Source organism: Platalea leucorodia (genome assembly GCF_965183815.1).
Source record: "Platalea leucorodia genome assembly, chromosome: 1".
NCBI classification, from domain to species: domain Eukaryota; kingdom Metazoa; phylum Chordata; class Aves; order Pelecaniformes; family Threskiornithidae; genus Platalea; species Platalea leucorodia.
Genome location: NC_138823.1, coordinates 37150692 through 37294870, shown reverse-complemented (window position 1 = coordinate 37294870; position 144179 = coordinate 37150692). Strand labels below are relative to the sequence as shown.

General features: G+C 40.1%; 1 protein-coding gene across 5 annotated transcripts; it reads left to right on the top strand.

Moving 5' to 3' along the window:
* Nucleotides 1-79111: 79111 nt before the first annotated feature.
* On the top strand, nt 79112-143550 carry SULF1 (sulfatase 1; the record flags this gene model as incomplete). Of its 5 annotated transcripts, XM_082305843.1 has the most annotated exons (19): nt 79112-79283; nt 84958-85197; nt 97071-97222; nt 99270-99439; nt 110831-110981; nt 111990-112165; nt 112731-112859; nt 113117-113173; nt 114176-114305; nt 127352-127568; nt 130311-130557; nt 132346-132442; nt 132566-132660; nt 133078-133143; nt 133627-133799; nt 136160-136302; nt 136406-136529; nt 137426-137459; nt 142727-142890. In XM_082305843.1, the coding sequence occupies 19 exons, from the start codon at nt 79112-79114 to the stop codon at nt 142755-142757; spliced, it is 2604 nt and encodes an 867-aa protein (XP_082161969.1). The 5 variants fall into 5 exon arrangements, with proteins under 5 accessions (XP_082161969.1, XP_082161968.1, XP_082161971.1 ...); XM_082305842.1 differs by lacking the exon at nt 137426-137459 and having other exon boundaries at nt 142727-143550; XM_082305845.1 differs by lacking the exon at nt 112731-112859.
* Nucleotides 143551-144179: the final 629 nt, after the last annotated feature.

Here is a 144179-nt window from a genome sequence, read left to right as displayed (position 1 = left end):
AGATGTCACCCAAAACAGTTGAAAACACATAAAATCTCAGGCCAATGTCTCCAGCCAGAATTATGATAATCTGAGAAACTTCAGGATACTCTTGTGTATCCCCAACTATAGTCTTAAACTTGTATGTTACCCATGCCTTATTAAATGACACCTTAATTTGAGAACTTCTAAGTGCTTTGAATACTTGATCATTGAATCTAAATGTTCTTTTAACTTCTTTTAACTTCCTTCTTAAAAAAAACATCAAAGTACAAAACATATTTCAAAGAGCCAGTCCTTTATCAGCAGTTAATAGCTCAGTTCTGCTGTGCATACGCAGGCAAAATCCTCGTTGAAGTCAGTGTCCAAGTTCAGAGAGTTCGTTTTCACTAGATCATTTTAAATAAGTATGGAATTGCTGTCCCAGAAAGTATATGGCTCAAATTAAATTGCTACAGCAGTTAGATTCAGGGGCTACAGGCCGAGGACGGGTGGGATTTACAACTGGGTGGGTCCATCAAAGCCATATGGTCTGGGAAGCTTAAGAAAGCCAGGGTAGGTCTGGAAGAAAACTGGGGCCACGGAAGGAAACTTGGGTGTCATTCTGGTGTTTAGAAGCAATGCAAAGGTGGCTGTGGACTTAGGCTTCCAGAAAATTTCACATTGTGCAGAAGCATCTACACATAGTATATACTCTGTGTTGGGCTGAAAACATACAGAAATGCTCACTGAAAGGTTACTGCAACTCCAGCAAGGCAAGTGTTTCCATCTGCTTAGCAAAGAACAATAAGGGACCCCTTCCTTTCGCCAGCTTTTGGCCCCGAAGACTGACAGGTTGTCATCCCTCTAATTAAGGGTACCAGGAGATGCCTGGAAAGGGGACATGTGTCCTTCTCAATTGTGCTCCAACGTCATGGATGTCTTGCAGAGAAGCTGGGTACAGCTAGAATTTGTAATGCCTTCAGCAGGGAAGATTTAGCTGCAGCCTGCTAAGATGCTACTCTATGCCGGCCTGTAGCTACCTACTCTCCATGTCTGCTGGAAATAGCCTCTTCCCACATTCACTATTTGGATCTAAGGTTGTTGGAATAACGAATGGGGAATTAGTCCTAATCCAGCATATTATGCCAAGCACATGGTGAAAGTGATTCAACATACTAGTCCAAGACAATGATGAAAGTGAGCTTTCCCTCCTACATGGCACTATGAGCTGGGCAGACGAGGCGTGGACCCGCTGTAGTTTCTCCCTGCAGGCTGCTGCCCAAGGCAGCTCCCTGTACTGCCAGTTCTCTGCCTTTGCCCTGGAAATTCCTGCATGCAGGAGGCAGTTTCATCTCTCCTTCAGGGCAGTAACTCCTAGATAGATTCCCCTGCAGGTCTTTGCTTGTACAGTAACCCTGCGTTTCAAGCGCGTTTCACTCAGCAAAGTATATTTAACACCATAACATGAAAGCCACATTTACCATATGAGGACAGACGTTCACCTCCATGGTAAGCAATGGCTCTTTGCCATTTTACAACATGGAGAGCAATTTATAAAGACAATCAATTCAATTAACAGATAAATAAAATTGGTGATATGTATAATCATCTAAACATTATAATCTTTATTAACCTTATCTTTCTTCTGCAAATTACAATATTTTTCTGAAAATAAATTTGCATGCGATCTTTTATATTTACTAGAATGTGAGACTAATGCAAATATCCACATTATTTTTTGTATATCGTATATAATACATGTCTTTATTTTTGAAAAATTGTGCTTATTGTATAACTCTTCACAAATGACTTCCTTTGGAAGCACTGATTTCATAAAGACCACATCTCAGTTTAGGTTCTTCTTTAATGCTCAAGTTAAAGGACTGCTTGGGGAAGACAGTAAACACTTTCAGTCAGGTGGATTAACCAGGATCTTAACTGTAAATCACCTTTGGAGTTGGCAACATCTTGTGTTCTACAGCAGAAAACTGAGGGAGCTTTTTTTTTACTCTGAGGTAGCAACAATATCAGCAGTGAATTACTACAACAGGTACTTCCAAAGTCATATAATTGTTTTGTGATATGTTTGTCTTTTTGGCTAATGTTTTTTTTTGTTTGTCTTCTTGAACTGATCATGGCGATGCTTTTGTTAAAGTTAACTGTGGACTGAAGCTTGTGCTGCACAATATAGTGCTACTCCACTTTTTCCCTCTGAGAAAACATGCGACTCCTATCCCACTTCATGCACGGTTTCCTGAGTCTGAGCACGTGTTTTCAGGCATGTAAATGGCTGTTCTTGCCTTATTAAGACATTGACATGAATATCCCTGGAGGAGCAAGGAAAAGCTTAAACATTGAAATGAGCCTTGGGGCTGAAAGTTCTTGTCTCATTCATTTATTTGCCAGTGTTGTGTGTGTGTGTGTGGTACAAGGGAGATTTAATGAATACTGCAAGTCACAGACTGTATATGAATCTAGGTATTCACATACAGAGAAATATTTATAGACTTTTAGTATGAGCTTAGTGCTGAATCAGAGGTTAGATATTCATTGGTGGCAGAAGATATCTACTTCTGTTTAAGAAAGCATATGTAGCTACTATCTTGCTTGTAAACTCAAAGAATTGTATTCTCTGTATAGACCCCAGCTCACTTGTATGCCTGCTGTAATGCTTCTGGATGTCCTCTCATACCCTACCACAGGCTCTGTTCTGTCCTCAACCCTCACTGCTCACATTGTTATAAAACTGTTATAGGAAAACTCTTCTTCACTTTCCAATGACCTCTGGTTTAAAAAAAAAAAAAAGAAAAGAAAAGAAAAGAATAGAAACTCCCAAGGCCTTTTAGATTTATACAATTCAAAGTGCACTAACAATCAGGTGTATCATATTCTTCCCAGCTTCCTCTGATCTGAATGCACTAAAAAGCACAGAATAAAGCAGAATCCAAGACTGGCTAAAGAAAGTCTTCTAAAAGGGGCCACTCATGTTCTTCGTGACACGAGGAGGTGGTATTTCCTTGGTAGTGAGTTCCAGTGGAGCATTACTTCAGCTCAGAAAACACATATGTAGGACCTTGCCATTTCACCTCCAGCATCAGCCTCCAACACTGCTCCAGATTCTGCTGGGGAACCGAGGAGCTTTCTTCCTGGTGGACTCCTGACGTAAAATTGGCCAGTCCCCTCTTAGTGTTCTGTTGTAATGAAGTAAGCAGATAGAGTTCCGTAAGTTTCTCCCTGCAAGCTGTTTTCTCTGACCCTTGATTTACTTGTTCAACTTTTTCTGTATGTAAATGTCCTTCCTAGAAAGGTCATCTTCCAGACACTTACCTGAATTTTACTATAATTAGTAATAATCGTGGGTGAGTGTTTTAAACTCGGTGGTTTTGAATGTTTCATGCTCTGGGTGCTCAATTTGAGAGGCCAGAAGGGGCCTGGAGCTTATGGAAACACAGGCTTCTCCTTTTGAAAAGTCTAAAACTTATTTACATACAGCATCACCAAAACACAGTTACCTCTGGTACTGACAACAGCGATCAAAATGTCACATAAACAATGAAAGACTGGGAAGAAGCCAAAGTTTTGGATATATATATGAGGGCAAGTAATAGTTCCTATTAAAAGATCCCATGGTACTTTTCATATTCGCTGAGACAAGACCTTATTTTTTTAAGCCTGCATCTGAATGCCCCAAACACAGTAATCATGGATGCGTGTAATTTTTTTCCCCTCCTCCTGCTTGATCCCAAATTTAAATCATAATGCTGAACTCGTGACGTCACTCTCAATCATTTCCACATGGCTTCACTTGTAGGATCAAAAAGAAGGTGAAGCTCTCTTGTGTCAGCAGAAAGCTGATTTGGGGGATGGCAAGATAATTCAATGAAATTTCTAGTAATGACAAGAAGACTTCAAAGAAGCCTGCAGGTAAAGTACTATTCTTTTTCAGTAAATATTTGTTCTGCCTCAAATTTACCACATTGGTAGAGGTTCAGTTTTAAAGGGGGCTGTGCTGGTAAGGAGATGACGAGTCTTCAGATGCTTTGGTTCCTTTAGAAAATCTTTCCTGAATTTAAAATCTACAGGTGAATTCCAGAAAATAAACCTCAGTGACAAACAGGGTAAGATAACAGCACATTGGGTTGCCCAGCTTCATATTTCCATTTTCTCTGGTACGCTAGTTTTCTAAAGGTGGCATTTGGGCTCCGATCGAATGGAAGGGCAAAGGTTACTGAATGTGAGGCTGTGGCTGCTGGAAAAGAGAACAACCACTACAATGGTGGGGAAAGGCAGGCCACCAGCGCTAAGCACGGAGAGATGTGGGAAACTGGCAAGTAGGAAGAGGATGTCATTTTCTGAGAAACCAGGAAATGAGCTCTACGTTCAAGCATTTCTATTTATGGCATAAGAATTGCAAATATCACAGGAGATATTTGATACTGAGGTGAGGAAATATGTGTCAGGCCTTTTAGTTTTAAGCCTTTGTCTTTGCATGGGTGGCTTTTGTTCAAGGAAGCAACAATGGAAAAGAAGGGATTTGGAAAAAAAAAAGGCTTCTGCTGCAGCATTTCCCAAACTATTTTTCCCGTGTCCCTCTCCCAAATGAACTCTACCGTTTGTGACCCTTCTCTCCCCCTTTCCTCCCCAACTCATCCAGCATCCGGCATTCAGGATTACAGCCGCTCATCTCAGCTTGCAGCCCTGCCAGTATCTCTCATACCCCCCCTTCTTTCCCAGAGGGCGAGTCCTAGTTTGGGAACTGCTGTTTCCACTGGATTTCAGTTCCTGGCAACCTATCTGTAAAATACTTTGACCAAAAGGGAGCTGTTCCCCAGAGACTGCGATGCTAATTCTGCTGTGTGGCACTGGTGTGAATTCAGAGTAAATCTCCTGGCCGCACACCAGCGTTGTCCTGCTGGGCTTCTCCCTAAATGTGTAAAATGAGAAAACCTCTACAACGCATTTTTTCAGTGTAGCACCTCACTCTTCTGCCCCTGAGGCTAGCTGCACTGTTTGGTTAGCAAAATATCTCTGTGCTCATTTCTATTCCGCTGCAGCCCAAAAACATTCTCCTTCTTCTGCCAATAGCCTTTATTAATTCAGATACTTTTCCTTCAAGTTTCATTAGTTCTATGTTTTAAAGAAGAAACCAAGCATTACTTGCGGGGGAGGAAACACAGTTTTCACTGCTCTTTCTGGAAATGTGCAGGCATAAACTACTATGCCAGGGTCTTTCCCAGAGCTAGTTCTCCTCCTCGCTTTTCATTTACACTAGTGGATCACCAGAGCCGCTGACTTTCTTGCCTGAGTGAGTGGCTGCACATTTCCTGGAAGCCATTTGCTCATCCCTTACAAGGTGGAGGTAACAGCAATGCTCAGCACTATTTGTTTATCTATCCAAATATAGATTTTAAAGGCTCATTATAGTCATTTGACTTCGAAACATCTTGGCCCCAGAATACCAGGTAATTAAAACAAACAGACAACTTCATGGAACTTCTGCTCTTTTGTTCAAAGGTTTCTGAGTTACTCAATCATCTCCTCTCTAAACCAGTGTATCCTTCTCCTGGTGTCTGTTTATTATTTCAAGGCTAAAGCGTATGCATCTAAAACAAGGAAACAAATAGTGAGATGCTTTGGGGAGAGTACGGAAGCAAATGGAAGCAATTAGAAGTTGTGATCTCAGTGGTAACGCTAGACATAAGGCGCTTGCCTGGCCCACGCTCATTGACCCTGAGGAGAGCACCAGCATGACAGGCACCCCGTTCCTCACACCACCCTATGTCCGAGACCTATTTAGCTTCTCTGCCATGCACCAAAATTAGGAGAAATTGCTAGGTGTCATCATGGCCCTTGTTATCTAGGCGCTTCCCCTTTGTGACAGTAGGTGAATCAGGATTATATAGGGAGATATTTTTTTTTGCCTGAAACACGACAGCTGCTGCTAGTTGCCGGGGATAAGTCTATCATGAACAAAATACATTGCGGTTCCAGCCCCATGCACACAAGAGGTTTTTCTGCCTATCTCTCCCGCAGTAACGTTTGCTGTGAGAGGCGGCTGATCTCCCCGCACGCAGCCCGCGCCGGCTGTGCGCAGGCTGCCGCCGTGTGCCAGAGCCGCCGGCTCTGCCCGGCAGAGGATGCGAAGCGGCTCCGCAGGGACCGCGGAGAGGACGTCCATCAGAGTTCCTGTCAGGCCAGCACTTGAACTTGCGTGATATATAGGTGATTGCTAAATTTGTTTCCGAGACTGCTTGCAATATAAAAAAAGACAGTGACAGAACTGCACAGAAATACGATCTGATGTGAAACCACAACGGTTTTCTACTTTTTAGAAAGGTTTTGTAATGTGTTTGAATTGGCCACCTGGCTATCTTTGGCTGTGATTGCTAATCCTTCAATATCCTTAACTGGTGTCCTTGACACTGAATTAGCTAATATTTTTAGAAGATTTTAATTTTTATTTTTGATTATGCAATGGATATATCACTGGATATTTTTCACGTCAGTATGATTAAAATGCTTAATCCCCTCAGAGAAATTTGCAGTGATTTAAACAACTGTTAGAATTCGGCCTTAAGATTTAGGAGAGTAAAAAGCCAAGTAAATTTAGGAGGCAGCAATTTTTCCCAAAGGTTTTTTCACTCTCCTAAAATATTGGGACAGATTTTTTGCAGAGGTAAACTTGATGCAAGTGCTACACAGATACGGGGGGGATGTCTTCTCCACTCATAAAACTGGGGTGCCACAGGAGTGGGGTCCCAGGCCAGCAGAGAGTTTCTAAGCAGCTGAAGGGACTATAACAGCAAAGCAGTGGTGTGCCCTGACCCAGCGCTGGGGACAATTGAGAGATGACATACGTGTGTTTAGGAAGAGTCAAAGTGGTCCAGATCTCACCCTGTGGAAAAGACTTAATTTGGGATGGGAAGCGCTCTCAGCAGTGACTGCTGCTTTGGCAAAATGATTAGAATTAAACTCCAATGAAACAGTCTTCAGAAAAATCTGGTATATGAAGGGCCTTGCCTGGGAGGTCTGTAATGTCATTCTGCTTGTAGAAATAAAGAACCTCAGAAAACACAATCTTTGTGTAAAAAAGATAAAATGAACTAATGAATGCATTAAGTTCATAAAGGAATTCTTTCTGTCAATAATTATATCAACTTTCTCCACATTTTTCAATATATTCCTGACTTTTCACCAGTGGAACTTATATATGTTCGTATCTTGATCTAATAACTATTGAGCTGTATTAATTAAACATTCTAAATTTGCCTAGGCGAGGTTCAAATTTAGGCCTATGTTTCTCAAAAGTATTATTGATATGACTTGTTTTTAATATGTACTGTGTTGTACAATCTGTATCAGAACATTTTCCAGGGAATTTCTATGGTCTAAACAAAGGTCGTTGTGATTATTAATATTCAAAACATAAAAAGGTGCTCTGTTCTTTTTGCATGATTTTTTTTTTTATTCTCTTGAGAGAGATATTGAAATTTCAGAGTCACAAAGGGCTTTCAAGTATATGGGAGTCAGATTTCTGTTTGGAAGTGTACAGATAGTTATTTTCAAATCCAAGGGGCCTGTGAAGAGTGTCTGGGTTGTTTGAATGAATTGCTAAGTTATACGTACAGGTGCTAAGTGTTATTACGTCACAGCGTAAGTGCAGGAAATGAGATCACCCAAAGGTACGACAGGCACTGCAATATTAAGACCTGGGCACTGCAACCATATATATCTCCTGGTTTCAAATGTCCCCCTGTTAAAACCACTCATTAACTATTCTGTTGAATGCAGTGAAGGAGACCAGGCTGGGGTGGAGGCATACAATGAATTCGGACTGAGTTTTCAATTAAAATCCACAGTCTGTTCTGTTTCTGATAATCTCTAAATTCTTTTGAAGAAATGATCATTATAACTGTGTTTAATCTGTTTTCAAAACAGACTGTGAAATAGCCATTGTGTATGCACCTTCTGTTTTTATAACTTCTGCGCTTTGATATTGTAATTGATGCAAGTGGGTGCAATTAAATCTTTATTTGGAAACTTGCACCAAAGCAAGTCATTCAGAAAAAAGCCACCAATGTGCTTTGACTCTAGATTCTCACACATATTTGCACTTACAATCAAAGCTTTTGTTCTGTTAAACTAACAAGGGCTGTTTAGCATAAGAAAGAGTTAACACAAGCTGCCTTAGGTTGTGCTGATTTCAGGAATAACACTCGAATGGGAAAAAATCTGCAGGAAACTATGCTGTCCCAATAAAAATGACCAATTTTTATTTTAATAAGTAACTCACCACAAGTGGAAAGGTTTATTGTTAAAAATGACTGATGATATGCCAATGACTACTGTCATTCAGTGATCAAATACCTTTCTCTTGATTTTCTTAAGTGAAAGAAAGATCACAAGAGAGCAGATCAGATCTTTAGCTCGAACAACTTCTAAAATAGTCAACAAAAGTCACTACTTTCACTTGTTGGGCTTTTACATCAACACACGAGACAGGAAAGGATCAAGATCTGCAATTAGCGCTAACGCGTGGTTTGTTAGCATGTCTTTCTTATTAGTGCTGTGACACAGCTATTGATCAGCTATCACGTTACTAGGTATGATTCAGGTACTGCTGTCTTAAAACTTAGCTGTGGATTCATTTGCCTGAAAGGGTATTTTGCAGAAGGGTAAGTGTGATTCATTCCAGTGAAATGATCCGTCTGCTTGGTCCCACTGCAGAGCCGGGCTGTAAAAGCACAAAGCTTAGTCCAGGCTGTCAGCTGCTTCTGGAAAGACTACAGGTCAAAAGCTTTTTTCTTTTGCTCAGAGACTCTCAACTAAAAGGGAAAATCTTAAATGCAACAAAAGATGGTGTGTGTATATATATATATATTTACATATATATAAAATATAATTTCTTTCTCTTCTCAGAAAGTTCAGGTAGACCATTTTACCACCTATGAAGCAAAGTCATGATAGCACATAGCGGGTATAGTCAGGTTTAAAAACCCTTACAGCAGGTTTAAAAAACTTGATATTCATTTATCTGGAAAATACCATCTGGGCCTTCTTGAGACCCAAAGAAGACGACTTCAGAAGAGCACTCTTTGGCAGAACACATCTCCAGCACAAGCTAAGGCTGTTTATGGTGTTCCCGTGTCAGGCTATCTTCCTGACAAGAAAGGTCAGCCTCCTCTTGTCTCTCAAAGAAATATGGCAGAGACACTAACCTCAGTCTAAGTCTATCACTATGAGGAAATCAAACTCAACTCCACTGAAAACTTCTTTATTGTCGATGAGACTGGTTTAAATAGCAGCTGGGCTAGTGCCTAAAAAAGTGTTTGTTTTCTGACGATTGCCTCTTGAGGTAATTCAGCTTCTCAGGGACAGGTCTCATCTCCTGTAGTAGGACAATTGCCCATTACTATAGCACTTTCTGTCCCTAGTGCTATCTTTCAGTAGATGACGGTTTTAAAGCTTCACCAGTTTGACTCGCCTGGAGTTTGTGAGTTCCAAAAGTTGATTCTAAGATCAGCTTAAGCCCATTTAAGATGATTTAAGATGAGACTGTCTCTGAGAGATGTATTTTCTTCCTTCTCTCCCTTGGCTGTACGTTTCTGTGCCTTTTCTTGTGTCAGTGCTAGCATTTTCATAGCTTTATGGTCTGATTAAACCTGAAAAATTTAGCCATTTAAAAAAAAAACAGAAAGTGGTCAGCTAATGTTTATGTAAAGGAGTCAGCAGGAACAAGAACCAGGAGAAGCAGAGCAAGGGAAAAGGATGCGTTGTCGCTTCCAGTGGTTTTTGCTGGATGTGAACCTGCCCTCTGAAGCTGCATCATCTGCAGATGGAGTGCAGCTCCTAGCTGCTTTTGTGGAGCTGGGTGTTGGACTGCATGTCAGATCACGGCACTTACTACAATTCTTTTGCAAATTCTGGTTTTTCAGTGTAAAAGTGACTGTCTGATAGCATTCAGTTTGAAGAAAATGTTAGAAAGGCCTCGGATTTATTAAAGTGTGGAATGAAAACAAATTTCGAAACTAGTTGCAAAATGGTATTTCTGTCCTTTTTTTAGAACCATGTGTACAGCCTTGGGAGGAGAATGAGCCAACTATAAAAAATATTCCGAATTCCCTAGGATGGTAAAGAAGTAAGAATGGCTCTGCCTTTTATACTAGTCTAACTAACCAGATTCCACCTTCCCACTGATCGATACCAGAATGAAGGAAGAGGAAAAATATTTTTCCCTCCCTTCAACCAAATGTGGAATTCAAATAAAAACAAAATAAACCGGCCAGGCAAATATTACAACTTCCTGCTCCAGTCCTTTTAAAATTCAACTTCACTGACACAAGCTTGGAAAAGATTCAGTGCCCTAAATTACCACTGAGAGTAAATAATAATTATATTTGCCATAAGAGGAGGTTTTGGGTAAGTGTCAGCCTGAGGACAGCAGATGGGACTATCTGTTGGGAGTTTCCCTTTGCTGCTGTAGTAGGTTTTGCTTGGACAGAGAGCAGAGAGCTGAAGAGAAGGGAGGGCTGAAGGGCTGCTCAGGCCCACGGTGGCATCAGGAGCAGCAAATGCTTTTCCAGCCAGACTTCCATTTTGCCCCTTTCAGTCCTGCCCCTTTCTTTTCTCCTGTGTCCCTTCCCCTTTAGCGGTCACAGTCTGGGAAGTGCCAAGGGACTGCTTAAGTAGAGACAGGGAGTGTGACTGCTGTGTTAAAGGGCAGTGGGGGAAGAGCTGTGGGTATCGAGAGAAAGGGGGAAGCTATCAGGATAAGGAACAAGATCATCCTGTGCCATGAGTTGAAGAAAAAGTGCAGAGGGGAACAGACTGTCAGAAAGGACAAGAATCTCTTTTCTCACCCACAGCCTTTCACAAATGCCACAACCAGCAGGCTCTGCAGCCCAGTGTCTTTTCGTCAGACTGTCTTTTGTGAAAACCTCCCTGAAATGCATCAAACCCTGCTAGCACCCCCTTCTTGCGACTATTCCCCTAAAACCCTTTGCTAAACCCTTCAAAACCTTCCCCCCTCCTTTGAAGACCCTCCAACTCCTTGCTGCACAGCTTGAATGCCCTCAACCTCTTTTGCTTGGTTGAAATTTGACTTGTTTTCCAAAGCACCATGACTTTTTCCATCCTTTCTCCACCAAATCTTTCTGCCACTACAATAAAACTGAATTTTGCCTGTCTTTTCTTCGTCTTTGGACCATCACAATGGTATCTAATCAATACTGCCGAACAAACTGCTGCTATGACAGCTCAGTAGGCCCCTCAGATGGCATCACTCATGCCTGCCTAAAACTACCTCTGCTTGGAAAGAAATGACATTTCTCTTCTCTTTGTCACTGAAGCCCCCCATTACATTGATACAGGACCCGCACCTGTTCTTGGGACTTTTTATACATCCAGAGGGATTGTTCTGACCTGCAAAGTAATCATGATGTCTTCCAGCAGCTCTCTATCCCATGTTAACAGTTCCCTCTTGGCCTTTTTCAATATTACATTTCAGTTTTTACTCTGTCCCCACTTTTTTGGTTTTCTCTACAATGAATTCTTTTTACTGACACAAGACGTGAGCCATAGATGTTTTCAGGAGGTGAACTAGAGGTTTTGGCAATAGAGTGAGGACATTCTGGGCTTTTGGCACCTAGAAAGGGAATGACAAGTGGTTTGGGTTGGTGGGATAAGCATATTAACTTTCTTTTCTTCTTTTTTTTCTTAAAGTAGCTGGCTACATTTGAATTGTTCTCTAAAGGTCATGTTTATAAACATACTCTTTTATGATGTTTGTGTTTGTTTTTCAATCTATGATATCCTTGATTTAGGCCCAACAACAAGAATTTAGATGTAGAATTATATACATATAATATATACATTCTATTGATTCTATATTCTGTGATATTATATGCGTTCTATACATATGTATATTTTATATATGAATATATATTTAATTCTACATATCAGTATTATCTATCTATATATGTCTACACATACTTTTTTAGGGATGGATATTGGAATTTAAGTCATTCCCATGGGTGGGAGAAGGTACCAGCGGTACCTAAGACAACACTAAGAAAACTTGGCTCCAGCAAATGCATTCTCCCATGCTGTGAATACTGCCTTATCATTCTTTTGGTGACTTGGAGCTGTATTATGATTTTAGTATACGCTTACCTTAGGTGTTATGACTACATCAAGATTTATGGTCAAGAGGGCCTTGAGTGAGTCTGCCAACTATTACGGCTGGATTAGCCTACCTGTTTACTTGTAGTCACTTACGTTACGTGCCAATTTCCTTGAGGTTAACTGTCTTAACAGGTGCAACTATGAAGTTAATTATATATAAGAAGCAACTTAAGCATATTGGCCTGTTTTCTCAGAGACAACAGAAGAGAGCCTGAAAGGTCCCTGCTATCATATAAAAATTGCTATTCAGAGGTACTGATGGTCCTGCAATGTGTCTGGTCTTTCTGTTCCCAAATTTTCTCATCATTATGTTTGAGATTAGATCGTGAAGGGGTTAAATGAAATATTTTCCTAAAGTGTTATGGGATTTGCTGATGCTTTGTTGTTATAAAAATAAAAGGGCTACAGGGGCTGTTGCTTCCTTGACTCGCTAGGAAAAAATGAATCTGTACGTTAAACTGTGTGTATTCCCACGCTCTGTCCAGAACAACATCATGAACATAGTTGTTTTTTTAGGCAAGTGGTACCTTGACTATGTGCAATATTAGAGGCATAGTCAAAGGGGGAAACGGCAAGACTGAGCCTTCGCAATGAAAGTTTTAGTGATTTTGGTGAGTTTAACCTAGGAGTCATTCAAGTACTTCTTTCTTTGTCATTACAATTTTTTCAGGCTGGAAGTTTTGAGTAAGGGCAAAGATGAGAAATATGTAAGAGGGAGGGACTTAAAGATGACCATTGGTCATCAGTTTACTAATAATTAACATTAAAAACTATGAGACATTCTGGCTTCTACATTTTTGGCTTTTCTTCAATTTTTGTTAAATATTGGATGGTTTACCTCAAATTTTTTCAGTAATGAAATTGAACTCTGTCCAAAAATGTGAAGTCAGCACAAGTTCTGAGAGCACATTGCTCGCTGAGTTCTCACACTTTAAAGCCTTATAGACTCCATATATACTCTCCCTTTAGCGCTTTCCCTACTGCTGAGCATGGGATCACCTACCTTGTGCTGACTGGTTAAGTCTGTTGATTTTCCTGCCTTTATTTGCCTCTATTTTCCAACTGTCTGGTGTGTTGAGCTCTTCCCAGACTCACTGATCACTTGTTTACTGTGCTGGAGTTGGAACTCTTGGCCAACTGGCAGCTGAGAAGGGAAGAACCACAGCTTCTCAGTGCATTAAATTGTCATATTAGGCTCTAGCTTGGAAAAACTTTTGCTGGCTTTGTTTTCTTTTTCCCTAAGCATGACATGACAAATATGCGGGGTTTTCATTTGTTGGTTTTTTTTCTTCTACTTTTTTATTTTGGAATATTTAAAAAAAAGTTTAGCTATGACAAATTTAACCAGCTCTCCTGCTAGGGTAAGAAATATGTCTTTTTTTCATTATTGCAGCGGTCTTGCTTGGTACTGGCTTACTATGCAACCACTAGTAAGGAAGCTACCTTAGAAGAAATGGTAACCAAGGAGAACAAGTACTTTGGGAGGGGATGTAAGTGAAGCAACACAAATTTGGGACTGACGATCATTGCAACCATTAATCTTCTTCTGGGGGCAAGTGATAGTGATGACAACAACCTGACAAATTGTAAAGCCCTGTGATAAATTGAGTCAATTATGAACTTTTGTCTATCTCACCTGCACTCTATCCTCTGTTCTGGTTACCCCTCAGGGGACTATTTTTAGCATTGCAGACCTGAGATAAATTGTAGTTGGGTATAACTTCCATACCATCCAATCCTTTTGCAGGGAAGTTGGAGGAGGGCAGGGGAGCTTGCTTTAAAAACTGAAGAAGGCTAGACTCTTCCACCCCACAACAGTTATGCACAGGCAGGTAATCATGAGTCTGGAACTGCACCCTTAATGCATTTCTAAAGCACTCCTTTCATACCTAGCATATGTATGGATTCAAACTGGGAGAGTACATGTATATGCCCATATTTCAAAGTACATTACCCCAGAAAATATGGAAATTGTTCTGGAACACCTGAACTAGCATCCACACTCCTAGGATACAGAATCCTTCACTTTCCTGCACTTGCACTGCGTGTGATTCACTGAACCTTTCAATATTTTTTGCACATTAGCATTATTGTATTTTTACACAGAATAATCATTGTTGGAATAGTATGTTCAAATGAATGGGCTTGAACCGGCACAGTGAGCAGAAAGCTAGCCTAGTCGGTATTTGGTTGCATGTCCCGCAAGTTATCTATTTTTTCTTTCTCTGAATGGGTTTTAGAAGAAAGAGTTGATCTTTAACTATGCGACTCAAAGCTCTCCAAATTTGGTAGGTGCACTCTGAGAGCCCAATGAAGCCATTCAGAGGACTGAAGTGAAGGAATGCCTGACTGCTGAATCTTACTCGGCCTTGGGCATGGGGGAATGCACAGAGGTGCCAGGGGAATGCTTTTAAAAGACCATGTGTCTGTGGAATTTAGGTGACTCCAGGTTAGGAAACAGCTGAGCAGAGTTTTGCACAGAATATAGTTTGGGATTTAGCACCCAAATTTTACATAAGCCCATGTCTGGCTTTGGAATGCCTACATATGGAGAAAAATAAACTTAACTGTTGACTTCAGTAGCAGCTGCTGCATACTCAGTACTTTTGATCAGACCATTTTTACTTAGGTTCCTGAATACAGATTTATGAGCCAACGTTTAAAAATCGGGGCTGAAGTTCTTAAAAGGAATTAATCTCTTTTATACTACCCATGATGAGGCCCCAAACCTACAAATGGCTAAATTCTTTAAGAAAGCAAGAACAGCTGTACCACACTAAATCATGGGTATACTAAGCTTGGCACCCTCCAATAGTGGAAAATAGTAGATGCTTGGGGTAAAGTGTAAGAATAGGACAAACACAGAATGGTACTTGTCCAGGATCCTCTCCAGGCAGTTCAAGGATTCCTTGTACCATAAGTTCTATATCTGTTTAATTGCTGTGAGTAGATTTTTTTTTTCCATGAGCTTGCCGAAACACTTGAATGCATGTAATTGTTTTTCCTCCACTGCATCCTGCAGCAAGGAGTTCCAAGTCCTCACTGTGCTCCATATGAGGAACCATATTTTTCTGTGCTTCTTTGAACCTGCCATTTGCCGGGGTCTTTAGAGAGAAACCAAACATTTTCTGGTAATTCCTTATTTACCTTTTCTATGCCACTCAGGGTTTTAGAGGCCTTTTTATTATATCTCATCAATATATTACCCAAGCTCAACATGAACCTCTGCATGTGTACATTTTAGGCTAGAATTTGACCATGGACTTGTCTGTGCATTTATAGCTGTGTTCTAGAACCTCCACTGTTTCTATATCAAGTCTTCAAAACTAATTGAATCCAGGGTAAAGTTACCATGATTCAAGGAAATAAAAAAGCAGATTCTGTTCATATTGGTAGCGGAGATAACTGAGGTTGCTGCAGGAACCATGAAAAATCCCCTTTAATTATTTTCGAGAGCTGAAAATGCCAGAGTTGAGAACTACATGAGGTTCTTAAGCAGAAGTGCACGTGTGTGAATGTGTACATATGTCCACACAGACACACAAAACTGCCAAGGCCATCTGTGCTGGAGGAAAGGCGGTGAGTTTAGTCTAGGCAATGCTGAGTGAAGCTCAGTGCCCTGACTTAAAGATGCTGCTGGCTACCATGGAAACTAATTGGAGCTAATAAGTAAGGGACATGCTAACTGTGGGAACAAAACAGGAGTGACTACTTCTCAATATCACGATTACCTACAATTAATCTTGCATATTAGAATTGCCTTGAGTTACTTGCATAAAGCATTATTCACTTTGTTATGAGTCTTATCTGAGTGGGGTCAGTCTGACCTTAGCAGGAGTTCACGGGGTTGAGAGTCAATTTGAGAACCTGTTTCACGATGCACTATTTTAACAGTATTTCAGGTACAGCTCTTTCAGTGCAGCTTTCATTTCAGCCTTGAAAACCTAAACTCCTTGTAGATGGCAGTCTGGATAGAGGAGAAGCAGTGGAAAAGTCTGTTATAAACTGTCACAGCAAACTAAATCTGCCTGCAGTCATAAGAGTAGCGGCTAAATTATCCCGCAACATCAGCAGTAGCTTTTATGTGAAAACATGATCATATGCAATGTTTGAGGGCTATTGCTAAGGTTGGTTTTGGAGATGAAAGTTTGTATTTCAAGTCATTGAAGAGTCTTTGAAGATAAGTGTGTGTGTGCATTTGTCTCTATGTACAAAACATGCAATTAGGGGTCCTTTTAACTGTGTCAATTTTACACTATTGTGACTTGACAGCTGTCAGCAGAGGCATCCCTGACTTACGCAGGCATAAAAAATAACAGAACTGGGCCTGTACATCATATGAATGCTCAGTATCTTGTTTACGTATATTTATACACAGATGTAATACACAACATTGTGTAACCATAAACACAACATAAAATAATCATACTGCGCATAACTGTCATTTATGTTGGTTAGAAGTATCTAGAGGTTAAACTCTGTTGAGTTTGCATCTCATCTGACCAATATCAAATAGAGCAGTCGTGAGCTGAACTGCATTTTAGCCAATGAGTCAGTACACAGGATGATACAGCACAATTTTGGGGGCTTTTTGGTATTCCGCATCTCTGATCACTATACATTTTTAATGCAGAGTTATTAATACAATACTGGTAAGGAGTACAGCTAAAGAGAATGCAAACAAGTTTAATAATGTCTCCCGGGCTTTCCGAGTGTGTAAGGTTATCCAGCCTGTTTACAGACCACAGTCTACTAGAACAAAACAAAATCAAACCAAACCCTTGCCCTGAAGGCATAATTGGCAATGTTAAGAAGCTTACGATACCCCAGGGACAGTAGTTGCATCCCTACTTCACCACATATTATTGTCCAAAATATTGTTTAGTTATTTATTTATCTGGAACTAGCAGATTACGGATTAGCATTTCAGTGAATACCCAACATCTGTGAAAGCAGATTCAGTTTGATAGGCTGAAACAGACACCATATAATCACTTTTGGGAAGAATTTGAGCAAATGCAATTGTGACTAGACTTGGACTTGATGATCTTAATGGTCTTTTCCAACCTAAATGACTCTATAATTTCTATGATTCTTCTTTTTCCTTCCTTCTCCGGCTCAGCTCTGATAACAGCTAACTGGGCGCAAACCACAGCTCTTTAATCTCACTTTTTATTAAGTATCCACTTTGCCACTAGTGATTCAGAAATAGCCTTGTGTAAGGTATTAAAGAACAAGTAAGCCAAATCAACATTTCAAGACTCCCATATGGCTTTCATGTAGCTGGGTAGTGTGTCTTTTCACAATTGCAAACCTTTCTTCAAGTTGGATGTTAACACTTTCAGAGTAACTTTTAATGCCAAAACGACGTTCCTCCCTTTCAGTTCAAAGAAAACACAACATCTGTCATAATGTGAAATGTAGATTTAATGCAAGTGTCAAGTCAGGCACTTGGTAATGAGGTAAAAACCCTTGAGATTTTAAGTCTCTCTTCCACGCTATCCTATTACAGGGAGGGGAAAGGAAAGAACTGTTTCTTTGGCACTTAGCAGCTTTTCTGTGTCCCTTATCTACCCTTCCCGGACATCTTCAGTAAATTAGTGTATTTTTCCTGGCAGTGTCCCTGGGAGGGAGGAAGGTGTGATAGTGCTTGCTCTGTGGCCGAGAGAAACTGAGGTAGAGACTAGACACAGCCCAGACCTGCCGAGGCACTGCCCAGAGCCCCCAGCCCCGGCTGGGGGGGTGGCGAGTGGCCGCTCCCGAGGGGAAGGGCAGCGAGCCTTAACCTCTCGGGCTGCATCCCGCAAGGAAGCCCGAGGGGGCGCGGCCGTGGCGGTAGCGGCGGGGAAGGGGGGAAGCAACAGGCGTGGTGGCACCGGTTCCCGGGGCGGGGGCGCGCAGGGACCCGGGGCCGAGCCCGGGGCCGGGCGCGGCGTGGGGAGCGCGGCGCGGGGCGCGGGGCGCGGGGCGCGGGGCGGTGGCGCGGCGCGGCGGCCGGGGCCGTGACAGCAACGCCGCGGGGGCCGGGCGGCTGCTGCAGCCGCGGGCGGGCGGTGCGGCGCTGGGCTCGCCGGGGAGCCCGGGCGTTTGCCCCGAGTCCGGGGGAGCGCGGGCTCGTGGGAAGGACTCGCAGATATCTGTGCAGAAGTAGAAATATTTGCCCCTTGGAGCTCCCCTCTTCTCCCCGCTTCGCCCCCCACCCCCGTTTTCCTTCTGCCTCTCTCCGCCGTTCCCCCAGGAAGGCTGGAGGCAGCCGCGCGGTGACCACGGCACGGTAAAGAGTTGGGATTTCGGGATGCAAATGTCACGTTGCCGTACAAACGACTCCCACATTAGCACTTTATCAGGATCTCAGACTGCATCTTTTATCTCTTTTAGAAAAGCGTCTCTCGGAGGAGATTGCCCGCAATAGACCCGCCATAAAAAGATTTTAGTGTTGCTCTTGTGCTTCTGTGCATCCCACTGTGAGGGGGTCCCAGTGGTCCCTTGGGAATACAAGGAGTTGTGAGAAGTAACACAACTGGCCACCAGACTAATCCACTCCCTCTACCTTCCCGCTAGTACCTCCCCCTTCTGCTCTTTTTTTCAATAGCAGCCCTTTCTCAAAATCTCAGGTTACTTTGCTAAAGAGTTCTCAGCCCTATAGTTTCTGCCCTTGTCTCTGCCTCCAGCTCCTTAAGAGCCACCCAGCCCCAGCGATTGGATTGGGCAGCCCGTCTTGACACACCACTGTGCTGAGTGCTTGAGGACGTGTTTCAACAGATGGTTGGGGTTAGTGTGTGTCATCACACTCGAGTGGGGATTAGGGGAGAGAGGCAGCCTTGCTGGAGCTGTGTGGTCTTCCCCAAGTGTGAGCTGCAAGCAAAAGAAGAACTACCTAGCTTTGGGGGAGAAGAGGGAGGAATCGGTTCCAGCAGCTCAGAGGGAAAAATAAAACCCCACACTTTGTTCAGGTAAAGTAAAAGGCACCTCATGCCTCTCTCTCTCTCTTTCTTTTTCCTTCACGGTTTTCAGAGGAATGCTAGCACAGCACACTTGTCAAAGCCAGTTGCTGCAGCCTTATCAATGCTGCTATTGTACGGCTGACAGATAACAGCGAGCACAGCCCGATGCTTGGCTGTCTTCATCGAGCTAACACTCCTAACGCAGCTAAGGTCAGGCTTTGGAAGGTGCAGGCGAGCAAAGCTCTGCGGGAGCGGCGTGCCGTACCGCGGCGGCTGCCTCCCCTGCCCCGCTCCCGCGGGCGCGGCGCCCCTCTCCCGCACACACGTGCTGCGCCCGGGGCTGCGGGGCGGGGGAAGCGGCCGCCCGGGAGGGCTCCGTGCTGCGGCTGCGGGTGTAAATGCCCCCGTGGCTCGATAGATCCGTGGAAACTGCGTGGTCGGGCGGGGGAAGGCGTCGCGGGAGAGTATTTCCTAGGTTTTGATGCTTGAGCAGTGTGCAGCCTGTCTGGGGCTCAGCTGGGAGGCAAACCAGAGTGTTTTGAAAGTGCATTTGAGATGTCTGTAAAGTTTGAAGACTCCTTTATAGAGACCTGGCTGGGCTTCTGATGATCGCTATAGACATGGTTTGGCTTACACATGGGCTCAAAGTTAAGAGAAAATGAGGAAAGTAGGGAAAGGCAGGGTACAATGTAATGCTGCTCTTGCAGCTGCAGCAGAGCAGATGGATGTAATTCATTTGCAGATCTGTTTGCGAAAGTTTTACAAGTCATTGAAAACTAAGTAGCATCACTATAATGGATCATTAAAGTCTCGCTATATTTATAGATTCTAAACTAGCGATCTGAAGTGTTAATTAAAAGTAAGCAAAAAATTATGTTTAGGAGGAAGAGGGGCAGAAATGTAATTAGAAATTAGTTATGGAAGTACTCTGCTATCATTTTCGTTTAATTCGACTATTAAGTTCATTGATGTCTGGAGCGGGGGAAGCCCAGCAAATTAACTAAGAAGTCAGAAATGTTATCACTAATTACAGTATGTTAGCTTATCAGAGAATTAAGATGTTCTCATTGTTTTACTCTAAATGATCTAGATGGAGAAACTAGCGGATGGGTTATTTTCTTTTTTTTTTTTTTTAATAAAAGATTGACTATATATATGTACCATTTTCCTGTGCAGAGTAACAAAATGATTTGTTTCTTTTGCACTATAACAGATCTTCACACTAACTCTCACATACCTGTGGTGCTTATGAATTATTGGCCTCCTACTTGAGAAAGAAATCTAACACTGTCCTCACCATTTACAGGTGAGATATTCTATAAATAATACTGTATATAATGTGTTCTGAAATAAGATCTGTTTAGTAGGCTGAGCAAGGGGATTTATAGCTGGTGCTTTGTGATTTTGGCATTCAACTGTGTAACGATGCCCATAAAACCATGTTTCAAGTTGCACATATATTTTTGCCTCAAACCAACTTTTTTGTTAACTTTTTTTTTGAGCAGGCTATTTGGCCCCTTTACAGGTTGTTCTCAGCTTGTATTTTCAAACACACTCTTCAGTAAGAATGTGTCTTCAGAAGTGATCCACAGCAATTTCAAACAGAGAATTAGCTAAATCCCTAATATGACTGCATGACCAGACCAGAATGTATGTGAATAAATGTAACTGTTTTGATTTTTCTCTCAGTTCACTCTTTCTCACTGTAAATAGTGATGTAAACTTTTACAAGCTTAAAAACAAAAAACAAAACCAAAGAAAAACCTCACTGTGACCCTATGTTCAAGTCTTGTATGCCTTGTATACTGGATTTCTCCTCTTCATTCTTCCCAGTCTGTCCTGTGAGAAGTCCAATAAGCCAGCTTCGGTGCTCAGAGGTTTGGTCTTCCAGCAAAGCTAAGGTGCAGCAATGTGAGCTGCGCAGCCTGCTGCTGTCACAGCCTAACCGAAACGCAGCCCTCTCTGTGGGTATCGTCAGATCACACATCAGATGATCTATAAGAAAACATATTTTTCAAGAAAGTGCATAGCTAACTGCACATGCCCAGTTTGTTATTGTTTTACTAGAAAAAAAAACGAGTTTCTCTAGCATTGCCAGAAAATCTTGCTGAGAAACTAGGAACAGCAAATCATGTTTTTCCTTCCTTTATAATGATGGGGCTGTTTAAAAGACAATGCCCACGGGGCAGTCCAGCTTCTTGTCAAAACGTAATCTACTGTTCCAGATGGTAAACATTCAAAGACATATTTATGGTGACTTCTACATACCTTCCTTTGACATTGGCTTTTTTTTCCCTGAGAGCACTTGTACTGGGTACACACATGAAGTTCCCATTAGCATCCTAGCAGCTGTAAAATTGTTCAGAACTCACAAAGATATTCCTCACAGTGAGATAAAAATAATCTGAGGAAAAGATCTGAGACTGGTACAAACCTCAGTAGATCCACAGTATGCTCAAGGTAAAAAATTCCAGAGGTACAAAAAGATTCATAAACTCCTGCATGAAAGCTGTAATACATTTTTGTTGCGGCTAATTCATCTTTGCTTGATATGGAATGCTAAACATACCAGGCATGTCTGTACTATCAACTGTGTTTGTGATGTGAGGGAATCTGCACTGCACAAAAGCTGGTGGGTTTCTTTTTCCCCCAGCTAGTGAAGACTAGGTGGGATACTGATTGTCTTCATAGAGTTGTTTTCAAAGTGTCACCTTTTTTTTTTTCCCTCGCTGCTCCGAGCAGTGAGATAGAGCCCAAGAAAATGTTTTCCAGCCAGAATGTGTTCTGCCCTGAATTGTCTTAATTATGTGTCAGCTTATTGCTTGTCAGGGGCTTCCTCTTTTTAGCACTTTATAATCGAGGTGGGTGAGCTTGTTCCATCATAATACGCAACTTCAGTTTCTGCTGCTTGACATGTCTCCTTGGCCTTTCATTGATTTTTGTCTCCATTTCAGAGGAAAAAAAAATTAATTATGATTGGTGTAATTTCACACTGAAAAAAAAAAAAACCAACCTTGGTGAATTTCCAAACGGCATGTAAATACATCTTCAAAAAGTAGGCTAAATGAGAGGTCATTAGGGGAAAAAAATGCATGTAAGAATCCAGAAGTATCCTAGAGATGGCAAGTATCAGTGTGAAAATTATTGTAACAGCTCTCATTCCAGTCAGGAACTGATAAAAACAGTTTATTAAAAATGTTGTGATGCTGGGGACAGTGTTTCCAAATGTAGAAGCCATTACAAAATCCCCACTGAGTGGAAGTTAGACAGCTATGGAAAAAAATATTTTGAAAGATTTGCAAATTCTGTTCTGGCTAGATCACTTTATTGCAGACTACTTTTTGACAGTTTGCAGTTTATTATCTAGCTTTGTTTAACTTATGTACTGCACTCGATGTTATATGTTTGTTCATGCAGGATCAGGAGTTCAAGCCTTGTGTAATGGCTGGACTCATTCTTACCCAGGCAAGGCTGGACACTTGTCGCAGATGTCATGGGAGTCGTGGGTTCCACGATTTCCTTAGCTTTAGAAAGGGCTTTGGGGGATTTGTGTTTGAGTGGGAAGGCGGACTGATGTGATAACAATTGAGAAAGCTCCTTTCTGAGTGCCTTGAGAGCTGCAGTGTTCAACAGAGAACGAGGGTCCCGTGACAACTCTGCGGTGACACTGAAAGAATCCAATTAGTGACCACTCCTGCTGTTGATACTAGATCTCTCCTAAAAAATTTCCGCCATTACCACCCTCATTGTAATCCCATCCACGATACTGATAATGGGATCAAGAGTGTGTTTTCAGAATGCCTGTTTAAATTTTAACTGCTGTCTTAGGAGATTTTGAGGATATTAAATTAGAAGGCACTGAACAGCACAGCTCACAAGAGAGCTACGTGACACACGTGTCACCCACCAGTTGTCTTTCTCATACTATATTTTCCTAACACTTCCATCACAGGTAGAGCTGCTGTAAGGGGGTTACAGACGCAGTAGGGGGGCTGTATGTACATAGTGAATAATGCATTGAGTTGTGGCTGTCCCTGCACTGCAATTACCTGTAGACCTTGTCCCTGCACAGTTACACATGCGGAAAGCAGTGAGAGAAGGGAGTGGGAGGTGATACAGTCCCCTTTGCTGTGCCCCAGTGGTGGCAGCAAGTCAGCCTGCTGCTCCCTTTAACAAGTCCTAAATCATTGCTCTGCCTTCCCAGATGGACCAGCAATGTAATATTCCCCCCCCACCACCACCTCCCTCTTTGTTTTTGTCTTTCACTTTTCTTTCTCCAACACTAATTTACCATTTCCATATGATCAGAGCACAGTAACTCTACTGGTGTTCTTACCAAGTAGGGCACGTTCAACACTGTCATCTGCTTGTAGAGGACACTCTAAAATGGAAAGGCTCAAGGCCTTCACCAGTGTCACCTCAGAATGCAACACATAATATATGAATTGCCAAACCAGACACTTTTTAACTGAATTATTTTAGCATATTTCATTTATGGCAATAGACTCCTTTTGAGAGCCCTTGCAAGATCTTTGCTTTAGGATTGCTTGTTCATGCTCAAAAGTTATTGTTAACTGGTGAGAGTAATTCCTTTTTAATTTTTGGTGCTTAAAGACTTTTATTTTCTGAAAAAAGTAATACTTGTTTCATCTTCTGGTTTATGCATTGCACACAGCAGATTTGGTATCAGCAATTTCCCAGAACTTAAATTCCCACTTTCAGAATCTGCTTAAAAGGTTTGGTAAGCCTTTATTACTGGGTGCGCTCTATTAATCCTGGAGCTCTGAGCCTTCCCAGCCTTAACCATCACTGGTGATTTGGTTACAGTGAAACATGTTTGTAATAGTTGACCTTTTCATGTAAGATTTTATCATGACTTTATTAAAATTTTGTTTTGAGTTATTTTATAGAAAAAATTAACTTACAATTGACTGTAATTCTACATTGTGATTTTTATAGCTCCCTGCAAAGTTTATAATATTGCTAGAACTCCAAACAAAAATGCTCTTTTTCATCTATTTTATCACAGACTATCATAATGATTCTACCATTATATTCTGGAAGATTGCTAGATGTGGTACAGTGCTATGGAAATCCAGACTATTTTGTAGATCAATGCTAGATTATCCACAGAATATTTCATGGAGTTTCTAAATGGAAGCAAAACACTGAAAGTCAATAATTTTATGTTCTAAAAAAAAAATTTCTCTCCTGATGCCATCTGAGTGTAATTATGGCATTGCATGTTGCCATTTCTCTATGATGTGACTAACCCATCTTAGCAAGAAGAGGAGCTGCTCCACAGCAGCTGTATTTTTGTGGTGCTTCACAGGAGGTGAACTCTGCTTGGAAAGCCCACAGAGAAGATGGGGAAGCCTTTGGCACTAGAATTCTGGAGAATAAATGTAACAGGGAGCTGAACATAGGGATCGTTTTTCTCAAAAGCATCCATAAAAACAGAATAGTGGTCCGTTCCAGTATTGTAATTGCAATGTGCCAAGATGTTCATTATTCTAGCATGTGCATTGTTTTGTCTGTTTTCACTTAAAAACAGAAAAATGTGTTACCAAGCCCATAAATGTCTGCAGAGCTGCCAGCTCTCCTGACTTTTATCAGTAGTCTCGTGATATTTAGCCTCCTTTGTAAAGCTTCAAGTGTTAGAGGCAAGATATAATGTGAGAAGTTCAGATCTTTCCTTTCTGTTTTTTTAAACCTAATCCTCCTGATGCTGAGGAAGCTGACTTGCATGCAGCTCCAGAAACGTGAAGGAACCTAAAGGAAATCCCAAATCTAACTATGTAAATGCATGCAGACTTTGTGAATAACGTGAGTTTGTGTATGCTATGCCTGGCAATTAAAAAAAACCAACATTTTTTTCTGAGGTTTACCGTAACCAACTCCCCCTGGAATTTCTGATAATTTGTCTGATAACTCCCATTTTGTTAAAGAGGTTTTATTGCAATGGAGGGTGAGGCTCCGTGACTCTGCTCAGCCGGTCGAATAGCTTGCTGCCCTGGAGAAACCCATCCTTGATCCTCCCATCCTCTTCCTCTAGCAGTGTGTTCCCATCTCCTCCTACGTGCCAGGTTTGGCTCTTGGCTCACCTCTTGGCATGCTGAATGAGCTCAACCGAGCAGTGGGAAGCTGCATTTGCTGCTGTCCTAGTGAGTTGGTTCAGCTCAGCAAGTGGGCAGAAGCTCCACATGGTGCAAGGGAAGTGGTTGGAGCTGGTGGCTTGGGGGGAGGGGCAAAAATGTGGCCACCCCTTTAGGGGATGTGGGCTGTAAGATCACTCAGCTACCTGAACCAGGGCACTGTGTGTGTGTCTACAAGAGAAGGTGTGATAACAGACACACGTGACTGTGCCAGCGTCGCCATGAGCAGAAGGCTAAATGTGCACGCTTTTAATGAAAGCCTATCCATTTTTATGGAGAGGATTGCTGCAGTGTCACTCAGAATGCAGAAAGGCCCCACACACTGTTTGACTTTTAAAACAGACAAATAAGCTTTGGAGAGAAGCTAATAAGAAGCGTGGGGAGAAAAGAGGAAAGAAACACAAGTGCCTGCTGAGTTGCTGCTTTAAAAAAGGGAAATGAGATTCTGAGGGTGGGATCCAGTCTGCATAGCCAAGGCACTTGAGGTGCCCCTGGGTCTTAAATACTTAAACAGCAGCTACCTAAAGGCATATTCTCTCTCTGATCAATGAAGAGAGTCCCTCTGAAGGCCTCTGGGCATTGCAGTTCGGCAGGCAGGATTTCCTCTTGGAAACCTTCAAAGGCACCTGCCTCTTTCAGTTGCACATGTAGGGATGGAGCCTACCCACTTGCTTTATGAGGATTGCTAAGGAGCTTAAGCTGGAGGGACTTAATATACTCGAGTGTCTTGGTTGGCCCATAGATGAGCGATGCCATGGATAAACACTGTCTGTATTTGAACAGCTGTAATGTAATTCCTGCACAGCTCTTCAAGGTGTCTCCTATACTTTCCACAGAAGAAAGCATGAAGCAGGTCTTTCATTTGAACAGCAGGAGTTGCAATCCACTTAAAGAGACTAGGATGGTCATTTTAGATTAAATGTAATTGAGGTACTGACTGTAGAAATGGAACACTGTACTCATTCAAAGTGTCATCCGTTTCAGTGCTGGGTTATGCCGACAAGAAAAATGCACAGCCTTTTCTTTCTAAATCATTTAAGTTACAGGAAAATGTTTTAAAAATCACCCACTGTTGTTATGTGAAGGAATGTCTCGAAGGCTTATGGGCAGATAAAGCTTAGAGGGATCGGAGATGTTGTTGATGCCTGCAAGCACTAAAGGTGTAGTGAAGAATAATGGGGGATGATGTTGGACAAAGAATGGAAGAAAGACAGAATTGTAAAAGATTCAGTACCCATGTTTCTGGATTTAGCTATGCTAAATCTTTTGAGGATTATCTCCTGCTGACTTGGCTGCCTCAGGGCATGCCAGTCACAAATTAGAGAACAGTAGTGCAATAATAAACCGAACATGCTGTAAATAATCAGCACAGGATACCCTTTAGCTGTCACTTTTTCCAAGGACTGCAAAAATGCTAACAATAATAGATTTCAGAATAATATTTGCATTTTGGTACCTTGGTAGCAATAAAGAAGTATGCATGAAGCCAACCTATGTAGTAATTTTTAGCAAAGATTCCCTTGGTGTCATTCCTCACTATTTTATTGAAAAGAATAGCTGTAATACCTGAATTCCTGAATATGTCCCTAATAAAGCACATGTGAATTTACCTTGGTGTGATCTATTTTACATCTAGAGCCAATTTATGAACTGAGACTGTAACACTATCTGCTTGGCCACTATTGTGTAGGATTCAGGGAGACCATAGTTAGACCAATAAAAATGTTATGAAGTTAACCCAAGTTTATCTGCCAGGCATTCCAGTAGTTTCTTTTATCTCTATATCAGTAGAGGGTCGGCATTTCTTATCTCACTGTAAACTTCAGTCCATTGCTGGTATATAGGCTCATAGAGGAAGGCTTCCTGTGCTCTACTGCTCTGCAACTCAACTCCTAAGTGCAAAAGGCTGCTAAGTTAGTTTTTTTGTTCCCTTCTACTTGATATGGAGAATTCCTCTAAAGCATGGATCCTCTGAAGTGAGGAAGGGTAAAATGAAGAGACTTTGAGGTATGCATAGTCAGGGATCACCAGGTTTCTCAAAAAAATAACAAATAGTTCAACATAGGAAGATGAGCAACCACAACAGTGTTGAAACAGGTACGTTCCTTTTTTAGGTCTTTTTGATTCTATGCAGCTCACATCCAACTTTCCCTTTCATTAAATTTCTCTGCAAAATTTTCCTCTCCACAAATTTTGCACCTTTTTGCACCTCAGCGACTTGTGAAGGGTTTGAGATGCAGTATAACCATATCTTAAGAAACAGGTCTGTGTTACAGGTACTTGTTTTCATCGTGGGTACCATGGGTATCTTTAACACAAAAAAGAAGTCTATCAGATCCTGTGAATCCTTTAGAGTGGAGAATATTTGCCAGCATAGGCTGGAAAAGCCAGGTAAAAGAAGGACATGACTAGCTAGAACTGAGGTCCATGCTGTCTTGGACAGGTGATGTTGTGCATCCATATCCTGACATTGTCCATTTTGAGGAACCCTGTCTACCTTGTATGTAAGCCTGGAGGATTCATTGTTTTTCCTGGCTGCTGGACAGCACAAGTAGTGTGAGAAGACCATGCATGCTTTGTGTATTGCTCTTTTTGTGTACCATGTAAGAATCCTTGATTGCTGCAGAAACCCATGGGGTTATTGGAGAGAAATGTGGGCTGAGGAGCTTGAACGCATCCCCTTGTTGAATGAGTTCTGTGGTCACACTCAGGAGTATACCTACCATACTGCTGACTTTCTATTGGTTCTCCCTTTGGCTGCTGGTTCAAGGTTGCTTTGAATAAAGCTGTTTCTACATACTCTGCACTGTTCACTGAGGTCATTGACACAAGCATCAGCAGCTCCAGTTGGGATGAGTGATGTTACTGCTGTGACCTGTCTGCTTCACTCCTCTGTTAGAGATTACTAATGGAGTGCATGCACACACCTCAGGAGCTCCAGTGCAAAGTCCAGTGCAGAGCAAGTTTTTAATTTGCCACAAGAATATTTGCCTTTCAGTCAGAGACAATTCAGATAACGAGCAACAGTCATTCATTTATTCTACATTTGCTGCACTAATACAGCTCTGTACTGAAACCTGAACTGTGACACCCATGCTACCATGACATTGGAAAAGAGACAGACATGTGGAGCACCAGTGTGTTGAATCTAGTAGCTATTTGAACTATTCACTGTTTTTTTAGTGTTCAATCACCTATAGCTGCCAGAACTGCCACTTTTCCCTGCCTGCAATAGAAGAATATGCTGGGCTTTTCAGTTTGGAATTGATCTCAGTAACACATGTATTTATGAGTCTGGGTTTTTTTGAAGTCATACCTTACTGTCAAACAACTCATCTTCAGAAAAAGTCTTGCAGTTAGTTTGGGTGAGAGCCTAACACAGGGCAGCGTAGGTCTCCAAGAATGCCTCACCCCTCTTTTCCAGACACCTTGCTGAGTCACATCTGGTTTGAAAGCCCATGTCTCAGCCCTTATCTTCAAAGCTCTGTATGGGCCACTCTCATTGTTTGAAGAAGCTCTTTGCTCTGCTTCATCATGAATCATTGACATCTACACTTAATAGGAACAATGTTACTGAACAATGGAAGATGAAAATTCAGGTGGGCAATAAACTGTCATGCTGACACTATAGATACAGCCATCACAAATGACTCTGAGTGAACAGGCAACTTCTAAAACAGAGCAGTAGTCTGAATCATGGCTGATAGATCTCCCAAAGGAATGTAGAGCAGATTTGGTGAGTGGAGGATGGGAAGAAAATACATTCTCTCCCTCTCTCAGTGGCATTTCAGTGTGCTTCTTGCTCATATCTATTGATCCATCCACATACCAGACTGCTCAAAGGTATACTTATCTTTTCTTCCAGGAGAAATCCTGAGCACGGTATTGCACAACCAAACACTTCTAGGGCATTTGCCATGTATTATATTGTATTGTCCAATACTTATAGTTGCTGTAATGGATATGGGAAGGTGGTAGTGTCAAAGAGGAAGTAATCTGTTTTCTCAGCAGTTTGGAAATGACATACCTGGAGACCTTAGTTTTGGTCTTACTTTTTTGTAGTGCTGAAAGAAAATTCTTTTTTCTTTAAAAGCCTCATGTAAAACAAAAATCTTCTACTTTGGTAAAGCCACATATGTCCTGGGAACTGTTCAGCTCAAAGTACATATACGTGGAAGTACACAAGGTGGAAGATTACCTTGGGCACCACATATTATATAATTTGCAAAGACTAAAGGTATTATTTCTCTTTTTCTGTTTCTTATGCATCCTTCATATTTTTCCCCATTTTGTATACAGTACATGAACTGTTTTCCATTTACGCTTTTGATCTTTTGATTTTCCTTCTTTAAGATCCTGTGTTCAATGCTGCAGGAAACTGCTTTAAATGAAAGTGTGGAGTGATGTGGAATAGTTAAATGAAAGCCAAAAGAATGTGAACTTAATCTTTTTCATAGGAAGTTTTGTTCTGTTCTGTCCTGTGCCCTGCTTAAACACATTGGCCTTTTTTGACCTGTTCCTTGATGAAGGTTAAGTGGGAAATATCTTGGCTGCAGCCTTTCCAGCTGAACCAGAAAGACTTTCCATAGTTCATGTTTACTTTCCCTGCTATAGGCATTCATCTATCCTGAATCAAAATTGTTAAACTGGATTTTCAGAGAGAAATTAATAGCTTGTGGCAATGATGATGAAGTGTCAAGACTTCCTCTCTCATGTCTCCAGCTCTATTTCGCTAGTGATGATTTTGCCAGTCCTCTTGCTAGAGATCTCAGTTTGGTTAATGGGTTCTTCCCAAACATCTTCTTTATTGGCATTAAGAACAAATGTAAAGAACTGCTACATTTGCAATTTATGAATACTGAGTGCATTGCTTCTGCAAAAAGGTAGAAACGTTGCCATGTTTTCCATCTCTGTCTGGGCACCTTTTGTGCCTACAGTAACATACATAGAGTGAGACAGAATGCTCTTGGCTAGTGAGGGGGCTGTTCCCCGTCCTTGGTGTGCTCACTCCAAAATACTTTGGCAGTCTCCCTGTAAAAGAGTTTCAGAGAGAGCGGGATCTATGTCCTCAGGACACTGCTGCTTTTAATGGAAAGGCTGTCGTGTTCTTCATTTGTCACACTCTTGAAAGGAGAAGAGCTAGGTCTAAACCTCTCTCTTGCCCTCAGTCCCAGTAGCAACCATAGCAGAATTTTGCAGTTTGGGATGTCTCCATTTGTTATGCCACAGCAAATTGTGCTCCATGGAGCTTTGTTATGAGAGACACCACAACGTGCAGAGACAGTGTGAGGGCTGACTGCGTAGTGCAGGGAAAGAACAAGCCATTCTTTAACCTCAAATTTCATTTTGGTTTAGTTCTCAATTTAATCGAGCCACTTCTTGCCCCCACAAAACACAATCATATGATTAGCACTATGTTCTTCCATAAATAATCTGAATGGGGATGTTCAAGTCAATTCTTTATCCCTCTGTCAAGAATAAGGAAAGTCACCCTTTTCTGTGAAGAGAAGACACTCTCAACCAGGCTCTTCACAAACATGTTAGACATTTCATATACTCACAGAATGATCACTGGAAAATTCAGGTTCAAAGGGTTCTCAGGAGGTCTCAGGTCCTGCTCAAATTAGGCTCAGCTATGAGATCAGATCAAATTGCTTAGGGCTTTATCCAGTTGGATGTTGAAAACCCCAGAAGATGGAGACTGCACAATGTTTTGGGTAACTTGTTCTGCTACTTGACTTTGTCACAGGGAAGAAGTTTGCTTTTATTTATATCCAGTTTGACTGTCTCTTGTTTCAGCCCATTATCTCTTGCACTCCTGCCATGCACTGCTGTCTCCTGACAGAGCCTGGCTCTATCTCCTTTATAACCTCATTACAGGTAGTGGACAACTGCTGTGAGGTCCCCCTAAAGCCAGCTCAGCTCCAGGCAGAACAACCCCAGGTTCTCACTGCAGGGCAAGTGCTCCATCCCTCGACTATCTTGATGGCTCTCCACTGAACTTGTTCCATTTTATCATTGCTGTTCTTGTACTGTGGGCCCTAAAAGTGGGAACAGTACTCTAGGTGCCATCTAATGAGCAAAAGGAGATGATAACTTCTCTCAACCTGCTTGATATGCGGCTGTCAATATAGCCCAGGATGCTGTTGGCCTTCTGTGCTCCCTGGGCACACTGCAGGCTCAGGTTCAGCTTGCTGTCTAACATGAGCCCAAGGTCCTTCTCAGCAGAGCTGCTCCCCAGCCAGTCCATCCCCAGCCTGTATCATTGCAAGGGGCTCTTCCTTCCCGGATGCAGGACTTAGCATCTGTCCTTGCTGAATTCCATAAGGTTCCTGATGGCTCATTGCTCCAGCCCACCTAGGTCCCTCTGGCAGCCCCGTCTCAAGGAGATCCACTGCTCCCCCTAATTTGGTGTCATCCTCAAACTTGATAACAGTTGCTTACTTTGCTTAAAACACTTTCTCTCAAGTTGCTGTTTTCATTAATCTAAATTGAGTTTTATTCTTGATTTTTGTCCTGAGTTTCAGTGTCTCTGAGTAAACTGGATATTTATAAAAAAGCAGTATATTAAAGTAACCCTCCATTCCAGCTTGTAATTTGTTCCTGATATATGCAGTCATTCTTAACTCACCTTTAAAGAGCTCTTCCAGTCACCAGGAGCTGCAGGACAAATATTCCTCCAAAATATATTCAGATGGGATGGTGCTCTTCCTGTTTTTGGCCAGGTCTGTCACAATAGACATCTTTAAGAAGATCTCCTTCAAGGAATCTCATTCAAATTCAATGGGTTTCTGTGCAGCCCAACTAAACAGAGTGTATAAGACTACTATTTAAAACATATAAGCTAAAACCATGCAAGATTTTTATTTTGAGTTTAGGCTTTATTTTCGGTTATGGATTTTTATTGCCTTTTTCAGAAGTTTGAGAGGACTTTAAGTGAACTTTGTGAGTCCTGAAATAGATCCATTTCAAACAACTGCAGCCCACAGTCTGGAGCCCTGAAACAGCCTTTAAAATTTTGCATCTCTTTTTATCAGTAATATTGTTTCCTCTGAGTTCCTTGCTGCTCTTTAGCAGCACTGGCAACGCTGACTCCCCTCGTCTTCATGTTGCTTGAAGTTCCTCCTACAACTTCACTGTCGATTCTCAGTAGTGGTGGTTCTTATATGTCTCTGCAACTTTAGAACTGCTAATTAAAACAATCTAATTTTAGTCCAACATGCATATCTTATTGATGCATATATTATCCTTATAAAGTTATTTTAAAATTCTATTTGTTGCCAGATAAGGAGCTAACCAACAGAGCTGAAATTTATGAACTTAAAACATACAAAGTCCCAAGCCACCCTAGTTTAGTGATTATTCTGGGTAATTTCATTTCCCAGGCAGCCTCTCTGATTTCTACCTGAGTTTGCTCATACCTGCCCTCTTAAAAAGCTCCCTGCTGTCTGAGCTTAAGAACTTTGTGAATGGCACTGAACATTCAATTCATTCAATGCCAAGCATTTTACTAGGAACATGTCACTTCTACCAACCTCTGGTAGCATTCAAGGAAACACAATTTTGGGGCAAAATATCTGCATCACTTTTTTAGTGAGAAGGTTGCCTGGCATGTAGGAGAGGAGATCAACTGCTGACTTGTACATTATGCAAGTGATGTGACTACCTGCACCATTCGGCCAATTCTGGACAATTTAGAGTGGAAGACACATTTCCTTAAGCTCACTCCACATTTGAACTATCTTTGTCAGAGTTTCTTAGTGCGAGGGAATAAGGAGAGAGGAACTTACATGGATTTTTACAGGGTTGAGGCAAAGGGGAAAACTTGTTTCTGATGATACTTGTTTGTAAGGTTTAGCATTGAAAATACTCAAAATAACCTAAACTTTAGTAACATTTACTTAAAACCTGGTTACTGTCCTGCTATTTTTAACCTTTTCACTGAATTGAATTGCTAGCAAGCATAGTCTGATTCAGTTTTTACCCACCCGTTTGCACTCATCCATCATCTCGTAGCTTCTCATAGGTAACCAATGTGTGATAGCAGTCATCACCACAAACGTGTAAATGTCTCTGAAACTAACGGCTTGTCTACATTGACATTTATTGACTTTTTAAATCAGTGCAAACCCGCTTGTATAGATGCATTGAATGATCAGCATTCCTCAAATAAATGTAACATTGGACCCACAGCAGCTCTGCAGCTGTGTGGTAAAGGTACTCCCGTAGAACAGATGTGTGTGTGACCACCCTCATCTGGAGGATGTCTGTAATTTCTTTGTCAGTGCTCTTTCAACAGCAAGACCCTTGACCATATAATGGTTAGGCACCTCCTAGAACCACCTCAAGAAAATGAGTTGTCTGTTCCTGAATGGGATAATTTAGATGCCCAAGCTCTGAGAAGGCAGAGGTTTCTTTTTTGCTAGCTAAATAGCTACTCTTTGCTTAGCAGGGTGATGGGTCTGAAATGTCATCTTGGACTCTTCACTTGCAGCTTGGAGCCTCAACACAGATCTTTATTCTGCACTAATCTGTCATCTCTGATGCCTTGGAGCAATTTCAGAATCACTCCTCCCACCTGTTGCTCTGTTAATCTCCCGGAGATTAGAGGTCCCATCGCAAATAAAGCTGAATGTGCTCCATAGCATCTCCTCAACTACTCCAATCCATAGCTCTGCACCTTGATGTAAACTGAAGTAGCCATTTTTAAATGGTAGTTAATATGCTGGGCTATAAACAAGAAGCACTGGGGAGCTCTCTCATTGGAACAGACCTCCCATTCTGCTGTCTCTGTTAGGGGGTCAGTTACCTTGGCCAGAGATGGGGATATAGAAAATGAAACAGCTGGAAGAACTAACTTCTTAATTTAAGAGAGTACAAATTTCCAAAATCATGCATCAAGGCCTTGAGTTTTACTGGTGTCTTGATATTGTGCTATCCTGTATACTGTGATTTAAGGGAAGACTGCTGATACCAATTTTCCAGCTTTTACGCTTCAGGAAAAGTTAACAATGTACAATACAAGAGCTGAATGAAAGAAAGTAGCCCCAAGTTTTTTAAGATCTAAAATAGCTTTTATAACTAAGAGCTTTTAGTTCTTCATATTGCTGGAGAAACTCAAAAGATATATGTCTAAAAAAAATCTCCTTGGAAGAGGAGACTTAATATAGCTGAAGCTTGACTCTAATCTAATTTAGATTTTGTGAGTAGGACATGGAAAAAAATTGCATTAGTAAGAACTAGTTCCACCATCATGTTTTAATAAGGGAAGTGAGTGTTTGTCGTGTGTGTGTGTGCGCATTGGAGACACAACAACAGAAGTAAATCCCTGTATCCCTAGTGTTAGAATATTTAACTTACTCTTCACTCTTTTGGACATATTTTACTTCAGGAATTGTCCATTATTTCAGTTCATGATAAGGACCACCATTAGTATAACAAATTACACAGATATGAGAAAAGTAAGGCAAACTATAGATCCCAGACAATCCACAAGTACTTTTGCCTCCATCTTTAATCCAGCTATGCAAATATGGTAACATAACATTGCAACAAAAGAGGATTTTTTTTCCTCAGAAACAAAATTTACTAGCATACTGTATTATAGAACACATTGGGGATGCAAAATGTCTCTGGTCAGACTGACAAGTCACCTTTTTGACTGATAAAAATATATTCCAAGTGATTACCAAAGCAGTGTTGCTTAAGGATAATGGTGTAATAGATACAAATTCACCCATAATTCCTTTAACCTCAGTAAATATATTGCAAATGTTTAATGTCTATTGTGGTAACATAAAGCAGAAGTCTTAATTAGCCTAAACAAAACAAATACATAGGAGAGTTTTTAAGTGTGTTTCCAATGCCTTACTATATTTTTTTTTTTCACATCTTGAATCAGACACGAACAAATGTGTTTGTATGTGTGTCTTTTCCCCAAAGCACTGGGAAGAATGTCGTGTGAGAATTATCTTTTCCATTTACAGTCATGCTGCTATTTGGTCACATTTCAATCCTCTGGAAGAAAAAAAAGAAGGTAGGGGGAATTGAAAGCACAACAGAACTGCTTAAACGAGTTCAAGCTTCAATGGTGCTGCAACCCTTAAGAGAAGGCAGAGCTCAGTTGTGTCTATGGAATGGTTCCACATTTCTCAAAAAAAAAAAAAAAAAAAAGCAATGACATTAACAAGATAACACAAAAGATTTATTACTCATAATTATTTTCATGTCTTTTTCAAGTAAACTTGTGTGTTCTCAAAATCAGAGAGGCAAAGTTTCCAGCAAGTACTCTTCCTTGCCTCCTTCCTTGCCTTCACATGTTTCACTTTCCTAAATTGCTTCTTAAATATTTAAATTAAGGTCATCTTGCTTTTTGATTCATTGATTGTAGTGACATTATTCTTTATGTTCAGAAGGCAATAAGAAGTAGTCAGGTTTCAAGTCACAGTGACTTTGTTATTTTAAGTGCTGAAATATAGGAAAAGCCTACTTTATTAAGCCCCTGAGTTATTTTTCTGTCTGAAGCAACCTTGTCTGTAGTTTGTGTTTCTCGCTAAACAGAAGGCTGTATTTGGCTGCTGAAAAAACAAATCTGCCAGAACAGTAAGGCAAAGGGGGATGCTGATATTTTATCAACTAAGAAAGCACACACATAATTGGGGGCTCATCAACCCTCATCAAGTCACATCTAAGAAATTTTCTGCTCCACCTTCCCCTTCATGTATTTTGAGTGTCAGTTAACATTTTAAGTCTATTTTGGGGCTGCTAGAGTCTCCCAAATACCTAAACTGACATAGATATCCGTTTAAACGCAAATTATTTGTTTTCTTCTCCCACAATTGCATAGCGGAAACACAGGAATACCTTACACCCTGAGGAGTTATAACAGTTTGTATAAAAGTTGTTTTTGAGGAATAAGTGCCTGGCAGGTTCAGTGTATTTCAAGAAGATTCTTCCACCTTTTTGCTGTTTCTAAGATCAGTCATATTTGCTTCCACTTTCCTCGGTGATTAATTCCACTGGAATAATGGTAATGGGAATATCCCCCAAACCTATACATCTATTCAGTATTGGTACACTTAACAAATCAAACCTTTTGGTCAAATCAAAGTAGGAATAATTGCAAGTTAAATATAAAGTGACTTCCTATGTCAGAGATTAATTGAATCTGTTCTCTTATTTTAGAATATTTATTATATTTTTATTGCTTACTACTTTGGCTTTATTATATTTTTACTTCACTTAATGATCAAATTTTTAGTTTGGTTTTCTACTTGTAATTTAGAAAGCAGAACTTGCCCTTTGTGCTTTTTGAAGCGTAAGAGTTTTGTCCAGTTTTGTCACTAGCTAGCCAATCAAGCACTTGAAAGCAGACTTGAATTCTATAGCCAGTGCATTTTTACAATGTAGCAAAATACATCCATGCATCCAGCTAACACATTTTTCCAAACGGAGGATCGAATACTATGGAAATTTTTTAGTCATATCCACCAAAATCATGATGAAAAATTAAATGAGCTGAGTCTGTTGTCTCAGGAAAAAAAAAATGTATATAGATTAGTTTTATGTAATTTAAGGGTTTTGCTCTTGACTGTCGAAAGCAGTATTTCACACTTCAAAAATGTGACACCAAGAAGTTTTCTTCTGCACTGTTTCACCCAGAAATGGGGGGCAGGGGTCGTTTTATGACTGGTGCTGAATTGCCCCTTGCATGTGCAGTATAGTGATGATGGAAGGTCTTTCAGCAAGGAATCTTCATCAGTAAGTGATAGAAGCCCTTTAGAAATTAGGCTACTGAGATAATCCCACTGAGTTGTGAATATCTAGAAGCATATGAGACCAGTTTTAATCATCACTGTTTTGCAAATAGAAATAGATGTTATTTTGATCTGCATAGGCTGATCCACTGTTTTTTTAAACAATAGATGTTTCCATTGTTACGGCAATACTGCTGCATGAGTGATGAAGTCAGTAATGTTCATAAGTTGCTGGTATTTGGTGCCTTTTTACTACTCTGTCTCCTGAATCTATTATGAGCAAGGCTAGACAGCATGATAACAGTGCCAGGCAGTGGGAGAGCTCTGTGTATGCTGGAGCTCCCTTATGTGTCAATAATGAAGCTGCAGTTATGAGAAATATGAAGATAGATCCTTATTCAGAAATGCTTCTTACAGTGCTTACTGAACACAATGAGAAATACAAGGCCAGAGGAGGATCGAACACTTATATAAACTGTGGTTCCTCAGACTGCTCTGCAATCATTCCTATAGACGGTCCAGAAAAAAAGTATTGGATAACTGGAGCTGGATTCTCTTGTCCATTTATTGGCATTTGTGAAGTCAGCCACCAAAATGTTTTCCAGATCTTTCTGTTTTCAGTGAGTTGCAACTGCAATCATAGAATCATAGAATCGTTAAGGTTGGAAAAGACCCTTAAGATCATCGAGTCCAACCGTTAACCTAGCACTGCCAAGTCCACCACTAAACTATGTCCTCAAGCACGACATCTACCCGTCTTTTAAATACCTCCAGGGATGGGGACTCAACCACTTCCCTGCGCAGCCTGTTCCAATGCCTGACTACCCTTTCCGTGAAGAAGTTTTTCCTAATATCCAACCTAAACTTCCCCTGGTGCAGCTTGAGGCAGTTTCCTCTCATCCTATTGCTTGCTACTTGGGAGAAGAGACCAACCCCCACCTCACTACAACCTCCTTTCAGGTAGTTGTAGAGAGCAATAAGGTCTCCCCTCAGCCTCCTCTTCTCCAAACTAAACAACGCCAGCTCCCTCAGCCGCTCCGCATAAGACTTGTGCTCTAGACCCTTCACCAACTTCGTTGCCCTTCTTTGGACACGCTCCAGCACCTCAATGTCCTTCTTGTAGTGAGGGGCCCAAAACTGAACACAGTACTCAAGGTGAGGCCTCACCAGTGCCGAATACAGGGAGACAATCACTTCCCTGGTCCTGCTGGCCACACTATTCCTGATACAGGCCAGGATGCCATTGGCCCTCTTGGCCACCTGAGCACACTGCTGGCTCATGTTCAGATGGCTGTCAACCAACACCCCCAGGTCCTTTTCTGCCAGGCAGCTCTCCAGTCACTGCTCCCCAAGCCTGTAGTATTGCATGGGGCTGCTGTGACTGAAGTGCAGGACCCGGCACTGAGCCTTGTTGAATGTCATACGGTTGGCCCCGGTCCAACGATCCAGTCTGTCCAGGTCCCCCTGCAGGGCCTTCCTACCCTCCAGCAGATCGACACTTCCACCCAGCTTGGTGTCATCTGCAAAGTTACTGAGGGTGCACTCAATCCCCTCATCCAGATCATCAATGAAGATGTTGAACAGGACCGGCCCCTACACTGAGCCCTGGGGAACACCACTCGTGACCGGCCCCCAACTGGATTTGACTCCATTCACCACCACTCTCTGGGCTTGGCCGTCCAGCCAGTTTTTAACCGAGCGCAAAGTGCACTTATCCAAGCTGTGAGCAGCCAACTTCTCCAGGAGAATGCTGTGGGAGACAGTGTCAAAGGCCTTACTAAAGTCCAAGTAGACAACATCCACAGCCTTCCCCTCATCCACTAAGCGGGTCACCTTGTCATAGAAGGAGACCAGGTTAGTGAAGCAGGACCTCCCTTTCATAAACCCATGCTGGCTGAGCCTGATCTCCTGGTTGTCCCGCACTTGCTGCATAATGGCACTCAAGATGATCTGCTCTATGACCTTTCCCAGCACCAAGGTCAGGCTGACAGGTCTGTAGTTCCCTGGATCTTCCTTCTGACCCTTCCTGTAGATGGGTGTCACATTTGCTAACTTCCGGTCATCTGGGACCTCTCCGGTTGACCAGGACTGCTGGTAAATGCTGATAAATCATCTTGCACTTGTAACTTGTGTACAGAATAATTTTGATCTGAATCTGAATTCTCTCAGTGCCAGGAGGCACACAAGGCGCGAACATCGTTCTTCCACTTCGATCGGTCCGCGGCTGCGTGCTCTGGAGTCAAGGGCCACAGCGCAGTCTCCCGTCAGTTTCCCCCTCAGGACACGACCGATCCAGCTCCAGCTCCTCCTCCTCACTTCGTTACCGATTTTCTCCATCCCCACTATTTCTGATGCTCGTCGTTTCTGCAACTTTTTATTTTTTTTTTTCCGGGAGGAGGTAGTTGGCCTCCTGCCCAACCCCCATGACTTGGAGGGCCAGTGGTTTTTCTGTCAGGGTGGCCTTCCCTTAGGCTGCGTTGGTTCACGGCACCTTCTTCAATTTTATCCGGTGCACCCTCCAGAGAGGGATCCCCTATCCACCACCCAGGGGACGCGCCTTCTAGCCGTGCAGCCCCAGCCGAAGGGTGTAGAATAATTAAACCCTGGAAATGCACAAGCACTTTATGCACACAGAAATCACTGAGTTCTCCACTGGAATAAAGTTGTTTCTGGGTGAAATGGGAAGCTGCTGCATAAGGACATTCTTTATACAGTGTTGGTCTGAGGAAGTAATGAACATGTCTCTGGCTGAGTCTGTAGAAAGATGTGGGTCTAGTATTTTCCTGTTTTCTGAAAGACCTCCCTTCTGGCATGAAACTGAGTACGTAAATTCAGAACTGAGTCAGAGATGGGGTGAATCACAGACAACACTCCCTGCAGTCCCTTGGGTCTTCCTGGGAGGCTTTGTGACTGTGTTTCTTTTGTGAGCTTAAATAAGATCATTGCAGCCCCAGGACATGGTAACAGTCATGTATTACCACTTCTGGAATGATTCGGAAAGCTCTTTATCACCAATATGTCCCAGGTATGGAAAATGTCCTGCACATAGTAAACCCTCCTATGTTTTATTGGCTATGTGTGTTATATAGGAAGGATTTCTCTCACTGTCACACATACACCTACACTCCCCAAAATTCCCAAACAATATGCCATGCAGCAGCATCTAAATGCTTGCTGTTCAAAGGCAGAACAGTAAATACTAATCTTGCATTACAGCATGCTGTAAGCCTTTCTCATCGTGGGATGCTGTTAAGTCTCCATCTGTACCACAGGTTAGAAATGTGTTGTGGCAAGGTTCCTAACTAAGGCTGTATTCAGAATTTAGACAGTAAATGGCGCACAGAAACCTGAAGAAGAAAAATGAAAGAAAGAAGAAAAATGGAAATACTCCTGCAATTTCTTTAAACACAGCAGCATTTAAAGAAAATAATGGGTCCTTTTTCCATAGAATAAAATTATGTCATAACATCCTCTCTAATGTTAAGTCATAATGAACTCATTTGTGCACCTCCTGGAAAGTATTGTATTTTCATATGCTCATGAATGTGGAAAACAGAGATCTGGAAGCTTTGACAATGGTAGCTACCATCTCCATGTGTCTTTTTCTGCTCTGTAACGGGCTAGTTCAATGCCCACTAAAGTAAATGGAAAGATTCCTGTTGATTCCAGTGCTATTTTATTCGTTCTTCGGTGTATCATCCAATGGCTCATTTCATCATCACTCTACTTCATCATCCAGTATTTTTACCCTTTCATATATGTAGATAAAGAGGTTTCTAAAGCCAACATTTCACTTCAGTTGGTACTATTAGGTGATTCTTGATTTCGCCTTGTCGCATGTACTTGAAAATAGCATCTTAAGTGCAGTGGTGAGCAAGAAGGAAGAGGTAAAAAAATCACGGATCTCTTGCAATGAAAGAAGGAGATATTTTAAACAAGGAAAAAAAGAGCTTTTGTTGTACACAAGCAGTCAGCTTATTGATTGTGAACAGGGATGATTTGAGGATTGTTTAAGCATATTCCCTCTGTTTAATTTGCTGTTCTAACCATTGTTTTCTTCATTAGCTTATTTTCATCTTGATAATTCGTTTTCTTTATTTTCTTTGCTATTATATTCTTGGCCATTAGAAAACACTTTCCTTCCAAAAGTTCTTTGCCCAATTTGTTTCCCATAACAACAACAATAATAGGAAAAAACACTCTTTTTTATAGGAAGTTAAGGGCCAAAATCCATCCTTTGGTACTTATGTGTAGCTACCCTTTCAGTGGGATTTGCACTCATGTAACTGAGGCTAAAAAGCTGGCCTGTGCATCACAGTCCACCCCTCCACATAACTACAACAAGTAACTGTAGCAAAACATAGTAAGACTTCATTTATGTTTCAAAATTGAGGGAATAATTTGATTAATCATCTTCTAGTGTTTGCATACCTATCCCTTCTTCACGTGCTCTTGTACTGTGGCTGATAGCTAACCTTTCATTGCATCATATGCTCAAAACTTGGTCTAGTTAATACAGTAAGTGGAAAAACCGTGTCAGTTGTGACTTCTTGGCCTTTCATTATATCACAGATTTTGCTGGGGCAAAAAATTGCTGTAACACTACTGTGCATTCAACCAGCTCCTATGGGAAGGGGCCTGGTGCACTCACCCATCCCTAGCGCTGGTCACCTAGGAGTTATTGCACTCAGAAGGTCAGCAGGGCATTGCTGGCTTCTGTGGTGTGGAGGGCTTATGTGACCATTGGGACAGATAAGTTGTGTTGAGTGCGATTGACTGTGAGAGTGCCTTTTTTAATTCCTAGCCTCTTGGCTCAAGCAATAGACATGCCCAAGAGTGCTGAGGGTATCCACAGAGAAAGGCAAGTCTTCATTAGTTGCCCATAACTTTATGTGACATGAGCAATGTTGAGCAAAAAGTTTCAATGGTAACTGGCGAAAATCACAAAGAAATCCTTCAGTCTGATTATCATAGCTATTACAGCATTGCTAAAAAATTGGAATCCAATCAACAAAAAATAAATTATTAAAAACTGGAGAGACCAATCTCTCAAAGAAAAAGAGCCAAAAATGCATAGTAGGTAATACAATAATAACATTATTTTTCACGTCTCCAATTATTTCATACCTATGTATTTTTTGTTGTACATTAAGACTGCTCAATCTAGATTCTGGGCTTAAATTTTCAAGGTGAAATCCCAGAAGACCTATTGGTTTTCACAGTAACTACCAACTTGAAAACTTAACAGCACATTGGTTTGTTTTTTTGATTTATTAGGAAGCAGGCTTAACTGAACTTACTGGCTGGAATCTAAATAAGTCTTGCTGGATTTCTGCTTTGCACCTGCAGAAGCAGCTTTAGAGAGCTACTGCCCTCTGTAGATACTGTACACTAATGGTATAAAGTTCTCAAGAAAAGAATTGAAGAAGAAAGAGAATTGTTGATAAATGAAGAAAAATGCAGCAGCAAAGTACTTTGCTGTAACCCTTCCCTGCTGAAAATAGAGGCAACAGTCCCAGTGAGGCCTATGGGACAGCTCAAAAAACCATTACTCTATGCAATGTCTTTCTTATTGTGCCGGGATATGTTCTTAGAAATAATGTATAGATAAATGCAAGTGATTTGCTGTTTTTTTTTTTCTTTAAAACTATTATTAAATTTATTGCTTAGAAATGGTTATAACCTTCTATTGGTTTATTTATTACAGGAAAAAAAAAGACTGAACTGAGGAAGAGTGGAAAAATAATGACAATATTTCTTTCTTGCATAAGAAAAAGGTAAGATTTAGAGGACCATAATATTGCACATACTTATTTATAGCGTAATAATAAGTATGAGGTAATTTGTTAAGTTCCCAAATACTGGCAGCTTTTTATTTAAACTTATTCAGACCTTCACAATCTTGGCTGCCTAAAAGCTGGTGATTTAAAATTCACAATGCTTTCCGATTAACTGAGACAATGAGTCCACTGCCACGCACTGTATATGCCACTGTATTGACCTGTTCTGCATTAGAGAAGCAAAGGTTACATTTTATTTTGTAGCAGCATATTAGGAGTGTATGTATTTCAGGTTCCTTGATTTACACTATCTCCATTTTGGGTTTGTTGAAGGGAGGGTTCATTCTTTTTTTTTTTTCCTCTCACTCCATTCCCTGGAAGTTATAAATGCCCCAATTTTTTCTGGGATTTCTTTTTTTTTTGGTCCCAGGTACCCAGCTGTGCATGAAATAATGCTCCCCATATGTGTTCATTGTTCCCGTTGCTAGTGTCTGTGCAAGTCGCCAGAGTTTTCCTAATAAGGTTGGGTTTGACCTTTCAGAAGTTCTCAAATGAAGGATCTAACTGCATTCATTATCCTCAAAACAGATAGACTTCCTTGCCACTGCCCTTATAAAACAGCTGTACGAAACAGTAAAGCATGCTTGTTCCAAAACCGAAGTCAAACCTCAGAGCTGTTCAAGAGTGCGTAAGCATTAGGCAGCCAGGCTTTGTCTGGCCCTTCCAGAATGGTGGTGCGCCAGATGGAGAAAGATTCCAAAGAAGGGGAGCAGATAGATAGACTGACAGAGAAAGAGACCTCACAACAGAGGAAACTAAAGCCTAGAGAGAAGCCCTTTCGACTGACGGGCTGGCTTACACAGGAAAATCCTGTCTGGTGGTTTTAGTGCCCCCATGTCTGAGGCAAGGGTTTCATGATGTACGTGCTAACTGCTGGGCTGGTGGCTCCCAGTTCTGCTCCTTTCTTGTGACAGCACTAGCAGGCGTATGAAAACACGGGGAGCCAGATGATAGAGCTGACCCATCTGAAAACTAACCTGCTTGCTGGTTTGCCAGTATGCTTTCAGCTGGTAGGGTTAATACTTGGCCAGATGATTAGTTCTTTCACCTGGCTCCCTCAACCCCAGGACCATGCGTGCTGGCACGTGCTGGAGAGACACGCCGTCAGGATGGGAAGGGAAGGTGATGTCTCTTCTGTCAGAAGCTTGTGACTAGTCGAGGCTAAGAAAATGTGAAACTACAGCTCATGTTGACAACATATTTCCTGTGTTCATGAAAATAAATGAAACAGAGCTCTTTTTCTGTCAGTGAAACTTTTTCCTGCTTGGAGTCACCTATGAGGTCTTGCATCTTCATAGTAGCTCAGGTCAGAAGAGGAGAAAGTGGACATGAACCAATTGGTTCTTGTCATAGGAAGAAGATGAGTGAGGAATTTAGATTAATAATAGTAGATACTGGTAGTTACATTTCAGTTGCCTAAGACAAAATGGACTCGTTTGTGTTAATTTATCCATGATTTTAATATTACCTCATTTTAGAAAAGAACAAATAAATGAATGAACGATTATGAAAGCCAAGACAAGTATCTCCAAAACTGAAAATTCTATTAAAATATTCCAAATATTCTCAGAAAATATCCTGACAAGTTACAGAACTTAGTGATGGACATCTAGCTATTTGAACCATCCATTAGAATCTGAGGCTGGAGATGTAAAAATTTTGTTAGCCAAGCAGTAAGACTACGCTTAACTTGAAGATATGCATTTCTGCTAATTTTTATAGCGCTTTCCCACAGGGGGTGCAAAAGGAAAGCAATTTCATTTGCTTTTGACACCTAAGTAAAATATTGCTTATAATTTCTGTACAGTTATTTTACAAAAATAGAAATTATTCTTTTTTTTTTGTTCATGTAGAAGAACATCTGCCATAGGTTTTCTCAGCTGTATTAAGGCACTGAAAAAGCAGGTACACATTGATAGGTACTTCAATAATGAACAAAACACAAGGAAGTCAGGATCTTTAAAAATTATTGTATGCTCTCTAATGTTTCAATTATTTTAACTATGGCATCTTGCTGACTTGTAAGCAAGGTAATTAGACATGGATAAACTTGGATCTGCAGGGTGATTCAGCAAAGTAAATACGAATGAATAAGTTTAGTTTTGCAAACAAATTCTAACTCCAGTATGAACAGAGCTTGTGTTACAACTAAAATGTGTGATTCCTAGCAGCTATAAGTATGAATGTGTTTTCCCCTTTTTACAGGTTTTGTCTATAATAAATTCACGGAGCAAGACATACAGACTTCTGTCCAATGCTATGAAAATTAACCAAGGCACATTAACTGCAGGAAATCTTCAAAGGTACAAAAATAAAATGCTTATTCATCAATTAATTAAACTAAACAGGCCATCAGCATGTGCTACATAGCCTAAGTATTATGTCAGGTCAATAATTAAGCTGTAGTAAATCTTCTGGAAGTTCTATCCTGCCAAAATTTAAAGGCTCAAGACTAACCCAAGGACCCTTAACACTTTAGTGAGCCTGTAAATGATTACACAGATAGCTTCTCAATCCAAAATTTGCTACTATTAACTTGCTATTTTTTAAGACATCCAGAAATTGTATGCTTTGGGGTGGTTGAATAATATTCCGTGAACAAAATGCATGCCTTTCTCGAGCCTAGGAAAAGAAATATTTTATAGGCTTGAGTTATGTCAAGATAAAAGTGCACTTTTCCTGCAAGGAAAGATGTACATTAAGCAAAAAGTAATGGTTGGGAATTTTCCCTTGTTTATGTGAACATGACGATTATGAAAACTTGAAGCTAATCTCACTGTATGCAGCTGGTCATGGTAAAGAAAAGCACTATGCGAGCTGTCTTATGTGACTCTGCCAAAGCAATCCCAAAAGATTTGCACTAGTTATGTGCTTTCAAGGCCTGGCTGACTTCTAGGTGGAATTAGGAGGTCACAGCAAGTTGTGTGGTGACCTTGTGATGTGGGAATTATGGCACTACGCCGAGTATCAAATCGTATGTCTCAACTTAACAAATAAAAACATAAAGCCACATGAAGGAGCACAGAGCAGGAAGCTTGAAATGCTCTGAGATTCATTTTTTCCCTCACCTATATTATATTCTATCACCTCATTTACATAAAATATTTCTGGTTAAACAATTTTCAAATGCATGTGATTTAATAGGAGGTATGTATGTGGCAGAGGTAAACTTGGATTTAAAATTAAGACATTACTAGCAATGCAGGACAGCTGGTATACATCAAGCTTATTTCACGTGCGAGTCTTTGTATGGAATTTTTTTTGGACCCAGTTACTATTTGACATGTTAACTCACAGTTTATTTTAATTACAGAATATTTAAATTACCAGATCTTCCGATAACATTTCATAACATTTAGAACAAATATAAGATTATTCAATTGGCTTTATTTTCCCTGAAGATGTGTGTCTGTATGTTGGTCCCATAGAACGCACTTATTGTTTGCTTGCATACAGCATATCAGGATATCCAGGCTGCCCTTCTAGTAATTATCTCCACTTCCATCTTAATGTTCTCGCACAACTTTATCTAAGTTTTTCCCAGGTTTATCTGTATTTTTCCTAGGTTGCTCTTAAAGAGGTTAACTAGAGTAGGGCCAAGAAAATGCACGCCTTAGATTTCCACAGAAGTGGAAGTTATGAAATAACATGATTTAGATGAGTGATGTTGCTTTTGTTGAAGAGAATGAATTAGATTGTTATTTGCAGTACCTTCCAGTTCTATTCAATGAAATGACAAGTGATCATTTTGGTGATGTTCTCAGTCTACTAAAAGCAGGAAGCACAAATAATCTTATGAAGGACTTTATATTGGAAGATTTCCAAGCAATTTTTGCAGATCCAAAAGTTAATATTTTTGTTAAAAAAAGCTTGGACGTTGTTTATCTAACCTGAAACTTTAGAGGCTCACTCTTCATGGACTACATCATCTGCTGTTGTAGAGAGATTTCTCAAGAAAAATTTATAAACATACTTTTTCTCTACAGATTTAGGGTCATGGTATCTCATACAATGAAACTATAACTGTGAAGTATGCATAAATGTAATTCATATTTTTCATTATTAGGAATACCTTCAGAATATTTATTATGAAATAAAGTGTTATCACTTGCACCATGGATAAAATAGTTGGAAAGTTCCAAGAAAAATGAAAAGGCGGCTTTTTGACCTGAAGCTTAAAAATCATGTCTCTTATGTATATAATCTATTAATGACACTCAGTGCAAAGACTTTCCTGGCACATTATCCGCTGACATTCCAAAAGCCAACTTCAGTTAATTAAGTTGAATACAACTTAACCCTTGGGGTCAGGTTTTATAGAAATGTAGTTTCATTACTGCACACACACACGTATCCCAGTACCAGTTCCAAACAGGCTTTTGGATCATTTTTGGGAAGTGTAAGAGCTTGAAAAACCCATTTCACTTCATCTGAAACGAGCATGATCTTGAAATGAGAACCAGAGAGGCTTGCATTACAGCATTTCACTCCAGGTTACAGGGCTTAGGAGAGTGAATCTGCATGAGGGATCTATAGGTCAAGAGTACTGGGCTGACCGGTGGTGTCTCCAAGCAAGAAACCTGGGTAGATGGTCAGATGGGTCTCACAGAACAACTCAGAAAATCCCAACAGGTAGTAGACTGTTAGGAGAGGCTGGGAAGCTGAGGAACAGAGACATACAGCGAGTGCAAGTAACATTTTTTTACAGTTCACTGCATCACCCGTCATTTTACTGTATTCATAATGAGGGCACGATCACTGGTCTGTCAGCAGAAGGTATTGCTGAGTGTCCTGCTAGAAGGTGTACAGCAGAACTACAATCTTTTTGTAGAGTTCCTCTTTCTGTGCTGTGACAATTCATTGTTATTAGTTGTCTACACACGGTGCAGCCAAGTCATGCCGAATCTGTAATCAGGCAGCCTTTCTCTAGCCAGGACCTTGTCAAGTGTTTTCATCTCCTTGTCTAGAAGCTTTTTCTTTCTCTCCTGGTAAAAGGTCACAAGGAAATACCTACCAAAAATAGGGAAGTCCCATGGGAAAAATCCTCTAACACAGAGGTACATCTCTGTGTTGCAGACACATACACGTTCCGACACGCACCCACACAAAGATTATCTGCTAAGAAGCATGTGCTAAACTATTTGCTTCTGCATCCCTCCCAAGATCTCTGCCATTAGTGACCTTAGTTCTATCTCATTAGTATATTCCACTTTTGGAAACAAAACTGATTCATTCTCAACTCTTTTTTCCTCTCATGCTGTCAAGTTTCTCAGTTTGGAAAAGAGGATTACGGAGAAGGGGATTATTAGCTGAAAGATAAGGAGTTTTCCCCCTAAATGCATTAGGGTAAATGGCTTTTAACTACAACAGATATATCTGGTAAAATGAGATATTCCAAGGAGACACAACTTTGCCCCTTAATTTCCTCTATATTTTGTGACTTTCTTGCCCACAGCACATTTCTGATCTAACCTGGTAAAGGAGTGCCCTTTCCATTTGGTTTTCTTTTCCACCACCCTCTCACACACAAACCTTTTGTGTTTTCCTATATACATTGTAGATTAAGATCCAGAGGGAGTTTTTTACACCCTGTCAATACAGTAGAAAGTCTGTGATCTTGGAGTTTTCCCTTTAGAAGCTGTGAAAGTGAAGATTCTGGGATTCACTTTTAGTATATCCATAACCTACCACATGTCACTTACACAAAGCAACAGGCACTTGTTTGCCTTTGTGGCTGCTCATCGCTATTAAATTAGTTCACACCAGTAGAGCTCCAAAGAGGAAGCATGAGGTTTTTCTCCTTCGTTTCCTCCTGCTACTTAGTGGAAGGGGTTCTCAGCTGCTGATTAGGCTGCTTCATTGGTTTTCTTACTAGAGTGTTTCTCTGCACTGCATGCCTTAATGAGGAACAGGCGGTCAGCAGTTTGGTGGGCAGTATGCTGAGAGTATGCTCAGGAAAAGAGAGAAGCACAAGAGAAAAACAGATCCAAAAAACTTCCTTCCCAGCCTGAAACAAACTGAAGGCAGGAACTTTTGTATAAGTGTATTCTTAAGATTTCAAGACCAAGCTTTCCAAATGCCAGTCTCTGGAAATATTTATGAACCTTTTCCCACATTTAGGTGGTGGTGTTTTCCTGTAAGAGCCAAGTCACTTCCTTCCTATCCAGTATTAGTTGTATTACCATGCCTTAGTGCAGAATTGGTGCTATGCAAGGCCATCAAAATAAGACAGGCATAGTCTGATAAAAATACTTCTAATATTTCATATAAGAAATGTTTTTAAAGTGGATTTTGTAAAAGAATTGTATGTGTCATTATTTCCTTTACCCATTCCAAATATTCCCGTTCAGATGGATGTTTAAGAAGAATGGAGATTTTTTTTCAGCCCCACACTTCTACTGCCAGTAACTTGACCCAGAAGTATCTCACATTTTTCCTTGCAAAAATGCAAAACGTTTTTATTAGCAAGTAGACCTATAGCATCATTAAGATTGTAATGATATAGTCAGGGAATGGAAAAAAAGAATACTAGAAAGAAAACTCTTTTCTGGCTTTATGTATTAAGACCAGAATGACAAAAGAAAACAGCTAAAGCAAAACCATAGAAACAAACAGAACTGCCTAATGTGACATCAGTCGTGAGATACAGTAATATTAAAACTGTAAATGCTTTTTGAATGAAGTATATGAATAAGATTAACATTTCTTCAGAGAGGACTTTTTTGGTCATCTAGAAAAAAATGACATATCTGCAACTGCTTAAATCTAGTTGCAGCGAGAAAAGCACTTGGACATGTGTTTATATATGTATATGTGCTATTGACATAGCAATGAAGCAGCTTACTGACTCAGGGCCAAGAAACACTAATGGGAACATTTTCCAGCATTTGTTGTTGCCTTGCAGATTTACAGATCTAAGACAACATTTCTTTGCTCATTGTTTCATCAAGTTGTGATCATTTTCCCTACGACCTCCTCAATCTGTTCCCAGAAGGAAGAAGAAAATGGCCTATTATCTGCATCATAGGTCTGGTAGGTTTTGGTCTTGACAAGCAATCAGATTATGTGCTAGTGAAGTGCAGGATCTCACCTAAAGAAATGTTGAGAGTGAGGATACTACTTCTGGGGAAGAATTCAACCATGTTTTACACTTTATTCCTCATGTGGAAGAAAAATGCATGGGTTTCCAGCCAGTTTTGCAGTTCTTAATATATAGGAGTGTGTACAGACAAGAGATGAGGTGTACATAAGAGATTCTCTAAGTCATCACCCCTTTCTCAGCTCCTTTGGTGCTACACTGCAGTGAGAAAGCTGGTGCACTAGTTAGTTTATTAACCTGGTATTTAGAGGAATTTAGTCTCACCTCCTTGCTCCAGTCAAGCCTTCCTGTATGACAGCACTACAGTCAGTGCCGCAGGGAAAACATTGCTTCACCATCTCTCAGGAGAGCTGTGGAAATAGATACATTTAAGATTATGGAGTGCTTGGATAATGCACTAATGGGATGCTCATAAATGCCATAGAGAAATCCCAGGCTTCATGGCTCAGCAGCTGTGTATCACACAGCGGGCATGTTTATCTCTAGGAACTGATCCTGGAAGCTGCAGGCCACGCCGGTTCCCACTGAAGGCGTTCTCAGACCCCTCAGTGATCAGGTCCAGAGCTTCTATGGGATTTTGAAATCCTGTGAGATGTAAATTAAGATGACTAAGGCAGTAAAATATAACCACTGATTAACAAAGCAGGTCTTTATAGCCATTAATTCTATATTTATAAATAGCCAGAGACATGACTGAGTGACGATGTTCAACCATGCAACTAATTGAAAGCAAATAAGATATGATGACACAGTAATTGTAACTGAAATGAAAACATTCTTCACCAGTGTTTTTAGATTCTTATACACACATTAACTTTTTGCTTTAGGTAGGAGGCCTTCCCCACAACTTTTCATAGTTTAAATAGTACCAAATTAAACCATCATGTACACTCTGTGTTCCTGAATATTTAAAACTATGCGTAACTATTGAAATTATCCAGAGTACAATAAGACAACAAAAGCATACATTTTTTTCTATGGAAACTTTGACTTTGAATTTAGGTTGTGATTTAGATAAATTTGTAAATATCCTAACTAGTGGCCATGATGCCATGGAAGTGTGTTTGCAGGGCCTCATGCTTAGGTCACACTTAATATTCTAGAAGGATTATATTCTGTGATGCTCAGAAAAAAACACAGTGGATGGCCTTTACACCTCAGGTATTCAGCTGGGTCATGATGAATTTTTAACCTTATGAAAGAAGAGAAGTATTTTGAGAATATTTTGGGGTGGTAGTGGTGATTTTTATCTTTTTCCCATGATTTCGTTTCTAGTACTGTTGTACCACATTCTGAATGTGTGGTCTGATTCTCAGGTGCAACGAAATTTTCTGCTGGGTCTCTGCTGAGAGACTTTTCTCCCAGTCTGAATATTGTATCACACACAGAGCACAGACTGGGATAAAAATAAAGAGAGGCAACACAGAGGTGAAGGTGAAGCATGATGCTGAAATACAACAGCAACAAAGTTCTACTAACTCGAAGGATATTAACTGGAATAGACAGCACAGGGATGCTTACAGTTGTTTGGTGGAAAAAATGGTGATGAGAGCAAGCTGAGTGGATCTGTCTCATTCCAGGAACATTTCAAAGGTAGAGCTGTTCTATTCGGGCTTTCAGACTTCTGATTCGATCTTATAAATCACTAGTACTATAGGCTACATTAGACATATTCCTTCAGCAAAGATTTGCTGGCTACAAACTTTAGATGCCCTTATAGAGTTACTCATGAGATTATAACCATAATAACATCTGAAGTAGCCATTTACCTCTGGAGGACTTGCCCCACTGTATCTGACAGGAATGTAATTAACTATTGAGTTAATACACAAGGTGACATAAAAACCTGTTTACTTTTCTAACATTATTGGCCAGAAAGAGGTAATAGGGAAAAAAAGACTAAACTTTTCTTCTTTTTTTGCTGTTGCATTAGTTCCAAAGTTTGTTATTCACTAAGCAAATATTGCTGAATAAGAAGGTGTCACTTTGCAAGCTGAATTTTCAGTGCAGGACAACAGTTTATGTGTGTTCTTGATCAGTACATTGAATAGAAACAAAATACTTCCATAGATCAGAGTTTTAAAATACAAACTTGAAATGTGTGCACCTCCGATCTAAATAACAATAGAAAAGATTTCTGGCTCTTATGTTTCACTGCCTTTTTTTTTTTCCTTTTGCAGACTTATGTCTTTTCTAGAAGTATAAATAAATAAAGAAATGCATTTTCAAGTAGCACTGTTACTTCACTATATGAAGAAAATAAGAGGGATCATTTCACTTATCATTGAAATGTAGCCATTTCAGGGATGTGGAATTTTATTTGTGCTAGCAAACTAAACAAGAGTTTAGTAAGGAGTAGAATAATATGTGTTGTTAAAACTGCAGAGAAAAAGTAAGCAGGATAGAATGCAGCTACTTAATTAAAATATTTTGTATATGTCTTAGAGATGTTTATTTTAAATAGTGGGTATTTTCTTTAGCTGTGTGAACTCAAATGCCATTTCTATAAAGGGAGATGTTTGACCTGCTTCAAGCTATAAAAGAAGATTTGTGATTCTCCTAAGTCCACATGCCCTAGATTAATGTTATTGTCAAACTGATTCTACGTTAAGCTCATTTAATGTACCTCTGGGCTATAAGATGTTACTTTGCCAGCAGCAAAGGTCACATGTTTTCAGGTATTGACAGTGCAAGTAATGACAAGTTGTTTCTGTGTTTGAGTGGATCAGGGTCTTTTTAGCATTCATTCAATGAATTTGGCAAACTGTAGCCTCTGCCCAAGAGGGCTCTGTGCCTTTGAGCATACAGCAGAGGGAATTATTAAACCTCCAGCTCTGAAATCTATAGCTGCATTTAGTTCAGACCTCCTGAAGGAATTTTTATCCCTTTAGCTAAATAGCAAACAATTTTGAAGCTAAGTTTACCTAGGTAGCAAATTTCTTCTAGATCATATAAAGAAACAGAAAGAATAATTTATATATTTATTGTTTTTTTAAGGACATTTTTTGTTTGAAAATATTTAGGTACGGTAGGTCAAACTAGCCTTACAACTGCAGTTATAAAAAACAATGCTCTCTGTGAAACTTTGCAAGCGTTGGTCCTAAGGAAGGAAAACTGATCAAATAGCTGAAACTCAGGAGCAGAGCTAAAGTTCCTGGCTCCTTCCCAGGTTGTTGAGTGACATAAGCAAGTTGAGTGACAATACCAAGATTTACACAATGTTGCGAGTCATCTTGAACAGGTATCAGAAAATGCATTAACCGGCTCAGATGGGGGCCTGATATTTCCCAAACATTCACAGACTGTACATGGCTTCTCCTGTACATTTTAGTGGCAAAAAATGCACAGAAAAAATGCTAAGTATTATCAGACACCTAAAATCTGTGTGGTAGATTTCTTTCCTCCTAGATTGGGATCTGAGCAAAGGGAAATGGAAACAGCTTATAGGGGGTGGCAAAGGGATGGGTACCCTAGACATCTGTCTCGCACAAATGCAGAAACCTAGGTCAAGGGTATGGTCAGGCTTCTCTGGGAAGTAGATACTTGGACCTAGACTGTTTATACGTTGTCCCAAAATTCTCATTTGATAAAGAGCAGAAAGGTCTCAAGAATGCCAGCACTCCGCCCCCACATCAAGTGATCTAAGCTGCAGAACCAAATCCTCCTCCTCCTCTTCCCCAGCATATGGATCTTGCCTGGAGCAGCTTTCCCAGGAAAGGTAGACTGAACCTTTCATCATCATTGCCTCCTGACTGAGGAACTCTCCTGGACTGGAGCTGGAGCTCTAGATGTCGTCAGGAGGAGGAGGGTTTGAATCTCAGAATTCCAGTTTCCTGGGGGATCCCCAATATCCCGTGAATTTTCCATGGCCAATGTGTGCCTCACAAACTGGGCTCCTTTGGAGACTCATGCCTGTTTTGCATCTCCCAAACAGCTTTAGCTAAAAGGCAGGATTTTAGGCAATTAGTGCAACAAAGACAGGGTGACAACTGAGCAGACCCAGAAGCCTAGAATTAGGTCTCCAAGGAACTTTAGGTATCTTAAGCTGTGCAGCACGATAGGTATGGATTATTTTAATTGCTCTTCTGAAGTTAAGCTCCTAAGTTTCTCTGAAAGGGCACTGATGTGATTTGTTGTATGCTTGCTGGAAAGCACATTGGTTCATGCTATAGTGACCCAAGTATTTTTAGAGATTGTTCATTTGTTCGCATATGTATCACAGTTCCCAGAGGTGTCCATGCAGGGGTTTAACTGAACCTGATTAGCTTAATCAGCACAGACTTGTGCATGGACATGCCTTTCTCACATCTGTGCCATTCATTTCACTGCCTCCCTTCTCCCTTTCCTCTTGTCACATTTTTCCTTATCAAAGTTTCCCTAACTTTAAACACTTCCCCAAACCTTTTCCTTTTTATTCTCTTCCCAGTTGCCTCTTTATCTTTGTAGAAAGCTGTGGAAGATGTAAAAATGGCAGGTTGAGGATGAGACTAAATATCTGAAAATGCAATATAGTTTGCCTCCAAGCTCTTCACAGAAAAATTTGGCATCTGGACAGCTTCCTTAGCTTGCTTAGCACAGCTGAGCAGAGGAAGCAGAACAGGGCACTGTCGAGTATGATGGTATATTAGGCTTCAGAAGAAAGTAAAAAAGCTTTAGAGGGGAAAATTGTGCCATGCTTTCCCTCACAGTAGCACTGGGTACTCAGGCACAACGTCCCTAAAGCATAAGGAAAAGCAGTAAGTGAATATTTTTAGTGTTGCAAGTGAAGTCTTATGTCATGTCACTTGTCCAAAGGCAACAGTATTATATTGACTTATATTGTTAAAATTCAGGATTACAATTGATACTTCTGAACACAAGTCTATTTTTTCCTCCCAACTGCAGATTATAGGGCAGTAATATGCTTTCTCTACCCTTATGAGGAAATAAGTGTACTGAGTTTTAAATACTGTATAAGAAAGGAAAATAATGCATATATATGTGTGTGTGTGCGTGCCTGCAGGTAGATATAGATAAAGACATAGATATAATTTCTAGCCTTGTTTTGTTGTGGTGATCGTTGACTCCCCAGACACAAGCTGGGAAATCATGAAAATTTAAGAAACCCTCCCCAGTGTGACTCTTTCATCTTCTTCCTCTTTCTCTGTACCTTTTGTAGTTGTACAATAGTTGTACCTTTCCGTACAACTCAAAGGAGCATCTCCAGGGAGATTTTAGTCCATGTATGTACAGCAGGTTGATTATATCCTAAAGCTCTTTCAAATTTGTGCTTTTCAATATATTTTCAATAAAAGGGGTTACGCAATAGCTCAGAAATGACATCAATTACCTGATCTACTGGGTGGGATTCAGACACCTAGATGTAGGTGTTAGTGTGTGAGTATCTGGTCTCCCATTATAGGCAGTAGTATTTGAGTTAATACAGCCAGTGGGACTTGAAGAGCTGCACCTGGACAGCCAAATAGTTTCCAGGTTTCCCTAACTGTACAGACTAGATTCCCCTCTGACTGTCATGGGAGCTTAGACACCTACCTCATGTAGTGATACCAACATTTTGAGAATTAAATCTAGGTGTCTACAATGTGGAGGTGAATCCCACCCACTGTAATTATTTAAGCAGATGCAGATGTATGTGTAAAGTAAAGACAGTGACTGGATTAAAACTGCTGTGATTTTAACATGAATTAATTCCAACCTATTCTGTTGTGTGGCCCTCAGGGGTAATTAAAATCCAGTGTATGGCTAACTTCCTTTTTTGTGCATTTACCTATCACAAAAGGGATATATATGTCTGTGTTCATGAGGCAAGTAACTCTAGAGTATCTTTCCCATGATTAAAATATTCAGGGTGCTCAGTAAGCATTTAGTAATGCTAACTCCCGTTAAGCATTACATGAGTCAATTGCACTTATTCATTTCCAAAGAAAATATTAAAACCAGAAGTTAGAGAGCTAGTCCTGTAGAGTCCGAACAATTCCAAATACTGATTAGTACCATAAAGCAAGAGCACTTATCACCTCCAGAAGTTGTTTAGCAATAAGCAGGGTGGAGTCCTCAGGGGCACATTCATACCTCGAGAGAGGCTCAGCCTAAGACCTAAGAAGCACTAACAAGTCATCAAAACAGACCTGAAGTGATTCATAGATTTTTGTGCTTGATCCTGTGCATGAAGGTGAATCTGACTATAAGTAATAAAATTCCTTCCTTTAAATAATAAGATTCAGTCTTGTTTTTCTGTGCAAAACAAGTTGCTGACAGCCTAGAAATAAAGAAGGGTTTGAATTTCTTTTAGACTCAGAGCTCCTAAATTCTTCTGTCTCAGCACTGCCTCACTAGATATGTTGCTTGTGCACCCATTCAGAAGCAGGATACAGTCAGCACTTGATTATCCATGTGTTGCAGATTATTCATGCCACAGATATTAGCTGAAGCTCAGAGCCACATGAACGTGGCTACACTGCTTCCAGGAGCATCTCAACTCCATAATCAGTACAGCTGCTTTTGCATTACACAGAGCTGGAGTTAATAAGCCCATATGAATCTTATCTGGCTCCATGGTAAGCCAGTTCCCTGGGAAACACAGAGGCTCTTGATGGTGTCAACCTGTATCCAGCTGGGCTTTATTAATTTGGGCTCAATGCTGCTCTGCCAAGCCCATAGTGGAGCTGGCATTCATGGCAACCCTGAGGCTGGCAGGCGACAAAGGGTCGGGGGAGTGAAGCAGTTGCTTCTGCACCATGGTCCATTTTTCTAGAAAAGGAGTTTGCGGCCAGTGGAGACACAGTGCCACGAGATTTCAGACAGTTTGCTCAGGTGTTTTTTTATTTTAACTAACGTGTCTTTCTGAAGTGCCAGGAGGAGCTGCATGGACCTGTGTTCATTCAGAGTGGTCCATGTGTTCCAAAACCCACTCTGGATATCTATAGATTGAGGGGTTTTTAGTGCTTCCTTAGGTGTAGTAGGATAGATGTTTTTAAGTAGTCAGTAAGCGATTGATTTTAAGGATGTGTATTCATCTCTAAACTGTACTTCACATCAGGAGACTCTAATGCATCAATCCTAGACTGACACTGGCACTGTGACCTGGGCAGCTCTTGAAAGCCTGTGACATGAAATAACACTCCAGCACCGATTCATCAGTTTCTCCAAACTTTTAACATTCATACACATGTACTTTCTTCATATGACAGTGAGACACATAGGTTCTAGAGTAGTCTTGAAAGCCTAGCCTCAGATTTATTAAAATCTTAGTGGTTTAAGATGGCTGTGAAAGTTGCTGCAGTTGAAGCATGTTGTTTCCATACCTGATGGAGGCACTTCCAAATGAAGTTGTTCCTAGCTGCCCTTGATTTTGCCTTGCCAAAAGCAAAGAATTCTGGACAATTAACTTTTGGGATATTCCCCCAGCTTCTTTGTGATTGTATATTAGTTTCTTTATTTTTACTTTTCAGAAGTCCTATTTCAACTAGCAGAGATTCTGAAACTATAATGTTAGCTTGTGTGTAAATGAAATCCAGAAACCTCAAACATGCTGTTAGACAATGGAAAACTAAGATCCATGGACAAGACTGAAACATAATTAGAGAAAACGTAACAAGAAAAACATCTTAGTTTAGTAAACTGAGAAAGACACTACTGTCAGTATTGTCTGTTAAATGCACTGGGAACTCCCATAAATACAGGTAGTTCCAACCATGTCTTGGTATTTGCCTGGGCAAGTCCCTTAATCTTTTCTTATCAAAACAAGAACCAAAGACATGCCATGTGGAACAGATTCTGAAAGCTCTGTGGAGCCAAAAAAAATCCTTGCCTGTGACCACAGAGAAAACTTCATTAAGGACATTTGGTAAGACTTCAGTGTGCTTATATTTCTTTGAGCCTTTCTGCTAGAAGTGTTGAATTGTTTGAACTATGTCAATAACTGCCTGAGTTTGTCTACATGAGCTAAGTCATTTAAGAAATTACATATGAAAGTAGTGAATTTGATGAGAGTATAAGTTAAGCTAATTAATCATCATTTAGTCACAGCCTTGTATCTCGACAAGCAGCAGTCTTGCAATATGCAGTGCCTGGGGGCAATAAGTAAGAATACTGTATCTCACATGAAGCTTTGGGGGCATTTCTTTTTTTATCTCACTGTGATTGTGCTAGCCTATAGACATATTATAAATTCATTAAAATGCAAAACCCCATGTATTTTGTACAACCTCTGCCCTTCCAGTGATGCAATCCAGATGCCGTATTCTTCAACTGAATTTCCTCAGCTGGTTGGAAAAAGAAAGCCCAGACTGCAGAAGTCCCTGTGCCACAAGCGCACTGCCTGTCCTCTGTTTCATAAACTCACATCTTTCCCTAAAGCTTCAGAAACTTTAAGTGTATCCAGCAGGTAAACTAATCTATCTTCAAAATGTCCCCGTTGCAGAACTGTAATTCAGGAAAAGAGGTGATCTTGTGGGTACAATGCTCAGAACCATTTATTTGTAGACAAAAATCAGTGCTTATCACACCATCCAGAAACAGCTAACCAGAGCAGCTTTTTTTAGTGCATCATTTCTGTCCTGTAACTCTCCTAGAGCCGAATGTTCTGCAGCAGCTTGACAACCTTAGTGTGTTTCTAACAACTCATAGCCACGCGTGCTATGGTACTGTAGCTGAGTGTTGATGGGACAAAGGTTTTGATATTGATAGTGGGGTTTTATCCAAGAGGAATGGTGTCACTGTTTTTATGACAGAAAGCTTAGAAAAAGCCTTTGTGGTCTCTGCCGTTACTTTCACCAAGGATCTAATGTAAGGGCAGTTCAGCGTACTTGGCTTTCACATGGCAGACCTGTGACATGTCCTTTGTCTGCTACCAATGCTTCCCTACCCAGGGAGCTCCTTTCAGGTCACCTGAGTGGACTTCCAGTGGACCTGAGTGAAAGTCTTTCAGCTGCTTCTGTGGCTGCTTTCTGCTGCACTTGTCAAATCTAACCGAATTGTAACAAAATTAACAGGGCTAAAACCAGAGCAGTAATTATGAATTAAGCAGCTGATAATATCAGTGTGGCCAAATGTACTGATCATAAAACAAAACAGTAAAATTTCACTGCTGGAATGGCAGCTTGTTTGCTATACTATACCAGTTCCTCTGTTTTACGTGCTTAGTTGAAGATCGAAGAAATGTCTGTGTTTCAGGGGATGATTCAGTTCATTCATACCATAGACATAGGCAAAATTCCTCAACGCGCTGTATTTTGCTGTGAGAATATTCATGTTCTGAAGTCAAGTTCAAATGTTCAGTTACTTCAGCTATTTAAACAAACCAATTGTTTAACATTTCAATTCACTTTTTAACAAAGCCCATTTCTATACAAAGATGCTCCTAGTTAATTCTTGAGTTTGCTTTGCTAGGCCAACCACACACCCAAGGAGTAGGTGCAGTAATATGAAAGTACAATAAAAACACATTACCGTATTTACCTTAGGCAAATTAACTGTATGGGAGGCCCTGCATTAGCAGGGTGTCCAAGGAACTTAAGGCAATTACGTGATGCAAAGCTCTAGTACCAACACCAATGTTCCCAACCTTGCCAGCACACAGTAAGAAGACAGCAGGTCTTTCTGTTGTCTGGGAGAAGAAACAGGTCTTCTGCCTGTCTCCTTCTTCTCCCCTTCTGCCCTATCAAAATGAGTACAAGATCAGGATCCTCACCAAAACCATTACATGATGTAGTGCATGGTGAGGCAAGTCTCTCATGCAGGAGGAACATACCAGCTCATGTCTTGGTAAGGAGGGCTGCAGAGCTGGGAAGGGCTGAAATTTCAGCTTCGTATGGTTCTGTGGCTTCTTAGATGCGTCCCCACCCTTACAGACGTGAGATTAGTTTATTGTAAAGAAGAGAAACATAGAATTACAAAATTGTAATTCTATCAAAATGAAAACCATGCTTCAGAAACATATAGCTGGCTTGGCTCAGTACATAGGAGTGTTCCCCCCTACTCTCTATCTTTAAAGGAGGCACTAGGGAGCATGGATTAAATGATTAAATCAAATCAACTAACTAATTACATTAAAGCAGTAAGTTGGATAAAATTATTCGGTTTTGCTTTACAATATTGTGAAGGCAAATTCCCTGCACAGCTTCATATATAAAGTAGGAAAGACTTTTATTTAATCGAACTTGGCCACAGGAGTTGTGCAAAGGATCAGAGCCAGAAATAGCAGTGAGACAGAAATGATACTTCAGACAAAGTGGAGCAGTATTCCCTGACAGTTCTGCCAAATTTGTTAATTTATTTTAATGATTTTTTAAAGCACTGAATGGTACTTTGTTTTAGTGGAGGTAAACTGCCCAAGCTAGCAGGCTACATGACACTGAAGTCATGTTTTGATTAGCATCAAGATTCCTACATGCCTAAATCAATTCATTGTGCAAAGGTACAAGAGCCAAAAAAAGTAATACTCAGAATTAATGATGTTTGGTCATCTATTCTCCAGTGAGGCTGGAAACACAGATGAGTGTGGTGCCCTTCCTATTGCGTGTCATCAGAGCTATCTTCTTCAGCCCTGAAGAAAACACATTTTTTAGCATTGGCATCTCTCTCTGCTTTATCAGACATCTCATTTTTGGCATCACATGATTCTAGGAAAACTTATCCCTCATTTGGCAGAAAAAAACAAATGTTCTTTAGGACCTAGGATTGCCAAAAAAACTTTCAAAATGCACAACGATAAAGGCTATGAAGCCAAAAGATAAGTAACATGAACACAGCATTTATTATTTTTTAAAATATCATTATTTTGAAACCAGTTTCTTGATTTATCTTGGGGGTTTGACTCATATCTTTTTTATTTAATGCTTGCTGTTGGCAGGAGTAGAGTCTGTTCATTTTTCAGTGCTTCTCCTGATTTCTGCTGTTCAGTAACTTGAACATCTCTGTCATTTTCATCTGCACGGATCACCTTCGTTCTTTAATGCTACTGCTACTATTGAAGTAACCAAGAGTGTTGCCAATAACTTCAGAATGGAGCTTAACAAAAATATCTTTTGGGAAATTTAAGCAGAGTCCTTCAGACTGTTTCAGACTGGACCTATTGTGTAGCATGGTTAAATCATTGTTATTCTTTTATTCCCTCTGTATAAATATAACAGCAGTATAAAAATCTTTTTGATGTCTAGGATAGTGTATGGCATCACAAGAAAACTAAGGAGGTCTTCTAAGCTGATTAAATAAAACCAACAAGAGTCACAGGAGGGAAGGGAGGAGGGAAAACACTTGCTCGACTGACCCGAGGTATTTGCAAAAGCTGCAGCAATTCTCCGTCAGTTAAGGATTGAAGTTTCCCTGGTAGACTGATGACCTTTGATGTGATAATTGCTGGTTTTCCTGAAACTCCAAAAGAGAGCATGTATAGTAGGGTTAGAAGAAAAAGGGATAAATATTAATGAAGCATTGGATTTTCATTCAAGAACAGCAGGAGCCAAGCAGTTAAACGCTCCTTTTCATCCCATGAAGCAGGACAGAAACTAAGATCCCTATAATATTTGCCACATAACTTATGTACCTTAATCTCTGAGCAGTTTTACAGGGTGTGGTGTATCTCTATGGGTAAGAGTTTATTCTGTTGTAGAAAGGAGTATTTATCCTGCTGGGTCTTCCTTCTTTTGAAACTGTCACATAAAATTCCATTTAAAATGTTATTTTAAGTATTTTTTTTTTTTTAAGTATTATTAAGTTTTTGTCACCAATGTAACACATACATATGTGTAAGGGTGTTAATTTTCCATTGTGGTGGCCTTAGAAGTTTTATTCTTCAGGTCAGGCTGGGTAAGGTGCCACAGGACAGGAAAAAGGTGAAAGTATTATCCTTTTGTTGTGATCCACATGAAAGTTTCCACCCTTCACATGAATCCAGGTGGATCCTAAGTTACTACTTTTCAGGATCCTCTTGCACACAGGTCACCATCTGCTTGATCATAGAATCTAACCGGTAAATGTGCTATAGTTGGCATGCAGTTTGCTTGCTCTCTCACAAGCTGGGTGAAAACAAAAATGTTTGCAGAGCAAAACAGGTACAACATAGCCCATTGCTTACCACAGAGAATTTTTCTTTTTTTTTTTTTTTGTAACAGAGATGCAAGTGTCTTATTTACCTGGTGAAGTTACTTTCTTCGGGAGATAGTTGTTGCTTTAGTCAGTAGGTGAAAAGATACTTAGAGTTTACCAAAAGGCTTACCATCTCCAGTCAGATGTTAATTTGCATGTCTGTCATGGCTTGGAAAAGATTAAGTATTAGCCTTTCTTCTAGCATGTCAGCCGTATTGTGCTGTTATCTTGAAGTATTTTAAAGCCAAATAAAATTGAGATTTTCAGACTGATTAGCTGGTGTGACTGCAAAGGCATTTTTGTATTCAAGAAATGTCTTTGTTATAGCAGCCATCATATCTGACCTGCTCCCTAGGTCAATAAAGATGAAGGGCTCTTGGTCTGTTGCAGGAGGACCTCATTGTGGCCTACAACTGGGCCTGCTTTCATATGCATACACTTACTGCCAACCTAGCAACATACATGTTCTCTTCAAATGATTAATACAGCATCAAATGAGACATACTGTTTCTCTGGAAAACATCCTTGTAAAGCTGACTGAAATGGGAGGTTAAATATCAAAGGGCTAACACAAAGAAAGGGAATGATCAAACAACTAGACTATTTTGTGTTTTACATGGGTTATTTTGCTGATGATTAAGTAAAGAAAAACCTGCTGAGTTGAAGATGTTCCTGCTCATTGCAGGGGGCTTGGACTAGATGACCTTCAAAGGTCCTTTCCAACTCAAACTACTCTATGATCCTATGATTCTATGAAGAGTAAGCAACCATACATTGAGGAAACTCTCATACATATTGCCTAATTAGTAATATTCATAGACTGAGAGACCCTCCACAGGGTGGTCACTTGCTAATGCCTTATAACCAACAGCTTTGATGTGCTTATATTATGTGATTTTCTTGGAGGAAGGGAAAAGGCAGGAAATATTCACTGAATGCATAACCACTGAGTATCAGAGAAAAATTGCGCAATTCAGGAAATATTTGTAAATAAAGGAGGCTGCATGCTTATTAATAGTTGTATCCCATCTTCAACTGTCAACATCCTTTCCTAGAAGGCCAGTTAATAAGAATAATATGTTAATCATAACCACTGGTTATTGCAAGATACAGGATAATTCCCCAAAGTGATAGGGAGATACTTCATTGTCAGCACAGCTGACAACAGCACTAATAGTTGGCTGTGGAAGTAGAGAAAACTTTGATTACTAGATCACAAAAGTTTCCTTTTACTGAATGTTACATGTATAGAAAAGACTTGGGAAAATGACACTTAACAATCTTTTCTCACTAGAATAGTAATTCCTGGTTCCTCCCATCTTCCCCATCTACAGTATGTCTTCCTTTCTGCTAAGGAACCTTGCCTTTATGCTGACAGTCATTTTAGGCTTCTTTTCTGCTGCTTTATGCTTAAGCATGTTAGGTTCAGATGCCAGCTGATATTGTTAGATTCAAAACCAGTTGTAGTAATGGCAGAGAGAAGAGAACATCCTACCTGTGTCTGGCCTGTGCCAGTAAGGAACCAAAACATTAACAGATGGTGGCTACTATTAAATCCTTCAAATGGCAGCAAGTGCTGTTTCTTGAGGCACAAGCACATTGTGAGGACATTTTTCTGTGAGAGTCTGTAGTCTAGGGACCTGTCAAGGAAGTATCAGGATAATAACAATAGCCTGACCATGGGATCAGCAAGTTCATCTGCTGGCACAACTGTGCTAACTTATAGTTGTTCAAGATGTGCTGCTCTTGAACAGTTAACAGATGACACATCTGCCACAATAGTCCACAACACAGCAGCAAGTAATATGTCACATTTTAGTACCCAGTGGTATTGTTATTACCCAAGTCTGAATGTCCTGCAGATTATGCAATTTATATGCCCTCTGTCTTCAAAGACAGAAAAGTCATGGTGTTGAGGTATTTAAATGTAGAATGTCTGATGGTTGCAAATTTATACATGGCAAAGAACCAGAACTCAGATGAATACTGTATCATGAACCAACCTGAAAATTTCATATTAGTAAATAAGTAAATATCAATAAATCTTTGCCAGTTCCCTCACTTAGCTCCTGAGGTAACATGCACCATACATTACTGAAGAAATACAGTATGTCTTATCTAGAGTATAGAGCAGTAAGTGAAACCATGGTTTTACTTTGAACATTGACCCAAATATGGCACTGTCAGCTTATCATTTCCCTTAATAACATCTGAATAGTGTGTGATCAGTTTACAAGACATGAATTAGTGTAAAAGACAGTCATAGCTCAAATGCAAGGTTGATGAATGGAAACAAGTCAGGAATACATCTTTGAGGAGGCTTACCTGGATGTTCGTTAAGGATCCAAGCTCATGGCCCAGTGTAGCTTGACATGTCATCATCCATAATAAATTGCAGAATGGTGCTAGTTTTGGAAAGTCCTTCTGGCATAACATCCTCAGCAGTAATATCATCGGGTTTTAAGGGAGGCCTTGTACTTAAGACTATCGTCATTTAATATCACAGGGATGTATGATCTGCACTATGTCTTTCATTAAAGGTAAAGCTGGTCAGAGGATGACAGTTGAGCTTTCAAGAATTCACATTTTTTCATTTCATACTGCAATGAAAACAAAACCCTTCCAGTGTTTTTTGTTGTTCTTTCCACAACATGAAATTGTATAGAAATTTACTTTCAGATTGAAAAGTTAAGGTTTACCATCTGAGCCTCAAGTCTGGGAGTAAGCAGAAAGCTTAGCCTAGACTCAGAGCAGTTGAGCTGATCCTCCTCTGTTCTAGTTTCAATGTTATTTTGTTGATACCAGTGATATTCAATTAGCTAATGGTTTGCACAGTGAATCAAGGAACTTAGAAGAAAGATGTTATATAAGAAAACATGCAAAAATACTGAAAATGTTATATCCAACATATAGTTTACAAACAGAGAATGGCACATTAAAATTTTGTCCAAAAGTCCTATTCAACAGGACATTTCCATAACATATGACATAATGAGCAGTTTTTCAGCCATAAGCCTTAGGCAGGTATTAGATGCTAACTTGTAACATTCATCACACTGTCTAGGAGGTGCATATGATTCACACTAATCAATCAGCTGCATTGATTTCAAGCAATTTCACACTAATGAGAAAACGTATTAGCAAAAGCTCTTTGCTATTTGGCTACGGTTATTTGCTTCCTAAAATTGCCTTCCCACTGCGTCCTCACCTGTGAGCTAAAACCTGTATCATTTGACTGTTAACAGTTGATATACATTTTGTATAGATTGCTGAACTGAATGTTAAACCATAGAAGATGGGATAATTTATAATAAATAGACTACTTTTTATCATACTTGTAAAGGTGATGATTTGTGACATGCTCTGTTCTACTGTACCGCAATTTTTGTTTGGTTATTGTTGTTTACACCCTTCCCCACACAATAGCCAATTCTGTGGATTTATCCGTAACAATTTTGTGGCAAAATGTACTTGTCCATTGCAACTTTTAGGGCAACTTTTCTGCAGTTATAGATAATGGGTTTTGATTCTCATTCAGCTGGATAGATACTTTTTCTCTCATTTATAACTGCTGCTGTTGCTGCCCATGCGTGTCATGGCCATGAAGCACCGCCAGCCCTGCCTGCCCCTGCCCACCCCCTGAGGTCTTCACCTCCCTGCCCACGGCCCAGGACCCCATTCCAGCCCCCTGGGGCTCCCTGCACCTGCCCATGGCACAGGACCCCATTTCAGCCCCCTGGGCTCCCCCTGACCCTGCTAGGCCATGGGCCCTGCTGAGCCGGGCCTACCCATGGGCCCATGCCCCAGCTTGGCCTGGGCCTGTCCCTGTCCCCAGGGAGGTGCCCGATGCCTGGGGCCGGGGCTGTCCCAGGGCCCCTCCCCGGTGCTCTGCTCCTGGTTTGGGGGTTGGGACCGGACAGGCTGCCAGATCCTGCCCAGTCGCTCCCGGCCATGGCCCACAAGGCCCGCGCTGTGCCCTGAAAATGTGGTTATAGGTGTTACTTGAAACACAGGAGGATTTCATTTGCAGGTACATAAAAATTACATTAGTGAACGTAGGAAACACATGCCAACACTCAGAGATTTCGCTATATCTCCTTCCCAGCTCTATTCTGTGAAAAGGTGAATATGTAACTCAATATTGTAGTAAAGGCCTAGTTTTGGGAGGGAAAATCATGCAAAGAAATGTGGAAGAGTCTTACAAATAGTTGCAATATTAAGATAAAGGCCTCTGATCAGGTCTCAACACAGTTTTAAATGTAGGAGATAATGGAAACATAATCTGGTGCCATATGACATTTTAGCATAATGCATTTTTCATTTCAGATCCTTTCTCTCTCTTTATACATTGAAATGTTTGGTATTTTTTTGTCCAAATTTTAACATGTCTATAATCTAAAGATACTTTACCAGCTAGGGAAGAGGTAAGTTTCTAGGAGCTTTCAGTAAAATGGAAAAACAAGAGGGTGAGGTAACCTGAGCTGGCAAGCAAGTTGTGGATTATGCTATGTGCTATATGGGTGCTGTCATCCCCATCCTGCAGGTCTGGGCAGGGGATTTAGGGTATGTCATCTGCTTGAAACCACTCTGCTTTTAAAGGAGATGCTAAGGAGAGCTAGGAATTTTATAAAAGCACATTATAAAATTGAATAAAAGAACAGAGATAGGAAAATGTATTTTCAGGGTATCCTTCTTTCTGTAGCTTGGAAGTCTTTTGCACTCCCTCTCTGTTTAACACCACCACAACAGCAAGTGGTTTTTCCAAACAGTGTTCATGCATTTCTTTAGGTGTAAGTTACAGTTTCCAGATATGCATCAGGACACTATACATGAATAACAGGGCATTTTCAGTCTGGAAGCTTTTCTGTGTTAACATTCAGTGTTGAATTCTTCTGCCACAAAGCAAAATGTTTGGGCAAAAAACGGGGAATTATGCCACGACCTCCTTGCAGAGTTTTTCGGAATCTTCTGTCCAAGAGGCATTGTTTGCTCTTCACTGTAAGCCATGGAAGCACCTCTAATTTTGGAGGAAAGTTATCTGGAGGCTGTGTTAGTCTAAGAAACCTGTGACCCTCAGTCTCAGAGTATCTATTACTAAGAGCTTATGATCGAGAGCTGCCTACAAGAGTAACCCTTACTATGGGGGAGGTTCTGCAGGAACAAATGCAAGTTAATAACTTCATTCCTACCATAGAAAAACTCTGGGAAATACATTAATCATTGTGATGTTAATAAATCATAATGATATCTTTCAGAATAATTTGATTTTGATAGATTTTAAGATATTAAGAAATAAAAAGGATTTGTAAAATGTAATACATGCAGAGCTGGTTATGATACGCTTTTTTTTCCAGGACACTTTTTCTGTAAAACTGCTTTATTGTTGTTATAAACCTTCTGTCAAAATTTCTTAAATTAAATCTAGAAATAAACACATTTTACAAATGCAATGCCATTGTAAATGGAGGCTTTGAAAAATTATCATTATACACTGTCTGCAGCCCTGTGTTTAGAGTTTTGCAGTCTTCTAAGAAACTAATAAGCAACCTAAATGATATTTTCAGGAACAATTGGAACTTGTTGACAACGTTAAAAATTTGAAATTCCATATTTTAAAGCAATAACTGTTTCACATACTGAGACAGAGGATGTAGCATTTAAGATGCCTGCATTTAGACTTTAAAATCAGCCATATGGGACAGAAGGGGTCCCTCTGGAAAAATATTCGTTTAACTCCTGATAAATTACTCATTTTTGCTTGTTTATTTTAAAGGACAACATACACAGGAATGTATTCATGGCAGATGAATTAGCTCCTATATTATGAGTGTGCAGTGTGGTTAGTGTGAAACATTTACACCACCCAGCTCATCAGAAACCAGTCAGATCATTTGTTTCATTCCAGCTGTGCTCTTTACATTTACATGGGGCCTGGGACAGAGGGGATTTCAAATCTCTCTTTTCTCATATACAAAGGTGCACTTCTTTTCCAAATCCTGACTGCTTTAATCACTCTGTTTTATTAACAAAAAAAAACCCCAAACACAAAATGATGTCTAAATCAGTTTTCATTTCTGCTAAAGCAATGACCACTGAAATAATTGGAAGATTTCTTCCCAGTTCAAAGGACTTTGGTCAGCTATAGCAAAACAAGCTTTTTTAATGGCACTATTAATTTCTGGTCCTGAGAATAACATAAAAAGTTCAGAAATAATCAGAAATAGAAAAATCATGTTTTCAGTCAATCCAACTACTTGAAAGTCTTCACTGATTCATTCACTTTACAAGAGAAAAGTTCTGTGAAATTTTTGTTTCACTTAGTTCAGCTCACTTCTCCCTCTTTAAATAGCAATACCTCTTTAAAGAAATATTAAAATGTATTTGACTCAGCACTTGTTAGCATCTATCAGTTCTGGGTCCCAAATATGGGAAAGACACCAATAAACTGGAGTGATTTCAGCAGAGGACCATCAAGACGGTTGGGGTTGGAGCCCTTTCCCTATGTGAAGAGGCTGTGGGAGCTGGATTGTTCAGCATGGAGCAGAGGCAGCTTCGATCTAACAGCAGCCCCCCAGTGCTTACAGGAAGGTCACTGAGAAGACGGAGCCCCATTCCATGCATGGTAGGAGAACAAGAGACAATGGACATAAATTGAAACAAAAGAGATTCAGACTGGATATAAGGAAAAACGAATTTCACCCTCGGGACAGTTAAGCAGTGGAACAGGGCCCCAGAGCATTTAGGCAGTGTCCATCCTCGGGAGTTTTCAAGGTTTGACTTGGTAATGCTCTGAGCAGCCTGGTCTGACCTCACAGCTGAGCCTGCTAAGGACAAACAAGTGGATTCTCCATATATTGGTCTAAGCATTCCTGAATTGAGTCATTGACACAGTTTATGAGACACCTTTCATATAAGAACATCTCATCTACATTTACGAAAAAAACATCCAGTAAAGCAAGCATTGATGGTCTCCCCACAATAATCACTGTAAATTGGGATGCCTCCCAATTTCCTTCCTACACAAAATGAAGAAAAGCACTACAGTTCTGTCCTTTGCCTTTCTATAACATCTCTGTTACGTGGGAGTGATTTCTGATACATCCTGGTCCTTCTTATTCCTGATCCATTTAGAAGCTTCTATCTAATGATTACCAATTTCTATTCTTGTCTTCCCTCTCTGTGAATAATGCACAGTCAAGTGGTGGGACATAAGGTTGACTGCCTGCTCCATCACTGCTAGAGAAAATAATTCAGTATGTGCTGTGTCAGGCATCTTAGCACAATCTTGGCTCATGAGCAGGCTTACAATTAACTATCTATAAAGATACAAGATATATCTATATCATTTATAAAGATGATATAAAATCATGTCTCTTCATTGTTAAATAGGAACTTTGCTTAATAAGAAGTGCATTGGAAATAAATATATGTGTGCTTGAATGTATTCAGCCTTGGCTTCCATGCTTCAAAACTGCTCTCTCATCTACAGAAGCCAGGACTGTGAAATTGAAGTACCTGTATGTGCACTTGAAAGATGAAGAAAGTCTTTCCGCAGGCATTTTCACTTGGAAAATGAAGGTGCATTTATATGTGCTACCGTTTCAAAATGTTTTCTGAGATAAAGTTATTCACAGAATAATTTCAACAAGTCATTCTTGAGTCTCTTAGATCTCAGACTGAAGATTATTTTCAAACAGCTCTTTGAGAACAGATTTCCAGAACTCGGACTGAGAGCATTGGTATTCCTTGGACAGATAAACTGTATACGATATATTCTGTCATTGAACAGGGAAGTGTGACTCTAATTTCAGGCTTTTTTGATAGGAATATTAATTTTCAGATGAAATTCAGTATCCAGATGCTTTATACATTTTGGCCTTTCCTCATGTGCTAGTGATGGTTAGCTTGTTTTGAAATATTCAGCAAAGATCTTAAAGCATCCTTGCACCAGGGATTTATTGAAGAGCCTGTAGGAGGTTGTTTCAAGGAGGTGAGGAGTCCTGTTGAATCCAGCAGACATATTTATTTTGCACAGCAGAACACATGTATCAGGGTCTAAGTAAGGACTTGGACACCTGATTTGGCAGTAAACTCCATCAGTTGTATTCCTTGCTCATATTTGCTGCCATTCCTGTGCAAAACTTTTCAGCTGGTAGGACGTGCCTCCCGTAATGCTCCTGGCATGGGACTGAGGCCATGTAGAGACGGCTTGCTGAGTTTCCCCATGGTGGGTCAGCCGCAGGTCACCCCGGGAATCCCCCCCAAGCGTACGCAGGTGTGTGCTTGACTGAGGACTGTGGGACAGCAAGGCGACTGACAGGAGGTGTGGGGACTGGAAGGATTACTGTGATAGCTGACACAAGTCCCTCATGTTCCTGGGCTGGGGCTGTACCTTGTGCCCCCCAGGTAACACAGCTTGGGGAACACCAGGGGCCTCCTGATTACCAAGGCAATTAAAAGTAAGACAGATAGCAGGGGTGATGTGCTTCTCAGGAGTGCCTCAAGTCAGTGCAACTTCCTCGCTGACTAGTCTTTATGGAAAAGAACATGAAGCATCTGTTTTTTGTAACAGATTGTTTAGTTTGGTCTGACTGTCTGTTTACTATTATTAGTAGGCTGGTTTCTCTATAGTACAGGTTTGTCAGGGAGGAACTTATTCAAAAACACAATTCTTAGTCTGTCAAGGAGCTTTTACGTGTATATCAGTGAAGGTAAAATTTTTACTGTGCCGGGACTGGAAAAGCTGCTTGACAAAGAGAAGCAACCTAATAAGGAAGATCTTGCTTAAAAAATGGTACTCAGGACCTGATCCATTGAGTCGTATCTTAGTAGTCCTATTAAATTCAGTTTCAACTTACTGAGGGTAAAACTTATTTGAATATAATGGGACTACTCAAAACAAAAAAATTATGAGGCCTTGCCTCCAGACCTGGAAGTTAAAGAGAAAGTCAGCAGATACCATAAGCAGTCTGTAGTGGATCTACATGCCTATAAGCACACTCACTCTGCATGTAAGCACACAAAGTACTGATGCAACAAATAAGTTCGCTTTTGCACTGTAGTATAATAGAGTAAGTTTTTTAAAAACACTTATGGGAACTGCCTGACTCTCCTGGTTAACCAGGGGATGGCACCTCTCTAAATCCCTGTGGTGTTTGTGAGAAGTCCATCCTTCTGTGTTATACCTAAAAGTACATGTGAGATCCTCTCCTAGGAGTATAGGTGCTCTGTTTACATACATACACTTATATAGGTTCATACTGCCAATTTCTCACGCTTCAGTCCTTACATAAACTCCTCTGGTCCCCATGAGCTCCTGCTGCTTCCCCTGTGCAGTCAGCAAGAAGAGCGGCCAGAGCAGCCGTGCATTAGGCTCAGCTTCCACCCAAGACCACCCACCCACATGACAGCACAAGCTGCCTTAACCTCTCCCTGTGATACTGGAGGTGTGTACATCATTACCATGAGGAAATGGGCATGTTCTCCGTCTTCTCCTATATATGTAGATCCATACATATGCTGTGCTAAAGATGCTGTATTCATATTCAAGCTAATCATGTCCATTTATTTAGGAAAACAAGCTGTTTACCAAATAAAAAATCAAAAATCCCTCTTTCAAAGAGAGTTACAGACCTTTGAGGGGAAGTAAACATATCTAGGAAGGAACCTAAATTGAAAGAGTTCTCTATCTAAAGGAGATGTGAAAAGCTATGCTTTTGCACAGTTTCTAAAGCCAGTGAACTTCTTATATAGGAACTTAAAGAAATGTGCAAACTGTGTTGCTGTTGTTCACCTCTGTGATATGATCTCCAAACTCAAGACCACTTACTGGATCACTGAACTGTCAGTGTGTTATTGTACGGTATGTTTTCATAACGCTCCACACTGCTGAAGTGAGCAGGGATATAGCAAAGATATGTGGTTTTAAAGTGGAATTTTTAAATTACCTTAAATTCCTTCGTACACAGAGGTTACTCTTTATATTTGAAAAATACTTGGAGTCTTTTAGCAATTATATTACCTGGTAGCTGGAAAGCCACTTTCTTTAAAGATAAAAAAAATCTGATATCAGAGGCCTGTTTGGAGCCTCGTACACATCTAATTATCTTTCTCGGTCTTAATTATATAGCAAGTGCTAATAAATGGCATGTATCATGACACTCATGTTTAATAAGCATATAAATTTAATTGATTTTTTTCCCTCTCTTTGAAGACTCACAGACACGGAATTCAATCACAAGGCAATGGCATTATAACTTCCAATATAACATCAGGTTTTAATAAGCCTCCTGTTTGCTGCACACATGTGCTTAAGACTGCCTGGAAACCAAATCAGTAGAGAAAAGGGATTACTTTAGATTACTTTGAAATGTGCATTGTTTGAAATGGCCTCTGGTGACCAGCTTTCATGAATGGCTGATTTTACTTGTGGGGCACGTCATCTGGCTCAATTATACCAGGCTCTTTTGTATGACAAGTGCACTTCTTGGCTGTGTTGAAATATGAAATTCTAAAACAAAGTAAATCAGATGGTGAGAAATAAATTTAAGTAACTGTATATTATTAGAAGTTTGTAACTTAGCAGCAGGCATTCGTCTTACTGAAAAATATGTGGGAAATTTCTTTTAAAACTTTCATGGATTTGAAGTTAATATAAAAATATTATTTTTAATTTTCTTTAATGTTTTGTTCAACTATATTAACAACTTTAAAATCAAAGACATGTTTTCCTTTTCTCAAAGATAGATCATTTCTTCTACAGTTATGTATTTTTAAAATGTTATTGCAGTTTGTTGTTTTACTCTGGCATATGAAGTGTTGGAAACTTTTACCTACTAAGAATATCCCTTAACCTGTACAAAGTTATAAAAGTGGGTTAGCAAGTGTGTATTATACTTTCAAGTCACTGCAGGCTTTTTCCTTTCCTGTCTGTAACTGTTTGTGAAATTACAATGTAAAAACGTAATATAAGGTTATGATTCTCCCTGCCTGCAATTACTTTAAATTATAGTTACTTTAAATTAATCTAGCCTGAGGCCCTGATGGTACATCATTATAATACACGGATTACATTTGGAAGGTGAGCAGATAACTGATTGATTAGTAAAGTGTGTTGGAAATCCAATAGGTAATGATTAGATTAGACCCAGATAGGAACTACATTCTTTGTGTTCACTGTAAATCCTATACTTTACAACTAAGATTAGGGGATTAACCTTTAAGAAGAGATGGTAGGTCTTGCTTTCTCCTGACTGCTGCTGTACTGTAAATGTGTTTCCCATGGCTGCAGGCTCGATATTCCCACAGGAAACTGACCTGCAGATTTACGCGGTCGTGCCTGGTAGTCTGAGATTGCAGTGTTTGCCTTTTAAATACAAGATAGAAGTGTAAGATGTGACAAGAGCATTAACATTACCACACTTAAAACAGTCATCTGTCAACAGCTTTTTCCACTTAAGTGCTTCACTGTATTAGTGAAATTGAGAGTTGTTATTGTTGTTGTAGGTTGTTACAACCCTGCAGTCATCAAAGCGATATGATTTAAGGAGAGATTTAAGACTTCTGAACTGCTAAGTTGCTTTGGTGCAGATGAACAACTCGCCTCCCTGACCTTTTATTATGTAATTTCGATCTGTCTGCACAATTTTAATGAAATTACTAGTCTCATGAAGTTACTAATTTTGTTGGATCTCTAACTGCACACCTGCTATCATTCAGACTATGTGAGTCTTTGAGAGGTCCATCCACCCTTTGACATAAACATCAAAGATTCACAGAAGCTGTATGTGTGTGGCTGAGAAAACCCCTTTCACTCCCTTTCACCTTGGAGTTTCCATGTATGCAAAACATTCATGAGTATAGCAGCATTGCTAAACAGACACGTTTCACTTTAAAGCAAAGAACTGAAAATGGTAGGCGTAAACCACTGAATCTGACCTTTGCAGGGGCACTAGTGGGTGAAGCCACCTCCGGTTAACATGATGCCAATGATGATAGTGATTTCTGGCACTATGAGCAGACTGTCAGGTTTTTGAAATGCCACTGACCAAGTGCCCACCAATGTGACCAACCTCCAAGGTCATATTGGAAATGACAAAATGCTGTCAATAGCAGAATCCCTACTCTGCTTTTTATAAATAATCAGAAGTCTTGTTGTTGTCCTTTGCCTCTCTACCTTTCTTACGGAGAGTCTGATTTTAAGGAAACAGAATTCTGGGGTCATATTCCTGTGAAAAATGTTCATCAAAGCTAAAACTGTCAAGTCAGCAGGTCATAGGTAAAATACATCGGAAGATAAATCTGCTTGGAATGAAGAAGGAAAGCTCATTTTCTTGTGGTGATTGATATCTGAGGTTTTGTTTATTTGAGGGGTATTATTCATTTATTTACCAGAGAAACCTGTAAGAAGAAATTATCCAAGATGGTCTTTTGCATAAAGGAAATGAGGCAACTTATCACTTGCAATGACAAGGCCTTCTGCTTCTTTTCCATGCTTTTGATATATTTTTGTGCAAGTTCGTAGCACTTGTCAGCAAATCTCAAAAATGTCCTAAGTAGCAAAATGTTCGTTTGTGGACTGTTTCTTAATTATATACAACTATGTCAATTTTTGGAGGCAGGGAAATCTAAGTACAGAGAAATAATCAGTAGGCTACTGGACAGTAATGAGGAATGAAACAACCACAAAATTGCTACCATATTAGGAGTATCTTGATTTAGGATCCCTGTGGTACCTTACATTCTCAATTCACTGGGCACATTTATTGATAATATCTGGGGAAAAGAAATCAGAATTCTGGTTCTCAAGCTCCACAGTCACAGTCCACATTATTTCTAGTATTATAATCACTGCTGTTTCCTTTGTTGGCCAGAGTTGATACATTTTTGTTTCTAAGGAAAGGCCACTAGAACAGCGGGTCTTAGCCTATGACTTTGGATAATGTGATGTCCTCAATGTTCATGCTCAAAAGAAAACATCAGTGCTGTGGTGCAGAGACAACAAAGTTGACTGCCCTTTTGTTACCACTTGATCATGAATTACTGATGTTGGGCATTGCATAGCCCATGGTATTGGGGACGGACATATGTCCATTATCCTTACTCATAATCCCCGCATTTGATTTCATATTTACAAACAGGAAAGAAATCTGTTCATGTAAGCCAGATTCCCTATGCAAGGATATGTGGAAGCCACATTTGTAGAATATTAAATAAGAAGAAATCCATACATCTTTAAAGCTTATAATGGAGTATACTTCTGGATACTCAGTGCCCTGTTTCATAAACAAAGTGTATGATTCTGGGCAGATTTTTATTGGCCAAACACAAAATGGCACTTTAAGTGAACATAGTAAAAAATGTGGACATGAAAACAAAGTGGATTTTCAAATGGAAAATGCTCCTTTTTGAAAACTGGCTGCCTTTTGTTGTGTTCCAAATTAAGCACTTTCAGCCAAGGCGCTGAATAATCTTAAAGACTTCTTGGCCAAAATGCATATAAAATCTATGAACAATTTCAAAAGATGCTATTCTACCTTTTACTTTTCTTCCTAGTCACTGAAAGATATTCTCTTAAGAGACCTAGAAATAAAGTCCTCCTCGTTTTTATGCCACATCACACGAAGTGGCACTGTCGCCCTTCTTTGCAGTGCTCTGCCAACATAATTCAACTTTCACGGGTAATTAGTTCTCCATGCCAACGAGTCCTTGAACTGCCTGTTATAATACTAGCAGCATAGAACCAACTAAAGATCGAAGTTTTCAGATTTTATCCCATGAAAGGTGAGTACAAACTATGAATTTGTGCTCCTGTGAAAAAAAAAAAAAAAGAATGACTGAAAGAAAAAATTACATCCAGATGAGGAAAAATAGTTTCTTTGGATTTCTCTGGTTTCATTTATTTACTGACTACGTTTCAGTTGTCATAGTATGTTCTATTGGAAAATATCATTTAAATTTTCCAACTAGCATATATAGAAGTTATGATCAGCACTTGTTTACCTGGCTAGAGAAAAGCATTTTATAGTACCGTCTTGATTTCTGAACACTGCACAAAAAAATTTAAGTTTACTTCCCCATGTGAATTTGAAAAGGTCCCTTTTAGAATTTCTCCTATTTTTGTCTATTTCTCAGGACAAATTACAGTGTCTGTAGGGGCACTTGTAAACTACCAGCCAGTATCCAACACAAACATTGCAGCCTTGTCTTCCCTATCAAGCTTGTATTTTGACAGTTTTCTTTACTTCATTTCCTTCTACGACTGGGAAAGAGGCTGTAAGAGGATAAGTTGTCAAAGATTACCTTTTAATAAAGATTTGCCATATGCCAAACTGAAATAGTTATGAGCAACAAAAGGTGGCATTACTGTGCTCTTGTGCAAGAACCATTCAATGAAAATTGAATCATTAATTTTATAGGTGTAGATCAGTCCTGATATTTTCCTTTATCCACCAAGGGGGAAAAATTAGAGTTAGAAAAGAAGCACTTCATGCTCTTTTTCCTAGAAAAGAATTGCCTCAGGTGGCCCTAACTTGCTAAAGCAAAAGGATTTTTTGAAAACCAACTAGTATAGCCCAAAGAGGGTGAAATGAAGAATACTTATTCATTTGGATTTGTGTAAATTTTATTAGCACTGAGGTGTAATAGTCAGGAACTTGCAGTTTCGTACTGTGGGGGATTATTCAAACACATTGGTGCCAATGTTTGCTCAGTGCAGTCAGGATGACTGCGCTTTCTGGGTCAACATTGTCTGAAAAAGTTTGCTGTACGGTACAACTGAGGTAAGAAACTAAACATTGAGTCTCACTTCACTTAGCCTTTCATGCTTTGTGAGGTGAGTCAAAGTTTTGCTATTTAAAGATCAGACATTTAGAGAAATTGTATTTCTGCTTTTGCACCAAGAGCATGTGGTGTCTGGTGTCTGTCAGAAGAAGGCTGACTTCTCCGGTAACCCCGTTCTTCGGGGCTTTTGTCAGCTTTTATGTGACTTAGAACAAATACATGGAAATTGAAGTATTTTTAAAAGTCAGTCCAGACTAATTACAGACTTCCAGTCTACTTATCTGAATATTGTGTGATCACCGAAATGGCGTTTAATGTTAAATGCCAGTCCCCTGTATTGGCTTTGCAGTGCTCTAATGTTAGTCTCAGGCTGGACTGTTTGTCGGTGCAGAGACAATGAAAGACAGGATTCCTCTGCAACAGACACTTGGATTTTCCTTTTAAAGATGTTCACACTCTTCTGGTGTAATTACAGCCTGCCAGAGTGAGGAGCATGAAACTGTTTAGCTTGCGAAGCTTAAAATAAAAGGTGTATGTGAAAACAAGAACACGATCCTTTTTCTAGCAGTCCAGCACCAAGTCCCATCCCCTTCCTCTCCTGTGGCTTCTTCCCCTGAAATTTAGAGCACTTTCCTATTAACGTATTTTTAGGTGAGTTATGGGGCCCTTTTTGTCTTCTGTGTTGCTCTCATTAAATTATTTCTGCTTATTAATTTGTTTGTAGTTAATGTTGCATGTCTGAATATGAAGTCTCAGGTGTGGGTGCACAAATCTCCTCGTGAATTATGCTCCAGTCTAATTATATAATGTGCACCCCAGTTCCCATGCAGGCTTCCCCTTGGGCAGACCTCTTGAATGTTCTTGGGCTTGGGTGGTTTTGTGGGGGTTTTTTATTGACCGATGTCACCGTGCTTTATCCATAGTCCCAAAATAAAAACAGAAGGAATGTATGTGGCAGGTCAATACCCTGGAGGGAACAGGCATGACTCCGCGGTTTCTTTCCCACCCCCTTCCTTTTTGCCCCCAGATATCCCCTCCCTTCCCTTGTGTAACAGGATGGTTTTGCAGAGCTTCAGTCAGTAATGCCAAAAATGTTAAAGTGTAAGTGGCTACCCATTCCTCCCCGGGCCAATCAGTCATTTTCAGTCACAGGTTTAAATCTGCTGCAGCAAAGCCAAGCCTTTGTGCTTGCATCAGGTCTTACAAAAGCAAGGCTGGCTGACTGACAGGCACGGAGAGGGGGTTCTGATAACGTACTGAGCCGAGTCTGGAAGCGGAGTATCGAGGACAAGGCTGTGCCAGAGGTAGTGTGCATTATGGATGAGGCACTCAGGTCCGCCGTTGATTGACTGAGGGACAGTAACGCTCTTTCACAATGCTGGGTAAGATCATCTGGACTGTCACTTAATATGAGCTTTCTTGTCAGTGGGAAGATGACTTTTCACGTAGTGATCCAATGTAGATTGCGAATGACAGCCATGCTTTCCCCTCTGCTTTGTAAGGGTTTAGTCGCTCCTGCAGGTGAGTTAACCTAAAATAGCTTTACTGCTTGCCAGGTGCCATACGCCAGAGTTAACTCTTATTCTCAGAATCTCAGGCTGACTATAACTGTTGGAAAAGCACCTGCGTTTGATGACATAATATATATGTCCTTTATCTCTAGCAGCCAAGGTGCCATCTAACTGCTGCATAGGTATGGTATTAAATTAAGGAGGTGAGCTGAGGGGAATGCAAATTTGTTCTACTCTTTCCTTTCAGGACAGAGAAAGAAGCTGTAACGAAGAGTTCCGGAGACTTTGTAGCACAGCCACAGTGCTGAGGTCTTTGACTGACAAGCCTTCTCCTTTCTTCTTCTTACAGGGCTCCTCCTACAGATGTTCTGAACACGTCTGCATCCCAGCAATTTTTTACTGCGCCCAGGTACTGAATATAAGGAACAAGCTGCATAAGGAGAAGCGTGGGGTGTAGGAGAAGGAGAACTGTGAGGAGTATACCAGAAGTCATGCCTATACCAAATGCAGGCAGGGGTGTGACTTCAAGCAAAAATTATTTGAGAAAACATAGTTGCAGAATGACCGAGTTTATTCTTAGAAAATGACAGAATAAAGCTCTTATTCAACAATATGGCTTATAATCATGTTAAATGGTATGTGTCAGGCTTGACTTCCCTAAGTGTCATCCTTTCACTGTGTGACTGGGAGTTTATTTATTGCTTGAACAGAATTTCTTTTCCTCCCTACAGGTCTTGAAAACTAGAGCTCAGGCACTTCTGGATCAGTCTTTTCGTTGAAATACTGGAACTACTATGAAGTCTTCTTGGTTTGCACTCATCTTGGCAGTGCTCAGTACTGAATGGCTAACAAGTCACTGTTCCACCATCAAGTCCCCGAGGTTCAGAGGACGTGTGCAGCAGGAGCGAAAAAATATCAGACCAAATATCATCCTTGTACTCACAGATGATCAAGATGTGGAGCTAGGTGAGAAATAATTGTTACTTGCTACTTCATTTTGTCACGTGTCTTTCAGTAATTTCTGCCAAGCAGAAAGTATTTTAAATTCAGAGAAGGTACTGGTCCTGGAACAATATCAGAATGTGGGACAAGTTTGGAAAACGAGTTAACAAATATTATTTAATAGCATTCATCACATTTAATTACAGACTTTAGGAAATATATGCTTATCAAAATCTACCATAGAAGGCTTTAATCACCACCATAAAAGTATTTAATAATACATGCAAGGACACACAGGTAAAAAACTTGCATCAAAAGCCCTTTTTCACTTTGTGACTTTCTGTAGCATTTAAAAATTTGAGCCTTATGAGGTTAACCTTTCCCTCGGTGCTCTATAGGTCAGTATTCTCCACATATTTGTCACATGCATGTATGTCATCTGACATGTTTATGCACACAGACAAACTGGTCTGGTTTCAGGACATAAGCTTAATATTTCTATGAATTATTAAAGTGTTTAAAATCCATCTGCTTTAAAACTATGCTACATGTATTAAAATAGGATAGTTTTGCTTTCACAACTATACTAAATATCTGAGCACAACCTGGACATACCAGCCAGAAGTGGTTTTCACATATTTTTCTTAGGGTGGAAAAAGTTAAAACACTTGGATGATGTTCCAGGAGGCCTTTGAATGTTTTCCATTAAGTAAGTTAGAAAGATATTAATGGTAGTTATGCATATAACTGATTTTTTGGTTCACTGCCCAAAGAGAAAAATCAAGGAGAGACAGAGGATCATTTTAGGTTACCCCCAAGCAAATATTTTAGTTTTGAGGGTGGGAGGTGAGATCAAAAAGGTGAAAAAATGGCAAATCAATTTGAAATGAAATCTTACATTCTTAGTTTTTTTTAATGAAAGACATGTTTTTAATAAAAGTATAGTGAATTTCTAAACAAAATGCCATATGACATTGAAAAGTCAAAATGCTTCATTCCAGAAAACTTATATCAAAATAGTTCATTTGTTCTAAAATCACATACTTTCAGCCAGAAATTTATAGACAAAAAGTGGTCTAGATCTAAAAGCAATTTTTTACTTGCTAGAATTTTTGTATTTGTTTTGATGCAATAATAATTTACACAGTCCTTCAGGGTTGTGGGAACATAATTAATAAACTATATTTCATGACTGAGAGTTAGTGCTTTTATGCAGCAGAGCTCCGAGACCAGGCCTTTAGATCTGAGCACATCTTATCTTTTTTATTTCTCACTCTTTCAAATGTCTGCTCTGTTTAGCCGTGCTGCATAATGAATGGCTGTTCCCGGCTCTATTTTTGGCCTAAAATACAGCTATTACAATAGGAATGCATTTGTTCTTGATATAGAGTTTTTCTGAAAATTTCGTTAATAGGGTCAAGTCATGTCTTCCTTTTTGTGGTCCAAAAGAGCGTACTTTCTCCAGGGCACTGGGGAAGGTAGGTCAGCAGACACGTCTCTGAACAATGTTACCGACTTGCTGTCTTCAGTCTTGCAAGAGAGTCTGCAAGTGGTGAAAGAGCAGGAAGGATGTGGCAAGCCACTTTGTGCATATTATGGAGCTCCTCTCTTTGAAAGCTGCTCTGGATGTTTGCAGGGCGCTCTGGCTCCTATTAGCAAGCAGTTGAGCAATAGCCTGGATGTGTATGCATTCCCACTGCATTGAATGAAGACACAGGTTTCCCCTTTTCATAGATCATTTCTCAGGAAACAGGATTCAGCCCCAAGACTTACTGTATTGCATTATTCGCACTTCTACTAATAAATCATTCTGCTTATCTGAAAAGTAAAGCCAAACTGTTTTCCATGTGTGAATTATCCCCTTGCCCTTCAGTGATTCCTGAGAAAAATCTTAAGTTTCCCAAAGGTCAATGGGAAGTAACACTTTCTGCCACAAACAGAAAAAAGCTTTGGCATTGCTATCCAAAAATTGCAAGACTGAAAGTCTCTCAATATGGATTATTTGCTATTGTATTCCCCGCACGAACATTTCTAAAAGCTCTTCTAAATGAATGTTTGAACATAAAAGCATATAAGGTACTTTATACACTTCAGTCAGGAAGAGTTTGTCTCCAGAGCATGTATAAGCATTAAACCAAAATATTCAGCTGCCTGAGTGCAAATGATATACAGGGGAGTTATCCAAAGTAAAATTTGCAAGAGGCAAGGAGCTTGCATTTAGTTAGTGCTCAAAGCATAGGAGTATGCACATCTTCCTACTGATCTGCACCATCTCTCTGAGTTTTGCATTCTGATTGCAAAGAAGTTCAGCAAGGCTGCTGTCTCATTCAGCTTATCAGATAAAACCCACAAATTGCTCCACAACTCCAGTCAGTTCCTATCTATACTGGGAGGAATGTGGCACAGAGGAAGGATATTACTGATCAGCTGGTGGACGGCAATGTAAGCAGTATAAAGCAGCCTGGCCCACAGCTTTTGAACAAAGTCAGGAAATACTTGGGCCCAGAAGCTGGGAAATGACTGGTTAAATTATACCTCTGTGCCCTTTCTTTCCCCCACCAAGACCCTGAGGGTAGAGAAATAACTGCCCAACCCTGAGGCAAATGGGCATCTTGCTCAAGGAAAAGCACAAGCTCCCAGAACCCAGAACTGCCCAGAACTACTGCCGCCCTGCAGGCAACACACTGCTGCTCTTCAGGGCAGTGGCCCCAGCTCCCACTGGGGTCAGGTCTGTACTCTTTTCAGGCATTAGTGCAGGTATTTCCAACTTTTTGCTCACTCTTTAGTCTCTTCCCCTGTCCTCCAGATTCTCTATCACTTGCACACATCAGTACCTCAAACCATGACCCCCCAATCATTTTGATAATTCTTACTGTGAATAATATCTTGCATGATGTCAGAAAGGAGTCAAAACTAATTAATAAGCTGGTAGTTTTGGTGTTTCTAACTCAGAGCCCTTTGAGATATCAGAGAAGTGGGAAAAGATTAAAAAAGAAAAAATGAGGGAAAAATCCATCTGAGACAATTACTTTTTTCTGTACCTTTGTTTAAAGCCTAATGCACCGCTCAGTGAAATCCATATAAACCATTCACTGAGTACTGCAGTGGGTGAAGAGATCACAGCATTATCTGGGTACATCATATCAGGCATGATTTGCCTGGTTTGCTTTCCATCTTCACTAGAACTTCCAAAACACTTAACAACACAAGCTGAAAAAAAGGGGATATGTGCTGAGATCTGAGAAAGTCCATCACCTTCCTGGGGCCTTGTGTATAACCCAAATAAAGACAAGGTGGCTCTAGCCATCCCTTTGTAGAGATGTCCACCTGTGTTACACCTGGGTGAAAATCCATAGCAACTTTAAGACTTGTTGTGAAACCTTGGTTACCACACATATGTCTTGATATACAAGAATAGACTGAGAGGTGACACTGAATTTCTTGCCTGACAAAACTTGCTAACTTCTGTGTCCAAAGTGACTGTTCCCAGCTATCTGGTTTCCCTCAGATGCTTCCCAATAGGTCATATAGAGCACGAGTGTCCTGCTGTCAGACAGCGCCTGAGTACGTCTGCCCTGAAGACTGTGGGCCAGATGGTAAAGAGCACAAGCTGTGAGGAGAGCTACAGACAGCAAAGGATTATAACTTATATCAGCAAGTTTTATCTCCTACTTATGTTTTGTTTTCCAAATGAGGAAGTCTCACCTGCTTTGAAGTGCCTATTCCAGAATTTCCAGAGGGGCTAAATCTATTATCAGTGTCAGTAAGTGCATACCTGGAGGTAAAACTTACTCATAAACAGCAGGTTTGCAAGAGCAGAGGGCTGACCAAGCAGAGGAATGAGGAAGAGCTCTTAACAGCTACTCATTTATAATGCATAGAGGCATGAAAGTGCACATCAGCTCTGCTGCTGTTACCATGCATTAGTGTACCTGAACAGAGCACTTTCCGTCTGAGGACGTACAAGCACTTTACAGCTGAGCTCTCAGTAATAAACTGTGACATTTCAAAAATGGAAGAGCTATGGCAAAAACAAAACAAAACAAAAACTAACAAGAAAAAGCCAGCCTGGGGTCTGAGATAAAGACATGTAGAGTGAGGATGATCTCTCATTTGACTTCTACTCAACAACTCAGTGAAATGCTTCCACTCATACAAATGGAGACCTTTTGTGTTCAGGGACCTCTCAGTTACTTTCTTTCTTCTCTGTATCTCTAAACACATGGGTTTTGTCTGTATTGAGTTCAGGAAAGCACAAATGCAGATGCTCTGCATTTCAAAAAGAGGGGTTGTGAAAGAGGAAGAGTCCAAAATGATGCTGACTTATATGCAGGGTATTAAATGTATTCTTAAAGACACAGGCATTGGCACTGCACCAGGAAATGCTGAAGACCTAACTGCCTCTTCCTTTTTTTAATAAAACAATTTTGATGCAAAAGATTTCATAGTCAGCACTGACTCTTTAGCCCCAAAACAAAACAGAGCATGCTTAACTTTAACTAGTAAAATCATTTGTAAGATTTTACTGCTTACACCTAAAGTTGAGCCTGCTTGGCAGTTTTATGGTTTTACAGACATATCTTTCATGTTTAAAAAATTTATTTTTTTTTATTTGGTTTTCAAGTTACCCAAACAAAACCACCAAGAAAAACTCTTATTGTATCAGTGGAATCAATGAATTTAAATGTAAGCCCACTGCTGTCAGCTATGTGAAATTAATTGTAAAAACAAAGGAAAAAAAGAAAGTAGAATTCCAGAAACCTCTTTTTACCATCAATATTGTGCAAGTATTACAATTCATAAACATGTTTCCTGGACACATACTGCCTTATCCACAGTTCACCCTCACCCTTCAATCTCTGCTCTGTTGGATAACAGAAAGAGCAAAGTTTGACAGCTGTCAGCAAATACTGACAGACCCTAACAGGAGTTGCTCAGTCTTTCTGCAATCTGAAATCTGCAAGCCCTGCATGTCTCACCTTGTTGTTCATGAAGATGTTTTGAAGGATGCAAAAAATGTCTTTGTTCTTTAAACTGGGTCAATACAGTTTCTTGAGAAAGGTGCTGAATTTTGCCAATATTTTTTGCATACTGATTCATCCCCAAAAGCTGATTTTGGCCATAGTGCTTCAGTATCAGAGCCAGACATGCTGATCCCGTGTCTAGAGAAACTTTCCTCTCGCAAAATTATTACCAAATTGTCTCTCTCTTCTCCCCTATCTCTCCCTCCCTCCCTTACCTTCTTCCTCTCTCTCATTCTCTCTCTCTGATTATCTGATAAAATGGAACGAATGTAACAGATTATTGGTAATCTCAGGATTTTACATATTTTACTGGCACATTGACTAATGATGTAGTCTGTGTAACATACTGTTTTCCTACAGCAGTGTTTGAAGAGCTATTGTTCTATAAATTTGATACAGCTCTAAAGCTTTAACATTGTATTTCTAGATTAGTCTGTATTTTGATTTTGTTTTGAAGCCTCAGAAAAATGTCTTTCTGGAATCCTGAAAAATATTTTTGATGATATAATAAAAATCTTATCTTTTCTCATAAAATTATCTAAGCTATGGAGTAGTACAGACTGATGTCCAAAGGCAAGCTAATCACTGATACTTTACTTCAATATATGGCACAGTAGCAGCCAATATATTCTATTCTTTTGCAGCACAGTGATGATCAGTGCCTCTTATTGCAGGGTCCTTACAAGTGATGAATAAAACCAGAAGGATTATGGAGAATGGAGGGGCTTCTTTTATCAACGCATTTGTAACCACCCCGATGTGCTGCCCATCGCGTTCCTCCATGCTGACTGGGAAGTATGTGCACAACCACAACATATACACCAACAACGAAAACTGCTCTTCTCCCTCATGGCAGGCTACTCATGAGCCACGTACCTTCGCCGTGTATCTCAATAACACTGGGTATAGAACAGGTAAGAGACAAATCAACAGTAGTTCTTTGTTTAAAGTGAAGATGACAGATACTCTGCAATGGGTCTCAAATCACTGCCTAAAATGAAGCGACTATTGTCCCAAATTGGCTTTACAGAGCAGAGGTTTAGTGTTATGGACAGCAAGGGTAGCACTGCCTGCTGGTCCAGATCCACAGCTAACAGCCATGTAAAGGAACTCCCTTGTAATGGAGCAGCATATTTTCATGTTTGGATTTCCCAGGTGGGAAATAAGCTGTTGGGCAGTTACACCTAGTGCGAAAGAGGTGCATTTTAGTGGCATTGTGGGTCTGAACTGGCAGTTCCAGCCGTGATTATGGTCAGTATTATGGCCTGCTTGTGGACAGCTGCTAACAGTTATGGAAGAAGATGTCAGGGCCAGGCTGGGGACTGGTGCCAAAGACCTCACAGGAGCAAAGTGCCTGTCATGGGAGTGAAACAAGGTGAATGGTATGATTTAAACTTTGCCATGGGCGATATTTCATTTGCATTTTCTGAAAAGGAATAGAAGCATGCCTTTAAAAAGGATTGTTCTGCCGTGCACCAATAAGATTTGATAGTTTTCTTGTAAATTCCTGGTGGTTTTCCATAGTCAGGAGATCCCTTTCCTGTCTACAAAGAACTCTTCTTATTCCTCTCGTCTGCGCTTCAGCTTGATGTAAAACCCAATTCATTTCTGCATCACCTATCCCCTAAGATTCAATCTGTAGACACATTAGGCTCCAGCCTGACTTCCCCTTCACAAGGTACAGGAGTTGTGCGAGGTCATCAGGGTGCAATTTGTCCAGAAGCGTCGTTCGACTACAAAGACTCCCCTTTACAGGACCAACGAGGCACAGATCTTGGTGCCAACTGCGTTTCTTACAATGTAATTTGCAGCAAAGAAATTTGTCTCTATCAGTGGCTTAGGCACAAGAACAGATTGCTTTCAAAACATATAGCAGGTGAATGTCTCCATGCTGTCTGCTTGTTCTAATTCTCTTATTGCTGCTATATCCAATGCCTTAAATTTAGCTGCCTGTTTGCCATGTTTTCTTCACCGCACAGACAGCTTGCTCTTTTTTCTTCTGTCTCTCTGTATCGGTAGTTCTGGAGAGCTTCTGCATCCTGTTTAAAAGGCAAAAACAGACAAATATTTAACTTCTTTGGACCCGGTGTTGGCTCTGACACATGCGCTGAACAGTACTTCAGTCTCTATTAAGCAGGTTTCAGTGAAGTTGCCATCCGAGTACAGCACTGCTAAACCTGAGTAAGAGTTAGCATCAAGGCTTTGGAGGAGAAAAACAGAGGAGAGAGAACTGACAATCACTGCTAGAAAAGATGCTGAATTTTCCCTAAAATATATGCTTTGTCTCATGGCTTATGTCGCAGAAATCCTTTCTGTTTGATCTATGGCTTCTTCACGTGGGACCTGGCTTTACTGTTCTTAAAAAATCTAGTATCTTATTGATTTGTAATCTAATACTTGCACAACTAAATGCCTCATGTGTAAACTGCGTAGCTCTCTCCCTAGCCCTCTCTGCCCTTCTGGGGGTAAACACTCTGCTTTGAGTATATCTTCTGCACTGCCTTGTAGTATGAAGGCATGTGGAGATGTCTACTAAATGCAGACTTGGCCCTATTAAATGGAAAGGAAAAAGGGGTCAAAAGAAAAGGAAAAGGAAAAAAATCCCTTTCCAAAGGCAGGCAGAGAACATCACTCCTAAAACTGTCAGAGTAGGTGAGTTTTAACAAGAGGCAGGGATGAGAAAAAATAAATGGAAAGAAATGAAAATACTTGTATGAAACTCTGATTCTGACCAAGGTGCCTTGTTTGACCCTATAATAATATGGCCCCAAAGAATTTATCCATTTACTCCTTGTAAGATGAGCCTACCTTCTAATTACCTTACAATTATTTTTTGAAGTGGCAGCTTAATTAACAGCAGATCTTATAATACATTTTTCAAGGACAGTGTTGCCTCATTAAAAAGTCATCAAAAGTCTACTAGCCAACTAATAATCTACACTTCACAGCTATAAAGTTTAGTAAAATTATAATGATTCAAGAATATCTGGGAGTCAAGAATAATTGGGAGTGAAAAAGAGGGAACTGGGGGGAAAGAGTGGCTGCATGCCCCATAGACTAGTCATGACTCTGTGCTGATATTGCAGGTGCTGTGGGTATTTACCATGTGAGTTTGCACCTGTTTTGAGAGGAAATCAATATCCTCCTCAATGGGAAACTGAGGCAGAGAAAGAGAAGTGAGTGACCCAAGACCACTGACAGTTTGGCGACAGTCCTGACAAGGCACTAATCCATAGAGCTCCAGTCCAGATGAGACTGTGCAATACCTTCAACCTGGTTCTCTGTTTGAAATGATGAGGGTTTAGCTCTCACTTTTTGCATAGGATCAAATTATTATATAAGTCAGTGGAAATAAAGGAGTGGGAGAGTGTTTATATAATGTCCATCCTTCTGTTCACTCCAAATATTTTCCAACATCTATAAAACATCCGCTGTCTAAACCTGATGCAGCCTTAACTAAACGCTCTATACTGCAATTGATCACATGTGGGCAGATTGCTTATGAGGGGAGTCCTGCTGAAGCCACGAGGACTCCATGCAAGCACAGCAGGCCATTTAAAGAGAGGTCTGAAATGTGCTCTAGTAAACTGCGGTCATAATTAGAGCCCGCTGGGAAAACCTGGCAAAGAACAGAATGTTTTTTTCTTTCCTTTCTCGATTTTACTCTTCTACTCCTGTTCTACTCTGATGTGACCTAATGGAGGTGTTGTATTTCATGGAAACATCCCTTTTTGAAGATTATACGTCAGTGCTAAATCATAGGCAGGAGCTGTGCTTAGGGCTAGCAGGGCAGACAATATTCAGAAACAACACTGCCAAACCAAAATCACTTTTGCTTCTAAGTATCATTAACAAAAATCCCAAAACAATTAAGAATGTTTAAATGTTTATGGTTTCCCTTATTCCTAATGCAGCAATGAGTCAACTGCACAGCTTCCTGATTGTTGAAAGTCCACAAAACTGGTAATATTAAAGTAGAATTTGTGGGAAATAGCAGGGAAGGCACTGTAAATAGGTAGAAGGAGAAAACAAAGCAACTCTGGAGAGCTTCAGAGAGATGAGACATGTTTTAATTACATAGGTTCCAGCTGCTCATACTGGGGAGGAAAAAGGGTCACTCTGTAATGACTTTCAAATTTTGTGGAAATTGTGAGGAAAGCTTGAGAAGTTTTCTTTCATCTCCTAGTTTTTAATGTCAGTAGACATCCATTCAGCTATTTAGATTCAGAAATTTTATTCGTAAGATTATTAGATGCAGGAGTTAGATATTTTGCTTTGCTCTTTCCAAAGTATTGGCTGGTTATTTGCTGCTTTTTCAGTCCTCCCTGAGGAACTGTTGAAGTCTCTTACTTTCTTTACCTTCTACTGTTCTGTCCCAGCCCTACAGCACGTAGCCTTGCCTCTCAGATATGCTCTTCAGTGTTTTCAGCTCTCACTGCCACTCACCTACACAAACACAAAGGAAAACTCCAGGAGCGCTACCTCAACCTTGGCTTCCTCCAGTAGGAAAGGATTGTGCTACATCTTAATAACGGAGCAGTAGCCAAGCATTATCTTAGTGTTTTAGAAGAGAGAGCCATGACAGCAGCACAGCCAATATCCAGAAGACAGAAATGCAACAATCATTTTTTTGTTAAATAGTGTGTCACAGTTTGTATACTGAAGGATTTTACATTTTTACCAGCTGAAGTTTCATCCCTTTGCAAATATGAAGAGAAATGCAAGTTTAAATTTTTCACCCTGACTTAACATGCGTATGCATTCAGAGCCATCTCTGCTTAGTGTTACTTTATAAAATTGTTACCGTCTAATCCTCACTCCTCTTAGCCTTCACAGCCAGTGTAACTGTGCAGGAGAAAACAGGAGTCTGCCCTGGCTCAGAGACCACTAACGGCCTCAGAGCGATACGCCAAACTCAGGACTAGGCTCTCCCCTTATGGAGTCCCACATGAAAGAATACAGATCACCAAACTGGGCAATTATTTGTTAACATTTTTTATAGTTTTCTTTGGGAAGATGTATTTCCCAATATTTTATTTCTTGCTTAGAAGTATCAACTGATCAGAATGACATTCAGGATTCATGCATGCAAGTGTCCTGACGGCATTCTTAGCCTTTTGTGGGACAAAAATGGTAACATAACAAAGTGACGTGAACATTAATTTCTAAATGGTTGCATTTGTAAAACTCAAAACTCAAGAAGTGACCACACATCAAGATGTCACTATCTATCTGGCATGTTTTGATGTTAGTCAGAGACTTCTGCGTAGAGATGAACAGAAATGGTCACTTGCTTGACATCTAGTTAATATGTTCAACAGTTCACGTCAGCTTCTGATGTGTGTCACTTGACATCTGTCACTTACGGGTACATTTCTTTGTGTAGTGACCAAAGAACTGATAAAATGCTGAGATGACAAGAGACTGAAAGCTAAGGAGTATTTAAACTGTGCACTTTCCCTTCTGACACACAGGGACAAGTTAATCTTTCATAAAGAGAGCAAAAGCTATGCCTCTTGAAGGTGTGGGCAGACAATACATTTCCTCTGGAGGCAAAGCCAGTGTGTTTCCTGTTCACAGCCTTACAGTACAATTCACTGCCAGCACATGCTATTTTTAATCTGCATCATTTCAGTGACCTAATTTGTATCCTGCCTCATGCACCCTTTCAAAACAGAGAGGGTGACAGAATATGATACAGGGGTGGGAATGAGTGAGCAGGGAATGAGTCCTGGTTTTCAGAATATTTCTAAAGTGAAAATAAAAAAAGAGAGAGAAAGAACTCCAAGCATTTAGTTTCTTTCTTAATTGGTATAAAAGTGGCTAGGGAGCATCAAACATAATTTAGCTTGTAAATATCTTAAATAATTAAAAATATGCCTCACTTTTCAGAATAAAATTTCACTTTCAATCAAACTAAGAAATATGTAAATAAAAGTGAAATATGCTGAGTATATTCAAATAGTCCGCAAAAAGTGAAATGTAGAAGAGGGAAAAGGCTGGAAAGGGTAACATGCAGGATTTTCTAGTTCTATGGTATCATGTGAAGTTAAATGTTTTTTGGTTTCTGTCCAGGACCTCATCAAAAACCACAGCATGTTTGCCTACTTATGCTTAAAACAGAATTCTGTGCTATTAAATATTGCACAGAAAACTGTACACTAAAAGATTTTTAGCAAGTTTACACATTCAAGTGCTTCATTTAGGAAAATCTGGGTAGAACATTGTCTGTGCAACTATTTCATCTTCCTTGTTCATGTGGCCAAATGTCTTTAACTGCATAATAACACATCACTTTTTGGAGGGTGAAATTTCCTTGGTTTAAAGAGATAGACCAGTTCTATCAAGTGGTATGATGCCGGCATCTGCATCAGCAAGGACGGGGGTCTCAGATCCCCTCTGCAAAACTCTACTGCTTTCTCACTGAGTTACTAAGCAGAGTGGGTTTTTATCACAGATATTGGGGCTGGCGAGCGAGACCCAGGAGTCCTTTCAGGCATTGTTGTGTCCTCCCCACTGTCCAAAAGAACTTCTGGCTCCCTTCATCCTACCCTGTTAGGCACAGCAGTCTCCACTCTTCAGTTTCCTCATCCCAGTTTTCTGGCCCTGCAAGACTTCACCTCAGCCTCTGCTCTGAGCCTTATCCCCCAGCCTGTCTGTTCTCAAGTCATTCCCACCCTCCCTCCCCTCCTGGGTCCAGTCAGGGCTTGACAGACACGTCCTGTTCCCACCACTTACCGTTACCGATCTCCTTTCCCAGCCTGATCAGCAAATCTGCTTCTCCCACCCCCCTTGCCTTGTCAGTCAGCTTCTTTCTCCTTTCTGCACTCACTGTCCAGTTTCTTGGTTGACATTGCCAGCGTGGGGCCCCAAGCCCCCACTGCTTTCCCCCACCCTCAGCTCTTTCGCTGGATCTCCTGCCATTCCCCAGACTCCTTGTCCTTATCTGGTCACCTCCTGCCCTCTGCATTTCAATCATCAACTTTCTCCCACCCACTGACACCACTCACAGGTGGACAGGGAATGGAGTCCTGAGGTGTCCAGACCTCCAGCATATGCAAAATGCAGGTTTTTTTAAAAAAATGAACAAATTTTGGACAGATTTTCACCAGGATGATAAAGGATGCCTCCTTGACAGAGAGTCCGTCCTGTCTTTGACAGAGTTCATGCTCTCAGTGCAGAGCATGGAAGTGCTATCGAATGAAAGCTCGTATAATTTTTTTCAGATGTTAAACGTAATTCTTTTTCCATTACTGCGGTTCTCAAAGATGGCTACTGTTCGGGCTAAGAAGTTTCAAAAAATTCAGCCTGAGGCAGACATCCAGTGTGGAAAATTTCAGTCCAAGTATAAGAAAGTTCTAAGCAACTGAAAACAGGGTCTTATAATGAGAAGTGTCAGACAACATCAATACTGGAAAGTGCTACCAGCTTGGCCCATAATACAGGCTTTGTTAAAGACATCACCCAGGCTAACGATTGCTATATCAAGTTATAGGCTAATGCTTTTTGCAACTGCTGAGTTATAAAATCTTTAATGCTCTTTCTGGTTACAATGGTAAACCTGGCAGCAACTGGGAAAGACCCACAAAGCTGGAGAAAAAGTAGAAAACCTGAGGTTTTCTACTGCGGTTAAGTTACAAGACTGGGAACTGCAAAATCTGAATAATATTCTTGGCAATGCCACAGGCTTCCTGCATGACTTAGGTCTAGTTGAAGGTTAACCTCTTGGTGCCTCAGTTTCCTCACTGCATTTTTGGGACAGTGCTTATTTCATTTCCTAGGCAGTGCTGGCATACTGACCTGGCTTTCTGCACTTTAATGACGTGATACACTTGTCATTTATAATTTTTCAATAGATGATGGGGAAAAATCAAATTTTTTGGGGTTTGAATCTATTGGTTGCATAATGGGAAGAAAGCAAGGAGGAATTTACTGGAATAATCCGGAAGCTGCAGTTTTGTTGGGCTCTGTCCCCAGAAGCACAGGATCATTGTGTGTCAGCCCTGAAATGTCATATAAACAGTGCTTTGCAACTTCTGTAAATGGTTTCCTGACTTTGTTAAAGGAAGTGGGCTGTCTACTTAAAGCTCTTGTCTGGGTCACGGTGACTAAACCTTACTGCAGCATGCCTTTTTAAAGGTTTGGGTTTGTTTTAAATCGGAAACATTCCCAAAAGCCTCAACAAATAACAAAGGCGTAGAACATAATATATGTCCTTTGATCCGGGGAAGTGCAGTGATGTCTCTCCAGCAGATGTAGCCCAGTTCACCTGTACACTAATCCACTAATGCTGACAGGAGTTAGGGGACTAATTCTATTGTGTAATACTGTAAACATTAGTCATAAATGCTCGTAGAAAATACTGTGGATAAAAGTACTGGGAATTATGAGAATTTGAATCACATTCAGCTATAAATATCCTGGCTTCAAAGTCCAGAGATCCCCTGGGTCAAATTCTCCTTGTCTTACACCCATTGCAGCCTCCTGGATCTCTTGTTCCAGTTCAGGACTCATTAGCTAATTGCTAAAGGGAAATCAAAAACCTGTATTAAGGCATCTATTCATATTAGGTACCAAACACATATATTCTGCGGCCACTCCTGAGACACATAGATGTCTCTGTAACGGTTCACCATGCCATGTGTTGTTGTTTGCATTAACTTAATTGAACATACTCACACAGAATACAATTATTCTGATATACTAAGCTACTCTACATGTGATTAAAAAATAACAATGTATCCTGGGAACAGTTAGCAAAACTGCCAGAATGCAGATAAACACTGTCTTATTCAAATGCAAAAATCGGCATTTATCTTTCCTGTTATCCCTGTGGGGGCCATTACACGCAATAATGAAAAGATGTCCCTTGAAATGGCATTACTTTTTAATGAGGCTTTACCAATTGAGTCATAATCTGTGTTTTATTAATTACAAGCAGAAATGGTTTCCTAAACCCTGTAACTGCTGAGTGCAAGTGGCTTCTAAAGCTGAGCATTCCCAGTCAGTACTCAGACTTGGGCAATTCAGCAAGTGTCAGGCTACAGCTAAGGACGTGGGTTTTCTACAAGCCAAGCATGTGAAGATCCAGCAAGGACATTTGCACATTGCAGTGTCAGCTCCTGGGCAGTTCCGTGACATGTTCCATAGCTCTTTAATTGTTTACAATACTCTGGTTAACAAAAAACAACTAGGACACCCGTCGTGATTACTTGCTGATTATAATTTGGCCCCATGGACACTACTGTGCTTTCCCTTTACTCTGGCACTTGTCTTCATTCAGAGCGTGAAGAGCCAGACACTAACTGCTGGTGCTGGGCTCCAGCTCTGACTCACTTGCCCTATCCTATACTCAGTAGTACTCAGAAAATCCCACGGTGAAGGGACTCAACTCTTGTGTTTCAGTAAAAGCCTGGCTTTTCCCTTCATCTGTCTAATTACTCATATCCTCCTGAGCTTTTGACCAACAAACCACGCTTGATTAAAGCAATTTGGCAAATGTGATTCATTATCACAGCTACCGCTACTTCTACTAGTATTCAGGGCTTTGCTGTACATTTGACATGGGAACTGCTTTATTCTACAACAGGGGGAAACATCTATTTCTGCAAACTGTCACTCAAGGAGCTGCTTAAAACTTGACAGCTCTGAGATTATTTTTATGATAAAATACTAAATCATTGCCAACACAAAGGTGAATGGTTCAGGCTGTCAATCCGAAGTCTCATAACATGCACCGAAATATGGGGTTCAGGGGGCCAAAGGGGAGCTAACAAAACATTATTAAAGTTGGAAAATTAAGTAATCTAAAGCAAGGAAATTCCAAGATGAATTGGCCCCCACAAGCTCCAAGCCTCCCTTTCGTTTTCTAAATTCAGTTCATCTTTTCTCGTCCTTATGCCTCAGGTAATTTCATTTCTGCATTTTATGCTGGTGGCTTTCTCTCAGGTAATGCCTGAATATCAAGAGAGGAGAGAAGGAAAGAAGCTGACTGTTCTTTGTTTTAGTGCCAAAACTGAAACTGGGGGGGCTTTCTCAGGTCCATAAAGGAACACCCTATGGTGACATTAAACTGACAAGCTGTAATAAGTCTTTCTTGATCATCTGTGTGCTACAGTTTTTCAGAGCTTGACCATTTTGAGACAGATTTTCATAGCCACCTCTGTTATTTACAAAGGCACTACATCAAAACCTACAGACACCAGAACTTCTTAGAGAAAAGATTGCCAATGATTTTTAAATGGGCAAACCCATTTATTTTTCCCTAGCCTTTTTCTTGGAAATTGCTGAACTGTTTGGCTAAAATGTTCCATAGAGCAAAATGCAGCCTGAGTCAGATAGCATGGAAACTATCATCACTAATGACTGAAGTTTGGCAAGACTGTAAACAGCAGAGTTCAGGTCTCAGTATTAGTCAATCTTAATTATAGGTGGGGCTATCAAACCATCCTACATGATAAATTGCCATAACTTCTATTTCATAGTTTGAAAGCCTCTGATCTTTGTGGGAGGTGGGTTGGCAGTAGAGTCCTTTACAGATGAGCGCAGCACGCGGAGGTTCCCCAAGGTCATGCAGTAGCTGCTGATGGATCTGGGATGGCATTCAGGAGGGCTGACCTCAGATATCCCCTGTAACCACAGACTGTCCTTGGTTTTGCTTGGCTCGGTAATGCTTCCTCTCTCGGTCACATCACTCTGCCATACTTTTCTTTACTGTTGTCTCTCTTTGACTTCTCTTCCCCTTTTTCTCCTTCCTTGGCTTCCCTTCCCACAGTATTTCAGCCTTTACCCTTACACTTTCCCTAGACATCTGAGTCTCTGAGAGTTTAACCCAGTTTGGCTGTCTCAGAGGAGAGGTATGGTTTCCATTCCGGGAGGCAACGGTGCCGGGCACATATTCCCTCCCCATGGTCACCCACTTCACCTCAAGCTGCTTGACTTATGGTTGGCCTCTGGAGAAAAAAGGAGAGCGTCTGGGTTGCTTTCTGACTGGCTGTGGGAGGAAGACCTGGAAGCCTGGTCTAGTGTCTGTAGGACTTGTTTATATGTCCCATTCCACGTGGTATAGGAAAGTAACATTATATATGACTGCAGCCTCTGGTTAGTGGCAGTTGGCAGTTATATGATACAATTGCACCATATTTATGTTGCCTCAGGCAAGTTTTAATTATGAACATTTTGATTTTTCCACCAGTTTTCCCAGGAAGTTCACCATGCCCACATCAATCCGATCTGAATTATTTAAGCCCTTCCACAAATGTGCTTTTTTGGTTAGATTGAATGTGTCTAGGTTGAATGTGAGGTTTTCCAAAGTGATTTCATTTCCTAGTAGGAAACAAGTATGGGGGTTTGACGTGTGTCCTGAAGCCCAGCTGAGGAAGTGACACTGGGCAGCAGCTCTCCATGGCCAGGCCTGGCTGGCCGAGCCAGGGCCGGCAGCGCGGGCAGGGGCTGCATACCACGAGGGGTGCAGTGAGGTGGGCAGCTATCACCCAGAGGAGCTCTGTCCCTGGAAAGGGAGAGGTGTCTGTCATTCCCTCCTCTTCAGGGGTATCTTATTTTGTCAGCACCAGGTGTACCTTTGTGCTGACTGCTGCGGACACGGGCGACAGAACTGCTGGCATAGGTGACCCTCCAGGCGCTTGTAAACCTCAAGAAAATTAAAAATCCAAACAGTGAAGTTACTCAGACACCCCAATAACTTGCTGGGACTGAGCCAGAGCTGAAAAATCCCTAAAAACACAAGTTACAGGCCCAGTCAGGTGTTTCGTCACCATGCTTCCCAGGCAGTGGAAAAGCAGGACAGAGCCATCCAAACTGACTTTTTTATCCAGGCCACAGACCATACACAAGCAACTAAAGAGCTTCCATACCCATTTGTCCCTAGAAACAGCATGGCTGCATTTTCTAGGGTGCCATGCCAGCATTAATCCGTTCTCCCGAAGCCAGTTGGCCAGCTTTTGGTGTCTGTGTATCTTTGGCACAAGTGATTCACAACTCCCAGATAGCTGGGAGCCTGCTGCATTATGAGGTTGTTTTCCTTTTTACTTCCTTACAGAGGAATTGGCCAGAGCACCTGCAAACCCTCCTGGGCCTGACGGCAAAGGCTGGAAGTTTCAGTCTGAGTGGGTTCTGACTTGTAACCTGGAGCTAATGGAAAAAAAATACACTTAGTTTGGCAGGCCAGGTAGAGGTAGTTGACCTCTAAGTCTTTGTGTCTTCGTTAGTTTTGCCCTAGAGTAGCTGTGGTAGCAAAGCAGGGCGGTGATTCCCTCTTGCTCTACCCACAAGTGGCCCAGAGGGATGGAGATCTGGATTTCCCAGACCTTTTATCAAACCAGCAAACGTAGCCGGGTTGCTAAGCCCAAACTTTCAAAAGTCAGAAGCCGAGCTCCAAAATATCACAGGACTTGCTTAAAACCACAAGGTGTTTCTCAGATGTTTCCTCTGGGCACTGAATTTTTATTCCATTTTCAAGTGGAAACCAAGAGAAACATACTTATTCTAAAAAAAACCCAAAAATATTTCATGAACACTAGATTCCAAAAGATTAAGAAGAAAACCTAAAGTCACGAAGGCTTTAAACTCTCATAAAAACTCTGGAAATAACTTATTTTAATTTCAAAACCCTCTAAGGTATAAAAGGAACATTTTTGATAAAGCAACTCTGACTCATTCTAACACATTTTACCTTCATTCATGCATGCTTTTGACTCAGACTAAAAGACTTGGATTGCAAAGCCTCATGTGTGTGTGTGTGTGTTCTTTTTTTTTTTTACCTTCACAGCTTTTTTTGGGAAATACCTCAATGAATACAATGGCAGCTACATCCCTCCTGGGTGGAGAGAGTGGGTTGGATTAGTGAAGAACTCTCGCTTCTATAATTACACCATTTCTCGCAATGGTAACAAAGAGAAGCATGGATTTGATTATGCAAAGGTATTTTCCAGACACATAAATGCTGCATCATTAATCCATATAAAAATCACTTTCAGATAATTAATTAACCAGATAATTAATTAATTAACCAACTACAACCAAGAAATTGAGATGTCATTTTCTCTCCAGGGCATTGCAGATCAATTTCCATGTGAGAATATTAATCGCACAATGGAAGAAAGTTTCCAAGGGCTCTTCAGTGCAGCCTGGTGATTCCTTCCTCCCTCCATTCCTCTCTCTCTCTGCTAGAAAGTGATGGTTCTGTGACAGAAGCAAATAGTAAATAAAGGCCTTTCCCAAAAATAATTGTGCCCCTTGCACTACTGAACTTTAAAGTTAGCTAAGTGTTGTCAGTTGTTGCCCACATAAGAAACCTTAGTTAATGCTGCTTTCCATTATACAGTGCACAAACACAAAAAAAGGCTGTGCGCCTGTGGTGTCAGACTCCGGATATGACTATGAGAATAGATAAGTGCGAGAACATGGCCGTTGGAAAACTTCAGAGCTTGTTTGTGCTCTTGACAAAGTTTGGAAAGTATGCCAAGGTGACCTGCCCACTGCTGTGAAGTTTCTCAGAAAGGCTTAGGAGTGCAGATCGCAGACTTTCCAGCCTGCAGAAAGCAATCTGGAATTTCCTCAGACTGTAGTTCATGGAAGATGATACAGATGTTGCAGCTGTGGTTTCTGACCCATGTAATGAGATTTTATTGGAAGCTTGCGATGCCTGTTTCTGATTTCCCCACCCGTAGAAATTACATGATACTAATTATATATTTATATAGAGTAAAAAAAAGGAAAATAAAGAGTATTGGTTAGTTATACATTCCTTACACACCCTGTGTATGTAGCTAGAATAAATAGGCAAATAGGAGGGGAGTGGATGCTTTGGGAAAGCAGTCATACAGGCATTTCACTTGAACAGGCCACAAAACCAGAAATTATCACAACACTGGTGCCTCGCGCTCCTTACCCATTTTGTACACCAAAAGGTCACTCGGTCTCTTCCATACCCCTGCAAGGACTGTAGCAGTCAGGGCTACCGTGTGTGCTCCGAGCATGCTACAGGAGAGGATAAGGGGCAGGGGGGACAGGGAGCGGGCAAGCAAGGAGGTCACAGCTGGTTGGCTTGTCCTAGCACCGACATGCGACACAGACCTTGTCCCTCAGGCTCTGCTTTTGCAGCTGTTCGGGGCCTCGAATCCACAACATATGATTAGTCATGCCTGGAAGTGCTTGAAATTACAAACATTGTCTCAGCACTTTCTCAATGAAGCTCGCACTAGACCTCCAGGCCAACAGTGAATGCTCCAAGGTGGCAGGTGGTTTAATTTAAGTTTTCATCTTTTTTTCTTAGTTCCATTTCCTCCCTTCCCCTTGTAGGCTTCCATTTGCCACCTTGGCTGTGGGTTAAGCCAGTTTATTAGCGAGTCACAACCTTAATCTCAGCAGCTGCACTGCTTAAAGTTGCACAATTAAACGAACAGAGCTTGCAGGAATTCAACTGCTCCCTGCATTCACATTTGCAATTTCTTTGATAAAGATTTTTGCAATTTGTTGCCTGTTGTAGCTTTCTTCCACTTTGTACATACGCAAAAGTATACTCTAAAGAAAGAGCACGCAAGAAATGTTTATGCAAGCAAAAAAACAACACAGGAGTCAATGATTTCTTGCAGTTAGGAGCCATTATCTTGTGAAAGTGTTTTATCAGTGAAATTTAAGAAACATATCTTTGTCAGTATAGTCTGTCATTTTAAATGTTACTTAGCATTATATTACAAAATCTGGTAATCATATTTACTTAATGCCTTCTGTTGTATCTGATTTGCAAAATACTATATCATTTTATGTGGCCTCGCCGGCTTAAGAAAGTAATTACTGCTCAGTCTCCCCTATGCTCCCTCGAATCATACATCTCTTTGATGGTATGTTTTTACTTCCTGATCTGAGCTTTAATGAGGACTTGAAAATAACATAATAACATGATAGTATGTGATCTAATTAATCATGCACTTTGTAACTTTTGCTTTGTGTTAATCGTATGTTCCAGGACTACTTCACAGACCTAATCACTAATGAGAGCATTAATTACTTCAGAATGTCTAAGAGGATATATCCCCATAGGCCCATAATGATGGTCATCAGCCACGCTGCACCCCATGGCCCTGAGGATTCGGCACCGCAGTTCTCAGAGCTCTACCCCAATGCTTCACAGCATATGTAAGTCAAAATCATACTCTGCCAGACCCGCTCCTTGTATCTGCTTCTTGTGAGGTATTTCTTTATGGAGACCTTGTAGGGACAGAAAATTCAAATATAGGAAACCCATAGTAAGTGGTGAATGTTTACTTGTTTCTTTTGCTGTGCTTGCTCCTTTCGGGGAGGAGAGTGACAGTTCTGACCATTATTAAAACAGAGAGAAGCTCTTTTTCTCCTGGGAAGTTGTGGGAGATTAAAAGGTCAGTATTTGGCTTTGTAAGGGCAGCTTCTTACAATACCCTGAAAATATGTAGACACAGGTCAGGATCTGTTGGAAAGATATTACTTCCTTCGTCTTCCTCCAAGATATGCGCTTCCTGGGCTCTAACTAACTGAATGCATTGAGAGGAAAAAACACCCTTTTGTAGCTTCTGAGTGCACCAGATTTGTTTATAGACTAGATACTGGCTGATTCCCAAAACAGCCTATTAGACTGCATTTTTGAATAACATGCTTAATCTTTTCTGGTGATTATACTATAATAAAAAGAAGAACTCTTCATTTTGTTTCTAGAACTGAGGCCAACTCCACGTAAAAATCTGAAGATAGCCCTGGGTTTAACAGCTTGCTTTATAACTTAAATATTCTGGGTCCTTTTCCTCATAGTGATGTGATAGGGAAGCTTTCCATCACCCTTCTGTCTACCATGGGCACGTGGACCACTCTTCCCATTTCTGCTTAAACAATGTCTTTGCACCTCCTTCCACACAGAAAAAAACTTAATAAACTATTTTATCTGGATTGTACATTGATTTGGCTTCTGAAAATGAGGAGGAATCAGCTCACACTGTGGGAAAGCTCTGTGGTCTACAAATTGCATTTTGGACACTCTGCAGTAGCTCACATGCAGGGATTTTTTTTGTAGTTACATTAACTAGTTTAAAATTGCAAGGAGTAACAGTTACTGCATAAACTGCATGCATAAACTGATCACTAGTTGGGGCCAGAAAGAGATTTGCTGTTCATGGCACATGGTTAAATATTTGTTGGCTGGTATTTTTTTATCCTCTTATTGGTGGCTACTTTCTAGATATGCCACTTTCCCTGACCTTACATTCTTAACTATATTTTTCTTATCCTATATTCTCAACGATCCCTCATTCCTGAGACTAGTCTTTGCAAGTAATGCAAACCAGTCAACAATGTTTCATAGTTATTTAGATATTCAGGGTAATTCCTACCTGTGTACAGAAGTGATGAGATTGATACCTTAGTTTGTAAATATTCACTTGAAAAGGCTTCTCAAGTAATCATCCTGAAGAATTTATTATCACCTTTTTATGTCCTAAAGGTAAATAAGATAGATATGAACACATAGAACTTGTCATATTGGGTTGTATGAAAGATCTTTCTAACTCAGTATCTGGAATTATGTGCTCCAGCAGAAAGCAGCAGGGAATGCTCAGGGCAAAGAAAAAAAACAGGAGAGATTCCTTTTCCTTGTTTTTCCAGCTTCTGAAAATCACCAGGTTAGATGAAGCACCCAGGCCACTGTGCCCCATTCTCTTTGCATCGGCCTGATCTCTTTTCGAACCGCAGTGGCAGCCCCACCATCTTGTGGCAACAAATTCCACAATGTCACGTGTGTGTCGGGGACAAAGGACTGCCTTTTCTTTCCTTCTAAACCTGGAGCTTGCCCATGCCACCAGTGTCCCCTACTTCCCATCCTGTCAGGAGTAATGCATAGTCACTGCATCAAATTTAATGGACCTCTCCTGTGTTTTCTTTCAATCAACCCCTTTTCATAGCAAAAGAGTTATATCTATTTGTTCTTGCTCTGTTCAACAGATTGCTTCCCATTTAGTGGCACAGATTGCCTGGCCTCAGGCAAGCCATCCTGTTTGCTGGAGGACTATCCATCATATAGGAGGGTAGGATTCAAACTGTTTCCGCTTAGCTGTGGGGACTGTGTCTGGAAGAAAAGCACTGAATCATTGTATCTCACCCTACCTCTCCCCAGGCCAAAGCAACTCATTTTAGGCTCCATGCTCACTGTCTTCTGATAAAAGAGTGCTTGTAGGAACTTGCATTGGTTTGTCATGCTCCTAACACTTTCTACTGCTTGGTGTTTTCAGCCTACTTGTTTTCTAGCTTGTGCTGCTAGGACCAATGGGTTTAATTAGTCTCCATAATTTTAACCACCTCTCCACCTTATACAGGTTGCATGTCACCTGCAAAAATCAAGCGCAGATCCTAGTTATCTATTTGCAGGCTTAGTTTCATTTGAGTACTTATGTAAATTAATTTTTGCTTGCATGGATTCCTGGGGTTTAAAGAGAATCATAGAATCATAGAATGGTTTGGGTTGGAAGGGACCTTAAAGGTCATCTAGTTCCAGCCTCCCTGCCATGGGCAGAGACACCTTCCACTAGATCAGGTTGGTCAAAGCCCCATCCAACCTGACCTTGAACACTTCCAAGGAGGGGCCATCCACAAATTCTCTGGGCAACCTGTTCCAGTGCCTCACCACCCTCATAGTGAAGAATTTCTTCCTTATATCTAATCTAAATCTACCCTCTTTCAGTTTAAAGCCATTACCCTGTGTCCTACCACTACGTGCCCTTGTAAAAAGTCCCTGTCCAGCTTTCTTTTAGGCCCCCTTCAGGTACTGGAAGGCTGCTATAAGGTCTCCCCAGAGCCTTGTCTTCTCCAGGCTGAACAACCCCAACTCTCTCAGCCTGTCTTCATAGGAGAGGTGCTCCAGCCCTCTCATCGTCTTTGTGGCCCTTCTCTGGACTTGCTCCGACAGGTCCATGTTCTTATGTTGGGGGTCCCTGAGCTGAACGCAGTATTCCAGGTGGGGTCTCACGAGAGTGGAGTAGCGGGGCACAATCACCTCCCTTGGCCTGCTGGCCACACTTCTTTTGATGCAGCCCAGGATATGGCTGGCTTTCTGGGCTGCAAGCACACATTGCCAGGTCATGTTGAGATTCTTATCAACCAACACCTTGCTCTGCTAGGCTACTTGTGGAATAGCCCAGAATATAAGGCTCAGCTGTGCTTCTTCTTGTCTTCTGGTGTTGTTGATTTCTTGGCAACCTTCTTGCAAAGAATTTTTCCTCTAGTGACCTCAAGAGATCCTTGCTGGGTTGTTTTGTGCTTCTTATTGCACTGACTGACTGCATGTGTTAGAGTTCAGTCTGCAGACTAAGAAATGAGACAAACTGAAGATAAACTGCCAATTTGGGTGGCTGAAGCCTCCAAATAACTGATTTCTCTAGCAAAAATGTTAGCAGCATGCTCTGAAAGATATGAGAAGTTCAGTTCTCACAGAAATATTCAGTGCTCCATGTGAAAACAGCACAAGAACAATAAAATCCCTCCTGCCAAGGTTTGTGTAATTTGAACGTTTAACCCTTAGGTTTTCTTCCTTGGTGGCCAAGCACCATTTGAATCTCTTTCTTTCTGACCTTGGGTGACAGCCATCTGACCTTGGATTTTGTTTTTAAAAATGTAGTTGCTATATCATGTTACTGTAACGCCTACCTCCAACAAAGAAGGGAAACCAGGTCAAAAGCTGCTTGCTGGCTTTACAAACTGAGATGGAAGGTTATACCTACAAACCAAGGATTAAGATAGCCTGTCAACCACATGTGAGGGGAAGTTTTGTTTAAAAGGACAGTAGCTGAAGCAGGCCTTTAAATTATGTGACATTTCTTTGCTGGTAAAGTGCCTGTCATTTGATTGAAATACTGCCTTTATAAATTTTTCAAAAACACAAACCAGAAGTTTGTTTAGAAGAAGTTTTCCACTTGTGCATATGAAGAGGGGACCGGCTACGGCAGGAAATACTACAGTTCAGGGAGAGTTCTGCCCTCAGATGTGGGTGTCCGTTGGTCTCATTTCCCCACTTAACAGCAAGGAAAGAAGAAAATCAAATGAATGCAGCTGTAAAGTCCATAAGATTTATGAAAAACCCATCAAAGCCAAAAAGAAAAGGAAGAATTACATACCATTGTTACCTTACAATCCTGTCCTCCTCAGCACAGCCAGCCTGCTGGAGTGGCATGAAAAGTCTTACAAGGACAAGAAAGGTAATGATGTGTACACTGTTTAATCATTAATTCTAAGTGATCCCTGTTAATTCTCATTAGCTCCAGTTTAACAGACTATATCATACTGGAAGCAGCAGACACTCTCTATTGCTTTTAAGCATCCATTCTCCCTCCCGCTCTCCCACCTCTCCTTCTCCTTAAAATATGCCCTATTTCTGACACCTAAAAATATTTTTGAAAGTTTATGCTGACAGCTGTCACCATAATGAGTGATATATTTTCTGAAAATTAATCATACTAATGCATGTACTCTAGCTATGCCCAGAAGTTATTTCTGTGGAAGAAAATGGGACTGGAGAAGATGTACTAGATGAAAGCAATACGTAGATTTTTGCTGTGGTAATGAACAACATCTGTTGGGGAGCGGGGTTGCTAGACCTTTGGAAATGCTGTTGTTAAATATGAAGTTATGACACAAGAGATGATACTCTAGGTGTCCCTGGCAGCCTTTACAGGGAAATGTTGTTCCATCAGACAGCTGAGCAGGAAAGCTCTGGTTCAAAGGATGCTCTGATGAAAGCCTGAACTCTCAGTTATGCTCAGGGCCTCTGTCACTTTAACTTCCCTTTACCTTCCAGTGTGAACCAGTCTCAGGGGAACTGTGAATCAGACCTAAGCTGTTTATAAGCTGTGAAGTAAACAAACATTAGAAGCAAAAATCTGCAGGAGGCAGGTTTACTGAGAATGTAAAAAATGGAAATCTGAAACACTGCTGGCTGTGCTGAGTTAAAGATCCTTGGGCTGGCAGGAGGACTGACAACCAGATTCTATAGTTACCTGGAAGCAATCCTACCACCAGGCTAAATATCTTAGGAGGAGCCGCTAGAAACAGTATCTGGGAAGAGATCGCAAAGCCTCCCAAGGTGGTGTGAGAAAAGGTAGGGCTTTAAATTTCCATTTAAAGATAGTACGAAAGGTGCTGAATGACCAGGTCTGGCGTTAGCTGTGTGGTTGCAGTAGTGAAGCATGAAGAGCAATGCTGTTGCACCTCCAAATCTCCAGAGAAGTCTTAACTGCAAATTTGGGGTGTGAGATGGCTGCATTCAGGCCGTCTTCTAGTCACTGAGGCTGAGTCTCAAACATCTGCCAGTTACAGTGGTATTTCTGGTAATGTGGACATTTACTTACCCATTAGAGTAGGATCACACATTTGCATCAGTAATAAATCTTGACATGTCGGTGTGTCTTGCCATGGCTGGCCTGAGGCCCAGCTGGACTCCTGACTTAGAGATAAATGATCAAAATCATCACACACATCATTGCAAGTGTGACTTTAAACAGGACTAGAAGAAATAGTGTGATGTAGAAATGTGGTAAGATTCTAGTTACACGATTAACTTCTGCAGCAGCAACAAATATTTTTTCTTAAAATAAAAAGGTGTTATATTTAACAGGTAACAACTTTTTTTTCTTCTTTATTCCAAAATATAGCAGTTGTGTTACACTTCAGGAGTGAAACTTTCATACCTCACATCCCCAGATATATAAATATTTCTGGGTTTAAAAGATTCCCTTTTTCAAAGGCAGCAAAAGTAAACCCAGTGAAATTCAACTTCACATTAATACTGACCATGCCACTGGTCATGGTTTTTTGACTTTTAATTTTGCCCAGAACCTAAGCTTCCTGCTCTCCAAGAACGGTGTCTAAACCTGGAAGTCTACTTTCCCTGGAAACAAAGGATTTGCTTCCTTTGTTTATTTACTCTTTTTCTGAAGAAACATGACCACTTATGCAATGTTTGCTAATCATATTTCAAAGAATATAGGTGTTAATTTTGTACAGAAACTATTCATTTTTCACAATGAGTTTTACCACAGGTATTATTTTAAAATGTTGTTGACTTTTATTTTTATGAAATGAAAATGTTCCTGAGGCATATAAGTACTGTATTATTTTCACTAACTGGAGGACTCCCAATCCAAACAGAACATTAGCCAAACACTTTTGGGATAAAAACCCCCGAGAACTCTATGGAATTATTCACAATCAACATTTTTAGGCAGTATTTTTGTGAACATAATTTTCTTTTGTTGCATAAAAACAGGAGGGAATTAGGAGATTGTAAATACAGGCAAACACAGATTTTTAGTATGAGCAATTGAACAAATGTTTGTAAACTTGCTTGTTTCTTTCCATGTTAACCCATCTGAAACAGAAATGTATATATTTAGATCAAACTTTTAGAAAACAAATGTTAATGTTGCACTGAATTCTGGGAGCTCTTAAAACATGCTGTACTCTGCTTGCTTGCTTTTCCACACAGATACTGCAACTGTGTAAACAGCATCAGCCAAGCTGAATCTCCCATTCTTTTCTTAACCCGTAAAGTATCTTTTTGTAACAATGATTTGCAGAAGGGCTTTATTCCATTTGTTTCATTGAATATCACACAAAAAGCAGTTCAGTTACTACTAGAAGATAGTGTAATTTATTTCTGAATGATTTTGCTATTTGAGGACCCCATTGCAATAGGTCCTCAAGTACAAGCATCCATTGTTTTGGGTTGCTGCGTTTTTTTATTTCTTGTCTAACTTAAAGTTATTGTGGTACCTTAGTAGCCAAATAAGACACATTCTCTATTTTAAACTTCAAATTTAAATCTATGTTGTCAGTAAAAGTAATTAAAATGTGTGATACGAAATGCTAATTGTTCATGTAACTGAAGGTTGTGGAGGCCTTTCGGATTCAGGCCACAAAGCTGAATGCTGATATAATTCTTTTCCTCTTAACATAACTTTAACTATCTGTTTGAACCAGAGCTTACAGATAAAGAAATGATAAATTTCATGGTGAATCTTTCTTTAAAGAGAAAAGTGTACCACTGCTTATAGATATTTACTCTTTCCCATAACCTATAGAACACTTTGTTATCACCACTGTGGGCTTTCCTGCTGCAGTTTAACAGGTGGTAAATAGGCAGTGAATGCAATTTCCCTGATGTAGCATGAACAAAACAATGCATATTGATACAGAGACTTCAAGTGCTAACACAACTCAAACCACACAAGTCATCCCTTTCCTGAGAAAACTGTGATCTAAGGCTAGAGAAGGCTAATACTAATTTACTTTTTTGGTTTTTGCAAATGTGCACATAAAATGGGATGATTTCCCTGTAAATTTATTCACATAGGTGAACGATTACGAAATCTCAGGGTCAGTTATTTTTCTCATTCTGAGAATGTGTTTATGGGAAAGTACCTGACTGGGTTCAGCGTTTGTTAAGTACTGGGGATTTTTTTGTTAGTTAAACTAGGGGTATCAATTTGAAATTTTATGAACCTGACATTTTCCAGTGTCCTGCCCAGTGCCAGAACAGACCCGTCATGGAGTGCTAAGAAGTCTCTGTGTTGTAAGTTCTGCATAGTATGTGCTGGACAAATATAAGTGAGCAACTGAGTGATCTAGATTTGCCCAAGCTAGTATAGCCTACAAGAATGACAAATACTATACCTTTTTAGTAGAGTAATCATTTGCTCTCTTAATCCTTACCCTCTCTACAGATTTAATATGCATGTAGTATGTTGCTGGTCATTTTAGAACTGACCCACCTGAATGGGAGCACTTTTTCATGTTATCTATTTTTGTAACATGTAAAATGAACTCCTAGTAAGTCTCCGGGCACACATTCAGAAGTTTAAGTAAGTGCTTAACTATTTGCTGATCAACTACCAAGAATGACCTTGAAATCAGAAACTGCTCCTTACTGCACTCTGGGGTAGCATCTGAGCTGTTCAAGGGCAGCCCGGCAAAGACTGACAGACAGATGAGCAGTAGCTCCTTGCCAGTCTTAGAGGCCATGGACAACCTGAAAATAGTGGGGTACCTGGCACTGTCTGCTGATCACAGATCAACAAATGTGCTCAAGACAAGATAGCCTCTGTGACTGAGAAGAGGCAATAAAAGACACAGTAGATATCTTCAGCCTTATATTCTCAGTGCTAAGAGGAATCAAGGAAATGTAGATGGTGGTGTTACTTTACAGCAGTACTTGTCAATACAGAGCAAAGCCATTCCCAAAAATGGAAGAATAGAAACAGTGACAGACTGTGCCGTGATGACTTCCAAGGGCTCATAACAGTTGAACATTGAGTTGATATCTCCGACTGCTTCAAGAAAAAAATGTTGTGATAAACAGTTATCACTGACAGGAAAGAGGTCTGTCTACTTGGAAAGGTTTTCAGAAATCAGCAATATCCTCCCCAGAATTCACCTCTGTTGTGTTTGTTTGTTTTACACAAAAAAGGTAGACAGGTGTGAGGTGCCCTTCTGGTGGATTTCTGCAAAGCACAACAAACAGGGGCATGCAGGGAACATAGACAAGGTGTGGGGTTTTTTGATTCCTTTCTGTCTCTTCCCTAGTACTCTTTCTCCTCCACTTTGAACCTGTTTCACATTTCTCCATCAGCCACTGGCACTGGATATTTCAAAGAAGGTCCTATTCCTTGAATTGTCTGGGAGGAAAATTCTGCTCACTCTCTGCCTACTGCATTTCTCACCCAGAAAATTCAAAATGCATTTGGAAAGTGCCTGTGAAAGGTTTTAACCGCCCTGCTAAACCCTTGAGTGCTGCTTTTAAAGACTATCCATTATGTGGAGGAGGCTTCTGACAATGGCCTGGGAACATGAGACCAGAGCCTGCTTCAGCAGCTGGGTCTCCTTCCTGGCACAGCGGCAGGCTGTCATGGTGCTGCCGGCTGAGCGTGGCTCACAGCCACCTCATCCCTCCATGGCGGGGGCACTCAGGAGGCCGCTGAAAAAAAGCAGGATTTTGCTGGAAAATGCTGATTAATCAAAACTGAGCTCTTTCATGAGAAAACATCTCATTTGACAAACTTCCAAAGAAACAGAGGAAAGTGTGCAGTGGACGCATCCTTCTTTTCTGCCAATGTGTCTAATACCTGATGGTGACCAAAACTCCTAAGACTTGCTTCTTCAAAGTCTAGGGCTCCATTGGTCCATCTGCTAGGGCTGCTGGCTAGCCAACAATCTAGAGGATTGTGCTCCTGGGCTCAGTTTCATTAATTTTGTGGTAGTATAAGCATTCCTTTAAAAAATCAGACTTCTACTATGGAAAATGTCAAAATTTTGACTTTTCAACCTGAAATAAAACATTTTCCAGCAGAAAAGGAATTTCACTTTATGTTTGTCTTTGCTAACTTTTCCATACTTCTTAAGAAGAAAGTACTCAAGGAAATGTTCTCAAATCCTGTGATACCATTGTCTCACTTCTGTTTTCCTTTGATGCTAATGGTCAAGTAGTTTGGTCAAAACTAGCTGTATGTACTAGAGACATACGTACTTCTCAAATTCTACCTAAATTCTCAAAAACAGTCTCCAATTAAAATGTGGACTCCATTTATTTATTGCAGTTGACTATCAGTCTATTATGTTGTCCATTCAGCCAATTTTTATCCTCAGAATATATAGTTATAGGTTATATGTACTATAGCTGATAGAGTAAAAACAACTGCTTCAGTAAAATCAACCGCTTCCACCATTCTGTGATCACATACAACCATGTCAAGAAAAATGAAAGCTAAATGAAGGGCTGGTCAAAGGTGTGACTTTAAGTTATCAGTATACAATGTTCTGATATTGTTCAGTGCTACCTCTTATGAAAGGATAACTACATGTAAACATTTTTGTGGGGAAAACGTACCTTTGCGTAATGCACATATTAAAATTATCAGTTTCTAAACAGTAAATTAATACTGAATTGCATTTTTGTTATAAACTGAAAAGAGAACCATACGAATCAAATTAATCCAATCACACAACAGCATTTTTTCATTTTCTATTTACCTTTATTTTTCAAAGGTAATGCTGCAATACATGTATCATGTACTGCAGTGTATTAGAAACAGAAAAAATAAAACCCAAAGAACTTCATCAAAACAGCAAAGCGTAGATTCTCAAAGCCTAGATTCTGCAAGTGTTAGAGAAGTGGTCATATGTGGGTGAAACCGTTACAGGACATGGATTTTGTTTTGTTTTACTTCACCTTTTGGTTGTCGTGTATGCTAGGTATAAAAACAGGATTGATGGAAAGCTTTTGTAGTGTGTATATCTGTACAGCAAACTTACTTGGTGTATTTTTTGCAGTACATTTTCTTCAGAGGTGATATGTTTGTGAATGTATTCTTGTTTCTTATGTGATACCCTTCAAAAATTCATCAGCTGTGGGTAGAACACCTCTCTTAAATTTTTTCTTTGATGTTTGTGCGAACTCCTAAAGCATTATTCTTTGCTTCAGTAGGACTCTGTGCCATACTTCTTCTTAGTACTAGTATCAATAGCAGTATTAGTTCAATATTGTTGTCATAGTTCATGTTATGCTGATAATGCACTGTGCTTTATATTCACATAAAGAAACCCCACCTGAACAGTATTTAGTGTATTAATAAATGGGTTTTGGTATGGGCAGAATTTGCATGTCTACCACATCACCAGGCATCACTGGAACATAGCTCAAGTGAGGGCCAAGGGCAAGTGATGGAGACTGAATGTGGGTCTGGAGTCAACGGCACTGGTTGCAGCACTTTCTCAGCTCCCTCCTTCAAGGCCACAGCATGGCTTTGTGTCAGAGCTGACACTGCACCCAAGCAGCCAGCCCCAAGGAGGTTGTACCCCGGGTGCACTGCGCCTTTGGTGATGGGGAGGGGAAAAAAGTCGGTGCTTGTGCTCTTTGGGGCATCTTGAAAACTGATAACACCGGCGTTACTGTTCTTATCTTAGTACTGACTGCTAAATATCTTTATCCCACAGGAAAATATCTTTCTTGTGAGTTTCATTGAACTTGTGCTAATATAAAGGTACTTTCCCTGCTGGAAACAACAGGGTAATTTACATTATTCCTAAGGGGAAGTAGTCATCTTTGATCTCTGACTTTCTTCACTTTTCTACTTATCTTTATGGGGTGCATCATTCAGCTGAGTATTTTTAATGATTACAGGTTCTTTTGAGAAATACCTTTTGGCGTATCCCAAATATTACCGTGGATCTGGTAGTGGTCTTTGAGCCTGAAAGAAAGCTCAGAAAGCAAGTGGTTAAAAAATGTTGAGCAAGTAATATCTGAACCAAGGAAGCAATATATAAACCAAGGAAGTAATATATGAACCAATGAAACCTGGAAGCCACTGAAGTGCTGTTTGTGATATTTTACATTAGAAATACTAGCTACTACATGGAATATGTGATTTAACTGTTTATAGGCTATTCCTGTGTTAAAGGAGTTCCCACCTTCCTCTGATGCCTGTGATGCTGCACAACTTTTCAGATCCTTTCTTTTCCTCCTAGCACTCCCAGCTATAACTATGCACCAAACATGGATAAACACTGGATCATGCAGTACACGGGGCCCATGCTGCCTATACACATGGAGTTTACAAATGTCTTGCAGCGCAAAAGACTTCAGACCCTGATGTCAGTTGACGACTCTATGGAAAGAGTGAGTTCAAGAAACTACTGTGAATACTATCTTATTAGTCCATTACAAAATTAAATGAACTTTCTTTACCTTCACCAACCACAGCCTGGGGAAAGCCCCTGGGCTACAAAGAATTACTCCACATATCCTCAGTAGAAATGAATTCTGTTTGTGTTCTCTGCAAAATAGTGCCAAGCTCCTCTCTTGCTTCTTTCAGTTGCTGGGTGAATAAACGGATGATTTTTTTAAAAGGGAAAAGTCACTGGGCCAAGTATAAAGCCTGGTATTAACAGAAGATGCATTACCTGAGTGTACACATGGATAGACACAGGTGCACACGTGACAACTTCTATTCATTTCACACACTCCCTCCACAGTTCATCCTTCAGATGAAATCTGGGAATTGGCAAATCACAGCAACTCAGGTGTCAGTCTGCTGGTGTTTGCAGAAGTTAGGCAACGCAGTGTACAGCTAATTATAGGTAACGTGATACATGAACTCTTAGGTGTAGTTTGCATGACTTTTTGTTCAAGAATCAAGCACCATGACCAAAGATCTTCCCCCAGAGAGATTTCTTTAAACTTTAATAAAAATTTACAGGCTTTTCCCAAGCCCACAACTGTAAGGAATGAGAAAGCTGTAGACTAACACAGTAAATCAAATGTGAGTACCATTTGCCCTAAAGATGTAGCAGACTTTTTTTCCCAAGCAGTGTTTGAGTACAGAAAGACTTTTGGACATACTAATGCAACTATATTAGTATTAACATATTTTGCTATTTTAATTTTCTGGACTTGTTTAATTTTCCCCTCTGTCAAATGTGAAATTGAACTTGTAAGTTGAATTTTTTAACAGCACAGTAAAGATGAGATGTAAAAATGTCCATCTCCAGAATGTTTGTTTCAACAGCCTCATTGATGTCATGTTTGGTTCTGTGTATTTAAGGGAGTAAAATGATGATTATACATGATTATGCACAAAATATGTTTTGCCACATTTAATTCAGTTTTTCCTATGCTGTGTTGCAGTTATACCAAATGCTTGCAGAGATGGGAGAGCTGGAGAATACCTACATTATTTACACTGCTGACCATGGTTACCATATCGGGCAGTTTGGACTGGTCAAGGGGAAGTCAATGCCGTATGACTTTGATATTCGAGTTCCTTTCTTTATTCGTGGTCCAAGTGTAGAGCCGGGATCAGTGTACGTTCTTTTATGTCTCTAGCACAGCTGTTGAACCTAATGTAAAATGTTTCTAAGAGCATGTAATTATCACTCTGTCTAGTTTCATTTCATAAAGGATGTCCTATTAGTGTTGAGCAATGAGACCTATAAAGAGGCACATCTTTCATTTTGCATATTATTAATAAGTTATAATGCAGATGAGAAAGTTGTATAGTGTGTAGTCCTGTAGGGTTAGGCTTTGGGTTTTCCTTTTAAAAAGAAGGTGAGCAGCAAAGATGAGCACCTTCTGTTTTAGCAGAATAGATGGCATCATGCCGTCATTGTCAATGAGATAAAGATGGTGGCTACTGCACCTCCTTGTTTTATTGTGCTTAGCTTTTTTCTTTGTGATGACAGTCTGCAGTACTGGTCTGTCATTCTCAGAATTGTAGCCTTCAAAGGGGATTTTCTAAACTTAGCACTTCTGTAGAGCTTTACATCTTCAAAGCCCTGATAAACATTAATTACCATTCTATTTCCAAGAGAATGTGAAGACTTACATACTGAACACATGACAGCTATGACCTTTTCTGTTGATTTGCAGAGTGCCTCAGATAGTTCTCAATATTGATCTCGCTCCAACAATTCTGGATATAGCAGGACTTGACACACCTCCAGATATGGATGGCAAATCTGTCCTAAAGCTTCTGGACTTGGAGAGACCAGGAAACAGGTGGGCCCCAGCATTTTTTTTTTTTAGCCAGTTCAGAAGCAAACACCTAAGTAAATCAACAGCTGAGTGGATAAAGATTCTGTGAAAATGAGCTGTGTCATGCCAACGACCACAGCTTTCACATTTGAAGAGTTTCTTAAATAGCACATCTATAAAATTGCAGGTATATATAAGTGGAGAGGTGTTTTTCAAAAACAGTTAACACTAGCAATGCTATACATAGGTGCCAGTAGTAAATATTATTATTTTGCTTTCAGGTTTCGAACAAACAAGAAGACTAAAATTTGGCGTGACACATTTCTGGTGGAAAGAGGGTAATTATTAGGGGTGAGAGAGTTTTGGGACAGCCTGCCTGCTGGGAACACTCTCTTATACATGCTTTCCTTTCTGCTCTCTCCTCTTCCTTTTTATGATCAGCGAAGTAGTAAATTTTGCAAGCAAACTTACAGGCCTGACTTGTTTCCTAGTTTTCCACCATTGGCTTCGCAAGCTGCTGTGCTCCCAAATCCCTACCTCTGAAGAAACTTGAAAGCATGTTTTTCTGGCCTCTCCTAGCATGTACCTTCTCTTTCTTTAACATTATACTTGTGACTACTTATGTCATCATCTGACTCATTTTCTTTCCAAATCTCTGTTTCAAATCCAGCTGTGCAGAATCCTCTTATCAACTGAACTTGTATTTTCCATCACATATTGCTAGCATTCTTTATTTTTGTTATAGTTAAGAAAAGACTTATGTGTAAATGAGATTCATGACTATAACTGCTCCTCTTCTCACTGATACCCCTTTACAACCTCTCACCTTGCCAACTACTGCTGTGAAAATTTTCCCTGAGTAAAACTTTTACAGCAATTTCCTTGTGGCAATTTATGGCTTTACACATTATGGAAATCTTGTGTGATGTAGTACAAAACAGTGCATATAAGACACATAGTAATATGTAAGATACAGCCAAGCTAGTGCTGAATGAGTATGGAAGCCCATTAGTCTCTTCAGCTAGGATTTTCAGCCAGGCAAGTACTGTTTCAGTGTGTTTTGCTTTGTGAAAGGGCATACATTTATATATGAATGGTGCTGAACTGTATCAGTTAAACATATTTCAGCAGCCCTTATTTCTCTTTGGGTAATTTCCAGCAAATCACCTGAGCCTTTTTTCACTACATGACCTACATTGAAGGTCAGTAACAGAAATGCGGGGATTTTTTTCCCTGAGAAGACATTAAATCTTCAAGTAGCTTTGCTTTTCCAATTAAATTCATCATCTCCAGAGTTTAGAAGAATGTGTCTAAAATATTCAACTTTATCTATTTTACAGCAAATTTCTACGCAAGAAGGAGGAATCCAACAAAAACACTCAGCAGTCTAATCAACTACCAAAATATGAGAGAGTAAAAGAATTATGCCAACAAGCAAGATACCAGACAGCTTGTGAACAACCAGGACAGGTAAGCCACAAACAACTGCAGTCTTCTATGTGCCTCAGGGAAATACCTATTTTTCACTATGGGTGAAGAATATGGCATTTGGAAGATAGCTAAAAGACCATTATTCTGAATATCTTCAGAGCAAAGAAAACCAGACACAAATTGCTCTAAGCAACGGTCCAATTTAAGGTGTTGGAGGGCTGGTCCTTAGTTTGCTGTCTCAGTGCAGGGTTCATGGTAAAACTCCCATGCTCAAATATAACATTAGATGACTACTTTTTCTTTGATTCAGTGTATTGCTAAATATGAGAGATAATTCAATGATAATTATGAATAAGGGAGACAATGTGAGCAGTGAAAGCTTGTACTCACTGGGCTAATTCAGAATTACTGAAGCAAACTGGTTAGTCCTACAGTTACACATGATTTCATTTGCTTGGATGAACAACTGGACAACACACTTGATAATCATCATGCTTTATTATTTATTGAAACACTTTTAATAGAAGGGTCCCCTTGCTCAGAAACGCTTGCTGTTTAAGGTCACTGTAAGGAATCAGACAGTGATACCCATACCAAAGCGTTACTTTTTCTTCTCGTAGCCTTAATGATTTCAGTATAACGCCTGACTGATACAAAGGTCTAATTGCCTGCTCCCAAAACCAGAAGTTACTGCACCCCTGACTAGTATGCTTACATCTGCAGCTCTGTAGTGTGTATACAGGGAGGGAGGTAAATTAAGAAAAAGTTAATCTGACCCCAAATCCTCCTCAATCCATTCTGAATTAATGCTATACCTATGATAACATATGAAGATGAATTTACTGGGGAGATGTGGAAGGGAGCTGTATGCCTTCCCACCGACCACACCTCCAACCAGGCACATGCTGAGGGCCCCAGGCAGCGGCTTGTGCCCTCCCTGCCATCCTCCCCCTCCATCCCCATCCCCACACACCTCCTCGGAGGAGTGTGAGGCGATTTCTCCCAGGCAGGAGCTTGCGCCTCTCCCTCAGATGTTTGCTCAGACGGCTGCAGCCAGCCGTAGGCCTGGCGCTGAAATATCAGTAAAGCTGTTTTGAACGGGAGCATAAAGCCTCACTGTGCTCCATTTGCATCTGCAGCCACCCATGGTGCTTCACCCAGGGCAGGTAGAGCTCCACACAACAAACAGGAGGGCGCTGGGGAGAGCTGGCTCACTTAAAGAAATACTCCGTCCCTACTTTTCCTCTTCTTGTTCATTAGAGCGTAGTGTTACAGTAAATCTCTGTTAATCCCAGATTGGACTGGAATATGTTTTGGCTGGCACATCCTCGGTCAGGTCCTCTGCCTCAGCTCTCACCTCACACGTGCTCCTTAAACGTGGCCACTTTTGAAGGGGTATACACAATATCAAAGTATCACCCAAGAGCAAAGTTTTCAGGAGTTCAAACACTGCCACTGTAAACAGAGATTAAATTTGAAAAATTGAACATTTTTATAAAAACTAAAGGAGATCAATGGAGTCATTTAGACTGTTAGACGCTAAAATGTTTAGTTTTAAAATACCAAAATATTTTCTTTGCAATTATTTCTTATATTTATTACCTCTTATGCCAAAATCCAGGCTTGGAATAGCTTTACTTGTCCACATGTGAATAGAAAATGTTAAGTGTCCTGACCAGATATCACACCTGAAGCAGTAGGAAATACTGCCCACAGCTGTGTTCCCAGCCCACTGCGGTAGACTTGTCTTTCCATCCCATATGGGTGAATCCTGTTTGATCAAAGGGTGGAGGGAGAAAGCCTTGAGTCAGCAAGGAGCTTACAAGAGCAATGGTGTTTGATAGCAGCTCCCCCACCTACAAACTCCCATCGAGGTCCTTTAAATGCAGAAGATACATTGGCTCCACAGAGCCCAGCAGCCATCCCTCATGGCTGAATGAAGGACAAGGCTGAACCTTGTCTTTTAAGGTCCAATTTTAAGACCAATTTTCAGGCCTAGTCATTGGTGTACACAAATTATTTTCTTAAACAAAGAGATCAAAGTTGTCCCTGATACTTCTAACGTCTTGAAGGCTTCTTGCAGGGATGCCAAAGTTAAATGTGCCTACAGAAACCTCCTGTCAGACAGAGCAAGGGCAGTTTCTCTTTCAGGGACGGGCTATATGCAGTGCTCACAGGGAAGTCAACGTAGAATAGGAAAGGTGTGAATTTAGAGAGCGACATTGGAAATAACGTGAATATCATCAAGGCATTGCAGTGTGAAATAAGTGTCCGCAGGATTTTTCCATGTAGAAAAGTTCTTAAAGAAAATTAAAAGTTAATAGGCCAAATAATTTTACTTTAGCCCAGGTGGTTTCTTATGTGCAATATGAGGCATCATAGTTTAATATGAGGTTCTTTCAGCAGATTTCCCCTAGACATTTTGCACCTCTCAGAAAAGAAAAAGAGGAAATATTGTTATGTGGGTCTTAATTTTGTTTTATCTTTCGAGATTAGTATGGTTAATTTAAATTACATAGGTGCATATATAGAAAAAAATCTTCATTTTAATTATGATGGTTTATAATACTTCCTACATTTACTCTAACTGGTTGTAGTTAACATCACTTAAATTAAAATTGCCTTCACAGAACGAGTGATTGCTGACAGATTTTTAAATAACGAAATTACTGGTCTGTGGGAAGTTGCTGCTAAATGTCTGGAACTAAGAATAAGCATTTAGTGAATTAATACACCAATGTACTGTCTAGTACATTTAGAGCTTGTTCTTCATTTTAATTTACTTTAGTCAATATCTAGTTCATTTGAAATGGAGAACACAACTGGGAGTTGAAAAAAAAGAAAAATTGTTTTTCCTGTATTAAAATGAGGTGTGATCCTGAGACCTCATAGTTCCAAAATCTCCAAGGATGTGGTAGTCAGGAAAATAATTGTTTCAGCTTATTTTCTATTTAATAAGTAAAGTCTAAACAAAAAAAAAAAAAAAAGAAAAAGAAAAAAAAAGAACCTTGCATAGTAAAGACACTTTTTTTAATTAAAAGTTTCAAAATTTCAATTTTTTTCTACGCCAAATGTCTATACAAAAGTACATAAACATAAAAAAATGGAAAAAAAGGAAAATATTAAACATCTGTATAATTGCTATAATTATTTCATAATTTTTAAAGTTCTAAATGACTGTTTGCCAAAAAGAGATAGGAAATTTAGATCATAGATTACAGTTAGCTGCAAATAAGTAAGGCTTATGGGTTACCAAAAAAAGCTTTTGTTTCATTAAGAAAAAATAGTTATAAAATGCATATGCAAAAGTAAGTTAAACTACTTTCACCATGATTTGTTTTTAATTTAATTTTTTTAACATCATTGACAGATTGTATCACTTTCATTGTAGAGCACCCTGCCCTTGCTATTTTTTCATAATCCCATTTATGGGAGGATAGTTTCAAAAAATTCACTCACCTTCTTGAGATCATATCAGAAATGAGATGTGCACAACTGCATGGATGTGTTCGCTTTTGAGTTATGTTCAGCCAGTCATTAACTCCGGTCAGCACTGAGCCTTTGCGGAGGAGAGGACCGCGCCTGCTGAGCTGCCTTAGCAAAATCACAGCTAACAGGTCATGGGAAGCGATTACTCTCCTTGGTGCTTGTGGGCTGCAGCTGGAGTACTGCATTTGGGTTGGGACCTCCATTAGCAGAGGGACATCAGTAAGCTGGAGCAAGTCCAGTGGAGGACCCCAGAGATGGTCAGGAAGTACTGAGGAGGGGCAGAGGTTTGTTTAGCCAGGAGAACAGAAGGCAAAGGGGGAATCTAATTGCTTCCTTCAACTAACTAATGGCTAATTAGAGAGAAGATAGACCCAGGCACTTCTTGGAGGTGCACAGCAAAACGGCTATCAGTAACAGACAAGTTGCAGCAAGGGAAAGTCTGACTAGGTGTGTGGAAAAAAATGTTACCATAAACACTGGAGCCCTAATAGGCTGTGGAAGGCCCATCCAGGGATACTTTCAAAACCTAATAATGTTGTTCCTGATTTGAGGAGGAGATTGGACTAAATGACCTCCAGATGCTCCTTCCAGTAATTGCACATGCTCTTAATTTTTTGCTTGCTTAATACCTGGACTTGAGGATTTCATGTCTTCTTCCTCCTCCTCAGCTTCATAACTTGGGAAGTGCTGTTAATTTTGACCATCTTGTAAGTGAGTTATGGGTCACCTGCCCATATCATATTTGGATACAGACTAGATTTTGGCTCCCGCCCTGACCAAGTGGTTGACATGCACTCACCCACAGCACAGCTGGTCCCATCACACTCAGGCCAGGTTCACTCCCCCTGCAAAGGGAGCAGCAGCAGGGTGGGCTTTCTGCTCAGCTTTGGGACCTGGGGCAGAGCAGAAGTTTACTTTGTGGTCCTTCCTTCACATCCCAGAAAGCACTCAAGAAATGATGATGGGAACCAGAGGTTTCCTTCATAGTTTATATGCCAATTTTGTCACCACTTTATGTGGTGTAACTTACTGAGGTCACCTGATTGAGCCCAGTTGGTTTAGTAGTGACTATTGATGGGTTTTAGCATTTACATATTTTGCCGTTTTTTTTAATATTTCATTGATACATATTTCTCCCTGCAGCTTTACTGTAGTAAGGCACACAGTGTAGAAATATCTATTCATCTGCAACATTGCTACCCCTGCTGCTGTTTGAAAATGGGAAACAATCAGTGCAAACTTTTAACTAAAACTTTGTTAATTTTCCAATAGAGCATAAATAATAGCATGTGAGCAAATGTTTCTCTGGATTAATACAACCTTATCATGACACAAATCTCATCTCAGATTTCCACTGAAATAACCTGAGATGGGAATATATGTTAGTTCAGGAGGTTTAGAGGCAAGCTGCTCTTAAATCCTCTGGCAGGTTATTTTTGTTGAACTCACTCCATCTTCTCATCTATGAAATACTTCTGGATACTTAGCAAATATCAAATAAAAGCATGTTAACTGTGTTTTCATTTATACTTTTTCTTTCTCTCTTCCCTTACTTATATGTGTAATTAATGAGTTAAGTTAATTCATAAGTATTTATTCTTTTTCTCTCCACCAGTCTGAGTCATAGGAATTTTCCTGAGGCATAATTTTGACTTCTGGGACTTAACACTGTTTCCCAAATAGCAGTTACCTTTTGAGGTCTTGTGACTGATAGGCTGAGTGTCTCCAGTGTACTGTTCAATCCATTATTTATAATCAGTATCAAATCCATAGCCAAACATGCATTTTTATCCTCTTACAAAAGTTACACAAACCACAACCTTATTTTAAAATTTTCCCAACATGGGGAAAAAAAACCCACCCTCCCAAAATGAGGACTGTGAAGCTTTGTGTTTAAAACTTCAGCTCTTAAGTTGGATGACTCAGCAACCAAACCCAGACACAGGGCTGTTTATTTTATGGGCATACATCTCCTACCATCTGCTCTGCAATACCTGCCAGTATGTGAAGAGCAAAGGTCTGAAACTCCAATGAGCACTGACAGTGGGCAGAACGGAAAAGTGCGTCGTGCTGCCCGTGTTTGTATGACATGCATGCCCACGAACTCAAATGGAGCCAGACAGGTATAATGCTGTAGCCGCTAACCTTCCTTGTGCCCTTTTTTCATGCACCTCTGCTTTAGAGATGCAGAATATTGTGTTTCCTCCTGAGGAAGTGCATCCCAAAACCGCCCTAAAGAAATAACATTCCATGTGGAGAATACACCTGACGACTGTACAGGGAGATTTTAGTTAATTAGATCGCAATGTATTTTATGGTGATTTAAGCCTTTACAGGTAGTCACTGGAGACGTTGCTGAATCCAAGCATCAGCTCTGTGGTAAATGTGCAAGATTCTTCTGGCTCTGATCCAAAGAGCATGTTACGTAGTCTGTACATACCTCTTATTTCTCATGTATCCTTTGCCATTTAAAAATCTAGCATAAGAATTTAATTTTATTGTTTGTATTAATATTTATCACATTATCATATCAGCATTCGGTCAAAAGCATGTCTATTCGTAATGCTAAAAGAACACTTGCCATCAATCAGCTTACAGATAATATTGTAAAGGAAATTAGAATGGGGCTTATTAGGTGTAGTCTGGTTTGGCTCAAGTATCTATGTTCTCATAAAATAAATATCACAGACCATACATTTGTAAAGGTCAGCTTTATGACCAGCTGCAGAGTATGAATAAAAACACATAAGCCGGTAAGAGCTGGCCAGAAGTGTCAGATGGCTGGCCAGCAACTGACAGCCAGACCCCGAGCACCCACTAAAACCCAACTAAAATTATGATATGGCATATAAACATCACTCCTGGATCCTCCCAGTTACAGAACAACCTCCTGATGCTTGCAGGAGTCAAAAGGCACTGGTGATGAGCACGCAAGAGTGCATTAATGTACTGCTATTCCATATGCTGCCTCCCACCTGAGCTTGTCCTTCTCCATTTTCTATCATGTTGCACCTATTCAAACAGTTTCTTACGGCATTCTTAAAGCAAGGTGTTAGCAGCCCAGTCACTGTAGATTACTGCAAGAAAGAAAATATTTTTTTCTCATAGTAGCAACATTTGCTTGTGTTCAAAGCAGTGACAACTAATCCCATCAACCTGTTTTACCAGAACATCAGTTCAAAGCTGGCTTTTCTTTGCCATCTGCCCATTGATACCACCTTTTCTTAGTCATAATTCAGCAGAGCATCTATACACAGGCTTAACTGGACGCATATGTGTTTGGGACCAGTCGTGCTTAAAACTAAGTATATACTTGAGTGCTTTCCTGAACAGCTCTTGCAGCTATTGCTCTCTTTAGCTCCCTCACTGTTGACAGAAACATGCAACATAGTTGCTCAAGAATTCATAAGAACTTCCAGAAATTATATTATCCCTTGTTAAAATACCACCCTGTTTATGAGCTAAAACCAAATATGAAGATAAGTTCCTTTATCTCAAAATAATCCTTTAAAGCATGTAATTTCGTATTTCAGCCTAAATATTTCACATTTCAGCCTAAATATTTAAGTTTCCTATTAAACAGAGGGCAGCTCTTTCCAGATTTGACAATTCTTCAAATTTAAGCAATTCTTAATCTGAAGTACCAGCTCTATTTTGGATAACATCCAGAGATATTCCAGTTTGGGAACATCACTTGTTTCACTGGTTTCATCTCTTTCAATCCATGACTGTGTTCAGCATTTTTACCACCGTCTTATCAATGTTCTCTAACAGAAAGACTTTTTGGTAGAATGGCACCTTAAAAAGCAATTTTATGTACAAAAAATGTTTAGACAGAAAACATAGGTTATGCAAGAATCATGTTTAGCACTTTCTGTAGTACTCCCTTGAGGTTCTCTTTTTGGAGGGTTTCCATTTTAAATTATCCAGTGAAATATAGTATAAATTAAGTCCTCTGTAAATTAAATTTATATGACCCAATAGTAACTGATTATTATTAGTATTGCTATTTATAACCAAAAGGCTAAATTTATCCTTTTCATTGGCTCCTATTTGTTTGCACCTGAGAGTGGATGTTTATTGGATAATAACAGAAGTCTATTGATGTTGAGTTGTAACTACAGACAGGCTAATAGATTTGGTAGAGAATGCTCTGGAGGTGAAATATTTGATGTCTCGACCTAAGTGCCTACACTTCTAGAGCTGACAATGCAGTCCATGCATTTTTTATAAACTAGAGAACTGCTATAGCTATGACACTTAAAATCAATCTTGTCTATATGTCAAGAATATGAAATTGTGTAGTCTGTAAACTTCCTAGGCTTTTTTCGCTTACTTCCTTTTCTTGAACACTGTGAAGTAGCTCAAAATTGGCAGTTTTCATAAAGTTATTTATGTTACACAGTGATTAATTTCTTCATTCTTTTTTCCTCTAGTTCTGTCCCTGTATATTTAACTGAATGTCTTTCTGAAGTCTGTCATGCATTTCCCACTATATTACATCAGTTCTTATAGGACAAGTTGCTTCCCTACCTGTTGAACCACTGACCATTGCACTTTTCAGGAACACTTCCTCAGAGTGTTAGGTTGTATATAAATAACCAGTTTTGAGTCTATTAATGCCAGTAGACTCTGGAGCTGTGCATGATTCAATAGAAGGTGGTCCAGTTATGAGAAAGTGGTGCAAAAATTGGGACCCGCCCATATGGGCGGCAACAACCCAGTTCCACACTCAAGGAGGAGATTTTTGTTCCACAAAAATGCAGCAATTCCAAATTCCCTGAGCGAATCTGGCACACCATCCCTGTGAAACAGCTGCACTTGCATGCAATGTTCAAATACTGCTGAGATGTAACAACAGAGATTAATATTTCCAGGAGCACTTAGGAGCCTCAGTAAGGACCACGGTTTATGACTGCTCTGCGGGAATGCATAGAGGACATGGCCTTAGCCCATAAACATTTCTCAGTATTCAGGTCCAGTTCAGCAGAAATAAACTGCTGCTGCTCTCTACTATTTACCATAGCCAACTAATTACAGGGCACTTTTCAATATGCTGTGTGACATGGCCTCTTTGAATGGCACAGAGAAAGCAAAACCAGGACTTAGTTGTCTTTGCGGTAGCACAGCCCTAAACCAGACTCCCTTACTGGTATTATCACATCAGGTCCCCTGACGCTCGCCCAGATCTGGTTACTGCTAATAGAGCACAATGGTACACACATACGCAGCCCATGATGGTATTTTCATCTAAACTGTTTTCAAATTTAGGTCATACCTTTCGAAACAGGAAAAAAAGGAAATGAGATCATGAGGACATGTTTAAATTCATGAAGTCTTCCTTTTCGTGCCTTATCTTAACATTCCCTAGGCTGAGCAATAATACTCAGTCATACACTACCAAAATGAAAAAGCACCTGTAAAAATATTGTCGCCGTGTTATATTTCTGGTTGCATGTTTTTCAGGGTTTCATAGCTTTGTGATAAAATCTGACAAGATGTTTAACACTGAAGTGTCTACTGCAAATAGTGGGTAATTACATTTCATAGAAACCCTTAGCTTGCCTACTCTTAAGACACCTTTCAGGAACTGCCTAATTAATTCCCCCTCTATACAAGGGGGCAGGAACTCTCTCAAAGCTGTCACAGTCTATTAACTAAACAAAGTTGACTTGAAATCCTGCTTAAGTGGATATTTACAGTGCAGTACATCACAATGATTCATGCTGAATGTGTATTTTTATGCCTTAATTATATTCAGTAATGAAATAGGCTCACTTAATTTTAAGGAAGTGGCACAAACTGATTAATAGCAGGAAGCTGAGACCTAAGATAGTTATCAAGTCATTTGCTGTTGTCTTGCTCATGTGGCTCTAAGTTGCACCTGGAGCCATGCCAGTAGCAGTGCAAAGCAAAACCACCAAGTACAAACAATACCCTTTTAACCAGCCCATTTGCTCCCCTGTGCCTTTGAAATGACTTTATAAGGGCAAACTTCTACCCCCAGATGAAAATGCATCATGCCAATGACATCACCTGCAGAAAAACTGCTGCAGTCCTGCTGCAGCCTGGTGCTTGCCTGCCCACTGAGGAGCAGGCACGTGTATTTATGTTTAAACTTTATGTTCAGCAGAGATTAAAGCAGCTTGAGCCCCCAGATGATGCTCAGTCCTTTTACCTGTCCTAAGCTGCCTCTGCAACTTGCTGGCAAGGGCAGGGAGGGCTCACATGGAGCAAGCACACTTGCAGAACAGACCCTGCTTTGGGTCAGGGTGGCTGTAAACCAGCAAAGCCCCTCGCAGCGGGATAGTCCCACCAGCTTTCAGGTGTGGGGTTTCAGGACTCCATTGGTGCGGGGGTATTAAGGATCCTATTCCACATTTGCTTCCCCTCTGAAGCTAAATTGAGGCAGATGGAAAATTGGAGGTGGAGAGCTAAGGTGAGACGGAAATAATTGCTGGAGGGTAGGTGATGAAATGAGATGAAAGAAGGAAAAGATAGGTCAATGACAGGGAAAAAGGCTGACACAGGTTAAGTTTCACAACGTGACTGAAATGATATAACAGCTTGTTGCAGCCAAGTGGCAGGGTCCTGCTTTTCCTCTCCCATTAGTTTTGCTTTTTTTTTTTTAATTCTGAGTTAGTCCTCTTTTCTCCTATGAAGGAGAGAATAAATCAGCGCAGAGGTCCCTAAGTCAGCATGCAGCCAGATGCAGGGACTATCCCGTATTCCTATGGCAACAGTGAATTGTTAGATTGGCTTAGGTGTCTTGTGAAACATCACCACGAGAAGGAAGATAAACATGGGGAAAATAAGAAAACATATACAAATTAAAATTTAATGAAGACATATTTAGTTTTTGTATGTGCCAATGTTTTTTTATTGATGGAGAAAAGGGGACCCAGAAACTGAACCTAATAGTCTTGGATTTCAAAGAATAGTTTGGTATTCATAGCAGGAAGGAAGGTAGAAAACAGGGGAGGGGAAGGGGCAGCACATCAGTCAGAATCTTCTTTTATGTGCATTAATGCATTTTATAGATCTAAAGATGAGCAGAAGGACCATTATGACTTACTGCATAATGCATGCTCAGTGCCCGATTACACTGGCATGGGCAGGGATTCAGGAAAGTTAGTCTAAAAATTCCATCTTAGAACTCTGAAGCATCTTTATAATGACACTTTTTAAAGTAAAACTAAAAAAAAAAAAAAAGACGAGGAACTGAATCCCATTTAATCCCTGTTTTAAATAGAGAACTATTATTGGCTTGTACTAGACACAGAGAGTCTTGTTTCAGTGTAAGTCATAATACCGTTAAAAGTGATCTAAATGGCCATTGAAGCCATTCCTGGAACCTCTTGCTATAATTAATGTTAGACAAAGAGAATACTTATTTTACTTCAAAATGGTGCTTTTGAGACTCATTAAAAACTAGTGCCATATGTTTATAAATGTAACGTGTGCCCAATAAACACAGGAAATACAGTGGTGCAGTCAGTTCTTATCCTGTAACAACCATCTCTTGCTGCGGTAGGAAGAATGCACATGCTATTGCAGAATAAAATCCTGCAAAGCCTTACAGCTCTCAGACAGCTTTACGTGTAGAAAGTCACCTTGTCACTTGTAGGTGTGGGTTTACACTGAAAGTCTGGGCATGAGTGTAATTTCTGAGGTGGCCATCAGATGTATATAGGCCTATGGCCTTTTACAGACGGTTTACTGTTCTGGGATCAGAGTGATGCCAATCCACGGGCAAGGTCTCTGAGCATGGCATCCATCTTTGAGCTCAGCCCGTGTGTTAGGCCAGAGAGTGCTCTCACGCTGCTGTCGTTCAGAGCCACATCAGCTCACTCCTCAGGTTATCAGGTCAGCAAATCTACCTGAGGCTTAGTTTTTCTTTCTTCATTCTTCAGTCAGTTTGACAGCACCCCCAAAACAGTCCAGAGCAGCCATTAGTTAATGGAAGAGACTTACCGAAATGTGGGTGCTCTGATATTAGTGCCCATTTCAAAAATTAATTTGGGGACTCCATTAGGTCTAGCATCCAGCTCTCTTGCTATTAGTAGTGAGGTAAGAGAAAGTTACGCTATTTAGTCACAGGAACCAAAAAAGGACACATTATAGGGAAACTTAGCTGAAACTGCAACTAAAAGGCTCCAGTTATCAATAGCGTTACCGAGTTTTGTTCCCTACACTATACAGCCAAACTTAATTGCTTTCTATGCAAAGTCTGGTCATTGTGGCTTAAGATGCACAAGTGAACAAAACTCACTGCATGATAGTCATTTATAGTTATATTCAAATTATAAATAAACATAGCTATTTCTAGTTCTCCCTATTGTTATTCAGACTACAACCGACTTAAAGTCTTCACAGACTGCTTAACCTGTGTAGGGTGTTACGAGTGCCAGCTATAACCCAGCAGCCATATATGGCAAGCTTTGGGCACGGGCAAAAGAGCTCTGATCTGTCAGCACCTATCCATGTTAAAAAAAAAAATACATTTAGCTCTTTTAAGGCAGTTTGGTGTGGAAAAGGAATTAATGTCCCAATTGTTTTGTAATTTGAAATGTGAAGAGAGTAGGATCCACTGGAAAAGTCCACCTGGAATCTTCCATCTGTTTCAGTGATGTTGATAATCAAGTCAGACAGATATTGTGCAGACAAGCTGGAAAAACTCTGTTTCCTCTCATTCTCCCGCACTTGCTCTGATATTCAGCATGCGAACGATGATGCCTTTTACAGGTATTCCTTCCAGGCTGCACTTTTTTCTCCCAAGTCTGACACGAATCTCAAGACTTAGGTATCCAAAGAAGTTTCTCCAAGCTAATTTATTTGTTTACTGTCCCTAAGGTTCTTCCCCTGCTTGCACCTGCTGGGTGTAGGGAAGGTGGCTGAGGGTATCGTGCTTTCAGGCTTCTCCCTTCTCTTGTAAAATATAAAGAGCCAGCCATGTTTGCAGGTCTGAGTGGCATGGTTTGCAGGGGCATGTCTTAGGGTGCAGGTCCTAACTCTGACCACCGGTAAGGGAATGAATTACATGTTGTTGGTGGTTTATGTATTTTTCTATAAATCACACCCACAATTTGTCCTTCTCTTTTCCAAGGAACCTTACAACTGAACCAGTTCTTCTTCATCTGTGGAGATTTTTTATTTTCCCCTGAATCATGTTAGAAATCCCAAGTCACAGAACAAAGAAACAAAGTTTGTTTTTTCAAAGAAAAAAAAAAGAGTTGGTGAAAACAGCCCTGACAGCTGTACTCTGTGGCTCAGTAAATTAAGATTTTTTTATTTGCCCCTTTCAGGGATGTGTTTAGTCTAGATACTCTTGATTTATATATCTTTTTTGGCTGGGCTGTATTTTTTTATGCAGATTTGCAGTGATTTCATTCAAGCTTATGTTTGCCTAGCATGAGAGAGATGTTGAGAAGAACGTGAATGAGTTTAGTCCCTTAAAATATTTCCCTTCTCAGCTTGTTATTTAAGGGACTGGTTAATTTTTAAAGAAATTTGCCTGTCTTGTTTTACAGTCCACCTGAAAGTAGCAGGGGTTTGGAAGGCTGCTGGGAAATCATCTTCATTTCTCTCTCTCACAGAAGTGGCAGTGCACGGAGGATGCTTCCGGCAAACTTCGAATTCACAAGTGTAAGGTATCTAGCGACATACTTGCCATCAGAAAAAGGACCCGCAGCATACACTCCCGGGGATACAGCGGTAAAGACAAAGACTGCAACTGTGGAGACACTGATTACCGAAACAGCAGGACCCAAAGAAAAAATCAAAGACAGTTCCTGAGAAACCCTAATGCGCAAAGTAAGTGTTATCTGATCTCTTGAACCGCTGAGGCAAAAAGCAGGGGGGAAACGGCTAGCAGAGTGTTGACTTACCAGTAAATTCTTGTTTTCACCTCCGTGTATAATGAATACATCTGTAATTGGCAGTCAGGTTCTACATAATTGCCTCTGTAATAACAATAATAATAACAACAATATTTATCCCTTGGATCACGGTGAGGAATAGTCTTTAGGCTGCTGCCGCTGCTGGTGGTGATGCTCTGGGGCCACCTATCGCGCTGCTCAGAGATGACAACTCGCCGGCATCCGTGGATCAGTGGGTGCCGTTATTTGCTAGGACGGCCAGGGCAAGTGTTTTCTTGCATCGTTAACACCGAATTCACATACTGTTTGGTGATATCTCAAAGACATCTTTTACATGAGGCGCTGCAGTGCCGTGACTGCTGTCGGACTGAAATTCTACTCGGCTGTGACTTCACGGCGAGTCAGTAGCGGGATCCCCGCAGGGACACGAGTGAGATCGCAGTGTCCTCTAGTGGAGCGTGGGCTGAAGGGAATGTACAAGAGGGTTTTAGGACAGCAGTACTTGAATTTGCTTCTGCTAATGATTTCTACAAAAGAAACCTATTTAAAGAAGCCATTATTTTAAATGGAACAAGTATTTTCATCTCTCTGCCCAGCGATGAAAGTGAAGTTCTGTAGCTATAGCAATACAAGCGGACCTGGGTTTCAGACTTTGTTCAAGAGCAGGCTGTATTCTCCTTCTCTATCTAGAATACTAAACTAGGGAATGAAATAAAGGTGGGTCTTTAAAACAGGAAGATAGTGAAGTCGTATGAGAAAGGCAAAAGTTAGGAGATGCTGCACAGATGTCTATGAAATAAGAAAATAATGTCAGTATAACGCAAAATATTTCCTGATTTAAAGCCTCCTCCACTCTGGATGTGAACAAGAATCCCTGGTATTCTTTGTACATTCAACCACAATATTGTCTGTCTTGAGTTGTCTCATTGTTCAGACTAAATGCTGCCTTGATATAATTTCTTCCATTTGTTTCATATGATCTAAGGAACTTCAGTGTCTACAGGCAGTCTGCTGAAAAGTCTACATGTCACAGACTACCAGGGTGATTCTCAAATTGGGGAATGTTCCCCTAAGTGATATTTTCAAGGGGAGATACCTGTCATGTACCTTGGAAAGAGAAGTATACCAGCAAGGGCTGAATGGGAAATGCAGCACCGGGGGGAAGTGACTTGGGGAGAGAAAGAGGGGAAGTGTGAAAAACATCTGAAGGGGGCATCAGAAAAAGTCCATTTGTTATGCTTTTCTCCTTTACAACATTCTTAGTCCTCTACGTATAGACATATAGATACATATACACTGATATAGAATCATAGAATCATAAAATCGTTTAGGTTGGAAAAGACCCTTAAGATCATCAAGTCCAACTGTTAACCTAACACTGACAAGTCCACCACTAAACCATGTCCCTAAGCACCACATCCACACATCTTTTAAATACCTCCAGGGATGGAGACTCAACCACTTCCCTGGGCAGCCCGTTCCAATGCCCGACTACCCTTTTGGTGAAGTTTTTCCTAATATCCAACCTAAACCTGCCCTGGTGCAACTTGGGGCCAGTTCCTCTCGTCCTGTTGCCTGCTACTTGGGAGAAGAGACCGGCCCCCACCTCACTACAGCCTCCTTTCAGGTAGTTGTAGAGAGCAATAAGGTCTCCCCTCAGCCTCCTCTTCTCCAAACTAAACAACCCCAGTTCCCTCAGCCTCTCCTCATAAGACTTGTGCTCTAGACCCTTCACCAGCTTTGTTGCCCTTCTTTGGACATGCTCCAGCACCTCGATGTCCTTCTTGTAGTCAGGGACCCAAAAGTGAACACAGTACTCGAGGTGAGGCCTCACCAGTGCCAAGTACAGGGGGATGATCACTTCCCTCATCCAGATGGCCACACTATTCTTGATGCAGGCCAGGATGCCATTGGCCTTCTTGGCCACCTGAGCACACTGCTGGCTCATATTCAGGCAGCTGTCAACCAAAACCCCCAGGTCATTTTCCACCGGGCAGCTCTCCAGCCACTCCTCCCCCAGCCTGTAGCATTGCATGGGGCTGTTGTGACCCAAGTGCAGGACCTGGAACTGAGCCTTCGTGAACCTCATACAATTGGCCTCGGCCCATTGATCCAGCCTGTCCAGGTCCCTCTGTATGGCCTTCCTACCCTCCAGCAGATCAACACTCCCAGCCAGCTTAGTGTCATCTGCAAACTTAGGGTGCAAATATCCATATAAGATGGATTCTTGTCCTTTTAAGGCCTACCTAAGAAAAAATTTTTATTCTAAGGCATAAATCAAACTTACGTCACATGCCAATTTACAGGTGGTGACCTTGTTTCACAGAGTACTGAATGGCTTAATTTTCTAAAGTGGTCTCTGATTTTTTGAGTGTCTCTTTCTAGATATCTGATTGCTAAGATGCTGATTTTATTTGGAGATATAGATGCTAACTGTGGTGTAAGGTCAGACTAGCATGAAATGCAAACCTTGAAGCAATGGAAATTTCATGCTACTCATGAAATTGTGGGCCCCAACATATCAAAAAATCATTAAATAAATTTCTGTAAAGCCACAGAAAAAATAAGCTGTTTTTACTGAACAGGATTCTTCCTTTTTGGAGTATGCTTTGTGTTCATGGCATGGGTCATGTAGATATGTATATGCAACCGGGAATGTTTCTTTCTTCTGCTTCAGAATACAAACCCCGATTTGTTCACACTCGCCAAACCCGGTCCTTGTCTGTGGAATTTGAAGGTGAAATATATGACATAAATCTGGAAGAGGAAGAACTGCAGGTGTTAAAGACCAAAAGTATCACCAAGCGTCACAATGCTGAAAATGAGGAAGCAGCAGAGGAAAACGAGGGTGTTCCTGGTGATGCAATGATTGCTGATGGCTCTGATGCTATAGGTCAACCCAACTCTGTCAGAGTGACACACAAGTACAATTGCTTTTTTTCTGGTTTTGTTTCTTAAAATTAAATCTTCGTTTTCTAATTGTAGTCCCTCTCTTTCCATTTTTGACGATTTTATGGTTACAATATTTAAGAACTTAAAACTGTCATTGTAGATTTTAGATAAACCTGAGTTGTACTTGTTAGTAGGTGGAATCATTTAACTTTAGTATGCATGTTTTGAAGGGAGGCATCTAGTTTAGGTTTTATTTCTGAGGAGGAGTAGGCATCTCCAGAGGGAGATTCATCCACCGTATCGAAACATGCATCTTATGATGGATTAATCACCCTGTGAAGCTGACATTCCTGCTGTTCTTTATAAAGTCTAGGCTACCAGCTTAGCATAGAGGCCTAAATTTAGAGAGGACTGAAATTCCACTCTAAATGAAGACAGATTAGATCAGTTACATCATCTTTCTTAATGCTTAGTTGTTTGCAACCAATAACATTAGCTAAGCTACATTAGACCTGTTTATACCTGAAGGGACCCACATCATTTTTCCATCCTGGAAGATGCTTAGATTTCAATTTTTAGCCCTACACTAAATCTGAATGAAAAGGCAAAAATCTCAAGATATTTTTTAGTTTAAAAAAGATAATATGATGGTTCTGGAAAGCCAGGCAGATGCAGGCAACAAAAATCTTGTATTTTATCCTTTTTATTGTGTTTAAAATATAAGTAGCATTTCTCTCTTTTCTTCTCTTCTTTTTTTTTTTTTTTTTTTTTAACATAAAGGAAAACCTAAAAGTTAATTTTTAAAAAGTAAGAATTATCCTTTTTTTACATTGATAATTTCCAACCATGGCATTAATAAAGCCTTAAACAGCTGTCTGGGAAAGTTATTATTTCTCCATAAAGTGTTTTGACTTTTACTGAATACAGTATTGTTTTCAGAATCCTTTGAGTGAAGAAAAAAACATAGTGAGATAACATGGGAAGAGATAAGCATCTAAATCTTCCTTTCTGCTTTTCTTCTCAAAAATTAAAAGAAGGGTTCTGATGAAGCAGGACCCAAGAAGCATTGTGTCTATAAAATCGGAATATTTCTGTAATTAAGGAATTTCTGTTTGTCAGCATGGAGATTTTGAAAGCCCAGCCTGTAGTCTGCTGGATTTTCTATCTCAGTCCACCTCCTTGGCCTTCCACATTCTTTTTTTCTTTTTGGTAGAGCTATTTTTTCAAACACTGGTATGAATGTTTTTGTCATTGCATCACTTTTTAAGTGTTCTGTTGGCTTTTTTTTAAGCACTTGTTTGAACTCTTTGCTCTAACTTTCACTCTTACTGATCCTTATTGATTATATTGATCTTTAGCCCATTGACTGTAGGTTCTGTTCTTGACTATTTTGCATACTCGAAAGATGAGTCATATTCATGTGGCAAGGTGAATATATTTCTCAGCAGCTAGCGGTTAAATAAGCAATGGCACGTTTGGTTAACAGGCTTTAAATTCTGGAGAGATTTTTATTTCAGTTTCAGTCCTTTCTGATTGGATTAAGAATCTCCAAGATGGCTCTGCCATGGCATTTTTGTTTAGCAGGCACAGAGCGTCTGTCATGGATGAGGATTTTTTTTTTATTCTTTATTTTGCAGAGAAAACAGATTGAAGCAATTATAATATTATTAAGTCAACATGAGAAGACCTTGTAAAGTTTATTTATTTCTTAACAGAATATAACAAAGAATTGATTAGGAATGTTGGAAGAAAGAGAAGAAATGGCTAGGCAATTGGGAAACCACTGACCTTTTTCCTATTTTTTAAACTCATGTCTACAGATGTTTTATTCTTCCAAATGACACTATTCACTGTGAGAGGGAGCTCTACCAATCCGCCAGAGCCTGGAAGGACCACAAGGCTTACATTGATAAGGAGGTAAGACGTATTTTAAAATCTGAGAGGTATTTTAAAATCTGGGAGGTATTTTAAAATCTGAGTGAAGTCTTTGCACTGCTACCTTTTCAAAGAATAATTCTAACTCGGAAATATTCTCTGCAGATCGAAGCTCTCCAAGACAAAATTAAGAATTTGAGGGAAGTTAGAGGACACCTAAAAAGAAGAAAACCAGATGAATGTGACTGTAGTAAACAGAGGTAAGACAGATGACATTCAGCACTGAAAGCTACACCAATTGCTAAGGCTTACACACTTTTCAAGTTTTTGAGATGGAAAAGAAAGAACATAAGCTTTACTGATATTTATAGCCACTGTAGGTACTCATTTTAGTTAGATCACTTTTAAGAGTAGAAAGTACTGTGAATCAAAAGAAGACAAATGTAAAAATTTTAAGATTGAATATGTTTGTATTCCACTAACATCTTTGAACCCAGCTGTAGTTTTGCTATAATCTAGCACAGGATCACACAAATATAACTTCTTTAAATGAAGGCAAAATCGTAAGTCATTCTGTGTAGTTCTTTCAGAAAACGTCAAAGATGGTATGTTTCCAGTTTGTTTTTGTGTTCAAAATGGTTTCATGACTTGATAATTCCTAATAATTTTCCCTGTAGCTATTACAACAAAGAGAAAGGGGTAAAGGCCCAAGAGAAACTCAAGAGCCATCTTCATCCGTTCAAGTAAGATTGTTATTATCCTCTCTGCTTCTCAGCTGGGTTTTTGGTGACTGGAGAAATACATTTTTGGGGGTTTTGGGTTTTCTTTGTGGAGATGGGAAGGGAGGAGGCAAAGGAAAGAAAAGGTCACATATAGCAAGCACTCACAAGAAACCTTCAGTAGTTTTGGACAGACTTGTGAAAGTTTATGGATAATATTTTTAAAACCTATTGATAAAAAATGGATTAAATTAATAATTTTGGAAGCTGATTGGCCTCACACTTAAAAGATCCAGTGAAACCTAAAGGCAACAGTGCATCATTTCTCATGCTTACTGAAGAGACCACCTTGTCATAACAGCTGGGGTGGAAGCTGAGCTAGAAGAGGGGCATATTCTCATCTTCACATCTTTAAAAAAGCCAGAAAGACGTAAAAACTACTAATGCTGTTGTTAATCATATAGAGACTGTTCTCTGTCAGCTGTGCCCAACTTTCTCTCTGAACAGAGAAGCAGCACAGGAGGTGGATGGCAAACTGCAGCTGTTCAAAGAGAACCGGAGAAGGAAGAAGGAAAGGAAGGGGAAAAAGCGCCAGAAGAAAGGAGATGAGTGTAGCCTTCCTGGACTGACATGTTTTACCCATGACAACAACCACTGGCAAACAGCCCCATTCTGGAACTGTAAGTCTTACGTCCACGTGTAGATGTGATCTAGGTTATCCTCTGCTGTGTTACAGTTTCTACTTCATGCAATCAGAGCATTATTTGGAAGAACTGACACTTAGTAATGCTGATGCTGCCATTATTCTGAAACATGAAGGAAAAATATCGCTTGAGTCTGCTTATAATTGTTGCATTACTTATTTATATGAAATTATCACAAGACACTTGATGCTAAACACTGCAGAAAAAAAAAAGAGATCTGGCCTCTACAACATAGACTTTTGTAATCAACCACTGAGATTTGTGTCATCTTTTGGAGATCAAGATGACCAAATATTTCATAGGAATTTTAATTGGTTTTCCAGTTATTAATAACCTTATTCTTCCAATTGTCACAAATCCTTTTTGTGACATGACCTTTAATGTTGTCACAAACTTTAGCACATAGAAGGTGTACTTTAATTTTAGCATTTTCATTTCAAAGTGTATCATAAACAACTTACCTTATTGTGAAGAAAATACAGATACTATCCCTTACGAATTCTTCCCATTATTCCCATTTTTTTATATTCTAAAAGAATTTAAAAATCACAACTGTGGAATGCTCACCTGGTATATAAGAACAAAATATAAGAGCTAGAAAATATTTCAAGTTCCTTTAAACTTCCGGGTATATAGATAATCATCCTATTGAGGCATGCTTCAACATTTTTCGGTATTCAGCATTAACAAAAAAACAACTTTCTCATCTTTGGTGGCAGAGGAAGAAAAATGATTGAAAACTTTACTTTCAAAAACTTCAAGATCAAATGGTGACTAAGTTACAACATATTTGACTCCAAGCAGAAAATTTGCCAATAAGAGTTTTTCATTTGGAGAAAGTTGTCTCCTAGTGATAATCTGTTCTAATTGCACTAGGAGTTCTGCTAACATGCTTTTTACATTTTAAGATGTTCCTAAAGCAGTCATATGCATGATTTTTGTTTTAAAGACAACAATTAAATTGGCTTGTTACTTTTTAACCGTGGAGTAAAAAACAGTTATGAAAAGAGTTCTCATGTTGCTGTGCATTCTGGCAATGCTCCAGCAACAGTCATGGTGTAAAAAAATGTCCCTTTGACACAGTCCATAATTTAAAGAAGAGCTAATGTATTGATTCACATTACACAGATAAAAAGGTCCAATACCATTACTATTTTTATGATTTTTGTTCAAAACATTGATACCATTACAGCTAGTCACAGTACTAATAACAAATCTAAATAAATCTAAATAAAAATATAAGGCAATGTTAATATTTTATTATTGGAATTAAAAAGACAATCTTCTACAGTAAAATTTTTGTTAGCAGTTTATTTGAAAATTAAAAGAGATGATACCTTTCTTACAGCCTTTTGCACTGGCAGAACAAGATTATAAAGAAGGTATACCCAGGTGTCCTCTATGGCTGCTCCCATCACTGTGACACCTGGATCTAGGTGTCTTCAGTCTGGAGCGGAAGCCTGCTCTAGGTTTCCCAAGGTTGAAAAGTGAAAACAAGATGTAATCCAGTTACACTGCTTGGGATTGTCCTACAAAGGCCTGACTGAGTGCTTCAATTTCCTTCTTATTTGTGTATCAAATAAATAAACAAAAAGAGGGATTGCAGTTCAAAATAATAGTTAAGTGGAAAACTCAAGCCAGTAATGGATAGCTGCTTAAAGTGAGGTATAGGATTACACATTGGTCTTCCTTCGCACCTTGCTTCTTCCACCTTTCCTGCATTCAAGGTGCCAGGCAAGCTCCCTGCTTGCAAACCCACCTCTTCATTGCCTAATCTTTCCCACTTGCCTCACTCCCGTACACTACCTCGCACTTTCGTGACTGTTGTGTCATTTCCATCTCACTTATGGTATCAACTAGCAATCTGACCTTCCTCTGTAGTGCTTACAAGGCTGTAATTTTCTGTTGTACTTGCACCTCAGAGACTCTACCAGGTTAAGGTTACTTACTGTTGGAGGAAGCAGTATCCTTATATATAGTAAGCAATTCCAAGGAATCCTGTATATGAATCTTAAGAATCAGGATTTGTGGTGGTTTTTTGTTAAGTCTGAATTCTGCTCAATTCTAATAAACCGGATAGAACTCAGAACAGAATATGCCTCGTTAACTCAGAGGATTCACTATCTATCTTCTGCTTTCGTTAACTGTATGTTTGCGAAAATTACGTTAGCAACATTTATTTAGTTTTAGATGAGCATGTGAGATAATTCAAACACGAGATTTTTTTAAAATTTATCTAGAATTTAAATACATGAAAACCTATAGAAGTTTCACTAGTAGAAGAAAAAACCTATTATTTTTCACTGAAAACTAATAACTTGTTTCTTTAATTACAGTGGGCTCTTTCTGTGCTTGCACAAGCTCAAATAACAACACTTACTGGTGTTTGCGAACAGTCAATGGCACCCACAATTTTCTCTTTTGTGAGTTTGCAACGGGCTTCTTGGAATATTTTGATATGAACACTGATCCCTATCAGGTAAACCCCTTTCCCTGTTACAAAATGTTGTTCACCAGACTCCTCTAGGTTTTTTTTATTTCTGTTAACAAGTATGTTTTCCCTCCATTCCTCTTTTTCTTAGCTGACAAATACAGTACATACAGTGGAAAGAGGCATTTTGAATCAATTACACGTACAACTAATGGAACTGCGAAGTTGTCAAGGCTATAAGCAGTGCAATCCGAGGCCAAAGGGACTGGAAACAGGTACAAGAAAAATAGAAGTGTTTATTTCCATTTTTTCCATTTTTTTTCATCTGCTTAAGTACCAATTGTATCTATGAATTGTTGCTCTCCTAAGTGTTGCTCTGAATAGTTTGGAATGATCCACATACAACATCCTGCACAACCACATGACCAGGAAGCTTCTTTGCAAGTTTGCACAGGTTATTCTAGACAGGTACTGATGGCAAACAACAAGATTTGACAGAAATGCTGCAGGAAGATTATCAAGTTATTTGAGATAATCAATAACAAGCATATGCAGATCTTCATAGTCATAACTCTTTCCTCTCTTGCAGGGTTTATTTGGTTAGTTTTTGCCTCCCAGTAACAGGTGAGGTATTAAATCCTGTGTTTATTCCAATTGCTGTCTATATGAAAAACCTCAGGCTCTACACCACAACTGAGACTTAACAATGCAAACTTCTAATCAGCAGTAGTCCCCTCCGTTTTTGAGGAAAGCCAAATTTCTTTACAAGACTTTCTGAGTACAAAAATAGCCGGTATTCATACTTCATTACTCTGGAATTCATTGCACTTAAATTTGGTTGATTGAATATTGTGATTTTTTTTTACAGGAATATTTCTTTCTACGTATTTTGTGTTGTTGCATCTTTGTATCTCTTTCTTCACCTACAAATATTTCTCTTTTTTACAATATCTAATTATTTGGGGGTTTTATTATTTTTTGAAAAACTGTGGTTTTTCAGTTCTTTTATATAAAACTTCCAGGAAATCTTTGTTGGACTGCAGCTCTGCCTTTATTTAACACAGTACATTTCTTTTTAGGAATTAGATGCTGTGCATGGAAAACTACATTGTGAATGGTTTTACAAGTTCTAAACACTAACAAAAGTTACTCTTGTATTTTCCTATATCAGGAAATAAAGATGGAGGAAGCTATGATCCACACAGGTATCCACACTTTTTTATTCTCCTCAGCAGCTTCTTTCCAAATAATTGCATGACTCCAGTTCATTTCAACTAATGTCTGTATCCTGCCATGTTGCACACAGCATAGCTTTTGATGCATGCATTTTCTAACTACTCTACACTGAACTTGGCCATTATTTTTTAGATCTACCATTCTGCATTTAACGTAGCTCATTGTCATAGCAGGACTTCATACAGCTCATATTTCATGCCTGTATTTCTTAGATGTTTACACAGGGAAAATGACACAAAAAGAATCATCTCTTTTGGGTTGTTTTCCTGTTGTTGGGTTGATTTTGGATGGGTTGGGGTTTTTTCTGGTTTTATTTAGGAAGTCTGTACAGCTGCTTTTTAAACAGAAATCAAATGTGCTTAAAAAGCTTTCTGAGGTATAGGTATCCAAAGAAAGAGCCTAATCAAACCCATGGAAGCAAAGGAAAATCTTCTCACTGGCTTTAGGAAATGTTGGCAGATGCTGCTTTAAGCAAAAGCAGTGCTCAATGTGAGCAGCACGTGCTCAGAAGCCAGCAGGAGACAGGTCAATATAAGTATGGCAGAAAGATGAGGGTCCTTTGGGTAGGGGAGGTTTCAGACCAGATCACACACGCATGAAATAAGAATTCTTAAAAAGATTGTAATATTCAAACTGAGGAGGGGCACCAGGTGAGGTATTTCATACCTAATGCTTGAACCTGAGGAATACATGAAAGACTGATGTTTGCAAGTATATTTATCTGTTTGCAAGTATACTCATTGTACCTACATGTTTATCATGCAGACCCCAGTTCCTCCTGGTGGAGGAACCAGTCAAACGTAAAGCAAAAGCCTGAAGAGACTGAAAAACTTCAGGTCTTAACAGTACTGCACTTGCTGTTCATGGAGCAATACTTGTACTCAGGGTAAAAAACAGATTAAAGTCTGTCAAGTGTCATATTTAGGCTTGATACCTTTTCACGGTATATCAGTTTTATATATTTTCTTGTCCTTGTGCTTTGGTGGATTAGCTTCTGACATAAATTTTTTACCTGAGATGTAAACTGGGTCCAAGGAGTATACAAGTCTACATAAAACTTTTTTCACAGGGTCTTCTGAAAAGAACCTTGTCACTAGCTCCCAGCAGCCAGGGAACAATTAAGATAATGTATTTCAGTGTTTTATAGATCTCCAGTTTAAGCAGCTAATTTTTCCTTGCAGCCAATTTTGTATTTTCTCACTTGAGTAGTTTTGGGATCTAGGAAAATGATAAGCTTTTGTTTGGTTATATCCCAGTTGTTTGCATTGCCCATTACAGCCTGGTGGGAACTGGTTACTACAATGATAGAAAGTAATCCCTGTAATTATGCTTTTAAGTCTTTCATTAGAAGACATCCTTGTAAGCCTTCCTCATTTTAACTACAGATCTAACAGAAATGGCATTTTTTAATTGTAGGATTGCATGAAGTAGTAGAGCACACAAGATTAATCTTTAAATTATGTCTTGCTACACTCTTTAGTAATGAAAATATTTTAACTTCTGATACCAAGTCAGTAACATTATGCTACTGGGATAAATAGAAGGTATAGTATATCACAAGTGATACTGCTCTGTGCCATTACATTCCAGTCACCCAGTTTCTCGATATACACAGATGCCTGGGTTCAATATTTTGGTTCAAGCCCCATCTTGGTGAAAATTGGTTTTCTTTTCTAAAACAAAAAAAAATTAAATGAACAAACCCCATTTATCAGGAATCATTAAAACGATCTCTTAGAGGATCCTTTTCTCGATGCCTGCAGAGAAACCAGCAGAATAAGAAAGGGAAAGGCCTACACTGCTAAGTCATCTGAACTGCCCCTTAGGCTTCCTTCAGATATTGTAGTTCATCCACTCAGACCTGTTTCCAGTTCAAAATTACCTGAGTTAGTACAGCGCTACAGATGTTACAAGTACAACAGCGAGACAACAGGCCTGTATGGCAACAGCCAGTATAGTGCTGTTTGCTCAACACATAGGGAGAGAGCTTCAACGGGGAAGAACTCGTGTCACCCGTGTCCTTTGATGGACGGAACAACTCTGCAGACACAGTTGATGACAGGATGTGGGAACCACACGCTCCTCTCTCCTCTCCTGTTTGTCCAAGGTTTTTCAAAGCCGCCAGGGAGATTACTGTACCTACTTGTCTTTAGTCTCAGTGGAGATATATCCAGGTCCCTTATTAGTTTTGAGACAACGCAGCCATGGATGGCATCACGGGACTCCAGGGTATGATGATTGGAGAGTGAAGCTTAGCTAATGCTTTTTAAAAATCGGAAGATGTTTTACTGTGAACAGTTAGCAACAATTATTCTCTCTTTTGGGTCTGTGACATAGCTGAGAGATTCCAAAGTATTGATTGAGGAAACCACTGGCATGCTGTTACTCAAATGCAACTCATCTGCACTTTCCCGTTTCACACCTATTTGTAATGAGATTTCTTACAGGGGAAAACCTTTTCGTTCCTCTCTCCTTCCTGCTGTATGCTTTGATTTCAGTGGGAAACTTTTCATGCTTACTGCTAAGTTGTGGAATTAAACTGTGAGGTGACTCACTCAGTCAACCAACATACAGCCAGCTCTAGGACCTTAAGACTTTTCTTTCCTATTTGTTTAACATTTATGAATATGTTACCTCTATCCCACATGTTTACACAAGTTATTTTTTTCTGCTTGACGTGAAGATCATGGAACAATTCCCAGCACCTTCCCAGCTGTTGAACTCTGAGACTGCAGAAACAGTGCCGCATTTAGAGGGGAAAATATAGATCCAGCACAAAGGACTGCGTAGCTCTGACATTCTTTGAGCTATTTTGTAGGAATACAGCAAACTCCTTGCTGATTTTACTTCTCTGCAGCACAGCCCTGTTGCCCCGCTGCTGAGGGTGACGAGAAACCTTGCTCCTCTTTTCAGGTCCCCAGATCTCCTGGCTGCCCACCCTGCCACTCCAGCTTGCCCATCTCAACCCCGCCCCACCGCCTGGGACAGGCAGGAGAGGCTCCTCTGGGCCCAAAGGCACCTTTCTGGCCCCTGCTTTGCCCCCAGCTGCCCTGGTCCATCCCCAAACCTGTTACTGGTCAAACAGCAGCACCCCAGTTTCATTTTCTGCCATCATATACTCAACCGCTTTGGCCACTGACTGTTCCTACAGCCGCTGGTTTTCCTATACAGGCTCTGATTTGGCAAAGAAAAAAAATATGAAACTATCAATACAAATAATAACAGAGCAAAATTTAAATATTCTCACATTTGCAGTGTGGTTAATATCTTAGAGGGCTTGGTGACTAAATTCCTCAAAAATGCATCCCCTCCTATGATATTTTCTAGGGCCCTTTATGCCTCTAAGCACTGGAATAGTAAGAGTTCTTTCTTGAAGCCTCTGCAGTATTTAATTATTTTTTGTTTCAGGAAGCAAATTATCCATAATTTGACTGAGGAAGATGGCTCTCATGTGGCTATGCCATGATTTCATTTCTCTTGTCTACTTCAGGAAAGAAAGAAGACGCTCTGTCATAGCTGTTCTACAAAATCCAAAAAGCTTTTGTTGCTTCCTGTAACAGGGAGCTTGCCAAGTGTTTGCCAAAAAATATTTCTAGAACTTGCTCTTTAAATTTTATGTTGTAAAATCTTTAAATTTTATGTTGTAAAATATTTACTGCTGTTGTATGAAGTGAAGAAATATCAATTAAGATTAAAGATTCAGGTGTTTCCAAGTAATGAAAGTGGTCTCCCTTTGGTGCAGAATAAGGCCCCTCATCATAAGAAAATCTCAAGTTTTTTTCTGACCATAATGGTATTTTTTTGACTTTCCCTATGATGGACTAAATATTGGATAAATTCTTTCCACTGTGAAATTCCAAGCTAGTAAGGAAGCAAAGAATATAAACTATGATAGATACAAGTTATATCTTCTGTTTTACTTGAACAATGAGAAAGGCCAAGCTAAAACGCAAAGAAATTAATGGAGATGCCAAGAACCCACTGTAGGGATGAAGGGTTCAATACAGATAAATATCTGTGCTCAGTTCACGCTTTGGGACGATAGCCACTCGATCTTCCAAGGTAATTACTACTAGCCTACCTGCCTGTACAATTTTCAGAAAAAGAGTAAGTCATCTCAGTGAACTAATTACTAAATATTGCCTACAACGTCATTTGTAAGGATGAATTTGCCACTTTCCCTACCAGGCTTTTGAATTACCTGATTAGTTTTTCTTTGTAGTCCACTTTGTTGATAAGATATTTGGACTGAATACAGTCTGTGCAATGAATTAAATGAAATAGTGGTGTTCAGTGTTACTTGTCAATATAAAATTTCACACTACATTCGATAATCTGGGTTACTATAGTCACTGTAGTGACTTTTAAAAATCTTTTGGAAATGGGTTTCCTTCATGTCTTTCTTTTTTCTGGCTGTGATCAATATAAAATGCAGCTCCGCTGCTACTTATAGACTCATATGTATGTCCTTTATTTGAACTTATTATTTGATAAAGCTGTTAGACATGTTCTTTGAAAGCTTTTTTTTTTAATAATTGAAAAAAAACTTTAGGAGGTTCTACATCTATGTATATTTTAACACTATTTTACAGAGGGGTGCAGTCTTATAAATTAATTCATACCAAGTTTTTACAGCTTTTATTTCTCCTAATTGCTCCATGTAAATTAAAATAATTGTTTACAAAGTAAATAAAATACTACCTTTGGCTATTGTTTATTAAATAAAATGTGGCTGGTTGGTTTGTAGACAGTATGTCTCAAGCTACCCAGACACCAAATTGCTGTGGGCACTGTTGAAGTTCAGGTCACTAATGGCTTTCATTTAGTCCCATCTTTTATATTTAACCTTTGGTTATTTATTCCATATTTTGGTGAAAGGCAAATGGATTATTCGTGCATGAAAGCACCTTTCTTGCCTTGAAATATCAGAGGAAAGATTTATCTCTGACTGTCATCACAAAGCCCCATTAGACCAGATTTTGTTCTTTTTTACTCACTCCAAGGATGCAGCAGGCGACAGGGCTTTTCTTGCTGTGTGTTCAGCAGGAGCTGTGAACACGCTTGAGCCCGGAATCATTAATATGATGACAGAAGATGTAGAGCGTCTTACATTTTGAGCTACATACGTTATGAATAGTGGTGCTTTCAAGCAAATTGGAGTAGAAACACACGTGGGAGCTTTGCTTGCAATTTTAAGCTGGTCTTCACCATTAGGCTTTATTCTTTCTTTCAACAGAGGACAGTTATGGGATGGATGGGAAGGCTAACCTGCCCAGTTTCACTGGCGACATCGACTGGCAAGGACTGGAAGACTTGTACAGTGTGAATGAAAGTGTATATGAATACAGATACAACTATAGACTTAGTCTGGCTGACTGGACTAATTACTTGAAGGATGTAGATAGAATGTTTGCACTGCTGAACAGTTACTACCAGCAAAATAAAACAGACAAGGCTAACACTGCTCGAAGCAACGGGGATGGGGACGAATCATCCACGCCGTTTACCTCGGTGGAAATGACCTCTGCTGAAGAATCAAGCGGCCTGCCTGCAGAAGAGCTGCAGCTTATTGTGCCAACGGACTTTGCAGCCCTTGCTTTGAGCACGGTGAATTTAAGTCAGGAGAAGAAACTTGAATTAAACAATGATATTCCTGAGAAAAGTAGTTTGAATGACGCACACTGGAGAAATAATCATCAAGCTGAAAAATGGATGGAGGATAAAGAATCGGACCGTTTTGATATGGATTTCAGTGGAAACGGTTTGATAGAGTTGGAGTCCCGGCATAGCTTCATGCTACAACCCATCAGCATTCCTCAAAAAGACACTCATCAGGACAGTGACGCTGTGGAAGAGATATTTGAAGACCAAATATACCTTCCTGTGAGGTCTGATGAACCCCTTGTTCATCAGGCTGTAAATGTATCCATTAGGGATTCATCTATTGGTACCCAGAAAACAGGAACTTTCTTAAAAAACACAGAACAGAGTCTTGCAGGGGAAACTTCACAAATCCTAAACGTAGAAGGCAGTGCCTCAGCTCCACTCTCCTTGGATTAGATCAAGTTGTAAACCATTAAATAAGTTCTCCTTTTTCTTATTAGCAAACTAATAAAGGTAATCATGACAACTGACATTCCATGTTTATTGTAGATACGTTTTGCAGCTAAATTGAGCCCAGTTCAGTATTTGTGTGCATTTGTTTTATTCACACACACATATTATCACTGTAATTCTCTCCACTGGGAAGGAAGATTTCCAGTTTTTAATGAAAACAAACAGTGTTAACTTTCAAATGCAGTAGCACATTCTCCAAAGGCTAAAAAGTATTTCTTTGAAGAGGATGTTCAAGTTACTTTCTCTATTTCCAAATGATCCCACCATGAATGAATGTTTCAGTCCACCCAATCTGTCTGCATAATGTCTCTTTCATAAATTATTTTAACCACTGGAAATTCCTAATGTCACACTTTTGAGTAAAATGCACTTTTAAAATCTGTATGCCATACCATTTATGAATCTAATACCTTACATGTTCTTAGTTTGCTCATTGTCTCATGTAATTGTGAAACCAATAAATAGATTGACAGGAAAGAGGTAATCAGCATGGATTGTGGAAAGAGACTCTCTGAATATTATTTTAGCAAAAATATTGCATGTTTTTGTTACTTTGATTTAATTAAATTTAC